The 123,014-nt window shown below is 41.7% G+C and overlaps 4 protein-coding genes across 7 annotated transcripts; 2 read left to right on the top strand and 2 right to left on the bottom strand.

The window, feature by feature from the left end:
• Positions 1-5,623: 5,623 nt before the first annotated feature.
• On the top strand, positions 5,624-15,533 carry LOC143102315 (homeobox protein Dlx4a-like). Its single transcript, XM_076265819.1, has 3 exons — positions 5,624-6,133; positions 8,155-8,348; positions 13,553-15,533. The coding sequence occupies exons 1-3, from the start codon at positions 5,818-5,820 to the stop codon at positions 13,796-13,798; spliced, it is 756 nt and encodes a 251-aa protein (XP_076121934.1). The 5' UTR covers positions 5,624-5,817; the 3' UTR covers positions 13,799-15,533.
• A 951-nt stretch (positions 15,534-16,484) lies between these two features.
• LOC143102314 (homeobox protein Dlx3b-like) lies at positions 16,485-20,139 on the bottom strand. The gene is made up of 3 exons (XM_076265817.1): positions 19,312-20,139; positions 18,198-18,382; positions 16,485-17,825 (listed from the first exon to the last, which is right to left on the bottom strand). Exons 1-3 carry the CDS (start codon positions 19,643-19,645, stop codon positions 17,514-17,516), a joined length of 831 nt encoding a protein of 276 aa, XP_076121932.1. The 5' UTR covers positions 19,646-20,139; the 3' UTR covers positions 16,485-17,513.
• Positions 20,140-20,715: 576 nt separating this feature from the next.
• LOC143103168 (dual specificity protein phosphatase 3-like) lies at positions 20,716-24,713 on the top strand. Its single transcript, XM_076266977.1, has 3 exons — positions 20,716-20,955; positions 22,391-22,623; positions 23,917-24,713. The coding sequence occupies exons 1-3, from the start codon at positions 20,834-20,836 to the stop codon at positions 24,114-24,116; spliced, it is 555 nt and encodes a 184-aa protein (XP_076123092.1). The 5' UTR covers positions 20,716-20,833; the 3' UTR covers positions 24,117-24,713.
• Positions 24,714-25,535: 822 nt separating this feature from the next.
• LOC143102313 (uncharacterized) lies at positions 25,536-61,190 on the bottom strand. Of its 4 annotated transcripts, none has more exons than XM_076265816.1 (6): positions 61,100-61,190; positions 47,444-47,514; positions 47,251-47,352; positions 41,213-41,269; positions 39,357-39,468; positions 25,536-33,060 (listed from the first exon to the last, which is right to left on the bottom strand). In XM_076265816.1, exons 5-6 carry the CDS (start codon positions 39,448-39,450, stop codon positions 29,267-29,269), a joined length of 3,888 nt encoding a protein of 1,295 aa, XP_076121931.1. In that variant the 5' UTR covers positions 39,451-39,468; positions 41,213-41,269; positions 47,251-47,352; positions 47,444-47,514; positions 61,100-61,190; the 3' UTR covers positions 25,536-29,266. The 4 variants fall into 4 exon arrangements, 3 of the variants coding, with proteins under 3 accessions (XP_076121931.1, XP_076121929.1, XP_076121930.1); XM_076265814.1 differs by lacking the exon at positions 61,100-61,190 and adding an exon at positions 47,786-47,908; XM_076265815.1 differs by lacking the exons at positions 41,213-41,269; positions 61,100-61,190 and adding an exon at positions 47,786-47,908.
• Positions 61,191-123,014: the final 61,824 nt, after the last annotated feature.

Raw genomic sequence — 123,014 nt, 5'->3', positions numbered from 1 at the left:
TAATATTATTATTATTATTGTTATTGTTATTGTTATTGTTATTGTTATTGTTATTATTATTATTATTGTTATTATTATTGTATTGTTGTTGTGATTATTTTCTTTATTATTATCATTTGTCATCATCGGTATTATAATTATTTCTACAGCTAGACACATTACCTCAACAAACCTTTCCAAACATTGTGAAGAATGTCCTTTCTTTTGCATGCACATGGGTCTTTTTTGTTGTTTTCTTGAACACGTAACGGAAAAAACAAAATCCCAATTAATTTACCTATTTCCTCAAATAAAAGACTAAATATTTCCTTTCTGAGGCTACCTAAACAAGCCGACAAACTCTTGAAATGTTTACAGAGAATCAAGAAAAGGACCATGGAAAATTAAACTATTATGGGGTCTGTGTGGCCAGGTAAAGTAAGTAAAAAAGTAGAAAAAAAGTCCCTGGCTGACAGATCAGAGCTAAACACAAGCAGCTCACTGTGGAAGTATCACAAAGCCTATAGAAACAGACCCATTGAAAAATAATGTCCGGGGCTAAAAAGAGCATGTTTTGTAATTTGTTAAAAGCTTGAAATGATCACCACTAATGTTACAAAAAAAACTTTCAAAACAAGTAAGGTTCTGGTGTAGTTAAATTTAGCATTTCTTAACTATAAGCTATAACTATAAACAAGCTCTCCAGAGACACCTGTTGAACAAATGGACCACACCACTTTACAGTAATTTCCTAATTAATGTATTATGTGCTCATTGTGTAGGCTGGTTGCAAAGTGTTATTTTAGAGAATCTTTAAAAAAAAAAAAAACTTGCAAACACCTGCACATTTTTCCCTTTGGGAGACACATGTTCGTGGGAGTGCCCTTTTGTAGCCTTTTCTGAGACCTGTAGTCATGCATGGACCTAATTGTCTCACAATTGCTCCTTATCCTGTTACAATAATATGCCCGTGGGCATTGTAGTGGAAGCGTTATTACATCTAAATTATGTTTGCTTTGGTGGAGAGAACTATGGGTATTCTTCAAAGAGGATTCCCCTCACCCTGTATAACCACAAGTCTTCGTCCTCCCTAATTGTAGTCATTGTTACTTATGCAGCCCTGCAAATCTGTGGCTCTGACAACCCAGATCCATGAGAGACATCCTCTTCTGCTGGAAGCAAATCCTATCAGTGAGTCTGGAGTAAACACACGCTGGATGTCAGTGAAAGTTATTAAATGATAAAGAAAAATGTATAATGGTTTTGATAAAACCATCTGTCATGGGGTGAGGTGGGGGGTAGACTTCTGTATCATCTCTTGTGAATGGAGCCAGATCTTTCAAAAGACAGGGTATTTTCAATCAATTGAAATCCAACAGACAGCACTAACAGAGACTACCTGGAGGTACTGAAAGTTGCACTGATATTGGATCTTTCGTGAGGGACCTGTTGGAATCTGTACAGTTTCACATTGCTTCGCCTTAGCGTGCTCTTACTGGGATGGCCACTTGGCCCAACATTTCTTCAGTATGAACCAGAAACTGGTTTTAACACAACTGTGAGTGTGTTGCAGCAGGGTGTGATTGTTCAAATGACCAAACCCAAGTGTACATGCCAACACTCATATTCTGCACATGCATGCACAGACCTTATGATTGGCTGCACACAAACACACACACACACCCACACACACACACACACACACACACACACACACACACACGTGTGGGAGGGCAGACGCCACTGTGTCTGGGCTGAGCTGGAGAGTATTGTTATTAACTTTTCTCCCTTCAGAGTGAATGGGAGCTGCAGCAGGGGCACATCCTCAGTCCATGACTCCAGGGCCTGCCTTTGTTCTGCTCTATAATGTACTCATAATTACAGCCTTTAAGAGAGTCTGTATTTCTTGTTCATCTCTCTCTCTCTCTCTCTCTCTCTCTCTCTCTCTCTCACACACACACACACACCACACCGCACCATAGGATACACAGAGATAAAATAAATACATATACTTAATAACACATTGCCACACTTTCTGCTCTCTCTATTTCGGTCTTGCATGCTGTATGCTAGTGCTACATGGTTTTTGAGATGAAGACTATCAGATAAGATTATGTTTTACATCAAGATGGATGAATGCATGGAAGCATTGTTAGGCTACTCACTTCATCTAAAGCCCTATGTCAACCCATTTGCCTGGAAGGCTTTCTGTCAGACATCCAGTTATATCTGCTGAAGCTGCAAAAAAGGTGAGCTTCTCTTGTCACACCAATATGCTAAATAACCTTGAACAAGCAGGTGCATCCAGGTAAACATACAATGCAGGGTCAAGCTCGGTGACTTTAGAGTAGGTTAAACGGCACTTGACCTCCCACACGCGTTGTAAACAAAACCGCAAAGATGGCAACAGCGCGAAGAAATGTGACAGATTTCGCGACTGGGAAAGGGCGTGCCCAGACGATTGTACGGCAATAAATCAAAGCACCGAGGAATGCTGGCTCGAGATGAAAGCGAGGGGGATCTGCAATTCTCCTCACGTCACTGCATTGGACTAATAACACGAGTCCTCCGGCGGGAAACAAGCACCAACCGTACTCCTGGAATGAGCGCAAAGCCTTTGTATATTGGCACAAACTATTGTGTTTAAAGGTGTGTATACAGCTACCTCGATGAGGCGAGGCTAATATTCTTTGCTAGCCTATTAGTTATATACAAGCTAACAGAGATAAATCCTCATTGGGTTTCATCAAACGAATGTGTCTTTAGTCACACATAGCCTAAAGGCTGATATTGTGGACGATTGCATTTATAGATTATTTTACACTTTGAGTCTGAACGACCTGCCAAGGCTATTTCTTATGTCACTGTTGTAGCCTATTCACAAAATTAACTGAAACTATCACAGAAATGGAACTGGCCAAAAGGTCTCCAATTCTTAAATTACAACACGGACTGTAGATTTGGGTAGAGGATATGAATTATGTAATGGCCAAGAAATGAATGGCATCCGAGCTGAATAAATGACTTGTTGTCGTTGTTTTTAGTAAAATTCTGTGTCCAGATAGGGACCACACAGTTTGTGTTGTCTCCGTTTTTATTTATTACACAATATGTGTTGAAAATAATAACACAACTTGTGTTGCGCTGTGTCCAGATAGGGACAACACATTCGTTTTAAGAGTGTATTTAGCCTACCCCTTGTCTTCACTTTTTCTGTATCAAATACTTGGTAACCCGATGGCAATCATTGACGTCCAGGGTGCCAAGAGAGTATCAGATTGCCCTGCACGCTGAAAAATGTCACTGGGGACCCAGTGCGGAAAGTGACGAAAATGGTCACTTCGCTAACCTGACTCTCGCCAGATGAATTTCGTGCCGCCAGGTTATCACTTCGCCGCCTGCTCCGCCAAAGTTGCAATGTCAGGCGTTCTGGGCTTGGTTGTAATGAGAGATGCCGTCCTTCTTTTTACGAGTCAGTCCCATCAAACATGTCGTGAGGTCGTTATTTTAAAAGTAAAATAAACAAACAAACATTATAGCCAATTGCTTTAGGCCTACTATAAAAGTCATGAATAGGACACGACGACGCTCAAAGACAAATTTGCCACCAAGACTTTCAAAGGGCAATTCAAAAGGACAACTCAGTCAGTGAGATTTAGTAGGCTATTTAATGTCAGTGAGATTATGATATCAGGAAACGTAGCCTGATATAGCCTCACTCAACTTTTTCCTTTACTTGCTCATAACCAAAAGTTTTGAACGTGTCTGAACGTCCCGATACCTCGACATTGGACTACAAATTTATGATAGCAGTCATCAATTAGTTTGAACAAATTTATGTTTTAACAACGATAAATGTAATATGTGGTGTTTCTGTCCCAATGACCAAATATAGGCCCATTAACTTGAACACAGGCTACAGCAAACCATGCACCTGTAGCTTAATTTCAACAGCATAACGCGTTGGGTACAGACTTGTCATGACTGAGGACCTAAACATAATTTGTAAATAACATAGCACTGTAAAATGCAGATCAGATGTTGTTTTTTTCTTTACATATAGGCCCTATTGTGGGAATGCGAATGATATCCTATTTTGCGATAGGTGTCTGGAAGTTTCCCATTATCCGTAGTCCAGCCAAATTGAAGTATGCAGACATCCCCATTATAGGATATTTCTGATGAAAAAGTTCGATCCGTTAAATACGAATGACTAATATTCTGTATGATTTAGCTATAGCAGTTTCTTTATTTAAGCTATTTATTGACCGGTTAGAATGTTTAGAAGTTCGTTTGACCTGTGTGATTTTAAGCCTTTATACTAACAGGTCCTGCAGTCTCTAACATGTTTGCAGTTTAGCCTATAGGTCTATTATTAGGCATTGAAACACAATAGCCTATAACCTTATTCTTAACAAAAATAACATCTCTGTCCAGCGACAAGCTATGTCCATAATGACATAACTGCTTTTTGTTTCAAAGGAAAGTGCGTTTCATGTTGTGCTGTGGATGCTGAATGGGAAATATCAGATTATACAAATATCAGTTAAATATATTTAGAATCTACGTTGTAAATTAATGAAGAACATTCATGCATAAAACTGAATGTTAGGCTAGGCCTACTGTTTTTTTTTTACTGTTTCGTGCATTTATTTTAAAACTAAAGAATATATATCAAAGACAGTCGCATTTCTCATACAAAAAAATACCAGACCTATTCATTAGACTACTTTGGAAATTAATAAAAAAAATATTTAATCAGTCAAGAAATTGTACGTGCGAGAATAATGTTAAGAGGTTCTGGCGGGTTTGGCTTACATACTTCAAGAATAACGATGTTAGGCCTATTAAAATATTATAATCGAGAGTCTCATTTGAGACATTTGAGAATTGTGATATTACCGTCCTCAAATTGGCAGTGGAATAAATGTGTGCATCTCATCTTTTAAATAGTCGTTTGTTTTAATGGGTTTGCAACCCCCCGAGTCACCGCCTTTAAGATGACACAGAAGGAACGTGCCGCATTGAATAGAGCCGTGTGGCATCGTGGAAGAACAAAGTTGAGAATCTGTGTAAATTGGTCATTTTCCGAGACCAACTTTTCTAGTTACATTTGGGTGCTTTGACTTGAGCTGATGTGCGATGTCAATGGGTAATATGAGTTTGGAATGGTATGGTCTAGTTTTGAAATAATTTAAATTGCCATCAGAAAATTAAGACATCGCATTTGTATGAATAAATACAAAATGTATCTAGTAGGCTAGTTGTAAGTTTTAGATAAGGAATTAATTAGGCTACTTTATTTTTTAAATAAACTAATGATAGGATGATGGCGCTTAAGTTGATTTGTGGAATGTAGGCTACTGTAGCCTATGTGTGATACGCTATTATGTTACCAATTTCCGAGAACACCATCCTGTAGGCAAAATGCATATAGCATCAATGAGCATAGAATTTCGGTTATTAAAGATCATCCATCCGTGCAAAATTGTATTGCGAATCAGGGTGTTTATCATGCTCAATATGCTTTCCCCTATTTTTTGAAAGAATGACATGTTTCCTCAACCAATCAGAGAGAGCTCTCTGTTTGACCTAAGGAGACTGGAACACACCCGCCCCCAATTTTCGAAATGAGGAGAAAGACTGGGAGCGCCCATGATTCGTGCCCAGTGCGCTGGGGTTGCTCTTTTCTTTGTGGTCTGCCTGCTCCGAAATTCAAAGGAATTTAGTTCTTTATGTGTATTTGACACACTAAAGGATGTATGTGGTGGCTTGGATATATTTTACGTCCACCCAGCTTATCCCCTTACGGTGCATTAATGGACCCCTCGCTTAATAATGACTATGAGTTCGCTCTCTGACAGTTTGGTTGCTTCGGATCCCTCCAAATCGGCGTTTTTGGAATTCGGTCACGGCTACCCACCTCACCAACAGCACTCTCCCGGTTTGTCTCACGGACATTATCCCGTTCATGGGTTGCATCCGGGTGGACATTCGCAGCACGACACTCCCTTCTCCACCGGTGCGTCCTCATATGGTCGCTCACTTGGTTACTACCCGGGCACGGTGGGCGCTCACCATTCTAGTGCGTACCTTCCGTACCAGCCCAGTAACCACAACAGCGGGTTGGGGCACACAAGAATCGACGACTCAGGTAAACCAGACTGCTCTGGTCACACATAAGAAACTTGAAATAAACTAATTAGGCAGTGTAAATGTAAAACATTGGAGTCAGATGTATTACTTACCACTACTGAATTTACCACCACTATGCCGTTCTGACATCAGTTATCTTTTTGCACTCGTCTATTTGATCATGTTGGCACTGTTGAACGTGAACTGTGCATCCGGTGTTAGATCATTTTATATAGGCCATCACTACAGGCTTCGGGAGGCTGCGCTAAATTAGCTAGCTATAGGTCTGTTGATATTACATTATTGGTGTTCTCATTTCGGAAAAGATCCACCATATGCGCTGCATTCAAATTGAGACCATTTTCCTATTTTTGTAAGGATTTTGAAGCCAGAATTCAAACTGAAATCTCTCCACAGTACTGGCAGTGTTTATGTTTAGTTTTAGAGGCACTGGGACTTATGTTTACTTATGTTTATGTTTAGTTTTAGAGGCACTGGGACTTATTTTTTAAAAAAAAGAAAGAGCAGTGCTGATTTAATTATAGTTGCTAATGACAGTCGTGCGACCAATCTGCATATCAAATACGAGGCCTATGCCTATGCCTGCAAACGTGCATAAGCTATTTACATTTGTGGAGTCGGCTATTTTGGATGAAACCGTAGCCTAGGCTATGCAAGACAATATAGATTCACATACCTAGCGATGAAATCATGTATGCTTGAATGTTGAAACATATAGGCTACATTTATGTTGTAAATTCTGGAAAGGCGTTCGTTTTGTTGATTTAACTCCGAGGAAAGTTTGTTAAACCAGCGCTAATCTGCACAATACAATCAATATATAGGATACATAGATTATTAAATCTTAGGCTGTTGTATATGTTTTACTCAGTAGTATTGTTGTGAATAATACTTCTTGTTCTTAAATTCACTGGCCTAGACTCTCTTGCTGCTCTGTAAACTTGAACTAATTATACGGCAATAGCGATTGTTGGTCAAATGCCTTCACTGTTAAAATGTTAATATTTCGTATAACGTTTTTCAAAATAATTGTGTTAAATTATACAGGTCATTTTCTTTCATTTTACCTTGCCAAAGCTCCTTTAATAACAAACCTGTGGCACATTTCATATAGCTTTCTTGAAGGTCATTCATAGATTACCGGTGCCTAGGCCTACCTTAACCTTTCGAGGTGCTTCCCAGAGCGTCCATATATCTCGTAAATTTGATCTGGATCACTTAACACAGTTTTCAGGTTAAATTAATCTTTTAAAGCCCAGTAGGCTATAGACTATTAACTGCAGAATGCAAGACGTGTTGCATTATTTTGTGCTTCCTTAAGAACAAATTCATTAATTGTTACATTTTAATCCCTTTTGCGAAATTCAAATATGTGAATAGTGTATAGATTATAATCTATATAGTATAACTCCAATCTTGCAAACTCCAATCTTGCAAACTTTTTTAAAAACATGACCAGTAGGCCTAGCATTTCCTGTTCATGTTTTTCTAATAATGGTCACCTGAGTATCAAGCATGCTCTCCAACCTAGAACAACAGTAATCGATTCCAGAAACATGGATTGAGCCTCTTTCGATACAGGGAGCTGAAATCGTTTTGGAGACGTTGATGAAAAATAAACGACCTTTAATAAGGCCTATAGGTTACCTTTCAAGTTTTAAAACGTTGATAACTTGGAACGCCCACCCAGTCTCCTTTTTGCAATTTTGCAGCAATATCAAAAGATGGGTTAGCACGGAAGACATGCATGTATAAAAAACGAAAGAGTAGGCCTAAGAAAAGGTGGGAGGACGGAAAATAAATAGTTTACACTAGGGCTGGTTGTATGTAGTCTATATGGAAATTCGAGCTATTCTTAACGTCAGTGGGATAAGGATTAATTATTATTAGCCTAATTACAGTTTACAGTTACAGTTTGTAGGCCCATCGGCTGTCATTGTATTTGATTAGGCTGAACTTATGTGTGTTTGATATCCTTGGTGAATCAATGTAATTTTGTAGCATTTCGTTATGTTCTAGATCATGAAAAGCCAACTGTCATTGAAAACGGAGAAATTCGTCTGAATGGGAAAGGAAAGAAGATTCGCAAGCCACGGACAATCTACTCCAGTTTACAACTGCAGGCCCTGAACCAGCGCTTCCAGCAAACGCAGTACCTGGCTCTGCCCGAACGAGCTGACCTTGCGGCAAAGCTGGGTCTGACACAAACTCAGGTAGGCTACAGACGCCTTGATTTTGCGCTTTCCGTTGACATCAGGTGATTACAGTAGGAGACCGAGAAGTTTGAATTTGTTTAGTGCATCTGTCTGTTTACAAGCGGCTGCCAGGGCTCTCCTTCGAAAGTGAGAGGTTAGGCTACTACAGTCTACGGTTGAAATTTATGGTAATCCTCTGTTGAAAACATTAACTAAATTAAATGCATTTTCTTTGCCACAAAGCTATAGAGATAATTGTGCTAAAAGGTTTGGGTTGGTTCACTGTGTTCGATTCCATAGGCCCAAATGATATATATATGAATAAATCTAACACAAAGCAGGCATTGGTGTCAGATTAATTTATTAAAGTTTGACATGTCAGGGTAGGACAGCATAAAACATAGTTTTTAAAACAGTGCAAACTGAATTGCGTTCAGGGGAAAAAACAGCAAAAAATAAAAACAATAAATAAAAAAAAATAATACTAAAATAAAGATAATTTTCAAAACAGCTTAAAATCTAGGAAGGAAAGAGTTGTATTAGTTCTATTCTTTGGCACTACATATTCCCCATAATGACATATAAGACAGAGAATTAATGTGTGAATGAGTGTTGGGGCAGCAGACTGGAAATAGTTGAAAGAAAGAACTGCCCTTACTTTTTTGTTTAGTGTGAGCAGCGTCTTTCACAAATTGTTGGAAAAGAGGAAGATGGGATTCCAATGATCCTGCAGCAATGTTTTCACACTCTCCCCAGCTCCTTAGACAGTCCCTTTGTCAACCCACCCCACACCTGGCTGGCATATTCAAGAATTGGACCAATGAAGTTATCATATATTTACTTTAGAACATCATGGCAGACCAGCTCTTTTGGCAACACTGAGATAATGGATCGAGATGGGCCTTGACTTAGACAGCATGTACTTGATGTTAGCGTCCCATGACAAGTTGGATGAAATCTGAACTCCAAGCGGTTTAAATGTGGACACTGCTGATGGGTAGTTCAGAAATGGTTGGAGACGGAGGAGAGGGAATGTTGTCCCCTCTCCTGGCACTGATTACCGTATCTTTAGTCTTAGCTCCATTTATTGTGAGGGAAAACTCTGTTCCCATTCAGACGCAGAATCCAACACCTTCTGAGTCATTCCAGATAGAGATCCTGATTGTAAGGACATCAGCACATTTTACTGGGATGACAATGCATTGTAGTGCAAGGTAATTAGCCGTTCATTGTAGCACTCAGTTAGTGAATAGTGAATCAGTTAAACATGCCTCACAAACAGGTCTGATACGGTCTAGGCTTACTCTATATTATCTTATACAATGCCCCCCCCCTCCCCCCCCCAAGCATCCTCCACAATAATCTAAATAAGTTGTTATCTTTGTTAGTCTGTATGGTCCATGCTTGGATGTGGTAAGATGGTGCCAGCCTTATGCAAGATGTTGCTTAATTGTTGACTGTTAATTGCTGACTCATCTCTGTGTGACCTGTTCTGGAGGAGGGTTGAGAACCATGGTTTTATTTAAATTCTCTGAAATGCATGTTAGCCAGACTGGCCAAAAGAACACAATAGAACTAGACACAGTGATGGCTTGTCAGGGTGGAGTCCTGGTGTTCAAAGCAGACCAAGCAGACCAAGCCAATTGAAAATGTCTGTGTGTGTGTGTGTGTGTGTGTGTGTGTGTGTGTGTGTGTGTGTGTGTGTGTGTGTGTCTGTGTGTGTCTGTGTGTGTGTGTGTGTGTGTGTGTGTGTGTGAAATCTGTGAATGTGCTTTGATCTGCCAACTGAATGCCATAAGCATTGTTTTCTGGAACCCGGTCCCAGGCCAAGCCCACTCGGGGTCCACAGAAAGGGCAGAGAATGAGAGAGGCCATTTTGTCCATCATCGAAATGGGCTGAGTGTGTTCAGCAGGAGTCTTGTGAGCCACTCTGGGGGCCTCCTGGTCCTGGAAATGGTCTCAGAGAGTGCCAGCTGCGTTGCTTCACCACTGTCCGTTGTCAGTTTTATCGGGGCCTGCTTGAGATCGCTTCACTGAGGTGCGTTGTTTTGTACGAGTGAGCTGACGGTCAGTCTCACGTTACATTTCAGATTAGACATTTAGCGTAGTGTTACCATAGTTAACACCCTTCTTCAGTTTTATGAGGAACTCAGGGGAATTAGTCTACTTATCCAGTTGATACAGAAAACAAGAAAACAAGAAAAGACATGCTCTTTTTGGGGGGCTGAATGCATATGTATAATATAATCTGTTAGGCTAAATGAGAAATTCTATTTACTGAAGTCTCATTTGAGTGCTAATAGTTTTTTTTGTCAGTTATTTTTTTAAAGACAGCATACATAAACAATTTCAGACCTCCCTGTAAATATTATACTGGCTTTCTATTAGTCAAATACACACATTTCTTAGTCAAAACGGTATATGATCCATGCGAATCTTTGAGCAGAATTATGACTTTGGGAGGATCTTTGCTACAACTCCACAGCAGGAAAGACACATTTACTACAACTGAACATGTGGACACCTATCATTGTATGGAGATTCTGTATTGTTTTAAAAAGGCCAAAATAGAGTCTTAACAAGAAATTTGTTGACATTGCTCAGCATAGAGTAAGTCATTCTCAGCTATTCTCAGTACAGCAAGTACTGAGTAAGTAACTATCCTTTGGATGTCTAAGTTCTGATATAAGCTAAAAGAAAGCTAAAGAGGCCTTTTTGATACTGCTGATTCTACAAAACATTTATTGTAGTATATACTGCATTCTACAAAACATTTATTGTCATATCTACTCCAGCTTGTCATTGTGTTCCCAGTTTGACAGTTTTTTTCCCCCAGCAGAACTTTAACAGAATATTGTCATTGGAAAGCTGAGTGTAGAGCACATAAAGTTGCAAATTTAAACTCAACACATCTGAAGAAGGTAATGGCTAAACATTGGTGGCTTGGCAAGGGGCGTGGAAGACTATTCATAATTTTTCACCCCTGTATTTACTTAGATATACAATTATTTCCTTTTATTCTGCAATAGATAAACCATCTGGCATGCCAGCCATGGAAGTTTTAATTGTGAAGACCCGCCTCAGACTTCAATCAATATCCACACTTATATAGAATCAGTGATTTGCACATGGAAATTATGATAATGGGAAAAGCATATTACATATTTGACTCTCTCTCCCTCTCTCTCTCTCTCTCTCTCTCTCTCTTTCATTCACACACATACTCAGGCCACACACACACACACACACACACACACAAACACGGCTGGCAACAACTCTATTTCTGCTGGGCAAAATGCTCCACCCTGTCGTCAATGGTCTATTTACCTGTCAGAAACCTCTGCCCACTCCATTGCTCCTGGAAGTGCACCTGCAAAACTGCACGCACCAACTCCACACTTTCACACAGACACACACACACACACACACACAAACCACACACACACACACACAAACAAACACACACACACACACACACACACACGTGCACGAACACACACACACACACACACACACACACACACACACACACACGTGCACGAACACACACACACGCACACACACACACACACACAGAGAAAGAGACATGCACACACACACAGACACGCATGCACACAGACAGACACACATACACACACACAGGCACACACACACACACACACACACACACACACACACACACACCATACACACACAATCCCTGTTAAATGCCCATCTTTCTTTTTTCTTTTCTAGCATTCTTATTTTACAGGCTTGTTTTTCCCCCTAAGCAGCCAGCTATCTGGCTCATTTTCATACTATCCCTACCACTCTGTCTTAGTACTTTTACCTCTCCACCACTTAGATGCTTCTGGTAGAGGTATGACACTGGTGTTGTTCACACACTGCATTTTGCTACACCGTGCACCTGAAAGCATTAAGCTGGTTATATGACCTCTCTCACTGGTTAACCACCCAGTGTTGCTGTCTAATAGGTGTCAAGAAATCTTTGAGCATAATGTTTTTTTTCCTCTTTTTTTTCATTTGACATTACCCAATTATTAGACATATCAAGCTAAAAGCTTTGGTTATTCATGTCTGTTGCTGTTGAAATCTACACTAGTAATTGCAGGATATTTTTATGGTCCCTGGTTGATATATATTATATAAAGGAATGGCTAGCCCTTATTTTCACTTCATGATTGATCTAATGTGTTTGCATGTCGGGAATTGAGTACAGCATTTTGTAACAAAAACTACACTGTTTAACTAGAGTTCTTCTTTTCACCACCTGTCTGTACGAAGAAAAGTATGGCCAATATTTAAAATGTCAGAAAAACCTCCTCTATGCAATGTAACAGTTAGCAAATAGGCATGCACTCTTTGATCATCTTTAGAATAGTTTTTCTGTCATCAGTGCCATCCTTAGCAGCAGCAACAACACCATCATCTTCTTTCTTTTTCCTCTTTCTCTCTCTCTCTCTCTCTCTCTCTCTCTCTCTCTCTCTCTCTCTCTCTCTCTCTCTCTCTCTCTCTCTCTCTCCTTTTCTTCTAATTCTAAATGGGTATTGTCACTGTTATCCATTACTGTACATGCAAAGTGGGTAGCCTTGCCTGCAATGTGTCTGTGACCCAGCTTTGGAATACATTACCATAATTACCGTTTACTGGAGAGGATTTTACTACACTGTGGGTGCTGTGGTTCCATAAACATTTTGCCATCTTCTTAAATGAAAATATCTATAAAATGCCCTCATTGTTCGTATCACGCAGAAAACAACCGCTAACGCGTGCCAGGCTCACAGTGACTTGCTCTGTCATGGTAATTACAGCGCATATTCCCTGGCGAGCCACATGCATCGCTTTGTTCCGTGTGCATTCTGGGTGTCACAGTGCTGTTTCCAAACCCCATGCGTGGCACTTGCATGGAAATTGTGAATGTTTGCAATTCTGTGGCACCCGGGAGAGCTGTCACAGCAATTAAGACACTTTAAACTCTCTCCCCCTGCACCCAAGTCTTGCAAGCCAACACTTCTTTATGGCTGTCAGATATTTATGTGGCCAAGTGCTGCTCGCATGCAAGTTGAATGAGTTGATATTTGATTGGTCTCAGTAATAAAATTTTCATGTGTCAACCACATTCAACACCTCATCCAAAGATGGCTTTTTATGGTAATGACATTGATAGTGATCTCTCTCTCTCTCTCTCTCTCTCTCTCTCTCTGACCTCACTCACTTCTCAGGTTAAGATTTGGTTCCAGAACAAACGCTCAAAGTATAAGAAGATTATGAAGCATGGCTCGAGTGGACCTGAAGGAGAGCACCTCCATGCAGTTTCTTCCGCGCCCCCCTGCTCTCCTGGAATGCCACCTCTTTGGGACGTTTCTATGACAAACAAAGGAGCCCCCATGCATTCTGGCGGATATATGAACTCGTTCAGCCCCTGGTACCCAAGTCACCACCAAGACTCAAGAACTCAAATGATGTGACGAGGACCATCCCCCATGCATGCACGTCCGGTCCCTGGGTGTCCTCAGAACTGCCTGTCCACTGAGGTGGCTGAGAGAGTGACTGCCTGTAAGATGTGGATGCAAACTCAACTCCCACCTCTGTTTGTTTTATTTTTTTCCAGATATATACATGCAGGAATGCTTCAGTATGAAGGTTGTAAACTGTTTTGATGTTGCTAAATTTCCATCTTGACAATTTGACTTTTCAAATGACTTTTCCACTCCGACAGATGTTGACTTCACTCTAATTGGACAGATGGAACAGGAGTTTTTCGTCCAGCTGCCTTGGATTGACATGGATTTTCTATGATAACACAAGTGCAAAATACCTTCCAAACTCACTTTTTCTCAGTTGATTTTGATATGAGGCTCAAAACTTTTAACACGGCCAACTGCTGTCAAAAACACACAGCCAATTGCTGGCTTATCTACCAGATGAAAACTGTCTGATTGAATTTCATTACCTTTTGCTTATTTTGTTTTATTAATCTGTAGCATCAGACCATGATTCTCCAGTAAATTTACATTGAATAACACTTATTGTCCCACATAGTTTAAAAAAAAAATGTTTTGCTCATAGTTTTCCTTCTTTTTTTTTTTTACAGGAAATGCTATTTGACAATATAATGTCTAGGACTTTTTCGTAGACAATAAAAGACATATTTGTGGTATATTTGATTTTAGTATATTTTCATGTAACTATTTTGATCAAAATACCTTGAAGTGTGTTTTCATGGAACTCATGTATGCAATAACCTAAAGACATTTGTGTTATTAATGGCTAAAATAGTAAATGGGCACATTGCTTAGGATTTATGTAGATATTGTTGTTATTGTTGTATGCCATGACATAGCTCTATTTTTAAGTCCTTGTTGACAGAAGTTTATTTATTTGGGCTTTTTCACTAATCTCACCATGTGTAAGGCTTCTGTGACTGACTGCAGGTGATGGCAGAGTATCTATTGTAGTCATAGGGTGTGACACAGCAAAATGCAGAGATGTGGTCCCTTTTTTCTATTTCTAGAAAACATCTGTATAAGCAATGGGGGCCTTATTTGAGGAATTCCCTAAGCTTTGTAAAATGCTCACGTCAATTAAAGGTCATTTAGGGCATGGTTGTTAAATGGAGCTTTCACTCAGCCAGTATAATTACTAGCAATTTGCAGACTACAAATGTCTCTTAGTATGAAAAAGGTGCACAGGGAAGGCACGATAGAGACGTTCTCAACAGACCGTTGGGGGATGGAAAAGATTCGCCAATCGCCACATCATGGAACCATATGCAGGTGTGATGCTGATAGGTAGGCAAAAGCTAAAGAAAGGGAACTAAAAGTCATGTGAAGGTAGGAAATCACCATGTTTTATGACTCTTTGGCTGACGTGTGTGTGCTTCCTCTTTGTGGAGCATCCCATGAAAAGCAGTTTTGTTGATAGTTCAATACACGCTTTAAAGTACCCCAACTTTTTGAATGAAAAACGAGGCAGATATAAATGTGTTTGCTAACAGGATTGAAATGTGAAGTTGTATACTTGACATGAAGTGTTTCGATGTTTACGACTTAGCTTACCCTTGATTTTTTTTAAAGAAAAACATGATTAGACCTAATTCAAGTAATCATCAATTGATTCCTGAATGTTGAAGAATAATACATATGTTTTATTTTATCTCTTCACTTGTAATTATAACAAAAATACATCTGAAAATATTTGAAATGTTAGCCTACTGTTTTAAATTAATTTTTATTCCAAATTCAAGTCAATTTGAAATGGGCTGTACATGAATATTATGGTCGTACTCCAGTCCTCATGCTCCCGTGTTGAGAGAAGGACAATAAAGTATCTCTAAACTTGCGCAGATGCTTATCAACAGCATCTCTGCCATGACACCGCTTTATTAGGCCTATAGCCTATTGCAGACATAAAAATAGACTATGGTCTGGAGGGACAGAGGGGCATATACCCATCTTAAATAAACTGTAGCTACATCCATTCCAACCAATAGGCCAAACGGTTTTACAGGGGACATGGCTAGTTCCACAGCTGCATGGTGTATAGTGTATTTGTGTTGTTTGTCCATTACGCCGACGATAGATTGTCCCAGCCCGGCCGAAACCTTACACCTTCTAGGCTTTTGAACCGACGTAATTTGCAGCTGGTGGCTGCAGTAGCCTACCCTCGGCGCTCTCCCATCCAACCTCAAAATCACCCTGTTCGCCATGTCTGTGGCCAGATCGTGGACCTCATGTTTGCCAAATGTGCTCACTACAGATGATGATTTCCTAAGTGTAGCCTATATTTGCTAATCCGAGTGACTTCATTCATTCCCTTGTGACAGGCACGGGAGAGATGGGTGGGGAATGGCCACACAAGCAGTAAAATAATGTCCTAATGCGAATCTTGTCCAACATTATTTCCATCATTAAAAGGACACACTGGAATCCGCTGCGCGTTTAGCAGTTAGGATGCAGAAAATGCTTGGCTTGCTTGGTTGACTCTTTAATGCAGATAAATAAGTACGTAATCATTTCACTGAACCATGACAATAAGGGGCAAACATCAGCCTCATGATACGTCAAAGACCACAGCATACCTGTCAGCATACCCAGGTGACAAAGCACAACATATTTTTAGATGTTACCCCCCCCCCCCCCCCCCCCCACACACACACACACACACACACAAAGCGATTAGACTGCGTTTATCATGGTTTGCGCCTTAAATCTATATCTATACGCTCGTCTCACTTTTAAAGGGACCTGCTGTTCTGACTCAAGGAAGAAAAAAGAAAATATTGGCGAAATTTGGAACAAAAACTCTTGAATTATCCTGTATTTTTAAATTAGATTTTATTGCATTATGTCATTTCTTTGTTATCATTTCTTATCAAGTTACGCCATGATTTCGACCTTAAAACGTTTTGTAAAACCCTCTTGACTGTCTGTCTATCTGTCTGTTTGTCTGAAAGTCTATCTAACAGTCCGATTTGTCCTAGGACCAAGGCTAATTTTTTTTTTAACGGAAATAACTGGTAGCCTACTTCTAAGACAAGTGGTAACTACCTGTCCATCATCGAATTTAGTCCCGATTTAGGCCTGTTTCTTTTCAAAAGTAGTCTGCTTCACAGATTTAAAAAAATGGTTTACTTTCACGTTATTATAGCCTACTTACCAAAATGTAAAACAGTACCTAGCCTAGAATTCGCACAAATTGCAGTTACAATACTGGTTTATTTAACACAAATGAGTAATTTGTGTAGGCCTAATGCGTTTACTGTTTCGATTGATTAATCAATTTAAATGGCCTAATACTAATAGGTCTGTGTAAAATATATTGCTTTGTCTTAACAGTGAACACCCTCTCAAAAGCAAAACCATCCTGATAACATTAATTGAAAATTTAAAAAAATGTAGTAGGCTAGTGTACCACCTGCATAGTTTTTAATAAGGCATTCTGATACAAAAGCCCAAAGTTGAAATACTCTGATCTAAATGCTAAGAACACTGACATCGCATGCAGTAGCAAGATTTAAATGCTGCCAAAATGGTAAGCAAAATGACAGTGCAAACAAACAAAGATTACCAAAACAACAACAACGTTATATCCGTTATATTCCTTTCATCCAACGGACGGACGACATGAAAATAGTCCAATGTCATGATGGATCTTAAATTTACTGTAGAGCGCCCACAAAGGTCAATAGGCATGCTGCGTAGAGGGGGGCGTATGGTGCACCGAACTCGGGTGCTGAACGCCTAAATGGGAGGCTTGCTGATACCAGTGCTGGCTGCAATCGTCTACAAAAGGCGGCGAAGAAGGATGGAGCGGTGGAGGAATCTGCCCTCTGTTGGCTGCGTTAGTGTGTGTGCTGGAATCCCATGCTGCAGGGGAGGGGGGCGAGTTGCATGCCATCGAGTCGCTGGCGTTCGGACTATGATCCAATGATAGTTCTCCGTTTTTGTACAGTTTCTTGAACTTAGACCGGCGATTCTGGAACCATATCTTCACCTGGAAGGCAACACATAATTTGTGATTAGTTCATACAAGCTATATTTTTGTTCATACAAGCTATATTTTTGTTGTCAAAATGTGACCAATAAACCTTGCTAAGCAGGTTTACCTGCAGGTATCAGCAGGTACCAGAACCCACATAATTTGTAGATATAGGCCTACCCTAGAGTTTAATTAGCTCATTGAGAGCTATGGCTTCTCTTTATTTTGCAGCACAATAATATGATTATAAAGAGTTGCCTATGTTCTGCTTCATTTTGACAACTTTTGATCAACGCCAGAGAAAAGGATGACGGCCCGATTGGTAAATGAATAAGCATGTTCCAAACTGAGATACACAAGCTTCGTGGGCTAGAGTTGTTAACATACCTGTGTCTGGGTAAGTCCTAGCTGCGCCGCAAGCTCTGCCCGTTCCGGCAGGGCCAGATACTGTGCCTTTTGGAAGCGCCGCTGCAAAGCTGTCAGCTGGTAACTGGAATAGATGGTTCGTGGCTTGCGAATTTTCTTTGGTTTTCCGTTGACCATTCGCACTTCAGTTTCCGGTTCTTCTTTTACTAAAAAAAAAACATTGAAAAAAATCATAAAGTTTGCACAAAATAACTGAGTGTCGAACAAAACATCAAAGAAATTATTCTTAAGTTGGCATAACGTACGACATTGCAAACGCTTGCATAACTACAGGACAAGCAGACCAACACCGAAACCAAAACATATAATTTAGTAGGGACTTCCAGTCTCTCTCTCTCTCTCTGTATATGCGAGTTGCGAGTTATCTCTCTCTCTCTCTGTATATGCGAGTAAGGGAGAGAGAGAGAGAGAGAGGAACAGAGAAAGAGAAAGAAAACAAGTTTAGGCCTACAGGGTTTATAGACTCCAGGGAAGCAGACACATACTTGCGCAGAGGCCTCGTTTAGTCTATTGCAACGAATGCACTTTGGGAAGCACATTTGACTTCATATAAATAAAGTAAATAAGATGATGCAGTCTATTGTTTTGCACATGAAGAACTGGCAGAATACAGTGTTTGATGCACAGCAGGCCTCCTTCAGACAGGCTACTGTGATCTCAACACAAGAAACAAACAAGAAATGAGCTAAAATTATTCTTATTTTCTTCTTCTTCTTATTATTATTATTATTATACAGTAGCAGTAATTGCTGGTGCTGTCTGAAATTATCGACGAAACAATCCTGTAACTGACAAAACAATGTAGCAAAACTCGAAAGAAAGAGTTTAGTTCTCTCACAACATTTAATCAACATAAAGGACTATGTGCTTTCCAACTGGGCAATACCGACTGGCTTACTTATTCATCAAAAATATGGATTCGACTAAATAATATCTTGCATATTGCCAAAGCTTCAACTTAGTAAATTGATTATCTTGCTTTTGTTGGCAGGGTGATGTTGATGTGTTCTAATTAATTTCACATCCAACCCAACCGACGTCACTGACAGAAGGCCCTGTGGCTCAGTTATCTTACCTGTGTCTTGGGGTGTATGTACTTCCCTACAGTAATGTCCATATTGTCTGTACGGATGAGAATAAGGATACTCCGTCTTCATGGAATATCCACTTGATGCTCCTAATCCATTTGGGTTGTACTGTTGATAAGAATATGGACTCATCGACTGTGAATATGGTTGGTAGTAGTCCTGGTGGCTATGCGACGTATGCCCACTATAGTAACTCATGCCAGCTACTTCAGACTCCGGAGGGGTATGTAGGCTTTTTTCAGGTGCTTGTTCTAACACCGATGAGCGAAGCAAGTCGGACGAAACGCTAGAAAACTTTTGCTCTGCGAGGATTCCGCTCATTGCGCGCCGTCGCCTGTGAAGGTCCGAGCAACAGATTCTTTCGCCCCGTGGAAACTGACAGCCCAAGGTGAAAAAAATAATCCAAACAATTTCGTGAATAAATTAAGTGAATTACTTAAGTTAGAGCTGTTTCTTAGTCAGATTCTCTTCTTCGAACCAATGCCGTCGACGATGCGTCTGTTCCCAAACCGGTGATTCGCAGACTACCCAAATAGGCGACACCACTCGGCTACAGCAAATTACGCAGCGCAGACGTGGGTGCAGCATTTTCATTGGTGCCCTCGCGTACAGTATTATACAAACATCTGTTGGAAGCATGTAGGCTACGAAAATGTCGGTCCTTCCCCTCCTTGTCAAGCTATCTAAGACTAGCATTTTCCTCAGTTAGAAAGAGTTCCTGATTGTCGGTAAAAGTCAGAAACAATAGGCTAGAATGTAGGCTAAGATTTTGGTAGACCGTGCATAACTCTGCATTAGGTCTATTTAGGCTAACACTGATCATATGTATTTGACGTTATGTAATACAGGTCAGAACACCCCAGGGAACATCCTAATTCAAACACTGAGTTCACATCCTCATCGTGGAATGTGTTGGCTATAGCCTGTTGCCCCTGCCTATGACATTCAGTTACAATTTGACGATGATACCACACAGCAATTTTCTATAATGGAGACACAATGAGAAACCGTAACAAGACTTGGGAAGCGGAGAGAAAGCATCTACTCACACAAGTCAGCAGCACACTCTAGGGCCGAAAGTGTATAGCGCACGCAGGAATCAGACCGAATTTATTGTTTAGCTTCTTACGCCACTTTCGTCTGACCAATACACTTGAGTTACATACTGTCTTTGTTTAAAGTTTGGCAAATGTAAACATCACCTGGACAAAAATTAGACCTCGTGTAGCCTAACGAGGTCTACATGGATATACGGCTCTGATACTGGTAAATACACACTGCCATCTAGTGGAGACATGGTAATCACACAGTTACGAAGCATGTTTGGTCGTTTGGGGGCGTATTTGAGACAACTCGGCTGAACAACTTTATGTCAGAGTCGATAGTCAGCCTGCTTCGCGCGCAGTCTAAGAAAGGAATCACCACGGCTTTATGACACATACAGTACATTAGCTTACTGTAGGTCTACAACTGTAATAGATTATTTAAGACTCAACTAAACTCGAAGGCATGGCTGAATATGAGGTGTCCGTGCAACAGCTTAATGACCTACTGACAGACGAATGTGGATTGTATATGATGCCCTCAAAACACTGCAACGAGGTTTACCCACGGATATATGTTGGAAATGCGTGAGTGGGCATGTTCTCTGAAACTAATCGATAATATCAGATTATTTGTTGTCTAGCCTAGCATTTGACAGATTTTTTATTGTGAAATACCCTAAACCTAATTTGCATTAGGCCTTTAATAACGGATTGATTCATTTTACCTCCCCATATTTGTGTGTGAGACTGGTTTGTGTAACCTTTTGACAGTCATGTAGAGTTGTGTGTGTATATATAACGACACAGAAGCTATTATTCCCTTGGTAAACGTTTCAATTAAAATCGTTCCAATGTGTGCAAGCTCTCCCAGAGCACCTCATACAATCTCTCTACTCTGGCTTGCCTGGGGGCTTTAAATAGACTCACTATATTTATGCCATCACTCCCTCCCTCCTCCTCTCTCTCTCTCTCTCACACACACACACACACACACACACACATATAGAATATATGTACTGTAGAAGACCAAACAGCAGACCATAGACCCATGCAGGTTGTGAAACAGATGCTGTCTTATCAAATTGCATTTATTCAGCTTTATGGAGGGCTGAGAACAGACTGGATAAGAGAGGCACCTTGTTATGTAATGAAGACAGTCAGTTTTGTCTGTGGTTGTGAGCGTCCTCTCTGGACCTTCCCGCTCTTGTCTCGTCTTTCTCTGACGGAATGATGAATTATTGACCAGAGGACTTATAATAGGAAAACACACTCACCGGTCTGTGCTTGCTTGGTTTTCTGTATGCACACAATTGACACAGACAAAGCACTGACACTACTCTTGGCTGTAGATTGCTACCCTATGCAATTCCAAACATGGAATCTTTATCTATAGCTCATAACTTAAATAACCAAAAGGTATATTAGCATTATGCATTTGATATTTCAGCTTTGAAGAAGAATGATAAACATTTGAAGACTTTCTCTCTTTTATTTAGTGACAGAAGCAGTTGTCTGTGGTTAGCTGTTTCTTTGTCACTGAGATGAAAGCACCTCATAAGTAGGCTACCTGCAGCTTGTTACCCATACTCTAAACCACAAACAACGTTCTCATGCACTTCATGTCTCAAGCACAGCAACATCCTGTCAAGTCATTTGTCAGAAGTTTAAAAAAATCAAGGTAGCACGCTAATCTGAAGTCTAAAAATAGCTGATATGTTTGTCACCTTACTTTGATAGAGAATGTACTTTGGAGTTTGATGCTAAAATATGTCATGCTTAATGATAGGAATATTTAACCTGCACATTGGATACAACAGAGAGAAATCTGTCATGTGGCAAGAGCAAAACTATGGATTACAAAATATGTGGAGTCCCTAACGCCATTGCTGTTAGGCCCACGGTGGACTGAACAGAGTATAAGTGCCTCAGTACTGTCTGTGTGGTGTTATTACATCTGTCATCATGACCGTGAACAGCAACAGGAATCTGACCTATTTTTTCTCCCAATGTGTTTCTGCAGGTTTGTGGCCACCAGTGTGATACGCCTGCAGCGTCTAGGTGTCACCCATGTGCTGAATGCCGCCGAGGGGAACTCGTTCATGCACGTGAACACCAATGCAGAGTTCTACGCTGGCACAGGCATCGTCTACCATGGGATGCCCGCCAGTGACACGGACCACTTTGACCTCAGTGTCTACTTTGAGGAAGGAGCTGATTTCATTGAGAAGGCACTTGCATACAAAAATGGAAAAGGTAAGTGTAGTTATTTCAGTTAGTTTGAAATTGGGAATAGGTCTTTGTGCATTGCATATTGCATCATGAACATTGATCTTGTGTGATTACACAAGAGAGTAGCCTACCTATGAAGCAGATGGCATCTGAGAACTGTTAATACCAGAGGCATGATAGCCAGGGTGTCATTGAGCATGCAGGAGTTGAGGTAAAAGTTCACCTTAAAATACAGTGCATACAGAAAGTATTCACAGCGCTTCACTTTTTCCACATTTTGTTAAGTTTCAGACTCATCTTAAAATGGATTCAATTCATTTTTTCACATCAATCTACACACAATACTCCAAAAAACTGAAATATTCTATTTACATGAGTATATAGACCCTTTGTTATGACGCTTGTAATTGAGCTCTGGTGCATCCTACTTCTATCAATGGTCCTTGAGATGCTTCTACAACTTGATTGGAGTCCACCTGTGCCTAAATCAATTTACTGGACATTATTAGGAAAGGCACACATCTCTTTATATAAGGTCTTACAGTTACAGTGTATGTCAGAGTGAAAAATTGTCCGTAGACCTGCGAGACAGTGTTCTGGGAAAGGATAAAAGCACATTTCTGCAGCATTTAAAGTGCTCAAGAGCACAGTAGCCTCCATCATTCTCAAATGAAAAAGTTTGGAACAACCAAAAGTCTTCCTAGATCTGGCCGTCAATTACAAGCGTCATAACAAAGGGTCTAAATAAAATGGAAGGTGCCTTATATCCTTAGAGAGAGACACAAAGAGAGTGCGCCTAGTTGAGCAGATTGCAGTTGATATAGGTGCAAATCAGTTTAATTGGCTCTTTGAGCAGCTGCCAGTTGATACAGGTGCAAATCAGTTTAATTGACCCTTTATGATGTCATAATGCTAATGCCAAGTCTACGGGAAAAATAAGCTTGTTTTTTGTTAATATCTCTAAAAGTATTAAGTTTACAAAAATGAAAAATACATTGCTCAAGTGTCCTTTTCAAGACCTACATTAGGCCTACAACGTTTCTACGTTAAACGGTTGAAGCTGAATTAGACATAGAAATTTTGGTTAGAAGAACAAGAACAAGAAGAAGACTTGGGATAACAGAACAGTGCATTTTCAGGCACTGTAATAAATAACCCAACATTACTTGTGATTAATTCGGTAGAAACATGTGTATTCATATTTCTGTAAGTAATTACCTGAACAAAAGATACATTAGAACCTGTAGTGTTGCAAATTTGATTTCAGTTTCCTCCAATGCAGTGCCTTAACTCTCATGACCTTCTTCCCTGTTATAGGCAAGGTGTATGTGCACTGTCGAGAGGGCTACAGCCGCTCCCCAACTCTGGTCATCGCATATCTCATGTTGCGGCATAAAATGGACGTGAGGACAGCCTTGGCCTTGATCCGACAGAAGAGGGAAATTGGCCCAAACGACGGCTTCTTACGGCAGCTTTGCCAACTCAATGATAGACTTGTAGCAGAGGGAAAGCTCTAGAGAACAAACTATTAGGGGGACTTTTTCTTTTCAGGTTCTGATATTGCAATTGATTTTATGCTTAATTAGGCACAATAAATAATAAACTGTGACACACAAACAACACAAAAAATACACACCCAAATACACACACTTTCAACAGACACCCAGTATATGCACACACACACACACACACACACACACACACAATGACTGCAGTTCCTTTTTTGCTGGCTGGTCCAGACACAACCACTTACCGGTAAACTAGCAGGGAGATTCTTCTTAAATAGCATGTTTTACAAATATTGAGTATGCTGTTTAAAGCTCATTTGCACTTTATGTATTACATTGCACTGATGTTGTGAGAATTGTTACTGCTGCCATTGCATGGACCAAATGCTAAATTGTGGAGTTTATATTTATGGATTTACATGCTCTGTGCCATCAGTCCTGTTAAAAACACAGCAAATAAACCAGTATGGATGTATGAATATTACATTAAGTATTACATTCCGTCTACATATGCTGTATGAGTATCCATCTGCTTATAAAGGACACCAGTATCTGTTTTGTCAGAGCTGCTTTTGATAAAATCACTGTCATTATTATCTTAACCTACCCATGTGCCTACTGTGATGTTTCTGTGTGGTTTGACTGAAGTTGTGGGGCAGCCGTGACCTACTGGTTAGCGCTTCAGAATTGTGCTAATGATAGGCTACTTTCAAAATAGTTACGAAAAGCATTTAGTTTAGTTTTGGCCGGTAAAAATGATGTCTAATTTTTTCATCTACCAGCCACTTTGGCAATAGGCCAAAAAGTTCATTTCGACCCCTGGATGGTGAAAGTGTTGTGAATCAGAATCCTTTCTGTAAATGTACATATTGTGGATTTCTTATGTTCATTTGTGATTGTGTGTCTTTGGTCTGTATGCAGTGTATCCTTGAATGCTTATAATTCAATAGAGTCAACAGGGGCAGCCGTGGCCTACTGGTTAGCACTTCAGACTTGTGACCAGAGGGTTGCCAGTTTGAACCCCGACCAGTAGGCACGGCTGAAGTGCCCTTGAGCAAGGCACCTAACCCCTCACTGCTCCCCAAGCGCCGCTGTTGTTGCATGCAGCTCACTGCGCCGGGATTAGTGTGTGCTTCACCTCACTGTGTGTTCACTGTGTGCTGAGTGTGTTTCACTAATTCACGGATTGGGATAAATGTAGAGACCAAATTTCCCTGACGGGATCAAAAGAGTATACTGTATATACTTATATACTTATAATTATACTAGTGTTTCTGAGGTGAGGTTGTGATGTGAAGTGATGCACTGTGTTTGTGTAATGTAGCCTATTTCTAAGATACACAGAAAACTTTTGCAGTTAGCCTATATATATATATACACACATATACATATTTCATGAAAATAGAAAACATCACAAATACAACCATGAATCGTTCAAAAATATTTTACTAAATCACTTCCCATAACATCATCTCTCCATGATCATTATCGTCTTCATTATCTAACACATTTTGAAAAGCATACACAATTAGGTTTATCCTTGGAAAGGTTTGTCAAGTGTTTGATTATTCTAGATTTAGTATTGTTTCAAATATTACAAGATATATTTCCCCTTAAGATAATTCATCCATCAGTTTGACTTCTAGGTTATCAAAACCAGATTTTTTTTTACCAGCAGAGTGACTGTATGCCAGTATACTCAATGATAGACAAACACTGCAATCTCAGTGCATTCTTGAGGAGTTTGATGTACTTGAGCTCTTTAATGGTCTTCATCTGTTCCTTGGTCTCGTGTCCATAAGGTATTTTGGTCTGTTGGATATCTGTTAGGATAATCTTTCGGCCTCAGCAAGGCAACATTCAACATGGAAAAAGGTGAAAAAATGTATAGTAGTTTGTGAAGAGGCCACTAATTTGATTCTGCTCAAGTAACGGCACATCCAGTTGTGTTTTCGTTTTTCTCATTTCCAGTCATGTGTTAAACGTGGAGAGTCATACCCAGAGATCTGTGGTCAGTCTTGCAGTGGCATTCTCTGGATTGGTATGCCCTTCTGAACATTATTTGCCAATTATGTCTTATGAACTTGTTCAATCGCATGGAGGGTTGTGTTCACATAGTCCAAGTTACCCTCATCTGGTTCACATACTATTATTATTGATTATTGCAAGCTGCCCTCATCAGTCGTTGACCACTCTTCAGTCGTTGACCACTTTTTATTTCAAAAAGTTCAAGTTGTTTAACTTAAAGCACGTTGGCTCATTCTTGTGACGACACATATATGCTGCTTTCAACCATTATCTGATGCTTTTTTGATGCTTTCATCAAATTTGTGCCACAAAGTGCCATCAAGCTATTGTTATTGTGTATGTTTGCCAGTTAGCATGTAGGCTAGGGTATTGTAGGTACTGCCTACAGTATACTTAAAGCCAGTGTTGTAGTCAAGTCACTATGTCTTGAGTCCGAGTCCAGGTTCGAGTCCCCAGTGTTCAAGTCCGAGTCAAGTCCGAGTCGAGTCACTATTGATCCACGTCGAGTCCGAGTTGAGTCCAAGTCCAGCACTAAAGTAAGCATAGCCTACATGTCATTCCATTTTTTCCCATTGCAAATGAAATCCTTAAAAGCAAAACGGACAATCTTCTGTCTCCAAGCAGGGGTGCCATCACTTGTGTGAAAGTAGTATTGCCAAATTTCTTGCCAAACCCAATGTGTTGTATTTATTATATCAGAGAGAATCCCATACCATAGCCATACCATAGCCTATAGGCCTACTCATAATAAATGAACAATCCACATCCCAATCACACAGGCCATTAAGTCACATTATGCTGTTACTGACTGCTGACAATTGTACTCTGTAGACTGTAGGCAGTGTTGTAGAAGTTCATACTTCACAAGAGCTAGATGGACGTTGGAGTAGGCCTATTTTGTAAGAGGTAGTGTGGATCATAAAAGGGCATCCCCAAGACATTTTTTTTAAATTCTGGCTGTTAAATAGCCTACACAATTTTAGCGCAGTTTGGGAGGGACAGAAACAGAGCAGGGCCCGTCTTGGTAGCTTCTTTCTGACTCCCATGACGTGAACACTGGCTACCTGCAACAGCATAATGTTATCACTTCACTCACTGACACTATGGAGACATATTTCACGTCAACAATGGAGATGAAAACTAGCTTTCGGTTAACGGACATGCAGATCATCAGCCTAATTAATTTCTTTGCGCAACAGGCCACATTTTACGTTCATTTCAGCGAGATGAGTGAAATAAATGCTGCCATCGCCATAGGCTACTTTAAATATAGTTGTTTCTGGCCTACCCACTAGTCCCCAAACTCCGGCCCGCCACCTCTTTTTGGGTGGCCGCCCAAAACATGTCCGTGGTATATAGCATCCGGCCCGCACGGGAGTACGATATCATCAAACTATAACCTCCGTAATTTCCCCCATTCATTCTCTATGGCGAGTCTTAACAGTACACATGTAATACTCTTTTTGTCCACTGCTGGTTGTTTTGGCGCTGTTTCGCGTTTGCCATAGAAAACGGAATGAAACAATTCTCTAAAACTCATAGTTTGAGAATATTGCTTGTTCACAACTTGAGCTGTGTATGCAAAGACACAGAGTTCAGAGTTCAAAATATACTTTTGGGACTCCCTGCTAATACTTTTGGGACTGCTAAAGTCTTTTTATTAGTATTATTTCATTTGAGCTATACATTTTACACTGATATGGCATGATTGGTAAGGTAGACTGCTGTTGTTCACAGCACTAAGCTATTTATGGTTACTGATATACTCCGAGTCTCTGGCCCTCTCTTAGAGCCAGTCATAGTGAGCTGGCCCTCGGAAGAAAAAGTTTGGGGACCACTGCACTAGAGGTTCAGTATGTCAGTTTCACTTGCGCAGACACATTGACACTCTAGATGGACACTCTACTAGGTAATTTAATGTTATGCTTCTACTGTATATTTTATGACACCAAAATTAAGAAGTATGCTATCTTGATCGGGAAAACTTTTAGTTTATTGTTTTTCGATCCGATAATAGCCTGCTGCAAATTAACAGACAGAAGCACGGCAGGGCACGCCCCAAATGAAAATGAATGAATGGAACGCTTCTCGTGTCAGTCAGGAAAAACATTGTTCACCAAGTCACGATGATCAGCTATCCAGCAGCAGTGTGTGATGTTTAGCCTAGGCTGAGTGTAATCTTAGGTAATGTCATTAAATGTATGAGAACTAATATTGCCTGGCAATACTACATTGAAATGGCGGCGGCCATGTCTCCAGGCATTTTGGTGTTAAAGTTAACGTTAGTTTGCTTTGCATGTGAACATGACGTGACTTGCGATGCATGACACGAAGCAGTAGCCTAACATTCCCTTGCACTAAGATTAGTATTACAAATAATTTAGATATTAAAATCATATAGCAAATTATAGCCTAATGACATACTTCAATTATAGCCTTATGATATATTACAAAAAAAGTCGAGTCCTCGAGTGCGAATGCATGAGTCCGAGTCCAAGTTCGAGTCATTCAGTGCTCAAGTCCAAGTCAAGTCACGAGTCTCTAAATTTAACTAATGACTGAGTCTCGGACTCGAGTACTACAACACTGCTTAAAGCTGGGAAACTAAAAAATGACAAATTAGTTCACATAATTATTACCTTGTTAAAATTACATCAAAGCTACATCACTGTTATGTTAGGTTAATACAAATAGTTTGAGTGTGATAATGCTCGCTCTACAGGACATTTGCTCCATTCAGTGATTATTTCTAAAATCGTCAACAATTTTAATTTCAGATACCATTCAACACAATTGTTAATTCTGATGATTGATTGATGTATAATCAATAAAGGATTCTGATTTTGTAATGTACACTTTAGAAATCTGAGGTCATCCAGCACTCATTCATTTAAACAAAATACGAGATTCTAAATGTCTTACATTTACTGTAGAAGTAGAATTTCTCATTAGGAATGTCATGTCTCACTGACCAAAAATTGATATTAAAATAAAATTTAAAAAAAATAAAATTTTATGAAATTTAAATGAATTTGAAGAATATTTTTCATGTTTTGTTGATGCTGTATGTTCTTTCTAAGGTTGATGTTACCATTCTGGTTATTTATAACATAGAAAATGTCAAGAGGCCATTAGGGTTCTTTCTCTCCTTTTGCCAATGCATTCAGAACTGCTTTGACTTTCTTAACATGTTGTGCACTCTTCTTCATTCTGTACAGTTTTTGTTTAACCAAGCGACGCTCTTGTGGCAATATATCTTCTCCTCTCGCAATTTTATCCAGAATTTCCGCTTCCTGTTTCATTTTCCTTAATCCAAGGATCCGATCCTCAAATCCCGGCCTTTTCTCATCTTCCTCTGTTCTGATAAGTATTTCAATGTACTCAAAAGTGGACATAGAACTTGGCTTCAGTGCAATCTCATTAAGTCTCTTCATGCAGTTAGAAGACAGCTTGATCAAATACATCAGTTTGTCCTCAATCTCATAAAAATCATCCTCTAATTTCTCTAACATCTCTTTGGTGTTCATGAATTTTCCTTGTGCTTCCATGAAGTTTTTCTTCAATTCTTCTATGGTCTTTTTCTCCATCTTTGTTTCGTAAGTCCATAAGGCTTTCTCTCTCAGATGCACAGAGGGAGGGCAATTTTTTGGACAGATGACACACATCCCATTCTCATCCATCACAGCACATGTGTGGACATTATCCCCCTCAGGAAGGAAACAACCTGAATGGCATGTGAATAAACAACTATTACAGTTGGTTGCAAAGAAGTTCACATTGCTCCGAATAGCTCTCAGTACCTCTACTTCTTTCTCAAAGCTCTTGTTTTGTTTCATCATCTCATCCTCATTCTCCAGGCACTGTTTGATGCTTTTGATTTCACTGAGCTTGGCAAGCCCAGCTGTAATTTGAGGAGTTAGTCTTGCAGTGGCATTCTCAAGACGTTCGCGTTCCTCTAGAACTTTCTTTGTCAAAGTGAGATCTTTGCCCTCTGTGCTACCGAGGGCCTTGAAGAACATCTTCATCTGTTTGAAAGTGGTTGACCAGACAATACTCTTCATTTTCTCCTCCTCATCACAATCCTCATCATCATCTTCATCCGAATCAACTTCCTCAGTGTGTCTGTCTATGTCCCTTTTCTGTACATATACGGTAGAGTTGTTAAACTTAAAGTGGGTGGGTTGCCCTTTCTTGTTCTTCTGACATGGCAACTCTGCTGCCTTAATTGCTTCTAAAACTGGGATTTTGTCACTGTCAGCAAATGTTACAAGAACCATGATGTTTTCTCCAACGTCCTTTCCAAAAATTGACAGGATGGAGTCAAAGATGTATTTCTGATTTGCACTGAGACGGGCAAGAGATGCCTGAACAACAAAGCACACAGCATCTATATGTTCAACCCCTAAAGGGCTGCAAAGGAATCTTTTCACTTGTTCTGTGATCAATTTGTCTTGAGCCATTCCTCTGGTGTCCCCAAATCCAGGTGTGTCGATAATTGTGAGTGAATATGGGATCTGAAAGCCTGGTTGGTTATAGAGCTCATAGGATGTGACCACAGATGTCTGGCTTTCAGCTTGTGTTCGGTTTGTCACCTCGTGGATTAGTTTGTAGCGGTACTGGTCCTCCCATTTGACTCCTAGTATGTAATTTATCATCACATTGACAAGAGTTGTTTTTCCTGCACCAGTGGATCCCAGAAGTAAAATTACCTTGTTTTTCACATCTTCCACCTTCCTACCAAACATATATTGAAAAAAATCAACATTCTCCCCATATTTCCTCTCTAAGTCAACCTGATATACAGATGGGTTGCCCTTTTCCAGACAGTACGACTGTTCTAAAAAACGCTCACTCTTGCCTTGTGCTGATTTCTTTTTCTCAGACTTAGCATCAGGTCCTGATGTTGTAATAGTTGTTTCAGGACTTGGCAGACTCTTTCCTGATTTCCCTGTATTGGCCAAAACACGGATACTGTAGGTGGTGTTCATCTTCAGTCCGTCCAATGTACACTCCCTACTAGAGGCTTTCTCACACTCCCATGGTTTGCTCTTGGTATCATCTTCCATATGCTGTCGGTACTCAACATCATAGTTGATGACTGATACATCATCTCCAACTGCAGTGGGGATATCCCATGTAATAGTAATGCTTTCGGCCCCTGAACTTTTCTCATTTGGCGGGCCTGGAGGACTGCATGGACGTGTTCGGACAAACTCTGTTGCATCGCTAGCGAGACTCACTCCAGGTCGACACACTGCCTTACAGCTAAATATGTACTCTGTATGTGGGTGTAAGCGACTAATAGTAACATCTGTTGCTTTTCCATCAGTGCCTATTTCTTTCCAGTCAGAGCCCTCAGAGTTCTGGTACAGAATGCGATAGGAGACAACAAAACTTTCTCCGATGGTAGGAGGGTTGATTTGTAAATGGACACGATCATGTTCCAGTTTCAAAACATTTGGGCTAGGAGGCTTGCAAGGCAGCAAAAACTGAGCATCAATAAGTGTCCCTTTCTCATACACATGAATTGATGAGGCTGTGATGGACTTGTTTGGAACTGATGCTATGCAAAACTCAATGTTTTCCCTGTCTCTGTTGGCCTGCATGAAATCAAGAAACAAGCGGATGCTTTGCCTGGTAAGAGTAGTCACCTCTCCAGAATGAAACCAATGCTCCTGTCTGCTGGCACTTTTGGCTTCATAAGATGTGTCAGAGCCAGTGGACTTAGCCTCGTCCTTCAGGTAGCTTTCCAAATCTTGGAGATATTTGCCATCACCACTGAGGGAAGAGAACACAAAAGCCACAACAAATTCGTTTCTTGAATGTAGGACAACCTTATCCAGTTCACTACTGGACTTAGTCACCCTGATTTCTTTCATAATCTCAAGGTAGGACCTGATAACATTCATCTCACGTTCTCTGTCACTCAGATATTCTGTAATTAATGCACTCTGGAAAGGGGATCTCTCTTTGCTGTTCAGAGTAGTAACCAACTCTTGTTCCTCTGTTCCTCCTCCTCGAATAGTGGGAAGTAATTTGCAAAGCTTCTTTTGAAACACCAGTTTGTACTCAGAAATCAGGCCTTTGAATTTCCGAAGCTTGGTTGTAATCTCAGAGAAGAGGATGGCTATCTCATCTTTCATCAAGTCTTGGCACTGAATGTCAGCCTCGTCTATCTCATCAAGGATGCGCTGAGACTGTCGCACCAGACCTATACTTATCTCCCTAACAAGTTGGGCTGCAGTGGAGTCCAGATTTTTGAGGGGATACAACCACACTGTCATGGGCACAGCATGTTTCCCATTTTCCCCAAGCAGTCGTGGAAGATTTGAGTAAACTTTGATTGCATCTTGAAAACTAACTGGATTATTATCCAAAGCAAAGTCTCCGTGGAATGTACAGTTGAATTTGTCTGCTTCTTGTTGTTCTGTTTCAGTCATCTTCAGGGATGCCTGTCCCTCAATAGATACCATTGGAATCACTTTGATTGTTGCCTGCAGACTTCCTTGTATTTCCTGATGATTTTCATTTGAAGTGACTTCACGATCAAAGACAAAGAAGGCTTGAGCACCATACAATACTGCAGTCACCACATGTGTGGCAGATCCTTCCTGGAAGACATTGCAATGTTGGAAATTTCCAGTCCCTAGGTGTTCCATGGTAAGCTGCTCAAAACGTGTGGTAGTGCGATACTGAAGAGTAACTCTGGACTGATTTTTTGACTTTTTCTTGTCATTCAGAAACTCTGCAGAGCCTTTTACACTCACTAACCCACCCATAAAGCTGGCCTCTAGTGATGCAGACACATGTAGAGCTTCTGCCTTAGCCTCTGTAGAGTCTGAGGCAATGATCTTGAACTCAGTGTTTGGCTGTGGGCGTATATTGATATTCTTCTGCAGCATGTCAGCATCCCAGAGTGTAATACCTGTTTAAATGAAGAAGTGACAAAAATAAGATTTATATACAGCCGCAAATGGTAAGTATTGGGGTCCAAATCTTGGAACATTGTTGAAAATTGAGCATTGTAAATTGATAGATAAGATAGATAGATCGATCTAGATAGATAAATTGATGGATGGGTAGATGATATGGATGTAGATTGGATAGATGGATGGAGGTAGATATATTGACAATTAAATGGTTGGATATAGATAAATGGATGGATGTGGGTAGATGGATGGGTGGATGAGTGGATGGACGCAGAAAGAAAGTTTGATGGATGTAGATAGACAGGTACATAAATGGTTTGATGTAGATAGATGGAAACAGGGCTCAAAATTAGCACCCGCCAAGTGCCAAAGGAGAGTATATTTTTGTATTGGCGGCTGAATTATGGCAGGTACTGCACCACTTTGGTGTGTGGAGAACAGCTTCTTATCAACTACGAGAATAGAGTACTTGGTAACGCTTTAGAATAACATGTGCTTATTAGGTATTAACAGTGCATAATAAGCAGTTAACAATTCATTACTAACAGTTAGTTAACTGTTGTTATCCTTTAATAACATTAACTAACTGTTAACATGCAGCTTGTAAGTGTTAATAAGCAGCCTTTAAGGTTACTTACAAGCATATTTGTTAACAGTTGTAAGTGTTAACAAGCAGCTTGTTAATGCTTGTTAATGGTGTATAAGACAAAAAGGTGGATAACTAATACGCTTATAAGACCTTTCTTACCTATTTGTAGTAAATTTTGCAGCCCCCCAATCTAAAGCGAGGACCATGTAGCCTATAGTTCCACAAGCCCAACCTTCTATCTCTCTATACTATATCTCTCTATCTAGCTTGGTTTAGCTGTGAAAAATGCACCTTTAAAATTGTTGCAGTGAGCAGGAATCGAACCCCAGTCTCCTGCATCAGAGAGTGCATCGCTACTTATTGAGCTACACTACTTTTCTTGTACAGTTGATGAAATTGTTTATTTTGATTCTATATTCTGAAGTGCTATATCACACTAGTTATGCTTTTTACAAATATGTTTCTGATGGAAAAGTGGTGTTTAATTAATGCAGAAATTCAGACCATGAATGTTCGCCTCTGTTCAAGGCAAACTGAAACATGTTTTAAATCGATCACGAACGTTCGCCTATGTTTGCAACTTTAAACCAGAGCTTTGAACGCACCCACTTATCGTCTTTAAGCCTCGGTTGCTAGGTAACCAAACTATATACAAAGCTGGCATATCTTTAGACTGCTGACAAACTGACAAACTGTTTTATGCGTTCACTGAACAAAGATTATGGAAATTAAACACCACTTTTCCATCAGAAACATATTTGTAAAAAGCATAGCTAGTATGATATAGCACTTCAGAATATTTACCATCAGCCAATTAGGAGCAGTAGTGTAGCTCAACAAGTAGCAATGCACTCTTTGACGCGGGAGACTGGGGTTCGATTCCTGCTCACTGCAACAATTTTGAAGGTGTATTTCTCACAGCTAAACCAAGCTAGATAGAGAGATAGAAGGTTGGGCTTGTGGAACTTTAGGCTACATGATCCTCCCTTTAGATTGGGGGGCTGCAAAATTTACTACAAATAGGTAAGAAAGGTCTTATAAGCGTATTAGTTATCCACCTTTTTGTCTTATACACCATTAACAAGCATTAACAAGCTGCTTGTTAACACTTACAACTGTTAACAAATATGCTTGTAAGTAACTTAAAAGGCTGCTTATTATCACTTACAAGCTCCATGTTAACAGTTAGTTAATGTTATTAAAGGATAACAACAGTTAACTAACTGTTAGTAATGAATTGTTAACTGCTTATTATGCACTGTTAATACCTAATAAGCACATGTTATTCTAAAGCGTTACCGAGTACTTCAGTCTGTCACATTAAATTGGCTTGCCATATTAACTGCTTTGCATCAGTGTTCTATTCGTCCAGTGTTGACATGGTCAGGATTTATTTTCACGAGTCTTACAGTTATTTGGTTAACTTTGCAAGGCCAAGATTTGGGTCAAAACTGCAAAATAGCTGCCACATGGGTACCCCCATTAAAAAAAAAAAAGACTTTCCTACTACTACGCAGGGTGACAGGCCCAACTAATTATCCCAGAGTGAAAACCCTACTGGTCTGATGGCTGATATCTGTAAAATGTATGTTGTGAATATAATACATCCATGTTTGGTCTTGAATAAATACTTGGGCAACAGTCTGATCATGATTTTATTACAATCTAATGTATCTGTACATAGTTGTAGACTAAGAACTACACTATATATACACTACTATGAGATTCACCTACACCACACCCACAGCTCTCAGATAACAGAGGTCCTGTTGATTCGGGGGTTGCCCGAATGAATGATAAGAGGAGATTCTTCTCACCTCTGGCTCTTTGCTCTCTGGCGTGGGTCTAGGCGCCTCTCTCCCTCTTATTCTCTCTCTCTCTCTCACACTCTCTCTCTGTCTCTCTCTCTCTCTCTCTCACCAAGCTCTCCCTCTCTCTCTCTCACACTCTCTCTCTGTCTCTCTCTCTCTCTCTCACACTCTCTCTCTGTCTCTCTCTCTCTCACCAAGCTCTCCCTCTCTCTCTGGGGTTTGTTATTTGTCTTATTTGATACATTGTTTTATCTGGTGTATTTGATTTTCTAACTTGTTTACAGTTAAGCTTGTAGTTTGGTTAAGCTTACTGTACTTGTTGTTTTGTTCTTTTGTTGTTTACCTACCTGAGTTTGACTTACATTCAATTGAAGTGATATTGGTAAAAATTATAAAAAAAATATAATTATAAATTATAATAATTTACCCACCAATTGCATATCTCTAAGTCTCATGTGCCATGCCATGCTCTGCCATAGCATGACAAACTAGTTACTTGGTAATTGATTCGAGATAAATTATATGGAGTCATATAAATTGTGGTTTCTCGAAATAACTTTACCAATTGCTTCACCAGCCTGTCCATTGTTCGAACACATGCAAAGATGAGCGGCCAACACAACTCGCTTTGCACAAAGCGCTTTGTGCTTTTTTCTCCTCTTACACCCTTTCATGCCTCTGCTGAGAAAACAACTAGATCACTACACAATTAGAACTTGAAAGTTTCAGATGTTGTATTACTTGCTTACTTTCACTTTCAATGATAGCGAACAAACTACTCACGGAATTATATGAAATACGTGATTTATAGCTCAAAACCTGTTGCCACTGTCATATTTCTGCAGTGGTTATTATAGAAGATATCCTTGATTACTGACCAAGATAGAGCAACGTCATTTGTTCACTCCTCCTCAACACTGTCTGATTATAGGCTACAAAATGATTGGACCTCCGAACATTGGGAAGACCCGTTCATTTCAATGGAACTTGCAGCGGAACTTGTGAACTTCTGCAGCATTCTGAAAAGCTGTATAATAGACTAATGATAGGCTACTTTCAAAATAGTTACGAAAAGCATTTAGTTTAGTTTTGGCCGGTAAAAATTATGTCTGGCCAGTAATTTTTTCATCTACCAGCCACTTTGGCTATAGGCCAAAAAGTTCATTTCGACCCCTGGATGGTGAAAGTGTTGTGCATCAGAATCCTTTCTGTAAATGTACATATTGTGGATTTCTTATGTTCATTTGTGATTGTGTGTCTTTGGTCTGTATGCAGTGTATCCTTGAATGCTTATAATTCAATAGACTCAACAGAGGCAGCCGTGGCCTACTGGTTAGCACTTCGGACTTGTGACCAGAGGGTTGCCGGTTCGAACCCCGACCAGTAGGCACGGCTGAAGTGCCCTTGAGCAAGGCACCTAACCCCTCACTGCTCCCCGAGAGCCGCTGTTGTTGCAGGCAGCTCACTGCGTTGGGATTAGTGTGTGCTTCACCTCACTGTGTGTTCACTGTGTGCTGAGTGTGTTTCACTAATTCACGGATTGGGATAAATGCAGAGACCAAATTTCCCTCACGGGATCAAGAGTATATATACTAGAGTCTGTCTAGGGACTTTTTGGCTTATCCTCAGGTGTGACTTTCTATTGTATACACTAGAGGATGGGGGGAGCACACCTCACATGGCTGACACCATTTGGCCATGTGCAATTTGGGGTGCTCCTAATTAATGACCGTCTTGGAGGAAGGGCTCTCTGAGTTAGAACAAACGATCACGCCACCCTTTGTTTGTAACCTACATAAGTTTAGTTATTTTACTTGTTTGGTTAGAGAATACTGGTGTAACCCGTGCTGGGGTAACACAAACATGTACCTCTCCCTTGAGGGGCTCTGGCCCCTCATTGAAAAGAATAAAAGCCTGTATCCTGATTCTCCATCGTCCTGACTGAGTCTCCAGGTAAATATGGTAGTAAAAATATGCTATCAATGGAAATATGTGGGTAGATGGAAGGATACATGGATGGATGGATGTAGACAGATGAATGGATATAGTTAGATGGTGAATGTAGATTTACAGATAGATGAATGGATGACTACAAGAATATGGAAAGATGGATGGGTGAATGAGTGGATGAAGGCAGAATGATAGAAGGATGGATAGATGTAAACAGACAAATAGATAGATTGGATTGGATATAGATAGATGGGAAGACGTGGGTAAATGGATGGATGATAGATGGATACATGGATGAATATAGATAGATGAATGATGTAGAATGATGATAGATGGATGGCTGGATGGATGTGGAGAGATGGATAGATGGATGGGTGGAGGATTCGATGGATGTAAATATATAGATAGACAGATGAATAGACAACCACTGAAAACACTCAATAACAGTACAGTGCTTGCTAGGCATGATTTCCGAGATCCAGCAAAGAACCTTTTGAGAAATTTAAATTACGTCTCATACAGGCTTAGAACTCTCACTTGACTTACCAAGTAAGCTACTGTGCAGTCTGTAAGAATTGTCTGTAGATGAAGTACACTGAGAGAATGAGATGAATGGCCTCAGACTAGTTCACTTTACTTTCGCTTTCAATTATTTGGAAATTGGGAGAAATGTTGACAATTTGTTGACAAAGATGCAGATGAATGCAAAGATTACAATGATGCAAACATTTTGAGGCTGTACTTGATATATGAGCTAAAAATTCAAAATTAAGTAAAATTCATTATTATAGTGCAGTTATAGCTGCAATACCTCAGGTTTGGGGTCTGAGTAGTGAGGGGTCTCTAGGACAATGTTGTGAAGTTTCAAGTTCCATTAAATGATTAATGATTATTCATTAGTGAAGATGGAGTTTTGGAATTAGAACAAGTTCATGTTGTTTTTATTTACATTTCTAAAACTGAAAGTTCCGGTCCTTGATTGTGATTGGCTGAATCGCGTTCGATGCCGTTGTAAAATCCAGCACAAACATACACCTTGACCGCATTTCGTTCTATATTACTGCACTACCATAGCTTGATACAACAGTTAAAGTAGCTGCGTCTCGACGTTGCTTGGCAACCATTCAGATAGAGGAAATATATTTCTTAGCGGAAGAATGATTATCTAGGAATAACTCGTTATATTTCTAGTTGCTGTGCCTTTACTTTATGAAACTTTGCCAGGTATTTATAGTAACAGTTTTAGAAAAGCAATAAGCCACTCGAGTCCGTAGGTTACACTGATTCTACAACAGCTAAGGGGGGTTTTAGGCACGACGCGCTAGCGTGTCGTGCCTAACAACAACCCTTAGCTGTTGTAGAATCAGTGTAACCTAAGGCCTCTCGGGGCTTATTGCTTAAGTTTACATTTTAATATTATATAACATCAATGTTCATTTTTGGCTTATGGTCCTCGAAACTGGCTTTTCGTCGAAATAATTTTAACAGGTTTTCTATGATAATCTTCTAAATTCAATCCAGAGTTGAAGTAGTGGGGCGACAAGGCTGTAGAGTTGTGTGGCTATGAGGTCTTGAAGTGTTTGTGTGAAGTGAAATGCTTGAAGTGAAATGTCTAAATAGTTGCATCAAATGAATTGTTTCTTTAGCATGCTACAGTATATGAAAAACTCTGCTTTGTAACAGTCTCACATTACAGACATCCAGGTTAGCGTACAAACCAGGTAACGCCTGTGTGGGTGTTTTTTTAAACACCACATTGTATCGTGTTTTGTCACTACAAATTTAATAGAAGAGAGCCACTGCAAATGTTACAGTGTTTCAGGACAGCTCGAAACTATGCATAGCACAATTAAAACTCCATTGAAATTATGCTTCATAAATAATATAGATTAAACAAATAATCAATTTCATCTGTACTATTTATTAAACATTATTTTTTTACCTGGAATGAGGACATCTCTCCTGCAGTCATAGAGCATTCCCAGCTGGAATGGGCGGCCCAACCCCGCAAGCTCGATGGTGTCACACACAGACATCTCTGCTCTTGATGCCAACTTGAAACAGATAACAAAATGTTCAAAACACAATAGAATATAATAGAATAGAATAAATCTTTAATGTCCACCAAGGTGGAAATTTTTCTTTGGCTCACCAGACATAAAAGACAGATAGGCATACAGCCACAATATCGTCTCAGACATATGAGTTGAAATATCATGATAAAATACATAGAACAAAATAAGAGTAAAAAATACATAAAAAATAAAAGAAAATCACAAATCACAAAAGTCTCTACTCATGTGCCTGTGAATAGTAACAATTGGCCTAAACCATTAATTTGTCCAAGATATGTCTTAATAAGCTAGTAATTATTGTTTAGATATGTTTGATGACAAACAACAGGTCTAAAATAGGATGTGCTGCTTACTTTATAAGCCTGTAATTATGACAACTACTGCAGCCACTGCATACACAAGTTTAACAAATTCCACCCATAGGGGACACTGCTACTGACATATTTCACTATTGCAATATATATTCCTCTATAGCTTTCCCATGGGCTCTCCCCCAAATTGCCTTCACTTTTCCCCCATCTTCTGTCATTTCATCAAGAAAATAATCAACAGAATCGACTGAAAAATTGACCGAAAATAATCGTTGGTTGTATACCTACTTCAAATTCACTTTCATGGTATGTGGTCATGTGAATGGCTAGACAAACGCACTAGAGATGCACCGATATGGAATTTTAGGGCCGATAACGATAACCGATAGTTGGTTTGTTGTGGCCGATACCGATACGATAACCGATAATATTACTCTTGAAAAAAAATTGTGAAAAGTGATTTAGGGAAAGCATTTAATAAGCATAATTTTATTGCAGTAATTTTACCTACCACCAAATGATGGACAGAACTCATAATAGTCCTCAATAGTGCGGCAGTCAACAACATAACAGTAGCCTAGCCCTACAGTATGTGAAGTGGCTAGAGAGTATGAATCGTTTTAATTTAGGACTAAACGCTCATAAACGGCTCAGCTGGGAATAAGCTACAGTATAGTGACCAAATCAGAGTTTGTGAGGGAAACTTCGGTTTAGTTTTAACTGCTGGTAACTGAATAAAGCTGCAACTCCTTAGACTGTATCTTATGTCCGTCTACTCTGTTGTGCACAACCTGCTGCAGCAGAAATGAAAGGGGTTAGCCCCGAAGGTTTTAATAACTTATTATGATGACCTGTCTGGAACTGAAGCAGGAATGGTTAGCATATTTCTAGGTAGTAATACAAAACCCAAGCTAACGTAATGCAAATATAATACTAAAACACAACTTAGAACTAGGCCTACTTATGTACTCGTCCCACTAACGAGTTTGCTTATTTGTTTCCCCGACCAGCGCGGTAAAGTGCAAACAAAGTGCAAAGTGCAAACAGCCAGCACAAGACGGCTCTAGATAGGGCTGAGCTCCGCTCTGGTAAGGTTAAATGGCGGATCATTCATGAGACGATTTTGAGATGCACAGATTCCCAAATGAACGCATATCCACAGATTTTGTTAGAGTGGTGAAATACATTCACACCGCTGACATTATATTGAGGAAAAAGTATAGCCAACCAAGCTCAAGTAGCTCAGTGTAGCCAGACGGACCTTACGTAGGCCTAAATTAGGACTTTAAAAAATATCGGCGCAAATTATCGGCCAGAATTCTGTTATCGGACCGACAATAATATTTTCATTTTTTCACTTATCGGCCAATAATATATCGGCCGCCGATATATCGTGCATCCCTAAAACGCACCTGTTAATCCCATGAGTTGCAAGGGCTGTGAAGTCCTGTGGTCAAGGATGGCACACCCTGCGAAAAACCGACAGAATACCTTTCACAGCACACACAACATTGGAAATTACATCAAAAGTATACAACAGTTAACAGTCTGTTGAAACTTTTTATTTATTTATGACTGCATGGGGGGTATTCCATGAGTCATGATGAATGGCGATATTGGACATCCACACCAGAGAGGGTTGAAGCAGAGTAATCAAGGATCTTTGTCCACACTGTCCAATGCAAACATTCCATTGATTCAAAGCGAGAGGGTAATGATTTCATATCATATCATTCAATGATTTCAATAATTTTGGAGTTATTGGGAGAAAAAATGGACTAAATAAAGTAGGGTGAACATTCAGATTAACATTTAATGTGACAAAAAGTGAGGAAATATGACCGCCGCTCAGTCCTGCACATTATCTCCAAAAATAAATCACGCTAGTCAGTTTCTCTCCACCTCCTTCCCCATCCCCTATACTTGCAACTTATTCTTTGTGTAAGTGAATGTGTGGATGTGCATGTGTGCGTGTGTGCGTGTGTGTGTATGTGTGCGTGTGTGTGACAGTACTGCCTTTTTTCTTTTTGGTTTATGGTTGAGTTTATGTTTACAAGCGATTCCCTCATGGCCATAAGGATTAAAGGGACACCAGGCAAGCTTGATGCTTTTTCTCTACGAAACTCCCCCTCGCTCGGTCTGAAGCTTTTTTCCTTTTCTTTGCATCTTCCGTCAAGGGTTTTCGCTGCTTCTTCACTGGCTCTGCCATTATAAACACGTTTGCAACAATCGCTAGAGTTAGTGTTAGCCTGCCTCTGTGCTGTATGCAGGATGTAAACTGATCCTGCTTCGGTCGGCGGGTAGGATACACGGAACTTGCAAGTGGGATATTCTTCTTACAGGCAGTAGGGGCGGGCGAGAGAGTCTTCATTCGCCCTGTAATGAGTCATTTACCTATATACCAACTTACGAAGATGATTAATTAACACGAAAACGTTGCCTGGTGTCCCTTTAACAAGACACTAGCCTTTGTAAATCTAGTGGGCACGTTGTAACTATATTTAACTGGTGTACGTTTCCCATACAACTACAGATATGAGCTTTTGGTAACACTCCATAATAAGGTGCCATAATAAATAGCAAACTAGTAATTACCTAACCCTTTGTTAATATTTGTTAATTGTTACTAAAATATCTATTTGGCACAAGTTAATAGTTTTTTCATCATTAATTAAATATTAGTTGTTTGCATAAAATCTGTATGTTAATGTTTTAACAAATCTATTAACTAATATTGTATTAATATTTGTTAATAGTTAACTAAATGACTTTTTGGCACTAATTAACAGTTATTTCTTACATCATTTAAATGTTAAATGTTTTTATTTACAAACTATATGTTAATAGAAAAGTTAATGACATATTATTATTTATTACACGGCTCTTCAGAGTGCTGCAGAAAGTTCTATTCACATGAATGGGCCTTCCCAAAGTTGTTAAATCTATATAAATCACCGGCAAAGTATATAATCACCGCTGTCAATGGCAACGGGTTGATTATTTTGTCAGCGGAAGACACAAAACGCGGTAGCAAAATCATTTTTAAAGACCCATTGTGTAAGGTTTCTTTTCTCGTTTTGACAAGTAGCCGTGTAATAAGCGGGATAATAATCCGCTGCGCGTCGGGGTTCTGTTCTCCCTGTCGGGACTTATTTTCTGATAATTACCGGCGGACAATACATTATCCCTTACTTAACTAATTTTTAATAAACTGTGCTTCTGCCTATCCCAATATGAACCACTCCCCATAGGACCCTTACAATAGAGGTTACAAAAGAGGATACATAATTCATGATTAAAGGAGAATTCCGGTGTGATTTTGACCTAAAGTGTTTTGAAACATGATACCGAGTGTGAACGTATGTCTCATAGCCCATCTCGGCTTGTCCCCTGCACTCCGAAATCTGGCGCTAGTTAGCCGATGCTACCAACAAGGCGGTCAATGGTGGTGCCTCGGCATCGGCATAGCCATGCAAATAAATCACTGTTTTACACCATTTACGAGGCTCAATGTATCTCCACACTTCATTGGTAGACTTCCAAGGGCCCTGACATTTAAAACGAGACATTGAGAACTTTGAAAAAGCACTGGTAGTTTACTTACAAGACGATTTATACAGACAGTATCTTCTCGAAGTTTAGCGTTTGCAGCCATCTTGAATTTAGTGTACGATAAGTCGAGCGACGAGTAAGAATGAACAGGTATGATAAGGGATCAGATTCCAAAAATAATTCTGTGGAAATGCATGGATTACAGTTTCTTCCAGTAGCAGCAACTGGCTATGCCGATGCCGAGGCACCACCATTGACCGCCTTGTTGGTAGCATCGGCTAACTAGCGCCAGATTTCGGAGTGCAGGGGACAAGCTGAGATGGGCTATGAGACATACGTTCACACTCGGTATCATGTTTCAAAACACTTTAGGTCAAAATCACACCGGAATTCTCCTTTAACTCAGGAGTTACAAGTGGTTAGTTAATGATATTTTGTGAGCTTATCTAAAGTGAGGACTTTCTATGCCTTGCAACACATTTTCAAATGAGTTGTAAAGATTACATTCACATTCATTCATTTAGCAGACAAGCGACGTAAACATGTCAATTAAATTGAAGGCCATTGACACAATAGTGAAAGCCGAGAATCGAACCCCCAACTTTTCAGTACCTTGGCCCAGATAGAAAAACCTACAACAACCATGCAAGAGTTTCTGTTTTCTTCTATTACACACTGTTAAGCATTTATTAAACATCTGTAAACTATAATTAAATGCTGTATTCTTCATTTGTAAAGCATTATTCCTACATTAAATCTCATCTGTAAATCATGTTTACACGCAGTTAAAAATGGTTTATTCATAGTAAACACGCATATCTATATTATATTTTTGAATTGACTGTTGTGATACCACTGGGCAGTAGTGTAGTGGATAAGGGGCTGGGTTAGCATGCAGTAACCCATAAAATTGGGGGTTCAAGCCCCGGCATCCACCAATATAGCCTTGCCCTTTCACTGACATGTGTAAGGCACTTTGGGTGAAAGTGTCTGCTAAATGAATAAATGCTAATGTAAACTTTATAACTCATTTGTAAATATGTTGCAAGGCATAACATGTCCTCACTTTAGATGAGCTTTTCTATTAACATATAGTTTGTAAATAAACATTTAACATTTAAATGATGTAAGAAATAACTGTTAATTAGTGCCAAAAAGACATTTAGTTAACTATTAACAAATATTAATGCAATATTAGTTAATAGATTTGTTAAAACAGTAACATACAGATTTTATGCAAACAACTAATATTTAATTAATGATGAAAAAACTATTAACTTGTGCCAAATAGATATTTTAGTAACAATTAACAAATATTAACAAAGGGTTAGGTAATTACTAGTTTTCCATTTATTATGGCACCTTATTATGGAGTGTTACCGAGCTGTTTACTAACATGCAGGGTGGAGTAGTAATGGATTACATGTAATCTGGATTACGTAATCAGATTACAAAAATCAAATAGCTAATCAACCCAGATTACGAAAAAAATGTGTAATCAGATTATAGTTACATCGTTGGAGATTACTTGATTTCATTTTATTATGCAAACAATGCAATATGACCCGCAGCCCATTCATTTGTCCATGTCATTATCATCCAATTGCCTGTGTAGTTTCTTGACAAGAAAAAGATTCACATCAAAACCGAAGATGGAGGAGCCGTCGATGTTGACCAATAGACCCATTCCAGTCAAAAAAAATGGGTTCAGTACTTGGCAATATTGTCACAACTTTAAATTAAAGACAGTGGGAAATAAGAATGTGTATGTTATGTGCAAGTTATGTAAAAAGCAATCCTAAAGTAATCAGATTACGTTACATGTTTTGGGTAATCCAATTGATTACGTTACTGATTACAAAAATTGCCATTTAATCTGTAGTCAGTAATGGATTACATTTCAAAGTAATCTGATCCAACTCTGCTAACATAGTACGATGCATCGTTCAACTAACCAACATCTAAGTTCTGACTGTTTCCCAAAACCGAGAGAATGTGCAGCAGGACTGAGTGGCTTTTATTTGTTATTTATACCATTTAGTTTACCATTTGTACACATTTTAACATTGCCATTTCCATGTTACACCTTAACTGATTATAACCTAACTTAATCTGTTGTTTAATTAGTCTTTCTCATCCTGCAGAGTGTTATAAAGATACATGTATTATTATTATTTTTACTACAAAATGTTCTTTATGGGGCTGTATGTGACCATAAACGTAATAACCTAGTATGCTATAGCAATACTATTGAGCTGGGGTTCTACACAACATTTCATGTTAAACTATAATGTTATAATATTTTTTATGATGACATTTTTAGTAGTCTATTTATAGTCCATTTTTATTAAAGGTATTCTAAGCGATGTTACGCGGTTTCTAAGCTAAAACATTTTTGTCACACACAGCAAACATCATCTCACTATCCGCTAGCTGCCTGTGCCCTGAATACACTGTAAAAAATGTGGTCTCTGTGGACAGCCCAGGCTCCAAAAACGGCAACAAAAACAACTTGGTCCAGCCTGAACCATAAAAACATAACAAATTGTTCCAGCCAATCACCGACAAGATACGCGTTCAGGAGAGTTTGAACTGTATGGGAGGAAGGGGGAGGAGGTAGCGAGCCAGCTCTCTGGTTTGTTTGAACGTCATTATTGACACATCAACAGTCAATTGACAACATAGTAGTGCTGCAAGCAACAGACTGAACAAGTTTAATATTTTCAAAAAGCCTTATTTATTATTATCGTGATTGCATTAGAACAATTTACAAAATTATTGTATTTGCAGTATAATAATTGTATGTATGGACAGTGCACGGTGCAGAATCTACAACAATGGCAACTAATATAGCATGTCTAGATCCATGAGATATGGAATAATCAAGTGAAAGCATATTGCCCTCAACATTTTACCATTTAATTGTGTGCTTCACAATTAAGATGTGACAAATGTTAATTGTCCATTCATTTTTATGTTTTATATCTTCAATGTAATTCATTTTCAATTACAATTGTACATAATCAATTGTATCGTAAAATGTTGCAGATTTCAGTAATTCAAGCTTTTTTATTATGGGACATGACAGTTGAAGGCTGTTTTGCTCTCATTCCCATGTGGGGAGAACTCAAGTTCCCCCCCCCCCCTCTTCTTTTATTTACTGCCCGATTTATACATCGTCTTTAGATCTTTCCTTGGCATCTTTTAGTTCTTTATGAATTCTATGTTTCTCGCTCTGCTCCCTGTTCCTTTGGGCAGCTTCAGTTTTCCGTCGCTCTTGTTCCCTCTCCCTGTCTCGAGCCTCTCTCATATCATTTTCCATCTTCATCCTCATTTTCTCTTGCTCTAACTGAAACTTCTCTTGTTCAAGTCTTCCCTTTTCTTGTTCAGCAGCATATCTCTGTTGTTCAGCAGCATGTCTCTGTTGGTTTGCATTGTTGCGCTCATGTTCAGCTTGTCTCAGTTCCTCCTCTTTGCTATCTCCGGAACCCATAGTCAGAGTTACTCTGACAATGATATACACACAGGATTTCAGCTATTTTGATGCCTATTCATCACCCATAAGGGTAACTCATTGTCAAATTATTGTAGATATTACATAGAATTAAGTCTTGCACAACATATAATGACGTATACAAGGAGTTTTGATCATGTAAACTGATTGTAATATTTTGACCACATTTGATATTTTGATTAATTGACCATTTGTGTGTGTGTGCGTATAAGAGAGAGAGAGAGAGAGAGAGAGAGAGAGAGAGAGAGAGAGAGAGAGAGAGAGTATGTCTGTGTTATGTGTTGGTTACATTAAATATGCAGTGTTCAGTGCAAATAAAATACCATTTCATAATACCATAGCACATGGTAATAGTATTACATACAAATGCAAAATCCCACATACCTCAGGAAACAGGTTGGGTTGCACAGAAATAACAATCCTTTATGACAGAGTTCTGGTTTCACTGCCACTGAGTTTATTGCATCGGATGGGCCCGGCCTAATGCTGTAAAATGGCAAAAAAAGCCTTGTGACATACAAGATACAAAAAGCCATGTCCCATACAGTATATGTAGTCTATGCAAAATCCAACATACCTTTGCAAATGAGTTTCCTTAGTTTGGGTTTTAGCACAATTTTTCTTACAATATACAGGTGGACGCAAGTGCTGTAAAAGTTTGCATATGTGATGTTTAGTTTAATTGTTTTACAACATGAGTTACTGTGGTAATCTTTGCACTATTATTGTTTTTACATTTTATTTTTCTAAAAGTCATGGATAAGATGTCAGTGCAGACAACATAAATGTTTGTGACTATAGTTATACATATATATAAGTATAAGTGTATCACATCCTAGTGAAAACGTATGTCAGGAAGGCTATATCATGTACAGACATTAAAAAATAGTTATAGTAGTTTAGTTATAAATAATTTTACCTTTTGTTTGCAGGCACAATAAATAATTCTTAAAAGAACACACTGAAGTCTTCATTTATTTAATCAAGACAGCAGAGAGAGTCAGCAAGACATGCTCAGTCAGGGAAGCAGTCAGGGAGCGTCTTGATTATTCAGTGGAGTCATTGACATTTATACTACTTCCTAGTATAAAGGGAACCAATGGTCTTTTATAATAATCTTACCAGGAAATGTGCATTTATGACAATATTGTGGACACAATGCTGTTCTCAGGGATGGGCATATATCAGAATGTATTTTGGAATAAAATACCTAATACCCTCATTTTAAATCTATCAAAATAAACCAAGGACCGTCGGGGTCCGGTTCGCCCTGTCGGGACTTATTTTCCCATTATCACCCGGAGAGAAGAAATACTCTTTTCTGATTGGCTGGCGGGGTGGCTTTTAATTCTGAATAACGGGACACCTATGAAGTAGATCTGGTAAAAAAAGTTTAATCGCCGTTCCATATCCATGCTTATGAATGGTAACTATAACAACGATAGTAGGACGACGGTTGAGCCGAGGCAGGCTTCGCAACAATGGAATCAACTGTAAACAAGCTAACTGTCCATATTTTCCATATAACGACCGGCGTTCTATACATTATCCCTTACATAATGAGCGCTGTCAATGGCAACAGGTTTTGTGCTTCTGATTCATGTCTTTCCTCATTCCGTGAGTAGTTGGGTCACTTATCGCTATGGAATTTCATTAGAAAGTGAAATATTCCTCAATATTATTATATTAAGCACTTTGGATCAACATCTGTTGTTTACAATGTGCTATATACTGTAAATAAATTACCTTGACCTTACATGGCTGATAGGAACCACTCCAGTACATACAGAACTACTTTCCACTTATCACTTATCTTATGTAAGAGGTCCAGAACATTAATTTATTTGAGCTTTAAAATTGTCATGTGTAGTTTAGCCACTCGGATCTGTGTCCCGCCGGTGGGACGGCTACCCCCTCCCCCATCTCCCCCCAACATTCTAAATATTTTTATACATCAGATTTATACACCATTTGAAAGATTGGATTCTTGGCAATCGCGCGATACCTTTGCAAATAATGGCCTAAAATACTCATATTGTCATTCAATATTGATCTACTTTTACACACAGCTTCACAAGACCTGATTCTAGGGCTCAGTTGTGTTTCTAAGTCATATCAAGTGACCTAGAGGGCTGAAATGTGGTCAGTAAAGAGATGCTTGCAATCCGTCAGAAAGAAAGAAAACAATATTCTAGCCTCTGTAAATCTGTGTCTGTACATCACACAGTTATTCTGATTGTTTCCCAAGAAACTACAGAGCCTCAGCTTCCTAAAGAGGTCAAGCATTTGATTATAGGCCAAACTACTGGGAACAGTGGCCTCTGAAGCAGGTGCTGTGCAATTTCAGGCAAAAACTTGAAATTGGTATTGAGAACGAAAGACTTAGTAAAGTGAAATCATGTGGTTTTACACCAAACCTTAGACCTGATAAAAAGGGGATGTGGGAGTTTGAAAGCACTTCTTGTTAGTCCGCAAGTTATTTCACCATTCCCCATGATCATTTTTGCTCAGCAAAGTTCAACAAATTCCATTAAACCACCCTAGTCTATTAAACAAGCCTTAGTTAACTTTTATTTCAATGCAGGATTAACATGGAGATTGCCCATGTTCAGGCAGAGGACCATCTTCAAATCATACTCATGGAGATTAATTACAACAATTCTTGACGCCTTATCTAGCTGACATTTAAATTAAACATGCTCTTTCTGTTGATTCTCTAATTTAGTTTCAACATGACAGTACATGGACCCACACACACACCCACACATGAAATTCTGGAGTGTCTTACAAACATGGTGAGGGATGACATTGTAAAGGAGGTAAAGGAGAGGTGGTAAAGTGAGGTTTTCTCAGTAATTGCAGATGAAAGCAAAGACCTCCAGAAAAAGGAGCAGCTGTCGTTGGTAGTGAGATATTACTACAGTGGGGCTATACATTTCCTTGACTTTCAGCATGCTCAGGATTTGGATGCTAAGGGACTTTGTGATAAAATCATACAATGCCTTGAAAAATATGGGCTCAATTACAAGGATAACCTGATTGGGCAAGGCTATGATGGGGCAGCTGTGATGAATGGGAAACGCTCTGGTGTGACAGCCAGAATTCAGGCAGAGGCTAAACAAGCATTTTGTTCATTGTAATGCCCACTGCCTGAATCTAGTCTTAGTGGACACAGTGAAGTCAGTGGCAGAGGTAGATTGTTTCTTCAGCATTCTCCAAAGACTCTATGTGTATATGACCAGGTCCTATATACATCAAAAATGGCTGGAGGTTCAAAAAGATACAGGGCTGTATTTTGGGTCACCAGCGCATGGCGTAATACTCGTTATTCACCCGCGGAAAGTTGAATTCGGTATTTTGCACGTTTATTTTTTAAGCATTGCGCCCAGGGGTGTGGCAATTAACAACCTAGGGAGGGGACTCGCGCATTGTCTAAAAATCGCTATCATACACCACCTAAACCTGGTCAGAAGTCAATGGCGAGTTGTTCATATGCTATTTTAAGAGCGCATGTCAACAGTCATATTGGCAGGTGCACGCACCATCCTTCTATCATTCATGAACGCACACCAGCGCACGTCCATGCAAAGCATTAAATTGCACGATTACAATGGGAAACATAATTAGAATAAAGATATTACGAAATACTGTACATCTCATGATGAGTAGTTATTCACCATCATTTGCAAATTGGTAATGACGGTTAAAAGTGATTAGGGGAGAGGCGAGAGACACGTATGGAGCACAGCTGAAGACGCACTGTCACGAGATATAAGCAACTCCTCTGCAGGATAAATGTTGTTTTATTCAGTCATTTGAGCAACATTAGGGTAAGTGTTGCTTTTTCCAGCCTATGTTTTCGATGGTAACCCATTGTCAGTCAATAGTGAAAGTTACTGCATATAACTGTCTTGTCGTTGACTGACTCCTTGGTGAAGTTAGTTTCACTTTGCCAATGAGTTCAAATAATAGACGAGTGCAAATGCGTGAAGGCTATGCTAGGTTTTAGTAAAGCATGGTTTAAGAATGACTATTCCATACGGTCTCGCAAGCAGCCTCCTTCAAATGCGCTGTTGAATGGCAAAATACAGATGCATTTATTTGACATATCGCGCGTTGCGCCGTTAAAGGGAATGACAGATGTCATTCTCATTGGTTTAAAATGATGTTACGCCCCAAACACACCCATATGACTGATTAAAAGACCTAGGAACACCTTGTTACGCCATGCGCTCCACTTTTGAGAACGAAACCCCTCCCAATGTGAACTGGACATCCTACTAAATTTGAATAGACTTTTGACGAGTGACGATGCACTTTAGAATGTCATGATAGGGCCCACAGTATGTATGGTGGCCAATGCAGAGAGTTGCAAAAACTGAGTGATACACGATGGGCGTGTAGGGCGGTGGCTTGCAGGAACTTATTAGATAGATCACCAGCCGTCCTGCATGTTCTTGAGCAGATCAGTTCAGAAGACAATGGGGACAGATCTGTTCATGCTCAAGGTTTATTAGCACAGATTGACCTTACATTCATAGCCTTACTGACAACTTTCCAAAAACTCCTTGGAACCACAAAGTGGCTATCTGACCTGCTACAGGCCTCCTCACTTGACTTAGCCATAGCAGTTGATTTGATTGAATCACTTCATGCTACATTTCAGGAGTACAGGAATGAGACATTTGCAGATGATTTGTGGCAAGAAATTGGATACAACCAAGCTGTGCAATGTAGGAGTTGAAAATGTCACAAAAAATAGAGAACAGAGAGTGAGCTCAAAACTGGGTAGGTCTCATATAACTTGTACTATTAGGCTTACGCAGGGGTGATGAGGACAAAAATTAATTCAGGCAAAGGTTACTGTACCCAATCCTAGATTCTATCATGAGTGAGATGGACAGAAGGTTTTCAAAGTCAAAAAAACGGTGTACTCATGAATGGGATGCAGGCACTGAACCCTCAAAGCTGTACATTCCTAGACAAGCGTCAAGTCTTAGGATTAGGTGATTTGTATGGCAGTGATCAAGAGGACTTGACCCATGAGCTGCATCAGGCCAGAAGGGTTGTAAAGAGAAAGATGGACAGTAGGGCAGTACAATTGGGAAGTGTTACAAACTTAACTGTATTTTTGGAACCCTATAAAGAGGTGTTCCCTGACCTCTTCAGGCTTTGCAAAGTTGCCACAGCTGTCCCAGTGAGTACTGCTGGCTGTGAACGGAGCTTCTCAGCCCTGAAGCTAATAAAAACGCACTTGCGGACCGTGTGTTGAGTTTTGTTGAGTTGTCTATTGACTTCGGTGAGGTACTGATGGGTGTCCAATATAACAATCTTGGATCTATTGTCATTTGATGACAATATTTTTTATTGGAGTTGAGTTGTGAAATTGCCTGTCTTTCTAACAGAGTGATATTAGTAATGCCGGGTGGAGGGGGTGTCTAAAAAAAAACTAGAAAGTGATTTTCTGTCTAAACGGATGTGTCTAAGGAGTGTGGGGTTGAGTTGTGAGGAGTCGGGTTCCCAGGTTGAAGGTAAAGTGAATGGGGTGGGGGGGTGTGAGTCTTCACCATAAAAGTGCTCATATAGTTTAAGACGCCAGTGATAGTTGCAAAGGTCCCTTTGAAGTTGGGAGCGTTGTGGGGAAGTGGGGTGGAAGAGGGTGGAGAGGTTGAAGAGGAGGGGGTCGTCCTCTAGGGGGAGTGTCTGGGGGGAATGTGGTTGAGGGTGTGGGGGGCCCAGGGGTATGGTTGTGGTTATGTTAAATTTAGATAATGACACCAATGTGTGAAAATTGTTGTGGCTGTGTCAGGTGTCCAGTGTACATTGTGTACACCTGTGTGGGAGGAAGTGTGGGGAATGGGAGGGATATGTGGGAAGTGTGAGGAAATGTAGGAGGTAATGAGGTATAAACAGCTCCAATACCTCAAGGTGGAGAATGTAGTGAGTCCATGGTAGAATCTTGCTGGAAGATGAAGGTGAATGAATCCAAAGTTCTATGGAGTCCTGGATGATGAGTGGTGTGGCAAACCGTTATCCTGCTTGGAAGCTTGTTAAAATACATTTTTTAAAGGAATTTAACTCATTGAGTGCCATGCGTTGAGTGCCAAAAACGTAATATTATACGTTACGTATTTTCAAATTGCATTATTACATTGCATAATGAATTGTCAATTGCATAATGCAATGTCTTATTAAATTGTGAACTGCATTGCCATTTGAATTTCACTACATGCTTCCGCAACGTTTGGCATTGGCAACACTATAAGCTTTTTTCGAAGTTCCTGCATTCATATTCCTTATATTTTATATATATTCCTCTTTTTATCTGATAATCATTCATTATTGAATTTTTCCCTCATGTAGCCTACGATTTCTAATTGTAAATCACTCACCTAATTAAGCACTCTGGATCAACATCTGTTGTTTACAATGTGCTATACTGTAAATAAATTACCTTGACCTTACATGGCTGATGGGAACCACTCCAGTACATACAGAACTACTTTCCACTTAATGATGATTTCTAAACAAAATTCGGGAGGAGCCTGCGGGATGATTGACAGCAATTAACTCACCCACTGCCGCTGCAGGGTAGGCCTATTTAAGCCGACCTCCTTTTCCATACGTCACACGCTCCGACGTTCGCGAAATCATTCAGTCTGCGTATTGTTCGCATAGACAAGACAGCTCTCATGGAACTGGAAATCCACGCCTCTTCCAGCGATCTGGAGGACAACTAAGTCCCGCCAACACCCGACACCCAGGGCCCTCCGCCGGGCGAAAATAATCTTATTCGTTCCCCTCGCGGCCAGCGTAGGGAATCCAGGACACAGGGTCGCAGAAGGTGCTCCTATCCTGCCCCCGTGCAGGGCAGCATTTCCCGCTCAGCAGCCTCAACTCGCGGCAGCACCAGGACCCAGCGCCAGCAAGGCGTTGACCCTACCCACTGGACAGTGGCTCGCATCCGCAGCACTCTCCATTCCCGCGGCATCGCGTTCCGTAGGTCGGATAGGAAGTTCCATATCCTCCGCCTTCTAACGCAGTCGGATAGCCCGGTCTTTTCGCCCTCCCGCTCCCTCCCTTTGTTTTCCTCCCCAGACCAGGAAGCAAGCTGCTCCTTCTGGCATCCCGGCGCGGTTCCTTCCGCCGGCCATTCAGCCGGACGAAGCACACACCACCAGCCACCTCGCGAAGCGGGCACGCCGACAGCACTTCCGGCACCACACGCTTCAGAGCGTATCATTCCGCTGCTTCAGCCACAGCCACTGCCACGTCAGCGGCTCAGGCCCATTCCCGCCGCATCTCCGCCGTATTTCCGGGTCCAACCCCACTTCTCCAGATGGCCCCAGTAGCGACAGCGTCGCTACTCCCCCCACCCCTTCTTTCCCTCCCCCATCCACCTCCCCTAGCCAGGACTCGCTCCAGGGCTGCCCCACCTCCAGTCGTTCCGACGACTGCTCCCTCCCTCCCCCCTTTTCCCCCCTCCCCTTTCCATTCCGGGAGCCACGTCTGTACAGCACGCCTCAACTCACGAAGCGTCAGTTCGAAGATTCACCTCGCTAGCTCCCCATCACTCCTATGAGTTAGCGAGCACCTGGTCTCAGCCGGCGCCGATAGCGACAGCGTCGCTACTCCCCCCTAACCCTCTTTCCTTCCCCGTCCCACTTCCCGCGACCCTGTCCCAGGTTGCTCCCCTTCCGGTCGCGTCAGCGACCGCTCCCTCCCTCCCCCCTTTTCTCCCTTCCCATCTCTTCCACGGCTCCGCGCTAGACCAGCCCGCCGCAGCGGGTCATCAGCATTCAGCGAGTGCTTTGGATCACGACATCCCATTCCGGCTTCCAAGCTATTCATTAGCCACGGCAAAGGCCCTGCCACCGCCTCCCCACGCTGCAGCATTCAAACCACCACCTGTCACAGCGTCCACCAGGAACCTCATTTTGTCAGAGATTCAGAAGCTCGGCTCCAGAGGCGGACCCGTACCCTACTCCACTCCCCAGCTTTTCGGAGACCATCTTCCCATAAACCACCCCCTCAGCTATCTTCAGCCCATCATGGCCGACCTAGCCCTTCAAGCCCTCGCACCCAGGACCATGCAGTCCTACTGGACTGCTTGGTCGTGCTTCAAACAGTTCCACGCAAAGCACTCACTACCATTTCCCAGTTTCGATGCAGTCACCATATCATCATTTATCACCTACGCCCACACTTCACTCGGGATCAAAGTCTCTTCCATTAGAGTCTACCTAGCTGGCATTCATTTCTTCTACAAATGCCTCCACGGCTCCGAATGCCCCTTCTCCGACACCAGGATAGGCTTGTTAATTAAAGGTATCCGTAGGCAACATCCAGTCCCCCAAGACTCCCGCCTTCCCATTACCTCAAGCATTCTCGCCACCTGCCTCGCTACCCTTCGCAAAGGGTTCATGTCACCGCATTCCGATTCCACCATCTCCGTTATGTTTGTACTGGCCTTTTTTGGGCTGCTGAGATGTAGCGAGTTTACATGCCCTTCGTCTCTCTTCATTCCCGATGTCCACCCGTGCATCGCAGATCTAGAGCAGCTAGACCAAGACACCATTCGATTTACCATCAAACAGAGTAAAACCGATCAGTCCCGAAAAGGACACTCCATATCCATTTAACTCCGCCTCAGATCTTCAGCCTTTCCAATACCTATCTCACTACATCTCATATCGGTCAGCTCAAGCTTCGTCTACTAGCCCGCTCTTCGTGTCAGACGAAGGGCTACCCATCACTCGCCACAGATTCTGGACACTCTTAAAAACCATTCTAGTCAAATCTGGTTTTCCCGCGGATCGCTACTCCGCACACTCCTTCAGGATAGGAGCTGCCACAACAGCTGCGCTCAACGGCTTATCGGAGCAACAAATTAAAATACTGGGCCGTTGGTCCTCGGATGCCTACCAGTCTTACATCCGCTCCAATCTAGAGGATTTACGACTCGCTCAGCAAGCACTTATGTTGTTGGTAGCGGCCTTTCTCTGTGATCTTTTGGGGTGCAAGCGGTCATCGCTCTATCGCGATATCCGCTCCAGGACCACGGACAGCTACCTTGCCAAACACGCACTTCTCCCATACCTTCTAGTCTAGCTGAAGCAATCATATCGAAGGGCGAACTAGTGAATCTTATGTAAGAGGTCCAGAACATTAATTTATTTGAGCCTTAGAATTGTCCTTATGTGTAGTTTAAAGTGAAAGCATGTGGGTTTACACCAAACCCTTGACCTGATAAAAAGGGGATGTGGGAGTTTGAAAGCACTTCTTCTTAGTCTGCAAGTTATTTCACCATTCCCCATGATAATCTTTGCTCAGCAAAGTTCAACAAATTCCATTAAACCACCCTAGTCTATTAAACAAGCCTTAGTTAACTTTTATTTCGATGCAGGATTAACATGGAGATTGCCCATGTTCAGACAGAGAACCATCTTCAAATCATGCTCATGGAGATGAATTACAACAATTATTGATGCCTCATCTAGCTAACATTTAAATTAAACATGCTCTTTCTGTTGATTCCCTAATTTAGTTTCAACATGACAGTACATGGACCCACACATACACACAAACACACACCGATAAACACACACAGTAGAACTGGAAGCCTTTTCTACTGGAACTGAAACTCAGTTTCCCCAGTTTTAGGTTTTGTGTGAAACAACAGGAGCTGATTTTGCAGTCTTTATTATTTTCTAAAGAATATGTCCCAATGAGTTTACAGTTCAGTAAGAGTATTTCGGTACCTTGGTGCTATCATCATCACCATCATCATCTTCAACAGACTCAGGGTCTATTCAGAAGAAACAGTCAACATAGACATGACATACAACATACTGTACATTGGATTCATCTCTGGAGGATGATGTTTTTGTACTTGCATCTGCACTTCATATTTGTATAGGCCTATATTATATTATACAGTATTTAGGGGTCCAAGCAGAAAGCTGCAGGAACCCTATTGTTTTTGTTCTCATTAATGTTTTTCTCCAGCTAAAAGTGGTTGTGCAGCAAAAACCATGTCCCAGGAATTTTTAATTTAAAAATCTGGTCCCAGACCCCAAAATCCAAGGTACTACGCCTTAGCGCTATTAATAATACATTTTCCAATTTTGCTCATATTATCTCAAATACAGTAAGGCCTAGTCTCAACATTCATATATCATTTTGATCCTTGTAATCATCTACATCTTTGTCTGATTGGTCGTCTGCTCTAAAATTCCTAAATTTGCTCACAATTTTACACTAATTGAAAGCAAGTGGCCCTCTGCGATGACATATCTCGGAGCAGCACCCCTACTGAAATAAAAGTGTGCAGTTAAAAGCGGAAGCACTCAGACGGACCGCGGTGACATGGACGTTCACAATAGCTAGTAGAGGTGGGTCGGTCGCGAACAAATCAGTTTGTTCGAACGGGTCTTTAAAATGAACGACCTGAACTGATTCGCCTTTCCAGTTCTTGTTCGTTCTTTCGTTCGTCGCTGAATCACACTGACCTAGTGCTGCTGTGAATGCCTATGGCCCAGCTTCCTAAGGCGAGAGCCAAACCAATCATATGCTGTTGTCTGTATTGTTTCTAAATCGTTCTCATCGAATTAGCCAATGAGGGGCATGAAAGTATAGCAACCGTTTCCATGAAAAAAAACAAATGGGCTAGTGAGACCAAGGGGGCAGGCGAACGTTCGGAGAGCGTAGACACTATGGCGGATCTGAGGCTAAATAGTAGACCAGTTCACCTAGCCATCCCCATTGAAGCCCATTCAATTTTGGCGCCACTTTGACGTCAAATAACGTTACAGCTGAAGCGTTCTAAGCCTTTATATGAACTTTTTCTATTTCCGGAGTAATACAACATTGTGTGATTAACGTCATAACCTCATAACTGACTTACAGACTGAGTAATAAACTTTTTTCCGAAATCAATGCTAAAGTGACGTAATAAGCATACAGCCAGAGCGGGTGAAAGCGTTGCACAGGAGCAAAATAACCGTATTCTCTGGATAAGAACGAAAGCATCGGAGCACAACATTTCAGCTAAGTTTTGATGGATTGACAGTAGCCTAGGCTATGAATGTGGCGAGTGCTGTTTATATTAAATCACATTTATCTACGAACAACTAGGACATTTAGAACAGTAATGTAGACATGGTGGTAACGAAGTAAGTGGCTACATACCCAATCTCTCGGTGCAGCTATCACAAGAGTTACACAAGTCAGACTACGTGCCTATGTTACATTTACGTCCCCTGAGCCTGCGCAGAAAGCCTCGTCGACCAACAGGAAACGGTTGAAATTTGCTTCACCCGCCTCGATTGACGTCTATGTGATGACTCTGTCCATATCTTTTACTGTCTATGAGTGAGACTAGTGGGAGAGCATACGATAAAAAATAACGATAATGGTTTACATTCTCCATTAAAGCCCCCCTGTGTAACGTTTTCAGTTGTTTGTTAACAAAATCAACATTTACCATTCATAAATGTGGCCTCGTTCATGTTTAATTACCACCACCACCAATTCGAAGCATACCTATTGGCTTAGAAATCCTCATTTAAAACACTAAGAAGGCTCGACACAACGTGAAACTTTGATCGAAGTATCATCCGTGTCTCTACACATGAACTTGCATTGAGAACATTGTTAGTGTAGGCTACACACAGTTTACTAAAAAGAAAGGTTTTGGACAACTCACTCTTTGACTGGCATGATGACAGCGAGCAGAAAACCCAGGTGAGTTGTTCAAAACCTTTCTTTTAGTGAACACTGTGACGAACAATGTTCTCAATGCTCGAGTTCATGTGTAGAGACACTGATGATACTTCGATCGAAGTTTCATGTTGTGTCGAGCCTTCTCAGTGTTTTAAAAATAGCGATTTTGACGCGATCATGTATCAAAAAATAGTTCCCATTCAAAACTCCATTTGACCTAAAAACGACAACACGGACAAGCTTGAAAGTGGCGCTTCAGACATAATTATGCTTTTAAACGAAAGTTTAAAAACACACCCTAGGGTGCATTTTGGCGAGAGTTACGCTTTCAGAGAGAAGTTTATGCTTCAACATGCTAGGAGTCCAGAACTAGTGTCAGACCCCGTTTACACGAGCATGTGTATTTTTATAAACGAAGACATTTCCCTACGTTTGAGCCTTTCATTTAGACGCAAACGGAGAATTCGCCCTGTAAAACGGTTATCCAAAAAAACTCCGGCCAAAGTGATTTTTTTGTAAAACTTTGTTTATGCGTTTGGTTGTAAACTGTGGTAAACGGAGTTTTGGGCAGCCAACGTCACAGTATGCGACAGAAGTACACCAAATGTGCGACCAATGTTTACATTTACATGTTCTCACGTGCGACTTCACATTTTGGGGCTAAGGTGATCATGGATGCGCTCAGAATAGCCATCGTGTTTATGTTGGTGCAGACCCTTTTTGCCGTATCCACAACAACTTGCTTTACCGCTGCTATCCGAAGAAGAGAGTGCACTTCCGTTTCCGGTGGCTCGGGCAACTTTTCAGGATTCTGATTGGTTAATGTGAGCTTGAGCTTATCGTTAGACTGCCACTGTGGTTTGGCGTGCTCATGACAGCATGTATGTACACGGGTTCGTGTAAACACATTTAAAAAAAAAAAAAAACGGTCTCGTGTAAATGCAGTTTTATTTGCAAACGTAGATGGCCAGATATTCGTTTAGGAAAATACCCTGCTTCGTGTAAACGTAGTCTCAGTTTTGATGTGTGACTGCTCCCGTAGTTCTAAACGAGGCAGCGCTTGAGAGGCTGGTTGCTATATAACTCCTAACCTCTTGATGGGAGAATTTCTTACACGGGGGCTTTAACAATTCCATTTTGCATTTCAATATGTCTAATGGTAAATGCATGCTGTCTTTGTTTTTTCTGTGTCATGCCAGGTTAATAAATGTCTCTTCAATCTGTCTCGTTCATTCGTTCATTCTCACGCCAAGACCCCCCACCTGTTTCACTTTGGTCTGTCGTTCTCGTTCAGTCAGTCACTCGTTCTTGGCTAGGAGCAGAGTGATTATGGCTCTGTAGCCTAGGCAAAATGGGGACTTTTCATCAATATAATCTTTCTGCCAAGCCTTTAAACATGTTTGTCGGCATAGCCTACTGGGTCTTTGTTCCTTTATGAATGAACACATTTTTAAAAAAGAAATTAGCTGATCTAGCCGTAGTCTACTCTATTTACCTTCAAAATGTCAATTTAATGTCAAGGTGAATGAACACATTAGCTACTGCTGTTTTGTCTAAAAGTACACATAATCATGAAGTTGCAGCTATATATTTGCCGCTACAATTGCAGTGTTGTGTTGACCGTTTGCACAAACGAGGAGCTGAGAACCTGCATTCCATGATTCACCGCTTTACTACGTTGTACCGGAAATGCGGCTGAACGAACAAACGAACGAATCATCTTGGCGAACTGAACGATGCAAACTGTGTCATGAGAACGAACGATAAAATCCACCTCTACTAGCTAGTCTGTTCCAAAGTAGAGTCCAAGAACACTAGGGTCCAAGAACGCTATAGTCTCACACTCATTTCTCAATTTTAAGCTGGTCAGTGGCTCAATGGTATAGGAGACCTGGGTTTGAAACTTGTCTGAGACTTCTCTCAAACTTTTCCAGGTAGCCAAATCATAATGTTATGCGAGTGTCTGCAATGCTAAACCAACATGTCAACGAGGGCATATTTCAAAGGTGATTCTAATCTAAATTGATTACAATCTAAATTGAATCCTGTTAGTACTTTCAAAGCCCCTGTTGCAGCCAAGATCAATTAATGAAATGAAATAAACCCCTCACACAAATACCACACATAGACATACATATTCTACATACATGAAAGTGCAATATCTCAAACATGGCCACTACGGGGGCTTCAATTTCAAAGCTGATACTAATCTCAATTGAAAGCTGAATCAAAAGTTTCCAGGATCAATTTTACTTTCAAAGCCTGCTTTACATCCAATATCAAGCAATTAAACTAAATGAACCCCTCACGCAGACTCAAATGATGAATCCTTTATTGCCCTGAAGGGAATTTGTCTTGCACTCAAGTTAGCCACATTGAACATCAAGCACAGACAACAATAGATCAATTTAAATACCCACCACACACACACACACAAACATATATGTGACCCTGCAAGGCGAAACCAGTCGTTTTGGTAAAATGTACAAAATTAAGTTATTGTACTCACACGAACGGCCATAAACTAAGCTTTCCAACGATATGTATATCGAGGGTATTGCAAAAAGTATCGCTAAGATAACCGCATCCAAAGTTGGCATGGTTCTCCTGTCACGATACGCCAGAAGAGGAGAAAATCACCTTTTTAAGTAAATGGTCACGTGCAATAGTGTGAGGGCACAGCTATAATTAGCCTTACGGTAGCGTGACTCTGAAGCGGATGACTGACTATGCAGTTTCAACTGTGCAATGAGTCTTTTTCTGCCCCCTAGTTAATACCTGGGACGATCATAAGGTGTCACTATAGAATATAATTAATGTATTTCGGGAGAAGTAAGGGGAGAGGAAGTTCTGTGTACACAGATTGTGTATAGCCTAGCCTATAAAATGCACTAGCCTACTTCACTGGAAAACTTCTCCTGGTCCCTAAAATGACGCCAGGATATTTCTAAAAGTTTGTGCTTTTAACCGTTCGTGCCCTGAAAGGCAAGTTTTTCACATTCATATTCGGTTACATCTGCCAAGAACGATATAGAGCTGACACATTGAGTAACGAGTAATAATGAGTAGCCTAATGAGTAAATTAGCTCTACCGTACCCTACCGTAAAACCTTATAGCGGCGTGGACAAAGGGAATGACTGCTAATGTGTTGAATCTTCACCTAAATAAAGTAAGGGTTTAACAGTCAAAACGTATGTTTATCCGTGAAATTTCTTCACAATATGAAAGTGTAGACTGTATACTGTTGAATTAAGCAAAAACGTGAAATTCGACATTTTAACCTGTACGTTTGTTTATTGTGGATTTTCTCAAAATAGCACCGTGCACAAAAAGACTGGTTTCGCCTTGCAGGGTCACATATATTTTACACACATTAAAGGTGCTCTAACCCAGTGGTTCTAAAATGGGGGTACGTGAAGGCACTCCAGGGGGTACGTGAGATTTTAACCCTCAGGGTTAAGTCTGTCAAAAAACACACCTTTTCTTGTCTGTTACATTGCTCCGCAACTGTTCAAGTACGTCGATCTTTCTGGCTTATGAAAACAGACGAAGTGACTGCAAAATAATAACGTTATGTACAAAAACCAACCCTGCACACCCATTACTCTCGTTTGAATTACTCGCGGACCTGTGATCGCATAGATATGCCACGCATGTCGGATGAAAGAGGAGACACAGAGCTATCATTTGATACCAAGTAGGCCTACATCCTTCTGGGTTATAAAACAGACGAAGTGACAGCAAAATAATAACTTCATATAGCTCGACTTACCTCACGTTTTTGTCTGTTTTTGTGGCAAAGCATGTTTATAATCCAACGCTATTGTGTGTTTCTCTGGCAAATAATGTTTATAATCCGGTTTTGAGATCCTAGCAAATTCCTCCTGCATGGCATCCAATTCAAGGCTCACATTGCATCCCAATTTGTTCGACGAAGAAACACCTTTTTTGCCTTTACTTTGTTCATGGCAATGCAGTAAAAAGTTGTAGAGAATCATAAGTGCAGACACTAGAAACACACTGGCTAACACGCAAACTCGGGTCAAGTCAGGTTAGATCAGTTCTGTCACAGATATGGAGCGCAGAAAGGTCATTTTTAATCAATAAATAAAAAGTGGCATTTATTTCTGTAAGCCGCACACCACATATGTCTGTAAATTGCTCAGCCCCAAAAATCCCTACACCATGGCAATGATATTGCCAGATTCAGGACAGTCTGCCCTACACACACATGAAATGCATGTAGAGCTTGCTGTGGTGAGATATATGTCAAAATATAAGAATATTTATAATACGCTTTTTATATTTTAATTCTTTAAAAATCAAAATAAAATCAATGCTAGTACTAATACATGAAAAAATTAAAGTATACATATATTTATGCAAAAATACTTTAAAATGTAATAAATATTTCAGGAAAATGTAAGTTCTTAAAATGAATTTTATATTTCAGTAGGCTATTCAATTTCATTATCCTAAAAACCCAGAGTCACCCCCATACCAGGATGGTTCGACCCAACCTGTCACATGCCACCCGCCATCACCTGTCAATCACTGTCAAAACTTAAACGATGGAGTCGTGGTTGAAGCATATAGCGGTAATTCTTGTGCGCTGGTTAGGGGGTACTTGGCTGAAAAAAATATTTCACAGGGGGTACATCACTGAAAAAAGGTTGAGAACCACTGCTCTAACCGATGCCACACGTTTTTTAGGCTAAAACATTTTATGTCACTTACTGCAAACATCACCTAACCAACCGCTAGCTGTCTGTGTCCTGAATACACTGTAAAAAAACGCGATCTCTGTGGACAGCCCAGGCTCCAAAAACGGCAACAAAAACAACCTGGGCAAACCTAGCCCATAAAAACTGTTCCAGCAAATCACAGATGAGATGCGCGTTTAGGAGAGTTTCAATTGCATGGGAGCAGCACGGGAGGGAGGGGGAGGAAGTAGCGAGCTAGCTCTCTGTTTTGTTTGAAAGTCAACAGAAGTGATGTTACCCAGCATCACTTAGAGCACCTTTAACTTATTGCAAGATCTCAAAATGCATCAACTTACAATAATATATCCATTTAGCCTAACCCTACAATTCGTTCAGTTTAAAATGCATCATGTTTGTTAGTAATAAACAGTACATACACATTCATACAAATACAGACACAAAAACATACTCACACAGACAAAAATACACACACACCATACAACATGTTTAAACAGAAATAGTAGCTTTGCTGTTCTACAGCAACTACAGAATTATAATAAAATAATACTATGATAAAATTGAATAATGAGAACATGGCGGCTACATACGGGTGATGTCCACAAATCCATGTTTGTTACCGTGATTTTGCTATTTATTGTGATTTTGTATTTGTTTATCCACACAGGAAGCTTTAAAGCAGTCGGCTACATTGTAGTAGTCAGGATTGTCTGTTTGGTAGCCTTGAACTAAAATGTCTCATTTGTGCTGCATATGAGCAGCTTATTACTGTAACTCTTTGATGCACTCTGCAATAGTACTAAGCAGGTCATCATTCACTTTTTCAACTAAAGAAATATCTCCTTTAGCTTCAACAGCTTCTTTTGAAACGTGCTTTACAGTAAGCCATCCTCAAGCCATTGTCTCTGACAGGCAATGGTGCTTACAAACCACCTGCTCCTCTCTTGTGCTGGCGCTGCCTAAGCGCTAGTGCTGGGCGGTATACCGGTTCACACTGTATACCGGTGTATATTTTCGTTATGATATGAATTTTTAATATACCGCCATACCGGTGTATTTGATTAAACAACATTTGGAACGCTGCGCCGCACGACAGTGTTTCAGACGGGACTTTTTTCACACGCACGCATGGTGCCACTGTGAGGGTAAACACAAAACACCTTACGTTTTTCCTCTGAAGTATGACCCTTAAGGCTTAATTTATCCTTAGGTAAGGGGTTTATTTAAGGGTGTTGCACAGTATAATACCTTAAATTGTTTCTTTAGTTAAGGAAAAACGTTAAGGGATACTGCATTGAAAAGGATTTAGCCTGCCGTCACGAAAATTCTATTGAGATTGTTCAACAGCTGTAACTAGCTGGCTAGTAGTAGGTGACGTCGTTAGTTAGCAACAAACTGAACACAGTGAAGTTTAATGATCTTATCATTCATCTCACCTTAAGAATATTCGCTGACATTTTCCAGGTAGCAAGTAAAGCATGTTCTAGACATGCACTGAGCAATACTAGCTGGCTAGTTAGAAATGATCCTGACTGTCATCAGTGCACCAAAACGAACTTTTTTGTTAATGTTTTGCCTAGCGAACCGAACCGAAGCTCATGGCAGGCTAACAAGACATCCACATGAAGTTATAACGTTAGCCTACCACTAACGTCATGTAAACCACACAATAACAATACATTTCTGATAGGCCTATTTGACAGAGTAAGCATATTAACAGAGAGGTTTTGTTTTAAATTGTATAATTTTCAAAAAAGTATGCAAGTTGCACTACTTTTTGTATTGGTTTTATACAAGATGTACTTGTAAAATTTGCACAGTAAAAGTTCTGTATTTTGACTGCAATTGTCTTTGCATTCTGATTAGATTCTTCATTAGAATCATGAGTGGCTCTTTGTAAACAGCATCATTTTCTGGGGCCATGCAAAACTGCATTACCACTAGTGTGGAGTTATTCTACATCATGACAGTAAAATAGACCATCCTTCGTCAATGTACTGCAGCAATTCCTCTCTCAACCTGTAAAAAATGCTGTGAACATCTGATTATGCATGAAAAGAAAATACCGTCATATAGCCTACCGTGAAACCGTAAGAATTTTGAAAAATACCGTGATATACATTTTTGGTCATAACGCCCAGCACTACTAAGCGCACATCCTCCTGGAAGCTGTACACCGTTTCAAGCTCAAAATCAGCAGTGAAAAGCTTTGGTACTCGTCAGGCTAACTCCACTAAGGGTGCTGTCTCCACGGTTACGAGTCGTAACTAGTCTTCTTTTAAGTCTCAGCCTGGTGTTAGGCCTAAGACAAACTCCATGGCTCCTCAGTCTGGTCCAGCGTTAGTATTTAAGCAACTGGTAGTGCCAGTCACAGTTAGATGCCGCCAGGGCAAGGCACTGGTAGACACTGGAGCTATGTATAACTTAATGAGTTTTGATTTGTGGAACACAATTACAATTCCAAATGAGAAACTTGAGCCATGGGATGAAGGACCCCTGTATCTTGCAAACGGCACAAATACTCATCCTGTAGGTTGCAAGGTGTTAGAGTACAGTATGTGTAACGGAAGGGGAACACTAATTGCTGAACAATCTGTGAGGGTGGGTTAATGCCTATCAGGTGTGCATGTGTCTGTGCGAGCCTCTGTTCACAGGTGTGTCAGGTGCGTCCAATATGACTGATGAGCCAGCGGTACGATGTAATTGACAGACCCACAGAATAAAAGCCAGCAAGCAGCACTCTCCGGGCGCTCCTTCACCACGACAGACGCCCGATCACAAAAGAAGTCAGACCGCCTCCGTGCCTGCGAACTTTTGGATATACACTATGATACAGCTGCAGTTGCAGCCACTTCAATTGAAGTCAGACAGCGAGAGGCCTACGATATATCAACGCGCTCTATTCAGCTTGGTTAAGGAAAGTGGAAACTCTTTCTAGCTACTTATGAATGTGTGGGCACTGACATGTTTACAACATTTGTTTAGAACTGATTTCCCTTCCCTTATCTCACAGCTCAGATTAACGCCTCCGGATTCCCCTGCGGTCATTGAAATACACTGGATATTGCCCAAAGACGTGAACTGTGGGTGCGACTGCAGGCCACTGCTTTCCTTTGCCGCCAGCGTCTTCTAATTGTAGGCTACTAGGAGCGCGGAGTGGGCTGGGTCGTGAGTGAAGAAATTGACTGTGTTTCACGGAACTATGATAATTGAATGTAACGGTAAAACTTCCCGTTTATATTTCACTTGGCTTGGTGGGATAGTTATTGTGGCTGCTCGCCTATTCGCTGTTAATATTCACACTGGATGAAGGAATAGTTTTGAAGGCTGCTACTGAATGTATTAATGTAGTTGTAGAATTGCACCTCTTAACGTGTGCCTATTTTTGCAGTGCTTACTTGTACTTTCTTATTCATCCATCTTTGACTTGCTGTGTAACTTTCACGTGTGACTGTGTGCTGTGCGAAAGACGATTACGTAAGGAAATTGTTGTGGTAGTCTATAGAATTGTTTATTAGCTGGTCAGCCAGGGGGTGCCAGATCCGTAACTTCCACCTAGCCATTGGACTGGAGAAGTCAGCTGTTTTTTTTACCTGTATAGTAGTGCATATCAGTGTATAGTTTTAAACTGGTGTTTAAAATAAATGTTGTACTTTTTATAAGATTTCTGTTTATGTGTATTTCTTGTGTGCCGTAAGGGTAAAAGTCCTGCGTGCTGTAAACAGCACGGTTAAATTTTTGGCGTAGTCGGGCAGGACCCTTGACATACACAAGCAATATGAGTCGTGGCGAGCAGCCCCAGGTAGTTAATGCACTAATGCCGTGGTTCATGGGAGGGCCATGGTAGTGCTGGGTGTTATGACCAAAAATGTATATCACGGTATTTTTCAAAATTCTTACGGTTTCACGGTATATGACGGTATTTTCTTTTCATGCATAATCAGATGTTCACAGCATTTTCTACAGGTTGAGAGAGGAATTGCTGCAGTACATTGACTAAGGATGGTCTATTTTACTGTCATGATGTAGAATAACTCCAAACTAGTGGTAATGCAGTTTTGCATGGCCCCAGAAAATTATGCTGTTTACAAAGAGCCACTCATGATTCTAATGAAGAATCTAATCAGAATGCAAAGACAATTGCAGTCAAAATACAGAACTTTTACTGTGCAAATTTCACAAGTACATCTTGTATAAAACCAATACAAAAAGTAGTGCAACTTGCAATAATTATACTTTTTTGAAAATTATACAATTTAAAACAAAACCTCTGTTAATATGCTTACTCTGTCAAATAGGCCTATCAGAAATGTATTGTTATTGTGTGGTTTACATGACGTTAGTGGTAGGCTAACGTTAACTTCATGTGGATGTCTTGTTAGCCTGCCATGAGCTTCGGTTCGGTTCGCTAGGCAAAACATTAACAAAAAAGTTCGTTTTGGTGCACTGATGACAGTCAGGATCATTTCTAACTAGCCAGCTAGTATTGCTCAGTGCATGTCTAGAACATGCTTTACTTGCTACCTGGAAAATTTCAGCGAATATTCTTAAGGTGAGATGAATGATAAGATCATTAAACTTCACTGTGTTCGGTGGGTTGCTAACTAACGACGTCACCTACTACTAGCCAGCTAGTTACAGCTGTTGAACAATCTCAATAGAATTTTCGTGACTGTAGGCTAAATCCTTTTCAATGCAGTATCCCTTAACGTTTTTCCTTAACTAAAGAAACAATTTAAGGTATTATTCTGTCCAACACCCTTAAATAAACCCCTTACCTAAGGAGAAATTAAGCCTTAAGGGTCATACTTCAGGGGAAAAACTTAAGGTGTTTTGTGTTTACCCTCACAGTGGCACCATGCGTGCGTGTGAAAAAAGTCCCGTGGCGCAGCGTTCCAAATGTTGTTTAATCAAATACACCGGTATGGCGGTATATTAAAAATTCATATCATAACGAAAATATACACCGGTATACGGTGTGAACCGGTATACCGCCCAGCACTAGGCCATGGGTTTCAAAATATTTCGTGGTGGAGAGGAACCCTCTAAATTCCAAGAATGGAGAACCCAAATTGAGGCTTTTATTCGGGCTCAGGGGTTGAATGTGGCACAGCGTGTTGATTTCGTGCTAAGTGCATTAGATGGGATTGCCAAAAGAGAAGTCCTGCTACTGGGTGAAGGGGAACGAGACACTGATGAGAAAATCCTAGAGGCCCTAGCCTTGTTGTATGGTGGTCAACAGCCTGTTGCCCAACTGCGCATTCAGTTTTTTTAATTGTAAGCAGGAACCAGGGGAGGGAGTTGGGCCATTTACCCTTCGGCTGCATCAGAGATGGCGAGCCAGAGAACCCCTGACCGCTGGAACAGACAACGAATTGCTGCGGACTATAAAGCAGGAATTGTCCAGACAGCTCCGTCGAGCCCCAACTGGAGACTGGCAGCAAATGAGAGACTCATTGCGAACCGAATTACAACAGGAATTAAAAGAGCAGCTAACACTCTTGGAAAAATCCCTGGTAGAAGAACTGCGAGGGCAGCTGAGCCCAGCTTCAGCCACGGGGTCACCAGCAACTGAGGCACCACTCCAGCCACCTTGGCGTCCTCACTCTGACCTCATCCCCACCGCCAACGTCTGGGATCGGCCCCCCCTGACCAACAGCGCTACCAGTGGGATGCCCAAGGCCGAGCCATCTGCCGTGATTGTGGTGAAGGGGGACACATACAGCGTTTTTGCCCAAGGAGACGTACAGCTCAATCGGGTTTTCGATACCCCCGGTCACAGCAGGGCCAGTGAAATGGGAGGGGCCTCTAGCCGCGTCCTTACAAAGGCCCTCCATGGTGGGTAAGTGCCCAGAGATTGAAGTGTTGGTCCAGGGGCGACGAATCCCATGCATAATAGACACTGGTTCTCAAGTTACATTCTTCAGCCAAGCCTTGTTCCAGCGCCATTTTAGTGAAGACTCTATGCAAGACCTCAGTCAAATATCCTGGTTAGCTTTGTGAGCTGCTAATGGCCTTCAAAATCCAAATGTGGGGTATGCAGTACTGAATTTTAACATAGGGGGTGTAGAGGTGCGTGAGAAAGGGGTGGTCATTGTGCGAGATGATTGCATAAACACAGAATATGAACTTCTAGGTATAGAATGTTGTGGCAGACTGTTGGGCGGGCATTTTTCAGGGTAGACACCCTGGTATCACTGCTTACAAATCTGTGTTCACCCCTTTTGCAGAGAAAGCATGGGATGCAGCCTTCGTCGCCTGCCAAACTCATTCATGCCTGAGGTAGAGCTCCAAGGTGTAGCCAAACTCCGACAGCCCCCTGTGGTTACCCCCTGGAACTGAGATGATTGTTTGGGCCCACGTCCCAAAGGCCACCAACCAGTACAACTGCCCTGTCTTAGTTGAAGATCTGGACGACCATGGGCAGGAGTTGTGCATTACCAGATCGCTGAGCTGGGTGCAAGGTGGGAAGGTTCACCTCCGTGTCTGCAATCCTAACCCTTTCCTCCTTGAGTTGCCACAATGGCGCCCCTAGCTTCTGTGACCCAAATGGACCCCAGAAACATAAGAGGACGCTCTAGACTCTTGCTACAAAATACACCTAACCCCAGGTAGTCGAGGTTGATGTTATGCAGGCAGAACAGACACAAGCAGAAGATCACCCGGCCCTGGCGTTGCGTGGAGAGGACCTGAACAGTGACCAGCAAGCTCAACTGGTAGCTCTCTTGCAGAAGTGGTCCCACGTGTTTGCAGCTCATGAAGACGACTTTGGGAAGACTGCAGTTGTTACACACCAAATCCCGACAGGCACCGCACCACCGATACGAGAAAGGTACCGACCAGTTCCTCCCAACCTGTCCCCAGACTTGAGGGCACTACTGCAAGGTATGCTGGAGAGTGGCATTGTAAAAGAGAGTTCAAGTCCATGGGCTGCCCCAGTTGTCCTGGCAAAGAAAAAAGACAGGTCGTGGAGGTTCTGCGTGGATTATCGCAAGCTTAACGCGGTAACCCACAAAGACTCCTTCCTACTTCCCCGTATAGAAGAATCCCTCACAAGCCTCTCCAGGTCTGATTGGTATTCGACTCTGGACCTGGCAAGCAGGTACTGGCAGGTGGAGGTGGCACCTGCAGACCAAGAGAAGACAGCCTTCATCACCCCTTTTGGTCTGTACGAGTTTGAGCGCATGCCTTTTGGCCTCTGCAACGCCCCAGCAACGTTTCAGAGGCTAATGCAGCGCTGCCTCGGTGCCCAGGTCTATGACTCTCTCCTCATTTATCTGGACAATGTTATTGTGTACTCGCCCAACTTTAACACCCACATACAACATCTCGAGTAGATTTTCGGCTGTCTTCAGGACCAACTTCCGTTCCGGCTATATACAGACACCAGTTTGGATGGCCTGGGAGCAGTTCTTGCCCAAGTCCAAGAGGGCAAGGAAAGAGTTATAGCCTATGCTAGCCGTAGCCTCCATCCCCCAGAACGCAGTGATCAGAACTATAGCTCCTTCAAGCTAGAATTGCTGGCCTTGAAGTGGGCCATCACGGAAAAATTGAAGGATTATCTGTGGGGAGCCCAAGTTACGGTGTTCACAGACAACAACCCTTTGGTCCAACTAGCCAATTACTTCTACGTAATCCAATACCGACCAGGGACAGCCAACAGAATTGCAGATGTGCTTTCTCGAATACCGGTAGAGACAGCACATATCGCCATACATCCAGTATGGAACACGACATCTCCAGAGTCACTAAAGAAGTCTGAACGATGGGAGCGCCAGCAAAAGATGGACCCTGACCTACGACAGCTGCACGCCTGGAAAACCCAAGGTGAGCCCCCAACAGTGAAAGACCTCTCTGCTTTGTCTTCACAGCTCTGTTGCCTACTGAGGGAGTGGGACCGACTGGAACTCCATGAGGGGGCCCTCGTTAGACTCGTCACTGAGCCAGACGCTGTAGCCCCTGTGCACCAGACCATCATTGCGGTAGCGCAAGCTCGACAAGTGTGGGAAGAATACCACAAGGCCGCAGGGCATGCAGGTGGTGACAGGATGGTCTCGCTACTGCGGAGATTCTACTGGGTGGGGATGAGCACGAATGCCAGAACGTGGACAGCTGAGTGTCTTAACTGCGTGGTAGGGAAACGGGGGGACCACAAAAAGCACCCCTGTGCCCCATTGCTGCTAGTGACCTCTTTGACATTGTGGCAATAGACTTTCTGTCTCTCGGGAGGCCATCTGACACTTTCCAGTATATCCTTGTGATTACAGATTTGTTCTCCCGCTATGCACTGGCAGTGCCCACCCGGGACCAGTCTGCTCCCACTACCGCCAAGGCCCTATGGACTGCACTCATTCTCCCCTTTGGCTGTCCAGAATGCATCCTCAGTGACCAGGGGGGGTTTTTGAGTCGGATCTGATGCACCAACTCTGTGCGATGTATGGTTGCAAGAAGAGCCACACTACGCCATATCATCCGCAGGGCAATGGAGCCTGTGAACGGTTTAACCGTACCCTCCTGTCCCTCCTGAGCACCACATGGATGCAGATTCTCACGCCCGATGACCCAGCCAATTGCCAGCTCTCCTGCAAGCATATAACAACACCACTCACTCAAGTATCGGGCTGACTCCTCATTATGTGGTTTTCGGCCGCCATGCCAGACTGCCGGTGGATGTGCTCCACGAAGTCGCTCCGCCACAACGCCGGGATGATGTTGAAGGTTGGGTCAAGAACCCTCGTTCAAGCTTACGCTACGGTACGAAACAACATGGAACGCCGCCAGCAGTGGAACCAAGCTAGCTACGACACGCATGCTAGGACCCTGCCGCTGTTACCGGGGGAGAGGGTGCTGATGAGGAACTTCCACTGTAGGGCCCAAGGAAAACTAGCCCCACAATGGCTCCATACGCCTTTTGTAGTGGTTGCACAGCCACGCCAAGATCAACCAGTTTTCAGCATCCGGCCAGAGATGAAGGAGGGTCCAATTCGAACCATCCACCGTAACAATTTGCGGCCCTGCCCTGGGGATCAACCAATGACTAACTGCCATGAAGAGGGTCATTCTGGATCATTATCTCGCCGATATCCTCTGCGTGCCACCCGTGGCATGACGCCTGCACGCTACAGACCTTAACTGCCGTCCGCGTCGTGGGGGCTGGGCCAGGTCAACGGGCCTGGCCACATCCAAGTGAGCCGGTTTGAGGCGGTCAATGGAGAGTCGCTCCGGTTTGCCGCCCATGTCCACCACAAAATGTTTGTCTCCTGCCTCCAAAACACGGAATGGGCCCTCGTAGGGCGGGCGTAGCGGTCCTCTGTGGGCATCGTGGCGAATGAAAACATAGTCAGCCGTCTGAAGCCCAGTGGGAATGTGCGACTGAGGGAGGCCGTGACGGGAAGTAGGGACAGGTGCGAACAACCTCGCATTGTCCAATAGAGTTGACCGCTGGAGAGTAGCAGACCAAGGAACCGTGGTGCTAGGGACAAAATCCCCTGGGACCCGCAGCGGCTGTCCATAAACAAGTTCGGCGGATGAGGACTGTAAGTCCTCCTTTGGCGCGGTCCTGATGCCCAGCATCACCCACGGGAGTTTGTCGACCCAGTTGCTGTCTTTGAGGCTGGCACGCAGGGCAGCCTTCATTGACCTATGAAAACGTTCACAGAGTCCGTTAGCCTGCGGGTGATACGCAGTCGTGCGGTGGAGTTTCACCCCGAGGCTCTGTGCGACAGCATTCCACAGCTCAGACGTGAACTGCGCGCCTCGGTCAGAGGATATATCCGAAGGGGTGCCGAAACGAGCAACCCAGGTTCCGATAAAGGCCCGTGTCATCTCAACAGTTGCCACCGACGTCAGTGGCACAGCCTCAGGCCAGCGGGTGGTCCTGTCAACCATGGTTAACAGGTATGTGAAACCGTGAGAAGATGGCAGAGGGCCGACCAGATCTACATTCACATGGTCAAAACGTCTCTCTGGAACCGGGAACAACTCTAGCGGGGCTTTAGTGTGACGGTGTACTTTGGCCCGTTGGCACTCAACGCAGGTGTTAGTCCAGTCCCTAACGTCCTTCTTGAGGCCGTGCCAGACAAACTTTGCTGCAACCAGTCTCTGTGACGCTTTCGAACCTGGGTGGGAGAGACCATGGATGGCATCAAAAACTTGTTGTCTCCATCCTGTGGGAACTATTGGCCGAGGACTGCCTGTGGAGACGTCACACAGGAGCGTGGTGCCAGCATCTCCAAAAACCACGTCCTCGATCTGCAGCCCTGTAGTTGAGGTCCTCAGGAGTTGCACGTCCGGGTCTGTGGTCTGATCTGTTGACATGCGGTGGTAATCAAAGCCAAGATGGACTGCCCCCGCCACAGCCCGTGACAGGCAGTCCGCCACGTAGTTGTTCTTACCAGCAACATGTTGCAAGTCCGTAGTGAACTCTGAAATGTAGGACAGATGACGTTGCTGGCGGGCGGACCACGGCTCAGCCACCTTGGCCATGGCAAAAGTCAGTGGCTTGTGGTCCACAAAAGCAGTGAAGTGTCGACCTTCCAGCAGGGAACGAAAATGTCTGATGGCGAGGTAGAGACCCAGCAGCTCCCGGTCGAAAGTACTGTACTTACACTCGCTGGGCCGCAGCTGACGGCTAAAGAAAGCCAGCGGCTGCCAGGCCCCGCCTACCCACTGCTCGTAGACAGCACCGACAGCGTAGTCCGAGGTGACGGCGATGGAGGCTGTTGAAGAAGGATGCGCCAGCATGGTGGCATTCGCCAGGGCTGCCTTAGTGGCAGCAAAAGCCTTGTCCCTGCTCTCTGACCAGTCCACAAGGTGCTTGGGCTTACCTTTCAAGGCCTCGTGCAAGGGCCGCATAAGCTGAGCAGCTCGAGGGATGAAGCGGTGGTAAAAATTCACCATGCCGAGGAACTCCTGCAGTGATTTGACAGTGAGCGGGCGTGGGAACTGTGTTACTGCCTCCACCTTTGATGGGAGAGGGACTGCACCGTCCTTAGTGACTCTGTGTCCCAGGAAATCAATGGTGGAGAGACCAAACTGGCACTTGGCGGGGTTGACAATTAGCCCGTGTTGGCTAAGTCGCTCAAAAAGGGTTCGGAGGTGCGCCAGGTGCTGAGACTTGGACGTGCTCGCTACGAGGATGTCATCCAAGTACACAAAAAGAAAAGGTAGCTCCCGTAGAACAGAGTCCATGAGGCGTTGAAAAGATTGGGCGGCGTTTTTAAGGCCGAATGGCATGCGCAGGAATTCAAAAAGACCAAATGGCGTGATCACGGCTGTTTTGGGAATGTCCAGTGGGTGCACCGGCACCTGATGATATCCCCGGACGAGGTCCACCTTGGAAAAAATCACCTTATCTGCCAGGTGAGCTGAAAAATCCTGTATGTTCGGGACTGGGTATCGGTCAGGTGTCGTTGCCTCATTAAGCCGCCGGTAGTCGCCACACGGGCGCCAGCCGCCGCCTGGTTTGGGGACAATGTGGAGGGGTGATGCCCACGGGCTGTCGGATCGACGGACTATACCCAGGCGTTCCATGTTTGCAAATTCAGCCTTTGTAACGGCAAGCTTGGTCGGGTCGAGGCGCCGAGCGCGGGCGTAGACGGGTGGACCAGTAGTGGCGAGATGGTGCTCCACACCATGCTTCACGGCGGATGCAGAGAAAGTGGGCTGAGTGAGCGCTGGGAACTCGGCAAGTAGACGGTGGAAGTCATCTGAGGCTGAGAGCATGCTAGACAGTCGTATGGAGTCAGTCCCGCTGAGCGTGCACGTATAAGAACAAAATGTGACGGCGTCAATCAAACGGCGGTTCTTTACATCTACCAACAGTCCCTGTGCACACAGAAAATCGGCTCCGAGGAGGGGAACGGCAACCTTTGCTGTAACAAAGTCCCAGCCAAACCGCTGTCCTCCGAAACACAATTCAACGTACCTCGTTCCATACGTGCGGATGGGGCTACCATTGGCAGCTTCCATAGGGGGGCCGTGGCTGTCAGTCACCATGTCCAAACGGGATGCAGGCAGGACGCTCCTCTGTGCTCCCGTGTCGCACAGGAAACGTCGTCCGGAGATGCTGTCACGGATGAAAAGCAGCCTGCCTACGCGGCCGACGCTCATGGCCACTACTGAGCGCCGGCCCTGGCATTTCCCGACCCGCCGAAACTGCATGGCGAACGACATTTGTTAGCCTTGGGTCCAAACTTGGCATGATAAAAACACAAGCCTGAAGACTGTTGGGGGCCAGAAGACTGCTGCCGACGAGAAGTGGTTGCAGCGATGAGTGTGGAGTCGTCCAGCGTCACAGGAGCGATGTGTGCGGGAAAAAGCGCGGCCACACAATGTCCCTGACTTGCCAGGAAGAATTTGTCAGCCTCTTCAGCCAGCCTCCGACAGTCAGTGATTGTGGTGTTGGCTAGTGCAGCCCTGACTTGGGAAGGCAGCTGACGCAGAAAAAGTTGGATAAAAAGAAAATCGGGTCTGTGCTCACCCAAGAGATCCAGCATAAGGTCCATGAGCTCAGATGGTTTGCTGTCACCCAGTCCTTGAAGGGAGAAAAGCCTGCTGGTTCTCTCAGCGTCTGACAGTTCAAAAGTTTTCAACAGGTGGGCTTTGAGTGCTATATACTTCTCAGTTGCCGGAGGGTTTTTAAGAAGACTCACCACTCTGGATGCTGTTGAATTTCCGAGAGCCGACACAACATAGTAGTACTTTGTTGTATCCGCGGTGATCTCACGCAACGCGAACTGCGCTTCAGTCTGGGCAAACCATGCCGACGCCGACGATTCCCAGAATTCGGGGAGTTTGAGGGTAACATCGTTCGCGGTCATGGTCGTGTAGTGTCTCTGGATACGTCCAGCAGACTAACGTCGGGGTCACCAGTGTGGAAATTGCAGTAAATCGCAAGAGACAATTTCTCACGTTGAGCACACGAATGCGTGTGTCGTTTATTTAGATAGGAAAAAACACTGAAATCAAAAATGGCGCTGTCCAGCAACAAAACAGGCATGGGGCTACACGTCATCACACATTCATAACATTTAAAGGGACCGCGATCCCTGAACAGTTATACTTACATGAAGTAACTACAGACAGAACAAAGTGCTGTGTTTAATATGAACGGTGTGTAGAACCACACTTAATAACAAAGGTGAATTATGCCGGTCACATTCACTACAGTCTCACAATTGCATTTCAATCCCTAATTGAACATGTTGGGTTCTGTCAAAATGTTAATTCACCCACACACCGAGATAACCATACTATTGAGCTAGTCTTGTAATACGGCATAAGCATAGAGCAGTTAACAGTTCTGCCACAACACCCGACCTTAACTGACCACCATCTAATTACTTTTACAATGACATTACAATATGCAGTAGCCAATTTAGCTGAATACTACAGCCGCGGCCTATCGAATATCGAATCGAAAAAACGAATGCAGACTTTCTAGAAAAAATTTTGTTTACGTTTGCCCCCTTCCGGACCCATGTGGTATCAGAAGGCCCTTTCCATCCAACCGAGGTCAACTTGTTAACTGATAATGTAATGAACTCATTACGCCTAACCCTTGATTCAGTAGCACCACTAAAAAAGAGAGTAAGGAAACAAGGCAGCCGTGGCCCACTGGTTAGCACTCTGGACTTGTAACCGGAGGGTTGCCGGTTCGAGCCCCGACCAGTGGGCCGCGGCTGAAGTGCCCTTGAGCAAGGCACCTAACCCCTCACTGCTCCCCGAGCGCCGCCGTTGAAGCAGGCAGCTCACTGCGCCAGGATTAGTGTGTGCTTCACCTCACTGTGTGTTCACTGTGTGCTGTTTGTGTTTCGACTAATTCACCGATTGGGTTAAATGCAGAGACCAAATTTCCCTCACGGGATATATATATACTATACTATACTATACTATACTAAGTAAGGCGTGCTCCATGATACACCACACAGACAAAAACCCTCAAACAAGCAGCGCGCAAACTTGAACAAAAATGGCGTACTACTAAATTGGAAGTCTTCCGCCAAGCATGGAAAGATAGCCTTATCACCTACAAAAAAGCACTCAACAAGGCTAAGTCAACCTACTATTCTTTGCTGATCGAAGAAAACAAAAACAATACAAAATTTCTCTTTACCACAATTTCCCGCCTGACGAAGAGCCACACTGAAGTAACCGAATCTATCCCTATATGCCTAAACAGTAACGACTTCATGAATTTTTTCAATGACAAAATTGAAACAATTAGAGATAAGATTAATAACCAATCAGTCTCACCAGATATTCGTACTCCATTGCTGAACGGTAGCGAAAACATAATTGAATCACAGATGAGACGAACAACTTTGAATTCATTTACACCGATCGACATATTAGACCTCACTTCCACAATTTCCTCATCAAAATCTACAACTAGTCTACTAGATCCTATCCCTACTCATCTTCTGAAATCTGCTCTCCCTTTCTTGGACAATTGCTCCAGATCATAAATAACTCACTGCTGTCAGGGCATGTATCACAGTCGTTTAAGTTATCTGTTATTAAGCCATCCCTCAAAAAACCTACCCTTGACCCTAACGGCCTGGCCAACTATAGGCCTATATCTAATCTCCCTTTTCTGTCGAAAATACTAGAAAAAATAGTGTCCAAACAAATTAGTGCCTTCTTACATATGAATAAAATCAAGGAATTATATCAGTCTGGTTTCAGAGCTCACCACAGTACTGAATCAGCCTTAGTTAAAGTTTTTAATGACCTCCTCATTGCTGCCGATAATGGACATATATCAATTTTAGTCCTCCTGGACCTCAGTGCTGCCTTCGACACCATAGACCATGACATACTACTTCACAGGCTTGAACATTCGATAGGCATTAAAGACTCAGCACTCGCTTGGTTTAGATCATACCTTTCTAACCGCAGACAATTTGTCCACAATAAACCGTCTATCCAGACTATGGTAAAATATGGGGTGCCTCAAGGCTCAGTACTAGGGCCCCTGTTATTTTCTCTCTATATGCTTCCCCTAGGCTCTGAAATTAGGAAACATGGCATTAAATTTCATTCTTATGCAGACGATACACAACTATACCTTTCCGTAAAACCTGACGAATTAACTCCGTTAGCCAAACTTGACACATGTATAAGAGATATAAAGACATGGATGACAAATAATTTCCTGCTTTTGAACTCCGATAAAACAGAAGTCATGATTGTAGGTCCTAAAAAGATGAGGGACATCCTATCCTTATCACAGGCTACATTTACTGATCTTCGACTATCCTTATCCACAAGTGTTAAAAATGTAGGAGTTACAATTGACCAAGACCTATCACTAAGTAATCACATAAAACAGATTACCAAAACTTCATTCTATCACTTAAGGAACATTTCAAAGATAAGGAAGTCCTTATCCTCCCTATTTTTAAGTCTAGACTTAAAACATACCTCTTTACTGCCTCCCATAGTTAGGTATGGTGCGGTGTGGAACTTCACCCATCTCGGGGATTTTGGATTGGACCACCCTGCTGAGTCCTCGTGTGACTGGCACCCCAGTCGCGCGTGAGATGGTGGTCACTGACCATACCTGCGCTGGTGTTGACTACCCCTCACCATGCCTTAGTTATGCTGCTATAGCATAGTGCTGTCATGGACTTCTCATGTGCCATGCCGTACAACCCCCTCCCCTCTTTCTCTCAACTCTCCCTCTCTTGCCCATTCTCACTATGATTTACTGTAACAATATATAGCACTACTGATCACTTCTTGACTTATCCCATGATCCTCTTGTGCTCTTCTCCGTTCAGCCGTAGACCGTGTTATCCCATGATCCTCTGCTCTTTGTGTAGTTTGTAAAATTGATTTGACCCTAGGTTGTGCTGTAAAAATTGTTTTTAATTTACGCATCTTTGTCCATGATTTCTTATAGATGGACACAAAATCAAAAGTGACACCTTAGTGCACACTTGCAAGTGCCAGCATCCCCTCAGGTAGAAATGTGTTGCCGCATGTTCAAGGCCCGTGGCCAAATCATTCACCTTTGGGGATGCAGTGGGGGCTGCTTGGTCAGCTCACCGCTGCGTGTTGTCAGACGGCAGCACAGCCTACGTTGTGAACCTTCCCGAAGGAAAGGAAAACAAAGTAGCTCTCAATCAGACTTATGTCTTTAAAAACTTAGTTCTTAAAGACACGAGAGCGTTTTACAACGAAAATACGATCTGTCTGAAATCATATGATATGGATAAATCAGATGAAATGATCGTCAAGGCCCAGTCCCTGCTGTGTCCCCCCCTCTAGGGTTGTTGAACTGGAAGATGCCCAAGCCTCAGGGGCTACATATCAGACAGTCGAGGGTCGGGTGACTTCAGTAAGTATATGAAGTGCTAAGATGACAAGATATCATAAATAGCCATGGTATTTGCTTCACATTATTTTACCGAAAGACAGGCAAATGAAGCCAGAAAATTGAGAATAAAATCAACTATTGCATGCCGGGAGGAAGTGAAGTGCTTGTATTTTGAGTTTGAAATAGTAAAATGGTTTCAACTAATGCTGAAATCAGACAGTGTACAACAATAATGTCTATTAGGTGGATTATTCTGTTGATATTCTTGATAAAATCAAGTATGATGTTTAGTAACATTTAACTGATCTTTAATCTTTAGTGAGATAGAGTGGCATCCCAATTCCCCTTTAAAATTAGTTAAGGGAGACACATCTTTGAATATAACCCTGTGGAGGGAGATGGCCTTGGTTGAAGATGGCAAAGGGGGTCAGATTGACCCACTTGAAGGCTAATGATCATAAAACCTTTGGGTTTAAACTGGGGTCAACAACTTTCACCACAGTCACTGTAAGTCACAACAGGATGCAAGTATGAAAAAGCATTAATGAACCTTAATTAAGAATCCAGGCTATCATCTCCCAATCATGTTAATGTTAATTTGTTAATGTTAATTTTTCTGTTCAGTGTCAGGGGCCGGGCTAATTTCATGATCAGGCATCCCTATTAAGTATGTGTACAGCTACTCTCAATGCCATTCAGAGCATTGGAATGTGCAAAACATTATGCAGATTAAATAAAGTGTGGTTTAGAAGCAATTTCAGTATGTCATTTCAACAGCCTACAATTCCATGCAGTTGTTAATGAGCCAATAGGCCTATTATATGGATGTTTCTTTCAGTACACCTGTGCTGCCCTTGTGGCACACAGTTTGGGAAAACTGTTTGAATATACAAGATTGACTGGTTTAATCTGTGATTGACAAGTAGGAAAGGTCCATTGTAGTATGTGGACAGTTTGGAAAAAGTGCTTTATGCCATACTTTTTAGCAAATGGGGCATATAGCGTTAGTTAAAGCAGGCCATGGAGTCATGCCCAGCTTCTGAGTGGCTTAGCTGATCATCATTTGCTCTTACAAAGGTGGAGATAATTTAAGCTGCTTTAGCTTGTCAGACTTCCTGCTGCTTTCTCTGCCAGACTTTTGTCCTCATAGTATATCTGACTTATCAATGTATCATCATTTTTGTCTGCTCTGTCCTGTACCTTGAAGTATTAATTAACCTTATTTCTTTGTATTTCTTTGCTGCCCAGTGCTGAGCCATGCCACCAAATGTAATTATGCACTTAGTAAATCAATCACTTTCTTTGATAGGGTGGTTCTGACTGAAATGCAGTTGTTTATTTAGAATTAATGTGCATATATTGACTTTTGTTTACCATGCATGTTTTTCCCACATTCCAACTGCAAAGCAGATGAATAGTCGCAGTTGGCAGAACAATGTAATCACTTGGAACGCTCCCATTATTTCCACATTCCACAAATGTATTTGGAACACTGTCTAACTGTGTTAAACTATTTGTTGATAATCCATGGTCTTTGTTTAGTGATATATTGCTGGCCTGGATCTTATTGTTAAGCCTGTTTTTTGCCTTTTTGTATGATGGGCTTAATGACTGTTGTTGTGTTTGCCTTTCTGCAGCAAATAGAGGCGGCACAACATGCTATAGAGACGGTGGTGGTCGGAGCAGAGGTGGGGGACCCTTATGTCAGCGTGATGCTGGAGTCTGGAATGATACTGAGGGTCCCCCACATAGCATGGCAGGGGACAGAGGAACAGTTCCTCAAAAGGATGCCCCTCCATGTCTCCCTGAATATAAAGGACGACATAATTGTCAACCCGGAAAGGCTTTTTGAAGTAAGTGCAATCCACTATTATGCAAGTTGGTTCAAATGTATCCTACTATACCCCAGACTACTGTAAATAGTCTGGCCACTCTCTATTGGGAAACATTCCAGGTGATGACCATAGACTTTGTATTTACTTTGAACTTATTGGTCCAGTCTCATTCAGTATCACTGTCCCCACCTATCATAAAACTATTGTGCATTCGGCATCTAACAAATGTATGATCATCAACTAACATCAATTTATTTCAGTGTGTTTTTTTTAAAAACTTTTTTTAGCAGAATAAAAATAATAAAAAAATAATTTTCATTTCACTTTTATGTGTGTTCATAAAACCTTTGAAACTACTACTTCATGTGTAATTTCAGGGGCAGAATGAAATGGAATGAGGGCCTGAAGATATAGTGACATCTATTTTTTTCTTTAATTGTTCTTTGAATTGTTTTTCTTTAATTGTTCTTTTAATTGTTCTTTGAATTGTTTTTATTTGTCAAATAAAAAATGATTTGTGTTTCCCAAATATTCACTTAACTGTTGTTTGTTCAGGAATGATTGATTTTCTTTGCATTAAGCTCATTACAGCAATGCTCGAGTTAATATTTATAAAGTAGAAATGACATACTGGTCTACAGTATAGAATAATTATAATAACATACCAAGCACTTTTACGTTTGTCACTTTTTACTATTGTTAGGTTTTATGATTCAGTCGCTTATTTAGAATTGGTTGAATGCTACCAAGCCAGCTGGATGCCTTTTGGTCATTGAGCCTGTGAAAAGACCAGCCAGGTAAGCCTCGCTCCACTCATAGAGCTGTGGAAATGCAGACCACAGACACAGACCCAACTGTCCTAAACTGACCAGAGGCTGGAAGGGTCTCTTAACAATATGTCAATTAGAAAGTTATGCATGTGCATGTTATAGCAATATTTTGACTGGGTAAATTAAATCCCACTCTCTTTCTCTGCAATCTTACTTCCGCTTGCATTTACAAGGCCTATATTTACAGTGTAAGAAAAGCACTGTACTATTTTTCTGTGACTTCAACACTTGCATAATATTTACATTGAATATAATAAACAATACACTGCCACTTCTGCAGTGTATTCCACCTGACTAATTAATTAGACATACTGATCCACTTTTAGTTAGTTATTAGTGTTTTATTTGTCTTATAACAAACAATAAACTCATTACAACCGAAGTCCTTTTAGGCAAGTCCCTCCACTCAGCAGCCATATTGCAACGCTTTTTGGGCACTTATCAGCTCAATATGCCAGTCTATTAGCTGCGCCATTTTTCTGACCCATGCTGCGTGTGCACCCAATCTAGGCTCTGGATGATTACAAACATTGAAATGGTCTATTAAGGTGTTGCCTTTGGCTTGTGGGCTTTTCACATATTTGCACATTTTGTAGAAAAAAAGATTGCTCCAGCTTCTACAAGAGAGACAAAGGGGTGTGAGGCCTTTGTTTCCGTTGTCTCTCTTTATCTCTCCCTCTCATTTGGGATTGTTTTGATGTCTTTAGGTTTGAGGCCTTTTTGGTTTATCTGGTTTGTTTGATCTATAACTATAACTATAACTAGATTTTACTTATTTAGTTTATCTAATTTATCAGTTTAATTTAATCTACAATGTATCTCTCCTCATTTGTTGTAGTGGCAATATAGTGGCAACAGCTGCATGACTACTTAGTAATATTGGAGGTCAACGTAGTCAGTAATCTATTTATCACAATATGTACTACTGAACCATCATTCTATCCTATAACGGTTAAGATTTACCTTTCACAGCATCTTATAAAAAATCTTATAGCCAGAAATGCTTTTCGGATTCTTTTACATGTTTCCAACTATATTTAATTACAGTTCATTCAATTCCACTCTGTTAAGGCTGTTTTATGCTTCTGCATCGAATCGACTGTGTACCCCCGCAGACCCCGCTGCATCTCGGCAAACCCCTCTCCGACCCCTCCGCCGTAGCTCGACTTGCACCTCCAAAAAAATGGTAACTTCGCGCCGAGGCGACGCAGACTGCAAGGAATGTGATGGGTCAACTCGTCCTGTGCTCAACTAGGCCCCATCAAGAGCCAGTTAAACTGATTGCACCTATAACAACTGCTTTCTGCTCAACTAGGCCAACTCTCTTTGTGTCTCTCTATTCTACAAGGATACAAGGTGCATTCCATCCAAATTTCTATCCATTCATCCTCTTCAAACCATTCACTCATCCACCCATTAAACTATCAACATCCATTAAACAATCTGCCTATCAACATCCATTCAATTTTATGTCTATCAACATCCATTACACCATCTATATTCAACTTTTAAACTATACACTCTGTCTCAGGCTTTAAGCACACAATCTGGCTCTCTTAAGACTACATAACTATATCCTCTGCCCACAACTGTTTCAAAATAAAAGTCCTCACTACAATAATTCACTATTAAATAATTGAACTATTTAACTACTCAACTATTTAACTGTTCAGCCATTTCAACTGTCAGTTGTCATCAACTGTGAGTCCCGCCAACTGTTTCCTTTGCTCACAACTGTTTCCAAATAAAAGTTTGTTTTGCATTTTATGTTAATATGTATGTTTTGCATTTTCATGCACTGGTAATTTCCTCAAAATTACACTTTCTAGTTAATTATAAGTTTGTGGATGTAATGTATAAGAGGTACAGCATGAACAGTCTCTTATCAATTCTAAAAGTTTTTATTTTCATGAAAGCAAAATATAACGATGCACTGGTGTAAAATAAATTAAATTCAGTTTTAAAAGGAACAGGCAGTACAAGAACACTAATACAAAACTATTTACAACTAGAAAATGTAATTTCGAGGAAATTACCAGTGCATGAAAATATAAACATACTGTATATTAACATAAAATGCCAAACAAACTTTTATTTGGAAACAGTTGGCAGGAGTCATAGTTGATAACAACTGACAGTTGAAATGGCTGAACAGTTAAATAGTTGAGTAGTTTAAATAATTAAATTATTTAATAGTGAATTATTGTAGTGAGGACATTTATTTTGAAACAGTTGTGGGCAGAGGAAATAGTAGTCTTAAGAGAGCCAGATTGTATGCTTAAAACCTGAGACAGAGTATATAGTTTAAAAGTTGAATGTAGATAGTGTAATGGATGTTGATAGAAAGTTGAATGGATGTTGATAGGCAGATTGTTTTTTTTAAATATATATTTTTTGGCCTTTTTATGCCTTTAATGATAGTGAAGTGAAAGTGGAGAGTGACAGGAAGCGAATGGGAGAGAGAGCAGGGGTGGTAATGCAAAGTCTATGGGGAAAAATAAGCTTGTTTTTTATTAATATCTCAAAAAGTATTACGTTTACAAAAGTGAAAAATACATTCCCCACGTGTCCTTTTCAAGACCTACGTTACAAAGTTTGAACGAAGTTTCTACGTTAAACGGTTAAAGCTGAATTAGACGCAAAAATTTGGTGGGAAGAAGAAGAAGAAGAAGAAGAAAAAGAAGACTTCGGATAACAGAACAGTGCATTTTCATGCACTGTGATAACACAACATTATAGGAAGATGATATAAATTCCAGAGATGTCCCTGAGGGTCAGGGAATTTATCCCTTATCCTACACACACAGCTTGGGATCACTCTTCTATTACCCCTGTCCTAGAGACCCATGCTGCCAGAAAATGAAATGTCTGTAGGTAGCATATCTGAACTCTATTGTCATCACCTGGCTCTCTTACATGGCCTAATGCTGTGATGTCCTCCCTGTACTGCCTGTGAATCTGGAGAAAACCTTCATCTAGGCAGTAATGTATGAAGTGGCAGAAGGCTCACACAGGTGGCTGGGTTTTGTCCACAGCATTTTCTCTCCCGATCGGTTGGCATGTCTGCAGTGTGTACAAGTACACCAAGGCATCCCTGGCACAGGTGGGTGGACGACATGTCTGCACTGATGCATCATCAATACATCAAACACCAGACCTGGCTGCCTCACTAGCAACTGTGTGGTGAGGTTCCTGTGCTCTTGCAGGCTCATTCCATCTACAGGTCTCTAAAGAAATAAGACAAGAAATAAGATCAGATAGGCTTGTTTAGGTAGCAAAGTTAGATTGTTAGCAGAGTAGTAGTAATAGTACTAATTTTTCAAGTGTTCACACAAAATGATGAAGAATACTATGTATATGGACAATGAAAAGGTGAAAATGTTGTGTAACATTTTCTATAGACCATAACGTAATCATATGTGTCGTGATTTCACTGGCAGACAACTCACATCATGCAGTTGACTGGCAACAGCTAGAAATTGCTACATATAAACAATGAAGATACAAACAGGCAGGGAAGCTACACCAAGCGCGTAACTGAAGCGTTCCGTTCACAACGTGTAAAATCAATTTTAGAAGGTCTATTTTTTTCTGGTGTAGTTGCAGCAGACGCAACGCAAACGAATGTGCCTGGTGCAGCTTCCAAGCTAATTTCAGTGTCATTGACATTGATACTGTTCAGAGAAATATATTAAAAGCACAAACCTCCGTTGCTTCTCTCCTTTGCCTTTGAAGTTCTTCCAATCTCTCCTCGTCATCTTTGGAGAGTCTTACTTTTTCTTTGCCTAGGAGGTCTCACCGATCCTCTGCCACCGGCTCTTGGCTTTTCTTTACCTTTCCCTCTTCCTTTACCTTTCCCTCGCACCTCCGTTGCATCGACTGATCTCTGACTCTGCTCACTGAAAAAAATAGTAGGCTGTAAACGTTGCCTTTACACTATTAATCTCGTATACAGAATAACGATACTGTACTAACATTAGCATGCATTCGTTTGGGAACCTGATAGCTGATGCTAGCAATGAAATGTTAGCCTAGCAAAATAACGAAAACATAAAACTATTATTCACTTTACATTGACGTCATAACCAACATGTTTACTGGCTATATAACTAAATGCAATGTGTAATTGTTTTCTAAAGTAACCTCATCACTGGAAGGAACACTGGACGAAGTCGTAGTAGGCCTACTGGAAGCCATGTTAACCTTGGCATGAAACGGCCACCATAGGAGTTAAAATGCGCTCGGAATGGGAGGGGCTAGAAAGTAATATTCAGTTGGTTGTCATATAGAATTTCACCACTAGATGGGAGAAGTTCTTACACAAGGTAGCTTTAATTGTCTCAGAGATGCTGGCCTCACCGAGAAGCCCCTGGCTGCAGCTTGCAGATCGGGGCTGGGCTCAATGTGGGGCGGAGCGCAACGTTGAGCTCAGCCCACCTTCAGCACGTCTTCTCACGCTGACCATGTCCGTAGGGCCTACCTGGTTTCCTACAAGTTATATTTCTCAACATAATCTCTAAGAAGAATGCTTAAATCTATAAAAGCATTTTCTCAACCTCAAGAGAAAAAAACACGGAGGTTAGACGCTTGTTAGGCTAACAGTAGGGCCTACTGGGTAGGGTAGCCTATAATGCGTAGGGGAGCTGGTAGCCTACAATTGTAACAGCTGTACAAATGTAACAATGTTTTATTCTCAAGATATGGTGTAGCTACGGAAAGATCATAGCATGTAATTCTTACAGCCATCCAAACATGGTCTACTTAATACGACCAGAGATAAAAAGTGCAAAATTCAAGCATCGCAATTTTTTTTTTTTAAACCGCTCGTTTAAGTTTGCTTCGTGAAATTTGAGCGTGTGGACTTCAATCACGTCATTCATATCTTCAGTCACTCTGTTTCAAGTTAACATGAGTGCCATTTATATAGTCATAGCAAATGCAATTAAATGAAAATAAAAAAACATGACCTGTGCGGGTCAATTGTAACCCGTCTCGCAAAATGAACTGATTTTTTTCGAGCAACACTTCTGATTGCGAGTTATGGATTTTGATTTTTGTGCCGCGATCAAACCCAATTAAAGTTAACAGATCAACTTGAAATATCACTGTTGGACCAAATGTAGCGGACTCAAAGACTCCATGGTCTTGATGCCACATATTTAATGAATCTTTTTTTCTGTAGAAACATACAAAATACACTCAGTAGGATGACACAAGAACATTCACACTTGCTTCAACAAAGAACGCAGTTACTCTACTTTTCTTACATCGAAAACTCATAGCCAATGCGTCACTAATACATGTAATGGAGGGAAACCATACGCAGGCTATTCATGACACAAAACAAGCTAGACAGCTAGCATGGCAAACGGCACATATCTCACTTCTAAATTAAACCAGAGACTTTCTAATGTGGAGACACAGCACTCAAAAAATACTCCATAGAAATGCATGGGGCTAGTTTGTCACGCCAATATGGCCGTTGTCTACACATATCCCATCCCTTCCTGGGCAAAACGTCGACATGTGAATACATTGAGCCAATCATGTGGTGTGATGTGAATACATTGAGCCAATCATATGGTGTGTTGTGAATACATTGAGCCAATCATATGGTGTGTTGTGAAGACATCGTGCTGTTGTGATCTCGCCGCTGGAGCAAGATTGGTGTCGTGAAGCCTTGCGCACGCGCAGTTCGACCCAAAGACTGTGCCCGATGAGTGCCCATAAAACGTTGGTATATGGCCGCCGAGTGGAGGGACTTGCCTAAAAGGACTTTGATTAAACATATGAAACGGATAAAATCTCATTTCTGTAACATTACATGTCACTTACGCTAATAAGGTTATATGAGTTTGTTTTTAACACCAGCTCACCTGTAGAAACATACAAAATACACTCAGTAGGATGACACAAGAACATTCACACTTGCTTCAACAAAGAACGCAGTTACTCTACTTCCCTGCTGAGATTCTCGTGAATACAGACCAAGGGGGCAGGCGAATTCCCGGAAGTAGAAGCATCGATGTAGCGGTGGTTATCAACTCTCTGCTAACCCCATAGAACGCCCATCCATTTAGGATTTTTTTGAACTCCCATAACTTCATATAACATATATCATGTGCCGATATTTTAGCTTCTGTGTTATCTACATAAACAATAAAAGGCAAAACAAGACTCGACTACCTCGTACGTAACGTTAGGTTCCCGTAAGAAGAATGTTTAGCATGTCCGGTTGAAGGGAAGCTAACGCACTGGAGGAAGATAACCGTATTGTTTGGATAAGAAGCGTAATCCAGCCAGCACGGAAACTCGTGAACAAAGCTATGTAGCCTACAATAGCATTGTAGCCTGTTAAGGTAAAGCATAGAGGCAAGTAAACCTAATGGAAAAACAGTAGTTTTACCGTTAGGTAGTCTAACGATAATCTTTTCGTTTTCGATGGATTGACGTAGGTCAGAAAAGTGGAAAGAAGATTAGCCTCAAGGCTATAACTTTTTTGTTTTGTTTTACCATGACTGTTTTTGAAGATGATCATGTGTGGTAGTTTCAACATTAACACGACTTGATATCACTTGTGAGGATGATAATAATAATACATAAATAAATGTTTAACTTTGATGACTTTGAAGGCGAAGGAAGTGTGAGAAGAATTTCTGTGTAGCCTATCTATCATATGAGTTACAAGATTCAGTTCGATAGCTAACGTCACGAAGTTAAGTGCGAGTCTGCGCAGTACTTGGGGGACCAACTGAAAAATGACTCAGTACCCTCCCATTGAGAACGACGGAGTCTGTTCGTCCATTTCTTTTACTGTCTATGATACAGACTGATTCCACAGCGCTCTGCTGCCACCTACTGGCGCGGCTGATGTAGTGAACAACTAGATACAACCAGAGCCCTTCTAAGGAGAGCCTCCCCACTCTCTATTAATCCCATACAAACCGAATTTGGCTGCAGTTCACCAGAGTTCACCTAGATGGCGATCGCGGGTGAGTCCAAAATACATGGGGTCCTATGGAGCTACATGGCTACATTTGTTGTTTTCACCTATTTAACAACTGAAACCCTCAGATTTTATTTTATTTTTCGCAAAATGGATATGGATTTTCAATCAAAAGTGAAATAATCCGGGAGTCATGTCCTTTCGTTTTCTTACAGGTTGGGTCGTTGTTGCCCATAACACGCTAGCATTGATGCTATGCTATGCTATGATCATGCTAATGAATGACGTCATTGGCACGTTTGAAAGGCTTTTTAGAACAATTAAGTGACTTTAAAAAATATAATACTCAACCAAGTGTATTGTCTTTGCCTCCCCTTTCGAATACAATATTCAAATTACTTGAAAAAAAATTATATCCTGAGAAAAGTGGATTTTGAGGGGTATAGCTCCCGTGAGCGCCCCTAGATGCAGTACCACACCGGAAGAGTTCCGAGAGTGAAGGTTCTCTCCTTATTATATCTCCTTATTCTCTGATACAACCCAAACTCTTGAACAAACACCACATACCTTTTTAAATCACTCACATCGAATTGAGGGCGCTACACTCTCCCCCTCAAATTAAAATGTCTAACATTTCGTTACTTACTAAGTAATTACCTTTTTATCCACATTTAACTTTTGTTATCCAACAGTATATTTCTTACACTTTCTCCAAAGTATTCTTTGTTAACTTATAATTAAAGCATTCATAAAATACTGTTATAATTGGCATAACACATTTCCCCCTTTTATGTTCAAATAATAACCCTGTTTCCATCAACACTCACTGTAACAAGACACACAATACCTATAGTTTGCTACTTTCTCCTTCAGTTTACCTATTTCAAAGAATGGATTACACTTATTTCATTGGGACCAGCCTGTAGGCCTGTATATTTTTTTTCAGTTCACTCTAAGTTACCACATATTAACATGAACAAAACCCATTCTATGTAACACCTAACATTATGTAATTCAGACATTTCCTTTCATTAACAGTTCACACATCTCAAGATCTCATCTCTTTTTTCCCTTAAAGGGGACATATTATGCAAATTTCACTTTTTGCATCCTTTTGTACCTCCATTTGGGTCTCTACAGCTCCTAATAACACTCCAAGCGCGAAAAAAAGCCATCCATCCGTTTTCTGTTGTTCTGTCAGTTGAACGATTTTGGTGTCAGGAATCATAGGCTTTTATGAGCCATTTGAATGGCTCCCTTATCCTGACGTCAAAATAAGGGAATTTGCATAGAACCACCCTGGCGCCACCCCTCACCTCTCAACCCCCACATAACCCCACCCATTCGATTAGTTGAAGATCCGCCATTAGTTTGCTGGTTTAACAAGCATGGACACTGAGCGCAATGGCTACAAGCAAGAGCAAGTCACACATGAAGTGTTGTGTTGTTGGCTGCACAGAACAACACAAATCCTTGCACTTTCTCCCAGCCAAAGAGAACAGAAGAACCGAGTGGCTCCATTTCATTTTCGATGGCCATGTTCCAGCAACAGTCAGCAAAAATCTTGTGTGTGCGAACCACTTTAAGGCAGACTGCTTTGAAAACCTAGGACAGTACACTGAGGGATTAGCCATCAAACTTCGTTTGACAGAGGGATCTGTACCTACTGTCTGTGGCAAGTCACAAGATGAGAGACATGTAAGTACAAACACTTAAAATGACTTTTGTGTTTCTATAGCAGTTACGCATGAATTAACGTTAGGTTGTTCGTGTTTTGTTATTTAGCACAAGCTAACGCAAACATTACGGCTAACGTTAGCCCTGCATCTGCTTGGAGTGAGCATTTTCTCCATTCCAAATTGCAAATGCAGCACACAGCTGATTGTCATATTTGACAATCCCAGTCAATAATATCTGAAAGTAATGATTGTTAAAATGTTGTCTAGACGCTAGACCTCCATTAAATATTGTCATGTTATCCACAATTGAGGCGACCAACAGCTAAAAGCCCTTAGTATAAGCTAATGTTAGCTTGTAGCCTCACTTTATAACGTTATCCAGCAAGGGCGCGGGAAGGTGGGTGCTGAGGGTGCTGCAGCACCCCTTGCTTTTTGTCAATAGGCCTACAAATTCGCAGTTTGTCATTATATTTGTTGTCAAAAAGGCAAATAGCAAAAACGATTATGGATAGCTTTGAATATAGCTATCCATAGTCAAGATTAAACGTTATAGTCTAGCTATAGAAGTGAAAGTGACGTGACTCGCTGACGAGACGTTGCAAGCAGGCTAGTTGACTTCGAGAAAAGAATATTAGGCTACAGAAAAGAATACAGGGTTTTTTTCTCTCCCGGCAGTAAAGACAGTAGATTCAGTGTTTAAAATGTAAATGCAAACTAAAGGTAGGCTAACTATGCATATGACCATCCAGAGGCTGCTGATCTGTCAAAAATGATGAAGATCAAGATGGTTTTATTGTTGCTGTCATTATTACCACAAACACGAATTGATAATGAAACCATGGCGATCGTGGGTTATATCAGAGCCCGTCTACGGAGAGCCTTGCCACTCCGTATTAAGTCCCATTGTACCGAATTTTGGTTGCAGTTCCACCAGAGTTCCACTGGGGGCGATCGCCATGAGTGCAGAATGAATGGGAGTCAATGGAGCTAGACGGCTAAATTTGCCTCTTTCACCTGATTGTCGTTGACAAATCTCAGATTTGATTGTAGTTTGTATAACTTCAACATGGGTTATAGGTCAAAAGTTGAATGAACGAGTACTTATGTCCTTTTGATTTCTTACAGGTTGGGTCGTTGTTGCCCATAACACGCTAGCATTGTGCTAATGAATGACGTCATTGACACGTTTGAAAGGCTTTTTAGAACAATTAAGTGACGTTAAAAAATATAATACTCAACCAAGTGTATTTTCTTTGCCTCCCCTTTCGAAAACAATATTCAAATTACTTGGAAAAAAATTATATCCCGAGAAAAGTGGATTTTGAGGGGTACAGCTCCATAGACCTCCATGCATTCTGCACTCGTGGACGAGCGCCCTCATGTGGAACCACAGAAGGAACTGCAACCAGTTCAGAACAGTTTAGAAACCGGAAGTTTTCCGAGAGTGGCAGTTCTCCCCTTATTAGACATTCTCTGGTTATATCTTGCCTGCTTATTAGGCCATGCACCTGTTAGAACTCTGTGTAGCATGCATAGCCTACTGCCAGCACCAACTAGTCCGCACTTACCATCACCAACTAGTTCGCACTTTGGATATATCGTTGGATTGTGAAAAGCCCAATTTCGAATACCAAACGACAACAGATGAGGTAGGATGCATCTTTTGCTATTAGTCTTTGGCAAGCCCACGACCTCACGTACGGCTCAGTTTCTGTTAGTGTCAGGCAATGTGGCTGATCTAGCCCAAATCCACGAATTTGGTGAGACCTGTTGCCTATCAGTAGACATGTCATCTCGAGTTCCACGACAGCTTAGCTAGTGCCACCGAAATATGACACTGAAATCCTTTTACTATTGGAGTCGCTCAGATAGAAACCGCTGTAATTGGTGGTTAGGACACTTTTGCTGTGGAGTGGAGACGCCATAAGTTAGGCTACTCAGAAATTGTTTGCCATTGTAGGTCATTGCAGCCTAATTATATTTTCAAGCCAAACATCTCTAGTGTGGTTTTGACAATCAGAAAAGCAATATACTGAAATAGTTTAATGATGTAAAGTCAAGTGCGCTTCTATGGGTCTGGTGTGTGTGCGCGCAGTTTTTATTGATGAGTCGGAGTGGCAAGTGCTGCGCATAGTTGCGGTGGAATGTGGCTGTTCTCGCTCTTAGGTCTATCAGAGGGTCTACTCATGAAATGGCGTATTTAGCTGTCTAAACTCGAATCATATCATACTAGGGGAGAAATCGTCGGACATCCATTATTTTGTTATTCAGCACCCCTAGTCAAAAATATGTTCCCGCGCGCCTGTTATCCAGTGTTTGCACATTTCCCCTATAGCTCTATTTCATTTAAGCTGCAAGGGTTTGTCACAATTTGTAGTCGTTTTGTCCTTACTGATGAGGAGTTAGATATGGTCATGTTATTGTAGCCCAAACTTGTCATTACCATGGTAACTAGTGTTGTCACGATACCAAAATTATGACTTCGATACGATACCTGCCATAAATATCACGATGCTCGATGCTGAAACGATACTACGGCGAAATCCTAAGATATCTGGAAAAAAGAAAGGACTCATACCTCCTCCAAGTGTATTGAGTCATTTGTGTTGAATTCGGTGCACTTTTGTAGTGTGCAGGTCAATTCTGGGTTCTAAACTTCCTACATAATTATTATTTTTATAGTCAGTAAAATAGTAGGCCTACTTTGTATGATTAAGTCCTTCAATTTTTGTTGCCAATAAAGTAGCTTTAAATAGCCAAACTAGGCTAGATCAATGTCAGTGTTGAAATTACTGCATGCAAATCACTGAATGCTATGCAGAGGGGCCTAATCTTTAGGCCATCTGATGTACAGTATTTCCTAGGCCTTCCCGTGTTCATGGGTTTTATTTGACAGTTGCAAAGGGAAAAATGTGAGGATAGTCTTCTTTGCTCCTAGTGTACAAGTACGACGTTCCAACCACTCAGGTCTTCCTCAGATAGGCATACACCATTACCTGTTGCAATATGTCTGTGCATTCCTACATTAGCCTACGTCTATTTCTTTGATAACATGATTTGCTACCACGTAACAATAAGCCGCTATTATTATTAGGACTCAACACGCTTTGGTGGTATTATATGCTGTGGGCTTTAATTAGTGCATTTCGGGTAGCCTGTCCTACATCTGCGCAATACTTATTGAACAAATTGCAGTCTACATGCCATGACAAATATTACCAGTAGTACTGACCGAACATGAAATAGATTGTTTACAAGTTATGGTAATGTTATTCTGGCGAGAACATTGCGCTTTCATCACGTTAGCACCCTATGATTACAGCTCGTTATGTCTCGTCAAAATGATTACAGCACATTATGTCTCATCAAAATTCATTGATGAAGGAAGGTTCGCTTTATCCCAGAGAACCCTACTCGTTTCACTTAGGCTAGACTAAAACAGAAGAGAAGAACTTGGCACTAACCATGTAGTCGTGTTTTCTACAGCATATTCGTTGACCTGTCGTTCTTTGAACAAAAATGTTGGGATATGTCTGCGAGGTGTTTAGCCAAGTTCCATGCGTAGCCTACTGCTTTTAAATGACTTTGAAACATATTTCACAAATGGGCCTCTGTGTACCTGATGGCTTGCCTTCACTATTCGCGATGTATCCGAAATATCCGACGACGGTCGGCAAAGAACTACTGTATGTTGACGTTGGCTGCGCACTCACTCACTCAGAGCTGCCTGCTTGACACGCCCACTTGCCTAGATGCGTGCAAGGAGCAGTGAGAGCTGCAGTTCACGCAGACACAGAACGTTAATTTTAATAAAGTATCGATTCTAAAGTCGGAAATCGCATCGTTTTTTGTGTGAAGGCATCGTGATACCTTTTTAGTATCGATACACCGTGCAACACTAATGGTAACTGATAATCAAAGCTGTTCTCATATTAAATGCTACATTATCTACAATGAAGGTGGCCAGTAAGCTCTTAGTCTAGGCTAATGTTTGCTGTTGTAAATAAAGAGAGATATAGTACTGACAGTGCAAGAAGTTGTAGCCTCAGTTTTAAGCTCAAAATAAACGTGCATGCCATTATTTTCATGTTTGGTTTTCTCTTTACTGCGCAAGACTACCTGGCTGCTCTGCATTACAATGAGGATGCTGCACGAGACCAGGCCACCTTATCCTATGGGGACCCTCTCTACAGGAAGTACAGGAAGGGAGAGTGCAGGGTGAAACCCATCAAAACCGAGACAACATTCCGTAAGTTACATAATTTTATATTTATCAACAATAAAAGATCTGTTCATTTTGCATGCTATTGCACTATGGTGTCTTTACAATGAACAAAACAATAAATAAATGTACAATGAAATACTTTACAAACTATGTACATAGTTACGAAGTGTGAAATATTGCACAGGGTATGTGGAAGACTTGGGCTTCATCATGTGTGAGGTCTTTGTGGACCAAGAAGCATACAGGGAGGAACTCCTGAAAATAAGCATTCCTCCGGACCGGTCCTCAGAGTTTGAGCACCCAGAGAAGGAGGAGGTGATCGCCAACTATGTGTCTCGCTTCAATCCAGGGGAGGCAGTTTGAAGCCCACGTATTGTCCTTGGCTGTCAGGAAACTCCCGACGAACACGCAGGACCACACATGACGGGATGACGACCCTTATTCTGCATCCAAGGAATCCCCAACACCAACTGACAAAGCTCCTGTAGGCAAGCTATCTGTAACGACTAAAAAAAATTAAAAAAAACATTGCAGTAGTTAGCAGGCTACATAATCTGTCAGTTCTGTCAAAAGTGCAAAGTGCAATTGTCATATTGCATATGTCATGTTTTAATTTCTGTTTTGTGTAATAAATATATTGTAATGTCTTAAATGTGTTGGTGTGTAAGGCCATTAGTGACCTATGAACATTAGTAAGACTAACAACTGCTTTTGCTGATAAAAACGGTAGCCTGTCACTTCTCAAACACTGGGAAAAACGAATAAGTAGCTTAATAAATAACACATACTGCTCTATTCCCCGTAACCGTAAGGCCCCATGGTCAGCTCTGTATATGTTCAGTGCGTTCTGAAGAGAATAAACATTCAGGCATACCGGTATATAAACCCGTCTGCTGCAGACATCGTGTGATCTATAATGGTAAGGTAAGGTGAGTGCTATGCTAGCACAGTCCCTAGCATTATTCGTAAATGAGTGAGTAATATGGCAGCATACTCGCTAGCTCATTTGTAAATAAGTTAGTAACACGGTAACATATTTGCAGGCCTTTCTGTAGCTTAGAAAAGTTACCTGTGTAATCTCCTGGCAGCATATACTCTGCCTCAGTTGGCATTGCCCAACAATTTCCACAAGCACACCTATATAATAATCAAAATAATAATAATAAAAGCTAATCAAGTGCTGTGAATCTAGTGAAGTTTCAAATACAAGCAAATGTTAAATATTGTAAAAAGACTGGCTTTGTCACGAAAAATTACATAACATTTACTTCGTAACAGGCTGAACAGGGTAAAGGCTAATAGCCAAGACTAATTTGGCAGGTAGGAGAGATAACAACACATTAGGGGTTTGCACCGACGTCACGTTCTGGCTGGTAACTATGGTAACCCAGCACGCGCGGCCATATTGGCGGTACTCAGTGAATGGAGTATTATGCACTTTGGATATCTTACGTGATTGTAGCCGTGTCTAAACAACAGAAAAGCTCATCAAAATGCGTCTAAGATGCAAAGGCATATAGGGCAGGACTTGGACCACAAGAAAAGGTGCGATATTTCGAAAAATTATGGATTATTGGCAGCGCAGATCCATATGAGTTGGGTTAGTTAGTTTATTTGTCCTTACATAGGAAATTTGTTTTCACCTACCATACAAGCCTCACAGACATGAAATACATAGATACACACAGTTACGGTTCTTCACCCACCACCCTATTACCACATACCCCACCCACATAGTACACAGATACAAACAGGAAAACCATCACCAGTTGGCATTACAGAGGAATGAGGGCGGCACAGTGATCCATCACCGCTGTGTGTTGTTTAGTGCTGCTATTGCAGAGGGTACAAAGCTTTTCCCAAAGCGTACTCGCTTCCACCCCATAGCCCTGTATCTGCGTCTTGATGGAAGCAGAATGAAGAAGGGATTGAGGGGGTGGGTGGGGTCATGAGCGATGGTCTGTGCTCTGTTCTGGGTGAGTTTACTGTTGAGATCTGATAGATTGGGGGTGGGGAGGCCTATTGCTTTGGCTGCGGTATGAGTGATGCGTGTGAGTCTGTTTCTGTTGGCAGCAGTTAGCATGTTGAAAAAGCAGGGAAGGCAGTAGAGGAGGATGGGCTGGACTATGCTTTTGTACAGAAGGAGCAGGTGACAGGCGGCAACAGAAAGTGATCTGAGCTTGCGGATGGCATAGAGTCTCTGTTGACTGCGTTTTTGTATGTCAGTGGTGTGTTTCTCAAAGCTGAGTTTATTGTCCAGGGTGAGTCCAAGGTATTTGAAACAGTCGCATATTTCTACGGTGTTGTTGTTGATGCAGGTGGGGTTGTGGATTGTGTCAGATGGTGTTCTGGTGTTGGTGATTACAAGTTCCTTGGTTTTATTGACGTTAAGATGAAGGTAGTTGTCAGTGCACCATTGTGTGAGGTGGGAAATGGAGTCTTGGTATGCAGATATGGAGTTATTGTCGTTGAGGAGTGCAAGTACAGCGGTGTCATCAGAGTATTTGAAGTATGTGGTGATGGGTGTGGGACTGACGCAGTCATTGGTGTAGAGGGTGAAGAGGAAGGGGCTTAGGACACACCCCTGCGGGGCGCCGGTGTTAATTGTGGTGAGTGGTGATGTGACTGCACTTATCTTGACGGCTTGTGGTCTGTCACTGAGGAAGTTGTGGATCCAGTGGATGAGGGTCGGGGGGACGTGCAGGTGGTGGAGTTTGTTGATCATCAGGTGGCGTTGGATGGTGTTGAAGGCAGAACTGAAGTCAATGAAGAGTAATCTGGCGAAGTTTGTGGGTGTTTCAAGATGTTGGAGGAGGGAGTGGAGGAGACATGCCACAGCATCCTCCGTCCCTCTCCTGGCCTTGTAGGCAAACTGGTGGCTGTCCAGCTGTGGGCTGACAACTGGGAGGAGGGTTCTGAGGATCAGTTTTTCCAGACATTTCATGATTATTGAGGTGAGTGCAACTGGCCGGTAGTGGTTGAGTTCGGAGGGGCGGGGTTTCTTGGGTATTGGTATGATAGTAGATGTTTTCCACAGCACTGGTACAGTAGCGGTTTTGTATGACTCGGCAAACAGTGAATAGATGATGGGGGAGAGCTCAGCTGCACAGTCCTTTAGCACCCGGGCAAGGATGCCGTCTGGACCCGGGGCTTTCCCAGGCTTGCATCTCCTCAGCTGCTGACGCACGTCCTCAGATGTAAAAGGGACCTGGGGGTCTGGTTCCAGGGTGGGAATGGCCTCCAGTAGAGTCCTGCAGGTGTCTGAGTGGTCCACTGTGTCGAATCTGGAGTAGAAGTTGTTTAATTCTATGGCAAAAGAGCTTGGGTCTGATTTATCCTGTAGTTTGTGTTTACTGTTCAGTCCTGTGAGTGTTCTTATTTTTTGAAAGGCTTGTTTTGTGTTCATGGTGCTGAATTCATGCTCTAGTCTGTCCTTGTATTTGAGTTTAGCCTTAAAGATGTCATTTTTTATTTGCCGGTTTATGTGTTTGAGTGTAGTCCAGTCCTGCCTCTTAAAGGCCTCCCGCTTCTCCCTCATTCTGAGTTTGATGTGTTTAGTGATCCAGGGTTTAGAGTTTGGAAATGTCCTGATGGTCTTTGTTGGTATGATTGTGTCAACACAGAATTGTATATAATCCGTGATGACAGGGACCCTTTCCTCCAGATTCCCCTCAAAGACACACCAGTCCGTGCATGCAAAGCAGCCTTGCAACTCTGCCGTGGCGTCCTCCGACCACTGTTTGGCGCTGTGGGTCTCAGGCTTCTCTCGTTTCAGAGCCTGTCTGTAGAGCGGAAGTAGGGTGATGACGTTGTGATCTGCAAATCCGAGTGGCGGGTGAGCACGGGAGGTGTACGCGTTGTTAATGTTCCCATAACACAGGTCCAGTGTGTTCTTCCTCCTTGTTGGAATGTCCACGTATTGCTGGAAGGAGGGTAGTGAACTGTCAAGCCTGCAGCTGTTAAAGTCGCCCATAATGAACACCGGAGCATCGGGGTACTTTGCCTGCATGCTAATAACGGTGCTAACAACTAGCTCAGCTGCTGCTGTGACGTTCGCACTGGGCGAGATGTAAACACAGCTGACCACTATGGTGGGGAATTCCCTTGGGAGGTGGAAGGGGCGCATGGACAGTGTCAGCATCTCCAGGTTCGGTGTGCATACCTGGCCATGAACTTTGATGTTGTTGCACCATCTGTTGTTAACGTACATGCAGACCCCCCCACCCCGCTCCTTGCCCGAATTCCCAGTCCGGTCCGCCATGAAGATGTTGAAGTTGTCAAGCTGTACCTCATTGTCAGGAACGGTGTCGTTCAGCCAGGTCTCCAGGGTGAGCGAGACGAAGTACCAAGTTCAACCACAAGCGCCCCCCTTCCTCTGATAACTTCTGGCATTATTGTCCCTTCTCCCTGTTTTTTTAATAACTTTTGGAAGTCGATACCTACACAAGATGTTTTTCTCAGTCTAACCTATTGGTACAACCTAAAACACAGCAATAATTAACCATTTTCCTTGACGATGTTAGGGATTTACTTCAGTGCCTAATGCTTTCTAATGAGGCAAGTATCTCCAATATGGCGATGTCCAGATCTGATGACACGCCGTGCAAACCCCTAATTGATTTAAAAAGATAACAAACCATTTAGAAACTGCTTGCAGCATTCGTGAATATGTTTCTGCAGGTGGCTCCTCTTCATCTTGATCTGGGTCCGACTCTGGGTCGAAAATGTTGGGCTAGAGTGCGCCTCTGTAATCCGTCATTTTCACCCAAGCAGTGGAGGTTTTCACGTGAAGAAAACGAACAGCGTAAACATCTGACAGGTGGGGCGTGGCCAGCAGTAGCTTATTTGCATAAAAGTGACAGAGTCCTTAAACGGCTCATTCTGAAAGGGACTGAAGCCGGCAAGAATAGAGGCTGCAGAGATCTCTTTATGTGAGATTGATTTTGTGCAAAAAACTTTATTTTGTATATACATGTTTTGTATAGCCCATAGACCTATTCTAACTTGTTCAAAAAGAGGTATAATATGTCTCCTTTAAGATTGACACCTTTCCCTGTTCCCCTGCATATACAGTAAGTGCCCGTTTCTGTTCCAGCATGCTCTCAAACATGTGAAGAGTGGAGTTCCAGTGTGTTGGCACCGACTGGATTATTCTGTGCTGAGGGAGGTCAAGCTCTTTTTGAATGTCCTTTAAAGAGGCCCTATGCAACAATTTAGCAAAAATTACCTTAATTATGCAGGTTGAGAGTCGTTCTGATGGTTCTACAACACTTTTTGGGTCGTTTGGTGGGTGCTTTGTCTCCCCCTAGTGCTTCTCCGCGGAAAAAACGAATATGCAACTTTCTGGTCCCGGACCGAAGAAATCCGGATGTGACTCGGCGGAAGGGCTCGAAAATTTTGTAAGAATGTAGTTTCTAAGACGACTGCAAAACGGACTCCGACTTGGCTTAGTTGCTGCTGAAATTGTAAGTAGCCTACCCTTGGGTAAACTTCGTTTTTGTAATGTGGTTTGGTAGTCTCTTGAACAATGTGTTTGCTCGACCGTTTTATTGTGAGCCCTGTATGTGTTTAGCTTGGTTTCTTGATGGCTAGCTCGCTAGCTAGTGGGGGTTTAGCGTAGCAGTCACTTGCTACCGAAGCTGCAGGGGGAGCTATGTCGTGAAAAATGCGAGCCAAAATCAGGCGAAAACCCAGAAACAGCGAAGGAATAACCAGACTTGCATAGGGCTTCTTTAAACACTGTTTGGCCAGTATTGAATGGTTAAAATGGGTAGCAGAAGACTTTAATTTTGCAACAATGTCCATCACTGCTCGCTGGCTGTTGATCCCATCATTTACAACCAGCTGAAGTGTGTAAGCACTGCAGCTGAGATCGGGTACTTCGGTGAGCCTCATCCCTTTAACCATATTGGCACCGCTATCGCGAAGCACAAGCACAACTCTCTCTGTGTCAATGTTCCAATGCCTCAGCAGACTGAGGAACACCTCACTGATATATTCACCTGTGTGAGAGCCATGTATGGCTTTGACATTGAGGACAATTTGTTTCCTTTCCCAGTCACTGTCAATAAAATGACAAGTCAGGCTCATTAAGGATTCTGTGTCACCAGACCAACAATCTGTTGTAAATGCCAAATAGGGGCCTGCATTTTCTAACGTGACCAGCTCCTTGATTTTGCTTTCTACTTTTGTGTAAACATCTTCAAAGAGGTCAGTGTGATAGTACTTTTCTGTTTTGAGGGTGTATCTGGGCTCCAGCAATGTCACCAACCTTTTAAAACCAACACCAGAGACAACTGTAAATGGTTGGTTGTCTGTGGCAATCATCTCAACTATGGCAAGATCAACTTTTTTGGACCTGGTGTCAGAATTACCCCATTTCCTTTGGGCATCAAACATCTGCACAAGATTAGGCTGTGTTGAACTTGCTGCAGAGGTAGAAGCTGCTGCTCGATCATCCTTTTCTTTTTGTGCTTCAGTATAGGCCTCAAGGTGGTGATGTTTCAAGTGGCTCCACATATTTGAAGTATTTTTTGTCTTTGCCTTTTCAGCTCCCATGCTCACCAATATATTGCAAATGTTGCAGCGAGCCCTACCTGGAGTAGGCTCCGTAAAATGCTGCCACACTGGATTTGTTTTCGGCTCTGCCATTTCTTTAAAAAGAATAAACAAAAACACAGATCAGTGTCACTTCTACAATCATCTTACATTCATATCAGCCTAAATTATGTGTGCAATGTGCATTATATAGATGGGTGCACTGTATATGGTTAACTGTGCAAGGATAAAAAGCAATCATCTACATCTACAAGCCACAGCCATGATGCATTGCTTGCTGAGATCATAAAACATAATTCAGATCACCACAAAATGTCATCACATTTAAATAATTTAAGAAAATTATGCGCCTAAAAAGTAGCCATTAAAATAAGTGATCGATTTGTAATTTAAGACTGCATGGTTTAAATGTTTCTACATAAATTAAAATGAGCATGTATAAGGCTAATGTGCTGCCTAATATGCAAAGACAACACACTAGTTAGTAGGTCTAAACAAAAATGTAAAAGAAGCTGCCAGATTTGTCAACCACAGAACATAAATCAGCAGAGGAAAATAACGTGATGTCAGATGCAAATTAGGCAACAAATGGTTCAAGTTTCTGTTCTAAACTGCATCAACATTAAAGGTGTAAATATTCAGCCACATAAAACATATCTTTCAACGTTTTAAAAGCTCTCCTTCAGGTCGCGCATATCGCTGTGATGTGTGTGTCCCACTGAGGGAGTGAGACAGACACACACGCAAATTTCTGTTTGCTAGCTGACGCTGACTGAAAGACTCAACCACCATTGAACTGGATTAATAATGACAAGATAATGTCAGCAAACGGCTCTAAACACAAGTAAGGCATACACAGTGCACCAGGGCTATAGTCACCATAGACTTTGGGGGGGGGGGGGGGGGCGTGTCCCCCCCGAATATTCAGACGTGACCAAAATGTCCCCCCCAATATTCGGATAAATAAAGAAAAAAAACGCTATAGGCTATTACAGGAAACCAACAAGTCCCACCATCTGAAATGCAATCAAACGTAAATAACGCACAAATTAGTGACCTGTTGATGGTTTCAGAGAGAGTAGCCTACACTGTGAGTGGTTTGTCCTGGAGGTTTTGCGTTTATCGTTTGAGGCGTGCGCTATCAAAAGCTTCCTGCACCCTGCTGCGGTGCAGGCTGTCAACTACTGTATATCGCAAAAGATACCGGTACAATTCTCACAAAACTTGTTGGAAAGGTGTAGCACTGTCTAAGGAAACCCTATTCATTTTTGAAGCTGATCAGACTCAAAGGTAGCTTTGAAGCAATTCCATATTGTAGCCTATTTTCTCGCAATGATAGCGAAAGTGAAAAAGCGAAAGTGTCCTTTTATTTGAATTTGTGCGTGCCTGTGTCATTTATTTCTTTCACATGTCTTACAACATAAATAATGCATTCATATGCTAGCAGTAATGTCAGAAATGAACAGGTTTATAAACCTCTTAGAAATGGTTGTTGCATCTTGCATGTTACATTTAGATGCGCGCTCAATCGCGCATTCATGCAGGCAAAACGTAGCACTCAAATGTGGCGACGGCACAAAAGTTGAAAAAAACTTTTACAATGGCGGTGATAGCCTACAGTTAATGTGAATCGCGGACAATAACCAAAGAAAGGAATTTCCACCTCCATTCACCAAATAAAGGCTGTGTTTCTACATGTTTTCTGTCAGAAACCAGCCTAAAATGCATAGGGTAACTTGAGGTGAGTCAGACAGAAGAGGGACCTGATTTAGTAGGCTAGCCTATCTTGAATCCCATCCCTTTCAAACTACCTTAAAATTGTGTGATTAGCTGCCAGAATAATAAAATCAAAATACAAAATATGATTGGGCTATAGGTCCAAACCTATGAGTAAGCATTCAGTGTAATATAGAGGTTATCAAATATACTCTAGTTTGTATTTTCTTTTAAAATATACATTTTGGACAAATGGAGTCATACCACAGGTCTATATCCAGGGATGGATTATTGAATGGACCTACTGGGCCCAAGAGCTCAGGGGGCCCTGAAGCCTAAGACTGTGTGAAGTTGCTTCTCCGCCCTTCTCTTCTATTTCCACAAAACTCACAAGTCGCCATAATTATAAAGGGTCATTTTATGCCCCCGGTCACCCCTATCTTAACAGGGGAGGGTTTTTTTTGCATCTATGCCCAGAGGTTCATAATCCATCCGTGCCTATGTCCGTCAAATGTTTGGTATATCCTAATTAACTGACTTAACTAATGACTTGTTTGTGATTTTAACTCATTGAGTTCCAAAAACGTAATATTACGTTTTTTCTTTGCATGCGTTGAGTGCCAAAAACCTAATATTACGTTTTTAGCTTTTTTCAAAATTACGACACCTATGAAGTAGTAAAAAAGTTTAATCGCTGTTCCTTATCAATGCTTATGAATGGTAACTATAACCACGATAGTAGGACGATGGTTGAGCCTGTAGGCAGGCAACAATGGAATCAACTGTAAACAAGCTAACTGTCCATGCTATCGCTATCTCTCATCATTAAAGCTCCTGTGTTTCTGAGATGGCAACTCCGCCCAGCTCCAAGTAGGGAGGGAAAGGGAGAGACACACACACACCACATGCGTCTAAACCTCAGCCAGGTAGCCGCTGAAAAACTCCCACAAATAGTCTACCACGGAACAACGTCGGCATTACTTAATCCCAGGGTTCGATTTGTGTAAAAACCAGAGGCAGGGATGATTTTGAATAAGTTTGTAACCCCCCCCCCCCCCCCCCAAAAAAATAAATAAATAAATAAATGAACGAACGATTCATAGCCTAGTACTGTCATGGCTAATAATACCCTATATTGGTTTTGCCACCTTTGTAACATTTTAGTTTTAGTTTACCGTGGTGTAGGCTATGACTTTAAACAGCCAGTGTGCTTGGTATGATGATCAGCTCCTCTAATGCAGGGTAGGACTACGTTTTGACAAGCATACAAATTCACCTTGTTCTTGCCCCATCTGAAATGACTTCTCTACTTTTGCTGCCTTATTCCTTTCTGTATTTGTTGTGTAAAAAAAACGTTGTATATGATGGCACTGAAGTCTTAGTGAATTGGCTAACAGTGTTGGTTGGTAACCAAATAGCCTACACATTGCGCTACACGCTGCGTAGGCTACGTGCATTCTCTCTCCTGCTGATTTGCGTTCAGTAGCCAAGTGCGTAATATTGCAAAAGTTGAAAAAATAAATGTGTTTATTGTAGCCTACAGAAAATAAATAGCCTATCATACTGTCAGTTAATTGCCTACAGTGCAGTGAAGAGTTTGGAGAGTAAAGTTATAGGGCAACTTGGAAGTTTTATGAAAATAATTTACGAACCAGAACATAAAGACCATGAAGCTTCTATTTCTTGCAGCTGTTAAAACACCCGCTAGATAGTTTAAATACCCACCAACATTCGTTTTTGCAGTACAGATTATTTCTAAAAGTTATTTGTCTACTACTGGCTGATTTATCAAACGAGTGCTTTCTCGTTCGTCTTCCGCAAACTACAGGTGTTTCGGTAGAGAGCCATTGAATAAGCGATGCCAAGCAATTTCTGTAACACTTTTTGTGACATTCAGCAAATATCTCCTCATTTAATGTAAGTTCCTTCGACAATGGGCCTACGTTCTACTCTACGTGCAGTTGTCCTCCATCTCAGTTGCATCAGTTTTCTAATTTTGAAGGTTCTAAAACATTATTATGCTTCACTGAATCCTTCTCGTTTTCTTTCATTTGTCCAGCTAACTTTTCCATTGAACCTAGCCATTTATGATGGATTACACACTCGACATTCTGAAATGTCCTGCACGATCAAGGCCAAATCAAGTTATCACACAGCCACTGTGTCAGCAGCATCAGTGCTGACGGTGACGGTGCGTTTCTGATGTCAGATTATTATGTAGGCTAGCCTACTAGACTGTTCTCACGTTGCAGCGCTTTACTTATATGAAGTAGCATTAATCAATATGGGGGGCAGAGGGGGATAAATGTTGTCCCCCCCCCGACGATAAAAATAATTTAGCAGAGGTAGGGATAGGAAAACCAGAGGGGGGGAAATCCTAACCACCCCCCCCTACAAATCACACCCTGCTTAATCCTATGACCAATGTTTGTAACAGCTATCGTTAAGCACATGGATAGCCTACAACTTAGCCATTTGCAGCTCCCTAAATACAGGCATTTGCGTTTTACATTTGGAGCCTTAGCTATAGTTGCAATGCAAGCACATAGGCTATAGAACAACGTGTTTTCACTTTCAAAGTGTATGGCAATATTTCAGCTAAGTCAAAGTTAAAAGTTTAAAACTCACCTTTGTCCTGAAGAGCAGGCTTCCAGCACTCTGCTAGTGGGGGAGGGGCAGTGCATGGTCTGCACGTGAACTGCTGTGTCTCCAGCAACACAGAGGTGCCTGTAGATGCCTGTCTGTAAATAATGCCGGGAAAAAAAAAACTATCGGCGAACTCAGCAGCTGCTTATCGGCCGATGCCGATACAAAAAAAAATGCAAATCCCTAGTAGTGACCTGAAGGGGTGTTAAAAGCAGTCTTCCACTCATCCCCTTCCTTATTCGGACAAGGTGGTAAGCGCTGCGGAGGTCAAGTTTAGTGAAAACCTTGGCACCTTGCAACAGCTCAAAAGCTGAGGACATCAGAGGGAGTGGATAGCGATTTTTTACAGTGATGTTATTTAGACCCCTATAGTCGATGCAAGGACGCAGGGAACCATCCTTCTTCCCAACAAAGAAGAACCCTGCACCAGCTGGAGAGGAAGAGGGTCGGATGAGACCAGCAGCCAATGATTCCTCTATTTATTTACTTATAGCCTCCATTTCGGGAGGAGACAGGGAGTAAAGACGGCCCTTAGGGGGCGACGTACCAGGCAAAAGGTCGATGGCCATGTCATAGGGTCTGTGCGGAGGCAGAGAAGTTGCTCAGGCTTTGCTGAACACAGCCTTGAGGTCCAGGTATTCAGGCGGTACACCAGACAGGTCCAGGGACTCCTCGGAAGCAGGCGAGACTGGTCACAGGGGTGCAAGAGCATTGCGCAGGCAATTAGACATACAGAATGGACTCCAGCCTAGAATGGTGTTATTAGACCAATCAATGTGGGGATTGTGCTTGACTAGCCAAGGATGACCAAGGACAATGGGTGCCTCAGGCGAGTCCAGCAGATGAAACACTGGTTTCCTGATTGCCAGAAATGGGTAGACTCACCGGTGGTGTGACATGAGATATCTGGGCAAGCCTTACTCCGGTTAGTGCCTTGGCCTCCAGGGGTGTCTGCAGCTTGGCTGGCGAGAGGTGAAGTTCAGAAGCCAGGGAGACGTCCATGAAGTTGCCATCAGCCCCAGAGTCGATAGGGACAGAGATAGTGTGGCGGTGAGTACCTGTAACAAGTATAGCAGAAACAAGAGTGCGGATGGCAGGCACGGATGGAGTGCGGATGAGGAGTGACGCTCACCAGTAATCCCCCTTCTACGGGCGAGCGCTGCCTTTTACTGGGCACTGAGCAAGGTAGTGGCCGAATTGCCCACAATACAGGCAAGAATTGGTCTCTCTTCTCCTTTGTTTCTCAGACGGAGACAGGCGAGTTCGGTCAACTTGCATGGGTTCTGGCATGCTGTGGTCTGTTGGTGCTTGTTGGGACCGAAGGGGAGCCTCCCCAGTAAATACTCTCAGGCCTCGCCTGGAATCTTGTTCACCAGTACGCAGCTTCAGGCGTTTGTTGATCCGAACTGCCAGATCCACAAGGTCATCAAAGGTGGGCGGTAATTCACGGGTGGAGAGTTCATCTTTGATGGCTTCAGAGAGTCCATTGAGGAATGCATGGCGTAGGAAATCTATGGCGTAGTCAAAAGCAGATCTCCTTCCCTGACTGGCCTGCAACATCCGGGCGGCTTCTCTCCCCTGCACAGCACGGTCAAAGACCTTCTTCATCTCGTCTGTGAAGGCCCGGTAGTTGAGACAGACTGGAGAGTCTGCGTCCCACACAGCCGTTCCCCACTCTCTTGCACGTCCAGTCAGGAGGGTTATTACATACGCAATCCGGGGCCGATCAGAGGGGAAGGTGGCGGGCTGCAGCTGGAACACCAGGGAACACTGAGAGAGAAATGATCTGCAGGTTCCCGGCTCCCCAGCATAAAGCTCAGGAGCCGGAAGCCGGGGCTCTCGAACAGGGTTTAGAGATGGGCCGGGTGGACTGGGCTGTGACTGCAATGGAGACGGAGATGGAGGCACCAAAGACAGTTGGATTTGCTGCAGCTGGGCAGATATGTCTGTTATGTTGGTTGTCATGGCTTTTAGGGATCTTTGCACAACATCAAATTGAAATTGATGTCGACCGAGGAGCACTCCTTGCCTCTCAATCACAGCTTTCAACTGATCAAGATCTGCTGATTCCATCTTGGTCAGATCGTACGGTCAGAACACAGATTGGGAATCAAGAGCAGATCCAGTCGAACTCGCAGAGAAACAATTTATTTAGCTTTAAATTCAATCGGCAGGCAAAAACACAGTCCAGGTACGGGCAGAGTTCAAAGGCAGACAGGCAGTCAGGTACAGGCAAACAATCCAGACAGGGCAGGCAGAGGACTTGGTCAGAGACAAGCAGAGTTCACAGGCAGGCAAGCAGACAGGTTCAGGCAAACAATCCGAACCGACAGGCAGCGGGCTTGGTCAAAACAGGCAGGGTCCAGAACTGGTAGAAAAGTTAGTCTTTTACTCACAAGTAAGTCAGGCAGCTAACAGCATAAACTGTGACGATCCAACAAGCTAAACTAAAAAGGCAGGGTTTAAATACCCAACTGATTGACACAATAAGGGACAGGTGAACAGACAAAATGGAGGGAAAAGAACAAAGGCAGGAAGTTGCCCAAATAAGGTTACAGTATGGGCATGGCACTGGACACATGATAGCACATGGCTAGATCAACAAAACAAGTCACTTTAGACATAATTTTAGTGGTAAACACAAGTAGGCTGCTACTCTGAATATTTGAAGTAGCCTACAGTAGGCTCGGATATGGATTCAATTAAACTGAGGACAAAATAGGACAGAAACCCCATTGTGTGGTGTGCAGTAGATGGCTGGCACATGAGAGCATGAAACCATCAAAACTAAAATGCCACATGGAAACAAGGCAACCCTGTCAAAGTCATACCTGTCGAGTACTTTGAAAGGTGACATCAAGAGTTGAAGACTTCACAAATGTAGGCTAATGCCAAACATCTGCATGTTCCAAACAAGTAGGCCTACAGGCACTTCGCTTGTCTTACCATGTAGCTCACCATATCGATTGGCTTTAACGCTAAAAATATATATATGGGTCGCGACTTTATGAACATGGGAAATTGTGGGTCCCAAAGCCAGACCACTTAAGAACCACTGCTCTAAACAATCACAAGTAGGGCAGTTCATCACAGTTCATCCATTGCAACTGGACTGATGAAAGGTCATGTACACCTGTAGGCTACATTGTATTTGGGGAAAGCAGAAGGTATCCGTTTTACATTTATTTATTTATTTATTTATTTATTTATTAACAAACAAAACAATCCCTGTCATTTCCATGCAGTTTTCAACAGCTATCAAGAGAGGTCATGCCATGGATTTTTGTGAATGTTTCTTCTTCTACATATGCACGATTTTAGTCATCTTTAGTTCATATGATATGTTGAAGCCATTTCTATGGAATTAATAATATTTTGAGTTTATTTTGTAAGAACTGAGAAAACCTGTGTTGCAAACATAATGTAGAAATTGGAATGTAAACAGTTGACCAGTAATTAAGAATGATGTAATTTGATTGGCTGTTAGATTTAGTATAAAATATATAGAACCCCGCGAAATTAGTCAGAAGCCACTGGACTTTGGAGCAACACAGTCTTTTGACCTACACAGTAGGGATGGGCAGAACGAGGCTTTGTGAAACAACGAAACGTTCGAAGCAATTGCGCCGGAATGTGTCGAGGTTTCGAAACAATCCGACACCCGTAACTCCATGTTAGCAAAACTAGCCACTAGATGTCACCATCATATTTTGACCGTGAAGCACAACTGCTTCAGACGAAGAATATAAATAGCCAACATGGAACGCATTTCGTCCACAGCCACATGGTTGAGTGGTTAACACACTTGCATTCGGCCGGAGCGTCCGGTGTTCGATTCCCTGCTGGTGCTTAGAAATTTCAGACTATATGCCTTCAATAACTAGAATATTTTTTATATCTGCCAGTTAGATGTTTTGTTATTTCAGTTTCATAGTACATTATCCTTTGGAATATGCTGGAGAGGAAAATGCTACAATGGTTTTAAAATGTAGGCTATGCTTATGGCCCAGGGTTTTTTTGGGGAACATGTTGTAGGGAAATAAAGGATAGGGCCTACATGTGAAGCAGGTTAGACTAAACAGGTACAACATGGGAAAATAAACAACACATTTTTTGTATGTCAACATACATTTTTATTTAGGAATAACAGTTGTTCTGCCGTCTTGGCATTTAATCTGTTTCTTGTTTTTGAATAAACCTCCCCAGCCTTGGAAAAAAATTATTTCACAAGGCACACTTGTTGCTGGCATGCACAAATATTTTTTGGCCATCACAGTTAGGTTTGGATAAACCACTCTCCTCTCCTGCCAGTATTTCAAAGGGTCAGCTGTTCTTGAAATAAAGGCATCGGTCATATATTTTTTTACTTCTGCTACTATCTAAATATTAACGTCACTAGACTATATCTATCTAAACTATCGCTCACTGTCTGTCTCTAGCCTGTCAACTAATCTATATCACTAACCTATCAATCACAAGAATGCACTATAAATCGCTATATCTCTATATGTCTCTATGTCGCTATATCTCTCAAAATCTCTCTCCTCACAAAAAACCCACAAAGATAGGATGTGTTTGAATGACTTTTAAGCATTCTGGGACTTTGTAATTTAGATCAAACAGGTGTTTACTCAGGTAATTGGCTCGCGCGGTAAGGCTGTGCACCTGTCCAAACCAAATTGAAACACCACGAAGCCTCACTAAGCCATGGTCACGTGACATTGGCGTTTTGAACCACACTTCGAAACACTGTTCGAAACACTTGCGTTTCGGAAGCTCGACACTGTTTCGAAACGTCAGCTTCGAGCGTCACATCCCTACTACACAGAACATTCATACGGGAGATCAGAACAATTATAGAACATTCATACAGTAACTACACAGTTAATCTAAGAAAAGTAAAGATCCTAAGTTTTTTATGCTTTGTGATTCGAAATTCATGAGTAAACAGTCAAACGAAGAACTTTTGATTCAAGACTGTGTTGAGTACAAAAGAACTTAGGCTTAAGATCCTAGGCTAATGAGTCAGTTTGCTGCACTTACATCAAAGTCAAAAGACTTGGCTCATAGTTAAGAAAAAGATTGCTCGACATTGCAAATTAAGAAGATTGCTCGACGAAGCGGACAGACGAGCCGCGTGAGAAGACCGCAAAAGAAGAAGCCAACAACTTGTGAGGGCGAGCCAATTGACTGGGCTAAGCTGAAACTTGCTAGCGGCTGCTACCAAAGAAAATAGACCATGACGGCCGAAAACTACGCCGCAGCTCAAAAACACAGTAAGAAAGACATAGGTATCCTACCTTGAGTGTGAGTCGTCGGCTGAATGAAGCTTTCCTTGCAACAGGTCTGATATTGTTTTCTTGATTCTATTAGCCTCGTGACGATGCTAACGCTAACCATCGTCTAAACGTAAAGTAAATGTCACACTGGATATTCGGGTCTGAAAGTCAAGTAGCTTTATATTAAGAATTTCTACACATTCAGTAACTCTCATCACAAGTGGTTGTGAACACATAAGAAGAGTTGAAGCTGTGGATAATTCGAGGAATTGTGACAGTTTTTGTGTAAAGATTTTAAAGTGACATGACATGGCAGATAAAAACGCAACTACGTGTGTTGACCAAAAGAGGGTGCCAAAGCCCACAGAAAAAGCTGTAGAAGAGAAAATACAAAGGCTAAAAGGCGAACGCAAGGGAAAGTTGGCACAAGTAACTAAACAGAAGAATGACTTAGAAAATTGAAGGAAAATGAACACAATGTTACTTTCGTTAAGGATGAAGCATTGCTACTGTTTGAAAGATACTTAGGACAGTATGAACGGATTAATGAAGAATTGTGTGAGTTAATAGATGAAGATGATAAGAAAGCGGATCAAGATGCTTATGAGAACAGATATTTAGAATTTAAGCAGTTTATAGAAAACACAAACAAATGGATTGCAGATGTCTTAAAAGATGAGGAAGATGGTATTAGGCCACATGACAGTGTATCCAAAGCTAACTCTGTGGCAAGCCACACTTCCAGTACTAATTCTGCAATGCTGAGAATTAAAGCTGATCGTGAAGCGCTGTTGGCAAGAGCTGCAGCAATGAAAAAGAGAGAAGCAATAGAACAGGAAGAAATTCGCTTAAGAATTAAAAAAGAGCAATTGGAGCTTGAAACCGAGCTTGGTTCAGATGCCAAATTAAAGGTGTATGAAGAATTTGAAGATGCTCATGAATCTATAAATGATTTATTTGAGCCACCTTCAAGACCCAGATATGAACCCCTGATGCGTAGACAAGAAAAACACAGTGTTGGCGATTATGTGCATCGTGGAGCTGGTAAGCCATCTCTTACCTTCAATCCAAATCCAGCCACTCAAGTTGGTGCTTCAGATAGAAGAAAGTCATCGTCAAGGTTTGATGCTGGCAGCAGCACGTCGCGTTTTAACCATCATAATCACACTGATTCTTCTACAAATAGCCTGCACGAAGTGCTACAGCGTCTAAACGAAGTCACCGAGATGCTCATTAAACAACAGAGTTTGTCTCAACTGCCTCAAAGAGATATATCCACGTTTACAGGAGATCCTCTGACTTACAGATCTTTCATAAGGGCATTCGAGCATGCTATTGACAGTAAGACAGACAGTCATCAAGATCGGCTGTACTACCTCGAACAGTTCACGAGTGGAGAGCCACTTGATCTCATTCGGAGCTGTGAGCACGAGACCAGACAGAGCTTACAAAGAAGCCAGAGACCTGCTTGATCGTCACTATGGAGATGAACTGACCATCGCTACAGCTTATATCAAGAAGGCTATGCAATGGCCTCAGATAAGGCCAGAAGACAGAAAAGGATTGAATGCCTTTGCTTTGTTCCTGATTGGATGTTGTAACACAGTGAATGATGTGGACTACATGGACGAAATGAACAATCCTACCAACATGAAGTCCATTTTATCCAAACTTCCATTCAAAATGAAAGAAAGATGGAGAAGTTATGCTTACGACATTAAAGAAAGAAGAAGAAAAAGAGCCAGGTTTCCTGATTTAGTGGAATTTGTGTACCGTCAAGCAAAGGTTGCTAATGACCCCATATTTGGAGATATCCTGGATTCCACTTCAGGTAATCAGAACAATTCAAAGAAACAACCTAGCATCAGAAAAGGTTAGTCTAAAAGAAGCAGCTTTGCTGTGAATCTGCTACCGAAGATAACAGTTTCAGTAAAAGCCAACCTGAGAAGAAACCTTTTGCAGTCAAGTCAGCAGGTGTTTTCCAAAGTCCCTGTCTTTACTGCAAGAAGAACCATGCATTGAATGTGTGCAACAAGATTCGAGAACAGCCTCTGAAAGAAAGAATTCAGTTCTTGAAAATGAACGGCCTTTGTTTTGGATGTCTGACGGCAGGTCATATGTCCAAGGACTGTAAGAAAAGGGCCTCTTGCCCAGATTGTTCACTCAAGCACCCAGCTATCTTGCACGTTGTTAAGGAAGATGTTTCATCAAAGAACAACAGTGCAGATGACCGCTCACAAAGCACAAGTGAAGGCACAAGTGAAGTCACAAGTGCTCTTGTGTCTGCAGGGTGTAGAAGAGGTGACCATACTGGGGCCGGGAACGGTGAGTGTGTTCTTCCCATCGTACCTGTGCAGATAAAACACAAGAAAGGCACAAAGATAATCAAGACCTATGCTTTCCTGGATCAAGGAAGCACAGCGACTTTCTGCACTGAAGACTTGGCGAAGAAGTTGAATATGCGAGGCAGAAAGACAGAGTTCCTGCTTCGCACTATAGCGCAAGAATAGAAAGTGAATAGCTATGTACTTACTGATCTGGAGGTGTGTGGCTTAGAGGAGCAAGATTATATCCAGCTGCCCAATGTGTATACTCAGCCAGATATACCTGCAAAAAAGGCCAACATTCCACAGAAAAAAGATTTGGTGAAGTGGTCTTACCTGAGTCGAGTCCATCTCCCAAAACTCGAAGCAGAAGTTGGTCTCCTCATCGGTGTCAACGCGTACAAAGCCATGGAGCCATGGGAGATCATCAGTAGCCAGAACGACGGACCATACGCTGTGAAGACAGCTCAAGATTGGTTGGGTTGTCAATGGGCCAATCAGCAGATGCCAAGAGAAGGAATCAGATGATGGCAAAAGACAAAGTTTCCTTGTCAACCATATTTCTGTGGTATGCATTGAAGACATGCTGATGAAGCACTACAATGCAGATTTTCCAGAAAGACGATGTGACGACAGACGAGAACAGTCTCAACATGACAAGCAGTTCATGCACACAGTCACAACGTCAGCACAGCTTGTGGATGGTCACTTCTGCATCAAGTTGCCTTTGAAGGATGACAAGGTGAAGATGCCATGCAACCGTGGTATTGCTGAACAGAGGCTTTACTCTTTGAAGAGGAAGTTCAGTAGGAATGCAGACTTCTTTCAAGAGTACAAGGCTTTTATGGACAACATACTGGAAAAAGGCTACGCAGAAAAGATTTCAGAAGGACAGTTGAGGAAGTGATGGAAGAGTATGGTTCATCCCACACCATGGGGGTGTACCATCCAAAAAAGAGGAAACTCCGAGTCGTCTTTGACTGTACGGCAACTTGCCAAGGCATGTCGCTAAATTACCAGTTGTTGCAAGGGCCTGACCCAGGGTTGCCAACTCTCACACTCCTGGCGTGACACTCACGCTTTCACCATCAATGTCACGCACACGCACGAAATGTCACGCCAAAATAAAAAAAAATTCTGTTGATGATTAGCAGCTGTAATATCTGCCTACAACGTGATAACGGCAGTATTCTCTGATCGTTGATTCGCTGAAAACCATGCACCTGTATTCTCTGATCGTCGATTCGCTGAAAACTATGCACCTGGTACGTCACAGTTGCGTGTGAAACATTCAGAGAGTTCGGGCGGAACTGGAGCCAACTGATGCGCGTTCGGAAGTTTGGATGAGAATCAGTCAAGGTAAGCAGATAAAATAGTCTAACAAATCGTATAACCTGTTGAATACAATTGTGTGCTTTGTCACTACAGACTTAACCTTGTCTAACTGTGTACAGAGTTAAACTAAATTAGTTACAAATGTTGTCTCGCGTGCGTTATGAGGGCTAGGTAGGCTTAATTGCTAACTAAAATGCTCATTGCAAATTACGTTTTGTTAAATGAGCTTGCTGAAATATTTCAAAAGAAAAAAGGATGATGGACATGGAGAGGAGAAGAATCAATCAGAGCTTCAGCAGGTAAGCTAGTCACGTAATGATTTATGTTCAGTTGTTTGTTAGCAAAAAGGAAAATGTTAAACTAGGCTACCTTTCATTAAAAGATGGACAGTGTGCCCTCCACCTGATGCCTAACAACTCTCACCAATGTTAGCACAGGTCTAGACCTACATGTAATTTTAATGGAGATGTCATTATGATTAGGCTACCTTGTCATTATAAGGCCGCAGGTTTTTTTTTTTTAACACAGCCTACCTTTTAGATAGAGGAAAGAGTGGAGAAAGATGATGAGGTGCTGGTGGAGGAGGAGAATGAGGTGCTGGTGGAGGTGGAGGAGGAGGAGGAGAAAGATACAAGCACAGAGCCCACAGTCAGGCAGAAGAAAAAGGCAAAATCAGGGGCCGCTGCTTACAATTCCAAATTTAACAGCGCCTGGACTAAAGAGTGGCCTTTCATTAAACAGGGCACAACTGTGTTTCACTTTTGGTGTGAAGTCTGCCGGCATGAGTTAGAATGCAGGCATCAAGGCAGGTTAGATGTTCAGCGGCATATCAACAGAGAGAGTCACATCAAAAAACAAAAAATCCTTGATGGTACCAACAAAATAGATTTGTTTGTTTGAGGGCTGAAGAGATGAATCTGGACACTCAGGTGAAAATTTGAATCCAATCTCTTCATATGTGTGCTTTGGCTATGCATTTGCACATAATCTACCTCAGATGTGAACATTTTTTTTTACAGGCTAGAAGGGCAGAGGTCAAAGTGGCAGTGAGCCTGGTCAGCCACAATGTTCCTATAGCCTTTACAGACCACCTCAGACCACTATTTAAAGAATGCTTTCCAAACTCTAAAATTGCCAAGAAGGCAATAAGTCCTTATTTACTGAACAAGCTAGTGAGCAACACTAGTAATCCAGAGTAATCCATTCAGTCTGTCAACAGATGGTTCCATACAGGTGACCTTTTTTATATAATTTTCCCTCTCCCATTAGGCTTTTACATGGTGCTTGAATCCAACATCTAATCAATCCAACATAGAATAGGTATAGAAAATGACAAGTTGTGCATTGCTTGAACTACTGCTCTACTGTTTACTGACTTGTGGCTTTTTCTTAAGGAAAGGCAAAGATGAACCCTTTGACTGTCAAAATCTGGGAGACTAATGGGGTTGCCCATAGATTTTTTGGATATGGGAATAACAACTGGAGAAGACTGTGGCACTGCGGAAACCATATTCAGCAAGATGGACTCTGTGTTGAAAGGGCATAGTATACCTTGGCAGAATTGCATTGCTCTTTCTGTTGACAATGCCAGCGTCAATATGGAAGACAGGAACTCTATCAAGTCGAGGGTGCTGAAAGAAAACCCTTCAGTGTTCATCCTAGGTTGCCCATGCCATATAGTGCACAACAATGCCTCTGCTGCTGGTGCCGTGTATGGTGAGGTAAATTGCTCAATTAGTCTAGTCATAGCATTATAAAGATGATGTAGTTCAAGCTCAAATAAGAAACCACATAATGTCACATAGACTTTTACAGGAAAGAAAATGTTAAGTTGGTATTCCATAGGAAACCTGTCCCATTTGCATTAGCAATTCCTTCTTTAAAAAGAAAATACATTCTTCCAGATCACAGGGTTCGATGTTCGATGGGCTTTTGGTTCAAGGCTAGCACCAAGCGTAAGAACATATTGGATGGGAATTCACCCATTTAATTTCTCAAGATATAGTTTACATACAGATATAGTAATAATTTTTTTTATTAATAATAAATTAATATTTTTTTCTTACATCATTGAACTGCTTATTTGCTGTAATCTACACTTTTCATCACAAGCTACATGGAGACACTGCTGCATGTGAGCACAAGATGGCTTAGTTTGGAGATGGTGGTCAATTGGATTCTACGTCTCTATAATGCACTCGTTATTTTGAAAGCATCTGTAAGTATAAGTCTAGTTTAGATTATTGACTATTTGATGAATGATATATGATATAGGAAGATGACCGTTTCAAAATTATTATTTATTTGTTTTGCTGTTCCTGTTCTTTAACTCCACAGATGAGAAGCAAGCCAGGTGTGCCCGGCTGCGTGAATCTTTCCAGGACCCAATGACTGAGATCCATCTCTTATTCTACCAGTCTACACTGATGACATTCACACATTTCAACCTGCTATTCCAGCGGCAAGACCCTTGTGTCTATCTACTTCATGAACAAGTACATACCACTTATTGTTGCTTTTACTTTGTTATTTATAGTTGCACTCACAAAAGTTATTTGTCTACTATAGGCTAGTATTCACTTTACTATTTAGAGTTACTTTAGCCTTGAGTCTTAAGTAATTGTATAAATAGGGATCATTTACAAGGGGGTATGTTTTTTAGGGTAATGTGTGAGACTGTATTAACGATAACATACTTTTACTTCTATTTGTGAATTCAAGATCAGGCCTTTTGTCAAGAAACTCCTGTCCAAATTCCTTAAGCCAGGAGCTTTTAGAGGGGTCAATGTGTGGACACAGTGGACCTCAGAGATGAGGAGAGCCAATTGCCAGGTGAATATTAGGAGTGACAAAAACAAAGGTTTTATATAATGTTTGCATTGTATGCAGGTCTTCTGTTACTCTAAGCACTGAATTATCCATACATATGTTTTAGATTCTCAGCTTGGTGTTGGCTTCACAACGAGGACAACGTTTTGTGGAAGCAGGTGATGCCTCCATGGACTCGGCTAAAAACTTCCATCTCGCAGCCTGGAGCTTTTTTGTGAAAGCAGTCTAGTACGCCACAGCTAAGCTCCCTTTACATGACCCTGTGCTGGAGCATTCAAGGTTTGTGGACTTCAAACAGAAAATGGATAGCACCTTGGATTACGTGCTCTACTTTGTTCATAGGTATGTATGCAACTATCTGGGCTGTAGAGTGATATTGGTTCATTCTGTATCTGCTGCAAAGATACACACCTCACACCAATATATGCAAAGATATTTTTCTCACACCAATATATCTCTGTTTAGATTCAACCATCTCCTGCCCTACAACCAACCAAGGGAGCAGGACCTTCTGAGTGAAGAGTTCCTAGAGTATCAAATGACGGAGGAGAAGGATATACCTGCATCCATCTGGGGGGCAGGCCAAAACTGCCACTGTGGAATACAACAAGCCTAATTTGTGAATGCAAATTTGCTGTGCGAATTTGTGAGTAGTGGTATATTGTACAACAGGCCTAATTTCTCTGTTCTGTGTTCTGCCTGTGCTGACACCCACACACGCGCGCACACACACACACACACACACACGTAGCTCTGGGGAGCTGGGGGCTTTTGTGCAATCAATAAATGAATTGTACATTTTGAAAGCGTTTCCATTCTACATTCTATTCTTCAGGGTCGTCAAAAATTTGCTGCGCACACACCCACTAGTATTTTCCAGAGTCTCACTCCAGCCGAAATCCCAAAGTTGGCAACCCTGTAAACTATATTCTACCATCGAGGCAAGCATTGAAGGCCATGGTGGAGGTAAAGTACAAGGAGCAGAAAATAGAAGGCGAAGGAGGAACTTCTGAAAACTAAAGCTGTAGGATTGACGTCTGATATGTGGACGTCAATCAACATGGCTGCATATCTGGCTGTCACATGTCATTTTGTGGACAGTAATGACCATCTAGCCACCATTTTATTGACTGTGGAGAAGTTCCCAGAGTCACACACTGCGATAAACGATAAGCGGCAGTGAAGAATGCCCTTATGAAGGAATGGGGCATTCGTTCAAAAGTTGTGTGCATGGTTACAGATGGTGCGCCAAATATGGTCGCTTGTGTCAACAATCTACAAATACGACACAGCCATTGTATTGCACATGCACTTAATCTTGTAGCAAGAAAAGCCCTAGACCATACAGAGAGCGGCTGCTGGAGCTCCAGCAGCAGATGGGGGTCCCACCTCATAAGTTGATACAGGAGGTGGAGACCCGTTGGAATAGTACTCATGACATGATGGCAAGGCTGTACAAACAGTGGGCGCAGCACTTGGGTCACTGTGCACAGAATTGGCTGCCTTGACCTCTGCTGAGTATCACAGCATGTCAGAGTGCCTTGAGGTACTGTCACCGTTGAAAGAGGCCACAGTGGAATTGTCCTGAAATGACAGTGTCAGGATCAAAAATAATACCGCTTGTGCGAATGCTGAGGCACAGCATTGTTGTGAAACAACGAGAAGTGACAGATGTCATGGCTGGGCAGCGCTGCAACAATTAATTGCGCCTCATGGGTGAAACGCTGGGTGGCTATGAGACAGCCAGCACTCTATGGCCACATTGCTGGATCCCAGGTTTAAAACAATGGGTTTTTGCAACCCCACAAATTCAGCGAATGCTGTGCAACGGTTCACATCAACATGCGTATCTCTGCTAAGGGATAACACATCTGTCCCAGCACCTCCAGAGCCAGCAGCTGAATCTTCAGGTATGAATCTATGGTTAGTATTGTCATGTTTATATTGTATCCTTTTGTAACATGTTTTTGTCACAATTTCAGGGTCTGGCCTGTGGGATCTGTTGGACCACCAAGTGTTGGAGACTAAAGGGTAAACCGTGCTGCAGGAAATGCCACAGCAGAGGTTCAGCGCTACCTCACAGAGCCCAATATCCCACGCACTGAAGACCCTCTAAAATTTTGGGCACAACATAAACATAACCCCAATTTATATCAGTTGGCCTTGGAATATTATGTACACCTGCCTCATCCGTGCCATGCGAGAGAGTTTTCTCTTAGGCTGGCGAAGTGGTCAGCAAAAAGAGAAACAGACTCAGTCCTGGGACAGTGCAACAAATTATTTTTCTCAATAAATATCAATTTAAATTTCAAATACCAAACAGTCACCAAGCACACTAATCCACCCTGTCTGATCTGTCCACAAGCACCACCCCTCCCTGTGAACACTCTAAAGCACCTGTCCACAAGCACTATCGCTATCACTAAGCACTATAGGTTATGTCCTATAGGCACTGTCAACTCACTTCCCACTACACAAAAATCCAGGGACCAATTTTTTTTTTCTATAAAAGTCTAGTGGGGTTACATGCCCACCAAGTTTCATGTGCAAAAAATTCAGGAAGTAGATGACGGGAAAAAAAAAAAAACTTTGACAATCCTTACGCTAGTGGTGGTAATAACAATGATGATTAATAATGCTTATATGGCAAGTCCAGGTTGTTGAAACGAAAAGGTCTGAAAACATATTTTATTTTCCCTTAAAAGGGCAACATGTTTACTTTGGTCCCCACACTCACAATAAGATCATGGGGGTTGAAGGTTACCCTTGTATGACCCTTTTAAAGATATTTTCGATTAGGCTATAGTTTGTGTAGCACCTAAGTTATCGTTCTCATCCAAGTGGCAGCCGAAACCATGATGAAGGCTATCGTGATCAGTTATATCACTATGCAATGTGAGTAATGCAATCAAAAGAGTATATATACTTATACAATGGTTGGTATCTTGACAAATTGCTTGCTTTTTAACTGTTCACATAGTGGATGTGCTGCATGTGCATAACACACAGCGAAAACAGTAGGCCTACAGTGGTTGTTCATGGGAACTGCCCTTCTTTGCAAATTAACGCCAGTTTGTCAGAGAATTAATGGATGAACTTAACTGTAGTTTATAAGGTTATGTCATGGTTAAGTCAAGGGGACCATCAGTTTCATAAACAAACATCATCACCAGGCCCCCTCACTAGGTGTGAATCTACCCATGCTACTAGGGGGCTGGTATGTCAGACCCAGGTGGTTTTGAGATCATTCGGACATTTGTGTTCAATACAGCTCACATACAGCTCACATACAGCAGTTTGATTCCCAGAACATGGCAGGAGTCCAATGCATGTCTGAAAGGGACTTTAGTGTTATGGATCACTGCTCTCTCACCACCATTCTTTCTGGTGACCTGGTGTTATCAGACTTACAGTACATGTACATTATAGTTCAATCCACACCAAACTGAAATTCAAATGAGGAACGTGAAGATTATTGCTGCATCCAAAGCTATTTTCACCCCAAATCAGAGGCATCACCCATCCTTCAACCACGTCATGAGGAGATAAGAGACAGCACGCAGATGTTTGATTCACTCATGGTATAAGGATGTCTGCTCTCCGATTTCAACAAATTGGTGTGTATAATATTTCTAATATTATGCAGATATTATGCTCAATCAGATAATCAGAAAAAAATGACATTATTTCATATGTGTCTGGATGAATGAAAATATAACAATTACGCTAATGCTAATTCAATATTTTTACATTTATTGCTTGGCATTATACTTATTACTTGGATGGATATATTTTTCTTCATCAGCATATCAGCATATTTTCGTATTATCTTCATCATTTTTTCCTTCATCAGCATATCTCTTTTATGTTCCATCTTTGGCAGGTAAGGAGACACTACTGACTACAAAAACTTTACAACTATGATATGGTAACTGTAACTATGACAGTATAATTACTATTGATAATAATGCAGAATGCATTGAATGCAGTGAATCATACTGTCGCAGGTGTCAATCAAGCAAATAAAATGTCACATATTAATATGAAATATGAAACACCACCCAAAGAACCCAAAAAACATGCACTTTAGTGGATTTACTGGATGGGTTGTGAGAGCAGCCATGTGTGTTTATCAGTTCCTTACATGACTATATTACAACAAAATTAATTTTAAGAATGTTGGAATATTATTTACTCACAACTTTAAAAAATGTAAAGCCTTCACAATGTTCTTTTTATCAAGGTCACCAAATACTGTTGGTACGGAATAAAAAAAATCAGGACTACCTAGGGGCAATTCCATGCAAAGGTCATCCTTACCATGGAAAAAAAAAGTTGTGCATATGCAAATAGAACTGTTGTTTAAATCTTCATTTAGGTCTATATTTTATTGTTTGTAACTGATCTGATTGAATTTGATTGAGAATGACACTCTTTTTACATCATAAATATGGTGTGCAACCATACAGAAACAACTTTTTTTACATGGTAATATTATACATATTTCAAAACTGGATAAATGGACCCAAAGTTCAAACAAATTGTGTCATTTGACAAATTCCAGATTGACAAGGGAATGGTAGAGCAATGTATATGCTCAGCTTGCCTTTAAGAGCACAACTCCTTTCATTTGTAAGGCTTTTGTTTTTAAGTCAGCAAGTTCCATGGCCATGTCACATCCATAACGTTTTATAGGAAAAGTTTATGCTACACATACAGTGTTGACGCGACAATGTCCATAGTGTCTGTGCAAAGCTGATTTATATCAATGTAAAGTGTGATGACCAAATTTTGCCCCTTTCTTACTTTTAAAACCTTTAATGGTGCGTTATGGATGTGACGTTATGGATGTTACATAATGTGAATTTACAAGACTAGGGACTTTATTATACCTCAAAGCCGATAAAACGTCTGTTCTGGTGGCATGTCAGTTTCAACGCATTTCAACTTAGTGTTTACAACTGACACTTCAAAGATTATTAGGTTGATCAAAACCACAGGGAGGCCTTGCCTAACCATTAGCAAAACAAACATATTATTAAAATAACTCCAGTGATTAGCCTAGCCATAGCCTATTTTCAAGTGGCCTAATAACGAAAATCTGAGCGATTATCTTCCTGTAACTGTCATACTAATGTTGTAGAGTAACTGGATTATCGTGTTAGCTGGTGAAGAT

Source organism: Alosa pseudoharengus, unplaced genomic scaffold (genome assembly GCF_046254945.1).
Source record: "Alosa pseudoharengus isolate Yale_2024_CS ecotype anadromous, Long Island Sound unplaced genomic scaffold, YU_APseudo_1.1 YU_APseudo_1.1_scf_4, whole genome shotgun sequence".
NCBI lineage: Eukaryota > Metazoa > Chordata > Actinopteri > Clupeiformes > Clupeidae > Alosa > Alosa pseudoharengus.
Note: the sequence above shows the minus strand (reverse complement) of the source record. Positions and strands in the feature narration are given on the sequence as shown.

Coding starts and splice junctions, on each gene's coding strand:
- LOC143102315 (XM_076265819.1), top strand. CDS start 5,818: ATGACTATGAGTTCGCTCTCTGACAGTTTGGTTGCTTCGGATCCCTCC. Junction 6,134..8,154: donor CACAAGAATCGACGACTCAG/GTAAACCAGACT, acceptor GTTATGTTCTAG/ATCATGAAAAGCCAACTGTC. Junction 8,349..13,552: donor TGGGTCTGACACAAACTCAG/GTAGGCTACAGA, acceptor CTCACTTCTCAG/GTTAAGATTTGGTTCCAGAA.
- LOC143102314 (XM_076265817.1), bottom strand. CDS start 19,645: ATGAGCGGAATCCTCGCAGAGCAAAAGTTTTCTAGCGTTTCGTCCGAC. Junction 18,383..19,311: donor ACATACACCCCAAGACACAG/GTAAGATAACTG, acceptor TTTTTTTTTTAG/TAAAAGAAGAACCGGAAACT. Junction 17,826..18,197: donor TAGGACTTACCCAGACACAG/GTATGTTAACAA, acceptor GTTGCCTTCCAG/GTGAAGATATGGTTCCAGAA.
- LOC143103168 (XM_076266977.1), top strand. CDS start 20,834: ATGGCTGAATATGAGGTGTCCGTGCAACAGCTTAATGACCTACTGACA. Junction 20,956..22,390: donor CGGATATATGTTGGAAATGC/GTGAGTGGGCAT, acceptor GTGTTTCTGCAG/GTTTGTGGCCACCAGTGTGA. Junction 22,624..23,916: donor TGCATACAAAAATGGAAAAG/GTAAGTGTAGTT, acceptor TCCCTGTTATAG/GCAAGGTGTATGTGCACTGT.
- LOC143102313 (XM_076265816.1), bottom strand. CDS start 39,450: ATGTCTGTGTGTGACACCATCGAGCTTGCGGGGTTGGGCCGCCCATTC. Junction 33,061..39,356: donor GAGAGATGTCCTCATTCCAG/GTAAAAAAATAA, acceptor TCATTTAAACAG/GTATTACACTCTGGGATGCT.